Source organism: Phaseolus vulgaris, chromosome 7 (assembly GCF_000499845.2).
Source record: "Phaseolus vulgaris cultivar G19833 chromosome 7, P. vulgaris v2.0, whole genome shotgun sequence".
NCBI classification, from domain to species: domain Eukaryota; kingdom Viridiplantae; phylum Streptophyta; class Magnoliopsida; order Fabales; family Fabaceae; genus Phaseolus; species Phaseolus vulgaris.
The window spans coordinates 37,174,427-37,299,091 of record NC_023753.2 but is presented as its reverse complement, the minus strand read 5'-3'; the positions used below and the strand labels follow the sequence as shown (position 1 = coordinate 37,299,091).

The 124,665-nt window shown below is 31.9% G+C and overlaps 17 protein-coding genes and 1 non-coding gene across 33 annotated transcripts; 8 read left to right on the top strand and 10 right to left on the bottom strand.

Moving 5' to 3' along the window:
• Window positions 1-1,650: 1,650 nt before the first annotated feature.
• On the bottom strand, window positions 1,651-7,299 carry LOC137830549 (probable glycerol-3-phosphate dehydrogenase [NAD(+)] 1, cytosolic). 3 transcript variants are annotated; one of them, XM_068637970.1, is made up of 6 exons: window positions 7,171-7,299; window positions 5,687-6,287; window positions 4,521-4,742; window positions 3,864-4,111; window positions 2,886-3,025; window positions 1,651-1,961 (listed from the first exon to the last, which is right to left on the bottom strand). In XM_068637970.1, exons 1-6 carry the CDS (start codon window positions 7,207-7,209, stop codon window positions 1,835-1,837), a joined length of 1,377 nt encoding a protein of 458 aa, XP_068494071.1. In that variant the 5' UTR covers window positions 7,210-7,299; the 3' UTR covers window positions 1,651-1,834. The 3 variants fall into 3 exon arrangements, with proteins under 3 accessions (XP_068494071.1, XP_068494073.1, XP_068494070.1); XM_068637972.1 differs by lacking the exon at window positions 7,171-7,299 and adding an exon at window positions 7,041-7,143; XM_068637969.1 differs by lacking the exon at window positions 7,171-7,299 and having other exon boundaries at window positions 5,687-6,999.
• Window positions 7,300-10,041: 2,742 nt separating this feature from the next.
• LOC137830554 (S-formylglutathione hydrolase) lies at window positions 10,042-15,227 on the top strand. The gene is made up of 7 exons (XM_068637977.1): window positions 10,042-10,333; window positions 10,435-10,552; window positions 11,348-11,395; window positions 13,080-13,276; window positions 14,384-14,482; window positions 14,562-14,627; window positions 14,862-15,227. Exons 1-7 carry the CDS (start codon window positions 10,187-10,189, stop codon window positions 15,042-15,044), a joined length of 858 nt encoding a protein of 285 aa, XP_068494078.1. The 5' UTR covers window positions 10,042-10,186; the 3' UTR covers window positions 15,045-15,227.
• Window positions 15,228-15,569: 342 nt separating this feature from the next.
• On the bottom strand, window positions 15,570-17,486 carry LOC137830553 (inactive protein RESTRICTED TEV MOVEMENT 2-like). Its single transcript, XM_068637976.1, has 2 exons — window positions 17,350-17,486; window positions 15,570-16,299 (listed from the first exon to the last, which is right to left on the bottom strand). The coding sequence occupies exons 1-2, from the start codon at window positions 17,483-17,485 to the stop codon at window positions 15,683-15,685; spliced, it is 753 nt and encodes a 250-aa protein (XP_068494077.1). The 5' UTR covers window position 17,486; the 3' UTR covers window positions 15,570-15,682.
• Window positions 17,487-25,134: 7,648 nt separating this feature from the next.
• Window positions 25,135-29,139, top strand: LOC137830548 (uncharacterized). Of its 2 annotated transcripts, none has more exons than XM_068637967.1 (10): window positions 25,135-25,359; window positions 25,642-25,891; window positions 26,018-26,222; window positions 26,438-26,528; window positions 26,624-26,769; window positions 26,946-27,189; window positions 27,308-27,412; window positions 27,527-27,709; window positions 27,817-28,021; window positions 28,476-29,139. In XM_068637967.1, exons 2-10 carry the CDS (start codon window positions 25,672-25,674, stop codon window positions 28,958-28,960), a joined length of 1,884 nt encoding a protein of 627 aa, XP_068494068.1. In that variant the 5' UTR covers window positions 25,135-25,359; window positions 25,642-25,671; the 3' UTR covers window positions 28,961-29,139. The 2 variants fall into 2 exon arrangements, with proteins under 2 accessions (XP_068494068.1, XP_068494069.1); XM_068637968.1 differs by lacking the exon at window positions 25,135-25,359 and adding an exon at window positions 25,375-25,492.
• Window positions 29,140-30,015: 876 nt separating this feature from the next.
• On the top strand, window positions 30,016-33,788 carry LOC137830547 (calcium-binding protein CBP-like). Its single transcript, XM_068637966.1, has 5 exons — window positions 30,016-30,746; window positions 32,127-32,173; window positions 32,297-32,472; window positions 33,018-33,036; window positions 33,522-33,788. Exons 1-5 carry the CDS (start codon window positions 30,260-30,262, stop codon window positions 33,624-33,626), a joined length of 834 nt encoding a protein of 277 aa, XP_068494067.1. The 5' UTR covers window positions 30,016-30,259; the 3' UTR covers window positions 33,627-33,788.
• Window positions 33,789-36,376: 2,588 nt separating this feature from the next.
• Window positions 36,377-39,999, top strand: LOC137830539 (eukaryotic translation initiation factor 3 subunit E). Of its 3 annotated transcripts, none has more exons than XM_068637955.1 (8): window positions 36,377-36,596; window positions 36,729-37,136; window positions 37,920-38,147; window positions 38,242-38,363; window positions 38,551-38,770; window positions 38,925-39,067; window positions 39,413-39,550; window positions 39,702-39,999. In XM_068637955.1, the coding sequence occupies exons 2-8, from the start codon at window positions 36,774-36,776 to the stop codon at window positions 39,799-39,801; spliced, it is 1,314 nt and encodes a 437-aa protein (XP_068494056.1). In that variant the 5' UTR covers window positions 36,377-36,596; window positions 36,729-36,773; the 3' UTR covers window positions 39,802-39,999. The 3 variants fall into 3 exon arrangements, with proteins under 3 accessions (XP_068494056.1, XP_068494058.1, XP_068494057.1); XM_068637957.1 differs by having other exon boundaries at window positions 36,394-36,556; XM_068637956.1 differs by having other exon boundaries at window positions 36,485-36,596; window positions 36,708-37,136.
• A 1,499-nt stretch (window positions 40,000-41,498) lies between these two features.
• LOC137830538 (probable glutathione S-transferase) lies at window positions 41,499-43,352 on the bottom strand. The gene is made up of 2 exons (XM_068637954.1): window positions 42,838-43,352; window positions 41,499-42,020 (listed from the first exon to the last, which is right to left on the bottom strand). The coding sequence occupies exons 1-2, from the start codon at window positions 43,147-43,149 to the stop codon at window positions 41,655-41,657; spliced, it is 678 nt and encodes a 225-aa protein (XP_068494055.1). The 5' UTR covers window positions 43,150-43,352; the 3' UTR covers window positions 41,499-41,654.
• An 840-nt stretch (window positions 43,353-44,192) lies between these two features.
• LOC137830537 (protein IQ-DOMAIN 12-like) lies at window positions 44,193-47,654 on the bottom strand. Of its 2 annotated transcripts, none has more exons than XM_068637953.1 (6): window positions 47,389-47,654; window positions 46,753-46,884; window positions 46,363-46,644; window positions 45,739-45,951; window positions 45,326-45,457; window positions 44,193-44,921 (listed from the first exon to the last, which is right to left on the bottom strand). In XM_068637953.1, the coding sequence occupies exons 2-6, from the start codon at window positions 46,819-46,821 to the stop codon at window positions 44,484-44,486; spliced, it is 1,134 nt and encodes a 377-aa protein (XP_068494054.1). In that variant the 5' UTR covers window positions 46,822-46,884; window positions 47,389-47,654; the 3' UTR covers window positions 44,193-44,483. The 2 variants fall into 2 exon arrangements, with proteins under 2 accessions (XP_068494054.1, XP_068494053.1); XM_068637952.1 differs by having other exon boundaries at window positions 46,363-46,647; window positions 47,389-47,650.
• A 4,488-nt stretch (window positions 47,655-52,142) lies between these two features.
• On the bottom strand, window positions 52,143-57,105 carry LOC137830536 (probable inactive purple acid phosphatase 16). The gene is made up of 5 exons (XM_068637951.1): window positions 56,745-57,105; window positions 54,538-54,762; window positions 53,598-53,871; window positions 53,180-53,348; window positions 52,143-52,445 (listed from the first exon to the last, which is right to left on the bottom strand). The coding sequence occupies exons 1-5, from the start codon at window positions 57,013-57,015 to the stop codon at window positions 52,236-52,238; spliced, it is 1,149 nt and encodes a 382-aa protein (XP_068494052.1). The 5' UTR covers window positions 57,016-57,105; the 3' UTR covers window positions 52,143-52,235.
• Window positions 57,106-59,353: 2,248 nt separating this feature from the next.
• Window positions 59,354-60,534, bottom strand: LOC137829462 (secreted RxLR effector protein 161-like). Its single transcript, XM_068636263.1, has 2 exons — window positions 60,419-60,534; window positions 59,354-59,690 (listed from the first exon to the last, which is right to left on the bottom strand). The coding sequence occupies exons 1-2, from the start codon at window positions 60,532-60,534 to the stop codon at window positions 59,354-59,356; spliced, it is 453 nt and encodes a 150-aa protein (XP_068492364.1).
• A 4,958-nt stretch (window positions 60,535-65,492) lies between these two features.
• LOC137830535 (peptidyl-prolyl cis-trans isomerase PASTICCINO1) lies at window positions 65,493-76,512 on the top strand. The gene is made up of 21 exons (XM_068637949.1): window positions 65,493-65,715; window positions 66,429-66,566; window positions 66,670-66,754; window positions 66,908-66,977; window positions 67,360-67,457; window positions 68,047-68,169; window positions 68,472-68,504; window positions 69,704-69,762; window positions 69,869-69,953; window positions 70,332-70,490; window positions 71,712-71,769; window positions 72,138-72,286; window positions 72,484-72,581; window positions 72,970-73,039; window positions 73,613-73,672; window positions 74,380-74,436; window positions 74,729-74,797; window positions 74,929-75,006; window positions 75,621-75,722; window positions 75,806-75,877; window positions 75,974-76,512. Exons 2-21 carry the CDS (start codon window positions 66,496-66,498, stop codon window positions 76,241-76,243), a joined length of 1,866 nt encoding a protein of 621 aa, XP_068494050.1. The 5' UTR covers window positions 65,493-65,715; window positions 66,429-66,495; the 3' UTR covers window positions 76,244-76,512.
• A 1,133-nt stretch (window positions 76,513-77,645) lies between these two features.
• On the top strand, window positions 77,646-83,158 carry LOC137830533 (U4/U6 small nuclear ribonucleoprotein PRP4-like protein). The gene is made up of 6 exons (XM_068637947.1): window positions 77,646-77,882; window positions 80,195-81,094; window positions 81,193-81,646; window positions 81,742-81,939; window positions 82,098-82,179; window positions 82,843-83,158. Exons 2-6 carry the CDS (start codon window positions 80,208-80,210, stop codon window positions 82,932-82,934), a joined length of 1,713 nt encoding a protein of 570 aa, XP_068494048.1. The 5' UTR covers window positions 77,646-77,882; window positions 80,195-80,207; the 3' UTR covers window positions 82,935-83,158.
• Window positions 83,159-83,342: 184 nt separating this feature from the next.
• LOC137830534 (uncharacterized) lies at window positions 83,343-87,705 on the bottom strand. Its single transcript, XM_068637948.1, has 11 exons — window positions 87,278-87,705; window positions 86,272-86,359; window positions 86,071-86,162; window positions 85,849-85,967; window positions 85,643-85,758; window positions 85,437-85,564; window positions 85,261-85,347; window positions 84,243-84,303; window positions 84,108-84,148; window positions 83,894-84,014; window positions 83,343-83,589 (listed from the first exon to the last, which is right to left on the bottom strand). The coding sequence occupies exons 1-11, from the start codon at window positions 87,634-87,636 to the stop codon at window positions 83,530-83,532; spliced, it is 1,272 nt and encodes a 423-aa protein (XP_068494049.1). The 5' UTR covers window positions 87,637-87,705; the 3' UTR covers window positions 83,343-83,529.
• Window positions 87,706-88,233: 528 nt separating this feature from the next.
• On the top strand, window positions 88,234-90,922 carry LOC137830532 (uncharacterized). Of its 3 annotated transcripts, none has more exons than XM_068637944.1 (7): window positions 88,234-88,377; window positions 88,884-88,987; window positions 89,248-89,361; window positions 89,448-89,726; window positions 89,840-89,953; window positions 90,520-90,592; window positions 90,675-90,922. In XM_068637944.1, the coding sequence occupies exons 2-7, from the start codon at window positions 88,925-88,927 to the stop codon at window positions 90,710-90,712; spliced, it is 681 nt and encodes a 226-aa protein (XP_068494045.1). In that variant the 5' UTR covers window positions 88,234-88,377; window positions 88,884-88,924; the 3' UTR covers window positions 90,713-90,922. The 3 variants fall into 3 exon arrangements, with proteins under 3 accessions (XP_068494045.1, XP_068494046.1, XP_068494047.1); XM_068637945.1 differs by having other exon boundaries at window positions 88,241-88,377; window positions 88,849-88,987; XM_068637946.1 differs by having other exon boundaries at window positions 88,360-88,450.
• A 1,294-nt stretch (window positions 90,923-92,216) lies between these two features.
• LOC137830531 (DNA-(apurinic or apyrimidinic site) endonuclease, chloroplastic) lies at window positions 92,217-98,187 on the bottom strand. 6 transcript variants are annotated; one of them, XM_068637941.1, is made up of 12 exons: window positions 98,014-98,187; window positions 97,598-97,776; window positions 97,414-97,514; window positions 97,222-97,301; window positions 96,801-97,037; window positions 96,317-96,639; window positions 95,684-95,794; window positions 94,790-94,927; window positions 94,627-94,674; window positions 94,006-94,086; window positions 93,123-93,282; window positions 92,217-92,519 (listed from the first exon to the last, which is right to left on the bottom strand). In XM_068637941.1, the coding sequence occupies exons 2-12, from the start codon at window positions 97,721-97,723 to the stop codon at window positions 92,398-92,400; spliced, it is 1,527 nt and encodes a 508-aa protein (XP_068494042.1). In that variant the 5' UTR covers window positions 97,724-97,776; window positions 98,014-98,187; the 3' UTR covers window positions 92,217-92,397. The 6 variants fall into 6 exon arrangements, with proteins under 6 accessions (XP_068494042.1, XP_068494038.1, XP_068494040.1 ...); XM_068637937.1 differs by having other exon boundaries at window positions 96,317-96,642; window positions 97,598-97,784; window positions 98,014-98,168; XM_068637939.1 differs by having other exon boundaries at window positions 96,317-96,642; window positions 97,414-97,511; window positions 97,598-97,784; window positions 98,014-98,168.
• A 1,171-nt stretch (window positions 98,188-99,358) lies between these two features.
• On the bottom strand, window positions 99,359-112,444 carry LOC137830528 (folylpolyglutamate synthase). 2 transcript variants are annotated; one of them, XM_068637935.1, is made up of 16 exons: window positions 112,281-112,444; window positions 111,960-112,159; window positions 111,530-111,595; window positions 111,128-111,237; window positions 110,375-110,435; window positions 108,603-108,686; window positions 107,772-107,828; window positions 107,539-107,599; window positions 107,301-107,347; window positions 107,062-107,139; window positions 105,860-106,018; window positions 105,238-105,564; window positions 104,900-104,978; window positions 104,375-104,530; window positions 100,156-100,337; window positions 99,359-99,672 (listed from the first exon to the last, which is right to left on the bottom strand). In XM_068637935.1, exons 2-16 carry the CDS (start codon window positions 112,116-112,118, stop codon window positions 99,613-99,615), a joined length of 1,686 nt encoding a protein of 561 aa, XP_068494036.1. In that variant the 5' UTR covers window positions 112,119-112,159; window positions 112,281-112,444; the 3' UTR covers window positions 99,359-99,612. The 2 variants fall into 2 exon arrangements, with proteins under 2 accessions (XP_068494036.1, XP_068494037.1); XM_068637936.1 differs by having other exon boundaries at window positions 107,759-107,828; window positions 112,281-112,439.
• Window positions 112,445-115,365: 2,921 nt separating this feature from the next.
• On the top strand, window positions 115,366-115,439 carry TRNAN-GUU (transfer RNA asparagine (anticodon GUU)). Its single transcript has one exon. It is a non-coding gene; the product is annotated as a tRNA-Asn (tRNA).
• A 695-nt stretch (window positions 115,440-116,134) lies between these two features.
• LOC137830526 (peptide chain release factor PrfB3, chloroplastic) lies at window positions 116,135-121,924 on the bottom strand. 2 transcript variants are annotated; one of them, XM_068637932.1, is made up of 6 exons: window positions 121,584-121,924; window positions 120,303-120,520; window positions 119,536-119,736; window positions 118,757-118,969; window positions 117,981-118,158; window positions 116,135-116,603 (listed from the first exon to the last, which is right to left on the bottom strand). In XM_068637932.1, the coding sequence occupies exons 1-6, from the start codon at window positions 121,777-121,779 to the stop codon at window positions 116,323-116,325; spliced, it is 1,287 nt and encodes a 428-aa protein (XP_068494033.1). In that variant the 5' UTR covers window positions 121,780-121,924; the 3' UTR covers window positions 116,135-116,322. The 2 variants fall into 2 exon arrangements, with proteins under 2 accessions (XP_068494033.1, XP_068494034.1); XM_068637933.1 differs by having other exon boundaries at window positions 119,647-119,736.
• Window positions 121,925-124,665: the final 2,741 nt, after the last annotated feature.

Sequence of the window (124,665 nt, the reverse complement as noted above, 5' to 3'; positions counted from 1 at the left end):
GATGTTATAACACATAAATTATTAATAAATATTATATAAATTTACATTAAAAATTTGAACTTTTGATTGTTAAAATATTTTTTAAAGTTACCAGAATTTCTTTAATGTAACTGACGAATTAAATATAATTGATAAATAATTTAAATGTGTATTTTGTTGATATGTTTTGAAATAAATTAATGATAATTGGAATCTAATTGATTATTAAAAACAAATGATAACAGAATCCATATGATAACTAGTTTAAGATAAATTAAGATACTATTTTATTTTTCTTATAAAGAGAATTCGCATTTAAAAAATTTAAAATATTTTCAGAAATATAATATGTTGATATCACATATATTAACAAATATTATATAAAATTAGATAAAAACAAAAAAAAATTCAAATTTTAATAATTTAGATATTTTTTAAACTTACCAAAACCAAATCTTGTTATTTTTAAAATATAATTGAATAATTAAAAAAATCTAGATAAAAAAACAAAAAAAAATCAACTTAATAATTAAGATATTTTTTTTGAAGTTACCAGCCAGATAATTGAAAAGGAAATTATCATCTTGTAATCTTTTAAGTCTTATAAATATTTGTTTGTTAAGATATGCAACTAAACAAAATCATGGAATAAAAATTAGGATTAGAATCTTAACTGATTATAAAAACAAATCATGATAGAAACAATAATTAATTTTAAAATAAATTAAAATATTATCAAAAGAGAGGCAAGAAAATAAAGAAAGAAGATATTTGAAAAGGAAACTTCTTGTGTAATTTTTTTTTTTTTTGTCTTCTAAATATTTGTTATAAAGAAAATAACAAGATACTCGAGAAAATGACACAAAATCAACATTTGATTTATTGAAAAAATAAAAAAAAGAGTCGTGAACATGAATGATGATAATGGAAAGAGTTGTTGAGACTGAAAAAGGAATAAAAGATTATGAAAGAAGAAATGTATAGAGATTCACAAATTTAGATTTTTTATTTAAAATTTTGTTGTGTCCTTTATTATAAATATTGTATTATAAATTTATAATAATTATAATTTTACTGAATTAATAACGACGTAAATTTATAAATTTTATTATATACAAAAAATAAAAACACAATTTTACTTATATATAAAAATGAAAACAGTAATTTAAATTCTATTATAATCTTGTAGCCCTTATTTATAAATGATGGAAATCCCACTAGAGATAAGGACAATTCATATAAGTGAGTGCAATCCTCACTCCTATGAGTCAGTTTTATGGGATTGAATTAAGCTTAAAGTCCACTTCGTAACATGTTATCAAAGCTATTTCGATCCTATCGTAACGAGTATTTAAGACTTTAAAAGATCAAGACACAGTTATAAATAAGAACATGTATATCACATTAGATAAAATTTAACACTTAGGGTCTAGTCTTATAAAACCCTAGATTAAAAGAATAAAAATAATATTTTTCTATAATAAAATATTAACTAGAATGCGAGTGATATAAGGTTTTGTTTTTGTATTGAAGAAAAATTTACAAAAAGAAAAAATCTTAAAAGTGATGTCATTGAGTGGAATAAAATGCTTACGGAAAATGAATTAAAACATCATAAAATACACTTGCAATAAAGATAATAATATTTTTTTTTTAAAAAAAGAATGAAATATAAAAAAAAAATGTACTTAAAATAAGTGACTCACATAAGTTAGATTTCTTTTTAACAGAAGATCTATACTTATGAATTGCAAAATCCATCATAAAATGCTGTGTTCTAAGGCATAACTAAGAATTCATTTGCATAGAAGTAAAACATTGAGAAATGGAAATTTTGGCAAGATAAAAAAAAGAATCATGGTTGTCCAAGAAGTGAAGGCATGTAGAAAGCATGGCTTTGTGCAATCTCAATGCGTTCACGAGGATCATTCTGATTCTCATCTCTAAGAGCTTGAAGAATAGCTTCTGATGAAGAGTGTTCCCTGCTAAATGCAAAATGCATCAATACTATAAATAATGTCTTCCATTCCAAATTTCATATTATAATTGACCAAAATATAATGAAGCTGTGATGTAATAGGGAGAACATTTGTCTTAATTACTTTGTGTGTGAAAATCAAGTTTAAGATTTCTCACATCGTGCTGATAAATTTGTTAACTTAGACTTTATTTATTGAGAATATTTTTATTGATATAATATGCTTTCATCTAATTTTTTTCTTAAAATTATTTATTGATAAATATGGAGTACCAATGTACCGTTTTTCTTGATACACAAGTTTTGGTATAATTCCTCCATATTTTCTTGTATTTTTTTTAATAATATTTTTTTTATGTTGTGACAGATGATTGTTGTTACTTGAGGTGTCAGTATATCTAAGATATTAAATTTTATAGTAATGTCTAACCTGAGAGTTTTTATATAAAAATTTGTGTGAAGATAAATATATAAAATATTTAAATGAAAAAAAAAAATGACTTCAAAGTCTGATTTTTAAATTTTGGATTAAATTGATTTGGTAATGAAACTTTTTGAGACTTTCTTTTGGAGATATTAAGATAGGTAAGTCCATTCAAGATCCATTGTTTCATTCTTTTTAAAATTAAAATAAAAACTAGTTCAAAATATTAACACTTGTGTCCTGGATTGTTTGGAAAGTATAAATTTGAAAGTAATTGAGTATTTCAATTGAGAGACTTAGAAATGTCTAAAAGTAGAAATATTTACATAATTAATGAGTTAAAGGTTATTTAGTAGAAAATGTTTACACAATTAACCAAATAATTAAGTCATAATTAACCTCTACTTTTATATGCCCATTAAGTAGAAAATATATGTTATTTTATGTATCTATTTTTGGATAAAAATAATTAGTTTTCAATGTGATGAGCTAGAAATGAATTACCTTGATATCAATATTTTATAGAGTGTCTTGAGGATGGGGCAAAGTTCAACAGGAGCAACCGGCTTGTGTTCTTCTGGGTGCAACACATTCAGGCTTGAATGGCTTAAAAGTTCAAAAAAGGCCTCCACTGCTGAGACACCCTACAAATATAAACACCAATCATATAATCAGAAATTTTTCAATGAGGATGAAATATTGTGTATTCACAAACTAAGAAAATCCACAACTAAAGTAACAAAAAGCATTTAAAGGCCAATTATCCACACTAGTTAGCTGATGCAACTTCTTTGATCCGATATGACGGATTATAATATATAAGTGGAGACAAACTTTGTCTTACTAAACCAACAAAGATTAAGTCAGATTTAAATCTTACTATTTTAAGATGGTCTCAGAACCTATCCTAATCAAGTTTGTTGGGTATGTTATGTCATCTGCTATCGAGTTTCCTTAATTTTATACTCAAAATGTTCAATTTTGACTTGAGGTGGATCCAAACCTCATCTTAAATCGGTTTTGTGAGGTTGAATTAGAGTTAAATTTCATGAAATATCAATATCATATATGTCAAACCAGATGAGAAATTTTTCCATCTGTTAATGCTCACTTGAATCCAACTACAGATTTTAAACCTCAAATGCCAATGATAACATAGGGAAGTCCCATTGTAGATCACTGACTAGAATGTAAAAACGTTGATAAGAAGAAATTCAAAGCCACATCTATCCTTCTGAACATTTAAGAATGGAAAAACCAGTTCGTGTTTTCAAAGCTGAACAATAAATGTACCATTGAAAATTGAAATTGCAGGAATGCTTAAAACCATAATAGCATACAAAAGTTCCACTGAACAACAACTAAAATTACTGAAAGTGGAATTATATGTGTGCCTAATATTCACTTTTTAATGCATATTATAGTATTTGTACATTCCAAAGTGCAATTAGAACACTTGAGGAAATTATGAAACATACATACCTGAATCATTCCTTTGCCACTGATGCTGTCACCCATGTCTGGGCTTAATTCGCCTTTAGCTAGCATCTGGCCATACCATGCATTACGACCTTTTAGCAAAGTGACATAAGTGTCAGCCAATAATGGCCCTGCAAGTTTCTCAGGTCCTTCAGCCAACAAGTGAGTGATGAATATCATCTCTGATGTGCAGTGTGCAAAGTATACAGATTTGCTGGTAGCACTCTCATTGGTAAGGGCTGCTACCATACCTGACAAATAATAAGGACATAAGGGGGATGTTATTATCACAGTAAAAAAAGCTCCCACTTTCCATTTGCAACAGCAATACGCAATAAAAATAACTCTTCTGTTATATGACTTCTTAAAAAGTTCATAACCATTAGATATCATATAGTTGCAGAGCTATGATCAAATATTTGAACTTGCATATACAATATATTCTTCTGTGTATGTCTATTGGTGAAGATTAATTCCTTAACCAGTCTTTGATAAAGTTAGCTTATGCTTAAAATTATGAATTTAGAGAATTTATATTGATTTGCCTAAACCAACTTTAGCTTATGTAAAAGCTTATTCAATTTTATCCTTTTACTTTCCTTTCTGGAAGTGTTTATGGAGAAATTTTTCCAAACAATCTCTATCTAATTTGAAGCTTACCTGCACCAATTGCATAGACATTTTTCAAGCCCCCCATGACTTCATGTGTGACAAGGTCACTGTTATCCCAGACAATAAAATGTGGTTGTCGTAGGAACTTGGCTAGAGGTTTCCTCCATTTATCAGCTCCACATATTCGAGCATTGGCATACTCCTTGTTGTAAATTTCTGAGGCAATATTTGGACCACCAAGATAAAGTATGTTCTCCATAGGCACTCCAGCTATCAAAGTATATATACATTGTAAACAGTTGAGAATAAGGGTAGATGAAATAGATATACTACCAACTTACTAGCTTCTATTGGTTGGTATAAAATAAGTTATAGATCACAAATAGCAGTACCTCCTATAAGGTGTGTTGTAAACTTTAGAGGGTAAGTGCAGAGTAATCAATTTTGAAATGTAAACAACTTCATAGTATATTTTGTATGCATTTATCATATTTTCTGCTGTTGATTTCTGAATCAAGATTTACTGCTTCACTTTGTACTCTAAAGGCTAAAATCTATAATGAAGTTTGGGAGTTATTTATTATCCTTTATCTGTAGTATACCTAAATATGAATGAGAACTTTAAGTGAAATGAAGTTACTAGTAGTGGACGGGGATGGTTGAGTTTCACATTCATTCAAAATAAACAACATTGTCTCCACCAATAAAACTCACAATAATGCTGCGGAAGTTTCTTTGGCTAGACTTCTTCTCTAGCTGTGCTGGTCAAAAGATGAAAAGTTATTCAAGAAGTAAGATATCAATGAGTCCCTGAACCTTGACACATAAAAGTGTCCTCAATGCTTTACAGTTCTTGTTCTGAGAGACAAATGTTTTCTAACTCCTACCACATCCAACCAGAGTGATAACAAAAAATGGTACAAAACCAACCATGTTTACTAATTAATAATGATATCTTTACCACAAGAGTACAAAGTTGAAGCTATGAGAGCTCATGCAACCCAAGGTTTTAAATTGCAGTTGGGATGATCACAGTTGCGGTTGTATAGTGATTAACAAAATTGAAGGCAAATGCAACTTAAAACCTTGGTGGAATTCCTTTACTACTTCTATTGTATCAAGTGCACGAGAAAAAAGATTGTCTTTCAAGTGTAAGAAAGAAGCCAGAAGAATGGAGAAAAGATAACTCATGATAATAAGCAGAAAAACCTTACTTGCTTGGTTAATCATTTTTGTGGGAGTTATAATATGGGGAACAGGCTCCAATGCAGCCTCTATACCCTTTGCCAGAGAGATTATCACAGGCACTGTGATTCTCTCCTTCCAATATTTACTTATCTCTTCAAAAATTTCCCTTGTTTCAGTTGAAGGCAAACCATTAACCACAATATCAGCATCCCAAACAGCTTCTTGCAAGTTTGTGACCACCTTCAATGGACAAAGTGGTGTATCTATCATGTTCAAACAAAATCCATCTTTCAGAATCTCATCAGCTAAAAGAGTCCTATCACCAAGCCTGGCCTCAACATATTTCAGATAAGCACAACGTCTGATCAACCTTCTCAATACATCCTCCCTGGAGTTGATAACTTCAAAGAGGTGCTTTGCTGTTGCTCTATCAAGTGTCTTCCCTGGCCTTCTCCATATCCTGATTTGCACCTTATCGCGGAATTGGCCAAAAGTATCTTGCAACAAAGCAGCAAAAACACTGCCCCAGGCACCAGCACCAACACTCACAATTCTCAAAGGATCACCATCAGCCTTCCCAACAAGGCTGCGAAGATCATCAAGCTTCTCCTCTGAACCATTGCAGGCCTGAACAGAGCCATTTGAGTATTCATTACAAACTACTTCCATGATGCTTCCCACCATGCATAAAACAAGCCTTGAAATGAAATCTCCAACACTTTTTTTGCTTCTAGTTCTATGAACTTTTCAACGGGTGACCTCTTTCTAATCCAGGTTTTATGCCCATAAACAAACTAAACACATCACAGAATCCTATATGACCCCCCTAAATCTTAGACCCTTCACATTCCTCTTTCTCAACTACCCAATTTGACCCTTTTGATCATAGGTTTGAGTTACCACTAAGATGCAAAAGAAACTGCAAAATCAAATCTTTTTGGTGGATCTTCGTGGACAAAAAGCTGAACTAACTAATTTTCAGATTTCGACAGAAAACTTCCACTCCTAACTTTAGTTGAAATAGAAGAATGAATGAAATATATCATACAATTACCTAATAAGGTGTCCCTTTTGGCTTTCTAGACAGCTCACATGCCAAAAGACCAGAGGGAAAAAACAAAAATATAAAATTCAAACACTAATGTAACTTTGATTTCTCCGTCTAGAGTTGTTTATCTACCCAGCTAAAAAGCAGTCACAACCAGTAAAAAACAAAGCAGAATACAAAATACCCATAACTTTTCTGTGGGAACAGTTATGCTTATTCAACCAAAGGGTTGTTTTCTTCAGTTTAAATGCAAGAACTGAACTTGTTAAAGGAAATAAAGGACACAAGAAACAGAAGGAAGAATGAAAATTAAGTGAGAATTTATACTGCACCAAAATGTGACTGAAGTTAAACATACAAAGGAAAAACCATTGATGGGAGTGAAACTAGAAGCAGCTTGTTCACATTGGTCATGTCATAAACAGAAAGAGATAAGAGAGATAAAGAGAGAAGAGGGTGTACTATAATGAAGGTGTATGGTTGAAGCCCATAGACATGCATTAAAGGTTTGTGGCTGTTGCCAACTTCCCAAGGTGATTCATTAATATGAGATGACTTTGCTCATCATGCTCCATGTGACATGCTTCATTGGCACTCAGTAAGAAATTTTTCTTACCAACTAAGCATAAAACAATTTCTTAAACTCATGTGCTAAGTAGGGATGAACAAATTCAGCCAAAATTATGATAAGAAAAAAATGACAATGTTACATAAATATATTTATGGAATTCTAATATTTTACTTTATGTGAATATATAACAATTAAGGTTTTTTTACACCTTTTGGTTAGTTTTTGGTCATTTTGTTGTCCAACTTTTCAATTTTTTATATTTTGTTTATAAATTATTGATTTTATATATTTGTGTTTCTTTAAATATGTATTCATGATATTATTTATTGCATAAACTTGCTAAATTAATTTTTTGAACTTTAGATTTTATTTTATTTTTATTTTCAAATGGAATGTTTCATATCAAGACTCGTAAAAAATGGAAAAAAAAGTTAACAAAAAATGGTTAAACAATCTACAATTTTTACACTATAATAAACGTTTCGGTGAAAAGCTATTTAAAATTAAAATTTAAAATATGAATAAATTTAAATTCAAAAGTTAAATTGTACTCCATAGAAAATATAATAAAATTGTTTTATTACAATACTCATACGTTCTAGAATAGATGTAATAAATTAATCATAATTCTTTTTATAATTTTTATCAATGTAAAAAATAATTAATTAATTTTATTGTCTACTTTTTTTTCATTATGAATTACAAGGAAGTAGAGAAAGAAGTAAAGTTGTTTTTAGAATAATCTAGATAAGGAAAAAGTATAACATCTAAGGTCAACATTTATACATCTTATACTTTTTAAGGTGTAATTACCTATAACATTTTCACGTGTCACCATTTGTACTAAAATCGGAAGGGGGCAAAAAAGTATTAAAACATGCATTAGTAAATGTGTTTTGGATATGTTTTTATGGACTGGATATTGTACAATTTTCTTTATACATTTATATAATTAGGTGGAGGCAAATTCTTCCATACCTTTTCTTTATCTTCATACTTTTTAAAAAAAATAACTTTTTTTATTTTTATGTTTTTCTTTTTAATTTTAAACAATATCTTTTTTTTTTGAAGAATATGGTGTTTTTTTCATCATTGTCAAGTAGTGGTGGTTGCTTGTGACAATTGGTGGTGGCTAACGATGAATGTTGGTAATTGAGATGAATTTTGTTGTGTTTTTACTGGTGATAACTGTGTTTTCGTTCGCTTATTTTTTTTATTTTTTTAAGCCACAAAGCTCAAAAAAATATATCAACAATGTGAAATACAAAACTTTAAGAAAACAAAATATTTTTGCACTAGGGAACATCGAATACAATAAATCTTTTCATCAATTCTCTAACACACGTTTAAATGATGGAACTGTTATTTCAAAACACGGTGATAAAAGAAGAATGAAAATGTTATGATTGGAAAGAAGAAGAATGAAAATGTTATGATTCGAAAGAATGTATAAGGTGTGGAGATGAACTAAAATATGAGATTATGCTTTATTTAAAATTAATTAAAAAAATTAAAACTAAAAAGTGTCTTTTAATAATTAATATGAAGATGTAGGGAAGATATAGAGGTGGAAGGAGAATTTGTGCTAAGTGGATTGTTGCTTTTGCTTGTTTTGAAACTTTAATTAATATGTTTCTGGATATGTGAAGTTGCTACAATTTTAGAATTTGATAAACACTTTTGCTATTAGTTTTATGGGCCTATAACATTATTATTTTTTTATGTCTAGTCATCTTTTGTACACTTTTTCTAATTGGCACTGCACCCCTACATTTTTTTACCTACACCCTCACAATTTTGTAAATTTTGAAACTGACCCCCATAATTTCGGGATTTGGGAATGTGCTACGGATTCATCCATCCGGAAGTGAACCATGTTGCATTCTGGAGGATGAGGGGGTGTTTTGGAAGCAAAGTTTGCATAAATTATTGATTTCTAGATTGCTGAATCCGAAAGCCTAATTTCTATTATGGATTGGTGGATCCAGAATGATTTTTTTCAATTCTGGATTTCAAAATTTGGAATGTATATTTTGAATTACGAATTGGTGGATCCAGAATGGTTTTTTCAATTATGGATGTTTTGTATATTTTTATTTTGGATTAACACTATCATTCATGTACTACCAGAAGCATCAATCCAGGAGATTACCGGATGTGCCAATCCGAAAATTTACCGGATTTCATAATCCAGAATATAAAAAATAAAGTACAATTTATATAGGGACACTTTTGTCTTTGCACAACCTTGTGGGGTGCAGGAAGAAACTGCCTTTTTAATTTTATATATGTTTTAAATGGGCCTTTTTTATATATTAACTTTTTGGCAATTGCTTCCTGCATCATATCAATGCACCCGATTCTAACGGAAAAGATGAAATTATCCTTAAAAAAAAATTTCAAAATATGTGTTTCGGATTTTTTTTCTGAAACGAAATTTTATATTACAGATTTTTTTATTAGGAATGGGTTTTTCATTTTTTTTTTCTGAATTTTCATTTTTGAAACACAATAATCTTTTTTTCAGATTTTTTTTTTCTGGAATGTCTTATTTTTCAATTCTGGATTTTTTGTCCGAAATAAAATTTTAAATTTTATTTCCGGATTTTTATTTCCGAAACTCAATAATCACTTTTGGATATATTTTTCCAGAATATATTATTTTTAATTCTGGATTTTTACTTTCAGAATAAATGGCATTTTTAGAAATTAATAAAATATGTTGGGTGCTGGTTAAAAATGATTGAGTGTAGGAAGCATTTGTCTAACTTTTTTTTTGGGTCTGATTAGTCTGGGCCTATGTGCTACCCACCTATTATCTCAGGAGTGAAGAGTGTTTATAAACTATGAATATGAAGACATAGAACCCCTCTTGCTCTGTTCCAGTGTCCTAATCAGAATCACGCGATGGAGACGAAACCCACCGAGATTAGCAGCGGCAAGATGTTCGGCGGCTACAACAAGCGGTTCAAACATTTCAGCCCCACTCTCGGCTGCTCCATGAACTTCCACATCTACTTCCCTCCTTCTCCTTCTCCCTCTCACAAATTCCCAGTGAGTCCCTCTCAATTTCTCCCTTTCTCTTTCCAATTCATTCAAATTCACCCTTTTACACTTCCTTCATTTCATCATCTCATCATCCTGTGACTCAAAAGGTTCTCTATTGGCTCTCTGGCCTCACATGCACCGACGAGAACTTCATAGTCAAGTCCGGTGCTCAACGCGCCGCCGCTGCTGAGGGCATTGCTTTGGTTGCCCCCGACACTTCCCCAAGTAAATCTGTTTTTTAGTTTTTCATTTTGCCACGATTTCCCCAAATAAAGCTGCGAAATTTGATTAAACAGGCTTAAGTGATTTTTTGTTCGTAATGTCATATTCAATAAGTAATGCATGGACAGTGTGAAGGTGTTTTATACTTTCGTTCAAGTATGATAAGTTTGTTAATTTTTATAGTAATCACTTAAAATTCATATCAAGATTATTTATTTCTGCTTGCATGTCTGTTAAACCAGTAGATATTTTCGTTTTCATCTTCCTGAAATTATTTTCGTGTTTGGTCTCTTCACTGTTTTTTTCTTCATTTTGGTCTCGGATGTTACTTATTGAACCTTTTAAATTTGTAAACTTTTGATATATTTTTATGGGAGATTTTATTTTTGTCCATGGTAAGAAGCATTGTGCATGTTTGCTGAAATTTTTGTGTTTTGATACTTTGTAGTTTCATTTTTTCATTTTACTCTCTGAAGTTGTTTATTTGAGCTTTATAAAATGGTAAACTTTTGATGTAGGTTGGTAGAGTTTGATTTTAGTTAATGTGAAGAAGCAATGCATATTTTCTAATATCTATTCAGTCATGTTGTCACTTAGAAGAGAATTCTGACATGAAAAGGGAAATTTTAGGGAGAAAAACAGAAAAATAATTAAGAGGACTGGAATGCGAGTACAGGGAGCATGGCAATTAAAGAATATATATTTTTAACTACTATAGTTAATTGGTTATGGAGTTTCTACTTTTCCTTTTGTTGTTAAGCTTTTATATATGTTCTCAGTTTTAACTTGATAATGCAGGAGGCTTGAATGTGGAAGGAGAAGCCGACAGCTGGGACCTTGGAGTAGGTATGCCATGTGAGACCGTTACATTTGGGCTTTGAATTTTGAATAGGCTGGACCTTAACCTTGGGCCTGGCTCGGTTGGGCTTGGGGATGGGCCTGTTTGAAAATTACCAGACTCAAGCTTTGGCCAGCTTCATATTTCGCCATAGTGTTAGTCTTGTTGATTGTTTTTTATTTTTTAAGTTTGTTGTTTGTTTGTCATATGAGAATGTTGAATTTTTTGAAATTGCCATTAAGGTATGATACTAGACTTATAATGGATGTTCTGTTTTCTTCTACCACTGTTGTTTGTGACTCAGTTGGTAAACTTTCATTTTGTATGACCCAATCATGTGTCATATAGAAGTACTATTGAAAACGAGTGTTGTTACTGTCATCCTTCAATGCCATTGCATGTATGGTACTATGTATGTTATGTTTTATCTCCTTCTACTATAGTTTTTGTCTTGCTGACCGACCTTTCATTTTATATGATCCAATCTTGTGTTCTATTCTTGGTAATGAATATATTGTGAATCTAGTAGTACTACTCTTAATTACCCAATTCTATATTACATAACGAATTTATATTTGTAATTAAAAGGAACTTTTGCTAATATAATTCCTTCAACAGCATGGTAGTGGCAGAGATCTCAAGAAATACTCAACCTAATAAGGGTTTCTCATTTATGAGACTAGTCAATTAAGGGGAATAAACATGTATTTTCGTTCTCTAAGGCTATTCCTTTTTTGTAATTGAATGTGGCTCTCATTCACATGATAAAAATATGATTGCTTTGTTTTTCTCCTTGTTTTTTCTTTCTAAGTAGTAATCTTTATGTGTATTTTGAGATTAGATATCTAACTTATGATGTAAATTGTATCATAATTTGACTAAGGGAAATATATTTCAATGTAATGTTTTGTTACAAACAATAAAAACAAAGCCTTGTCCCACTAAGAGAGGTGAACTACATGGATTAGATGATGTCATTAAACACTGCTAAAAACCAAAGCTTCATGAGTATTATTTACAACGAGATCTTCCTCAACAACTTCCTATAAAGTCCTTTTTGGTTTGGTCTCCCTCTCCTCCTTTTCACATGACTACAAGTCATAACATAACTACTATTCTGATTCATGTCACTTTCTTTGTACATGTCCAAACCACTTTAATTGGTTTTAAGTCATCTTTTCTCAATTGGTGATAAACCAATCTTTTCTTGTATATAAACATTTTTATCCTGCCATTTCTTGTATTGTGACACATCCATCTTAACATTTTCATTTATTTTATACTTCCATGTTGTCCTTTTAAAGCCCAATATTCATTACAATATAGCATAGACAAATGTATATCAGTACAGAAAAACTTGTCTTTTAGTTTTATAGGTACTTTGCCTTTTTTTTCTCCATTTTAACTATCCAGCATATCTTGTGTATACCATCCTCCTTAATTTGTCGTTCATTTTGTGTTATTCTACTTATAATAATCCTTGCTCTCTTATAATATTTACTTATAAGAGGCCTAACACATTCCCCTTGTTTTGATAGAAAAAAAAAGCTCATTCTGTTCAGAAGATGCGATTGTTGTGTGGAATAATTTTAATTGTTATGGACTTGTAGCTAAAGAGTTAACTTGCAATGTACAATATAAACATTTTAATTTTACAGAAGATATTTTAATTCCATATACATTCTGGAACAGGTGCTGGATTTTATGTCAATGCCACACAAGAGAAATGGAAGAATTGGCGTATGTATGACTACATTGTCAAGGAATTGCCAAAGCTTCTGAGTGATAATTTTCCGCAGCTTGAAACATCAAAGGCTTCTATATTTGGTCATTCTATGGGCGGGCATGGTGCTCTGACAATCTTCCTGAAAAATCAGGATAAATATAAGGTCTTGATGATTATGCAACTGAAAACTTAAAACTAGTTTGAAAATATTGGAATTTCCTGAACATAATGGATAGTTTTATTGTTAAGTAACATTTGGTTTTTTATTAGTTACCTCCCCTAACTGAGATAGTGCATAGTCATAAATTTCTCTGCTACATGTTGATTGTATAGGTATTACTTTTTTTTATTTGTCTGCAAATACTTTTTTTTATTTCTTGGGATGTCAATTTTATTTAGATATTAAGCCATTATCTCATGATGTATATTGCATAAGGATTAGTGATTTCTCATATTTGTTAGGACATCTGGTAGTCTTAATAAGTGTAAGCTTATTCTTTACTGTGCAACTTTTACTATTTAATAGTTGTGAGACAAATTATGTGAAAAGGAGGATACTCATCAAGGCTAATTTTTTTACTGTCAAAATTGTTTGACCACGTAATGTGTTATGCAAGCTTAGCAAAATACAAGTTTACCTTGTTTTGAAGCTCAAATTAGGGATTATATCATCAATTGCATAGTCAGCATTCTTGCGCATCCATCTTATGAGGGGATGGGGATGTAACACATACAATATTGTAGTTGGGTGGATGAACTAAACAATGTTTAACTATATGAAAGGAAAACTGTACTGGATACTTTTAAGTCTTGAAATGCTCTATAGTGGTGAATGTTGTAGAACAGTACACTGAGAGAGAAAAATGTGCAGTTGAAAAGAGAATGTTGAGGGGTAAGATGGTGGGACAGAACGGATAAGATAGAAATGAATGTATTCAGGAGACACCCATTTATAGTTTATTGTTCCAAAAACATATAAGGTGAACTAGTTGCAATCTGCTTAGCATATTATGTTTGTTGCAATCTGCGTAGCATATTATGTTTGTTGCAATCTGCATAGCATATTATGCTTGTTGCAATCTACATAGCATATTATGTTTGTTGCAAATTAGAACCAAACCAATTATTTCATCCTTTGGGTGACCTTCTGAAATTTGTAGAACATAATTTTGCAAGATAAGATATAGACTGTACTTTGTCATGATAAATAAATTTTATTTACTTATTTAGATTCTAACTTATTTTTGTTTGCATAACATGCTTGTTCCAGTCAGTTTCTGCCTTTGCTCCAATCGCAAATCCTATAAATTGTCCTTGGGGTCAGAAGGCATTCACAAATTATCTAGGTGACAAGAAATCTGATTGGGAGGTAAATTTAATGAGAAAACTGCATGTTGGCTTTAAACCAGTCTTTATATTTCATTATAATAAGAAGTTGAAAAATGCAGGAGTATGATGCCACTTGTTTGGTAACGAAGTTTCCTAATGTCTCCTCCTCCATTTTGATTGATCAGGTAAAATATTTTGTTTTTTGTTTATTATTTTGAAAATACTTGTGAATGATTGACTTAAAGAGTGATAAAATTTTTACTTTATGTCAGTTTTATTAGATTATACTTGATTTTTACGTTTTACGAAATCCAGTTTTAGCATGAATATGAATAAATCTATACTTTCTGCCAGATAATTAAATGATCTTATTGAGTTTTTGCTGGTTTTATATTTGTTACTGTTAATCCACTTTTCAGGGGGAAGATGACAAATTTTTGCCTGATCAACTGCTGCCTAACAAGTTTGAAGAGGCTTGCAGAAAAGCCAATGTTCCGCTACTGTTACGTTTCCAACCTGGTTATGACCACCTTTACTATTTTATAGCCACATTCATAGATGATCACATCCAACATCATGCTCAAGCTCTTAGTCTTAATTAAGTTGTGTGCACTTTGATGATTTATCTACTTTCTGAACTCTGCTGAATCTACTCAGTCAATGTTCTCGTAGTACCTTGGCTCTTTTTGAGTTTGGAACGAAACATGTTTCATGTTAGTTCAAAACTAATCCTTTGTCTACTATGAAATTTTATTTCTTCTACTGAAAAGTTTATTTTATTACAATAGTTATCTTAAATAATTTATTAAAGAATGAATAAGAAATAGTAATAGTAAAAAATATTGAGACTCAAAAATGAAAATGATCTTTCTGTTTGATTATGTTAAAAAGATGTTCCCATATTTATTATAGTGAAAACATATTTTACTCAATATTTTAATATTATCTTAATAAATGCACATTAGTTTTGGATAAAGTAGACTTTACATATAGATCATTTTATACTCATTTACCTAAATAGTAAGAGTATATTATTATTCATTCAATTGAATTTACTTAACAAATCTTCAACTAATTTTAAATTTTATAAAAAAAGAAGGATCGTATACTTGTATTCAATTCAATAGTAGCCTTAATCAAACAATTGTGTTATTAAATTTTAATATGCATGAAAAAACACATTATCACTATTAAAATAATTATTCCATTGATGCATACAAATACATTAGCGAAGCAAGATTTAAGGCTCTTGGATTGTTGATCCTCCAAAAGTGGACTTGATTGCATGCTTTACATACATTCCCATGCCCAAGAACAAGAAGATGGCAACCACCAAGTTAGGTAATTTCTTTTGCTTGATAATGTCTCCAACCAAACCATAAAGTGTTTCAGGTAACCTTTGCTCAACCTTCTTCTCAACCTTATTATCAACATTGTTCTGAAAATCAGAATGCTTAATTGTTTCATGCACTTCCTTAGCTTTAGAAGTGGTAGCTTTGACTCTATCTTCATCACCATTCTTATCATCTTTCCCTACTTTCCTCATTTCATTGATCTGAGAAACTAATTCACTTTTCTTTGGTGCCTCTTGTGTTGGTGCTTCTTTGGTTTCTCTTAGATATTTTTGGTTTACATAAGGTTGTGTTGGTGGCTTAACTTCAGTGATGCTTTTGGGAATCCTTATGTATAGTAGGTCACCTTGTAACTTGGCTTTGATCCCGTTGGTGCTAGAATGAGGAGGAATGACAAATTCTTTGTTAATTCTACGCCATTTGTTCTCACTGATCTGCTCTTCACCTCTCACCTTTAGTCTACGATTTGTGCCAATTTGAACTCTCAAATTCTCCTTTCTAAATCCTGCACATTATTCAAAAGTCAATAGGTTTTGTTGGGAGGCAATTGCATTCATGGCAATTAAAAAAAATTGTGAGTATTCATGTCTACATGCAAGTATTTTTGTGTGGATGTTAAGTATCAGGATCAGGATGAGTAATGGGGCAAATTTCTTTGAAAGGGAATAAGTAGCAAATATGTAATTTCTTTTAAGAAACATGTGCAATTTCACACATTAATTATTGAAATGAGTAAAATTTTAAAAAAATTATGAAATGAGTAAGTTGTGTCAAAGTCATGAAAAAATCATATTAAAATGACAAGACTTAAGTGTATTTGATGAACGGAAGTCAAGATGTTTGATGGACTGAAGTCAAGATGCATGACGTGTAATTAGATTTCAACAAAAATCATATCATCTTGGTACAACTTACTCATTTTGATAATTTTTAAAAAATTTATCCATTTTAATAATTATTGTGTAAAATACACCTAATTGGTAAAAAAAAACACATACATGTTTATGTAACATTTCTAATTTTTGGAGGAAAAAAATACATTGACAACCTTGTTCTAGTATACAACCCTCTTTCTTTGTTTAAAATTTCAATTTTTGTATGAAATGACAAAAATACCATTTTTTATATCATCAACTAGAGGTTGTATACTGGACCACGTTGTGAATATATCATTTCTTTTTTTTTACCAAAAAGATTTAAAATAGTTATATTTCATTCTTTGGATTGTCAATATAATGCAAATTAGGAGATTTTTTTCATCATATTTTATCCTTTGATTGTATCTTCTTTCTTCTCTCATGAGAAGAGTTCTCTCATGAGAAGAGTTCTCTCATGAGAAGAATGGATGAAATTAAAGATTTGGTCCATTCAAACATTTCTAAACACTAAAATGGATATTTCATTCAAACATTTCCTAACAGTAATAAAACAATGGTTCACAATTTAAATGTGTTTGAACCAAATCTTGAAAGAAAGATTTTGTTTTAGAAAAATCAAAAGCAAGCAAGCATGCATGAAATGAAGTAAAGTTAGGGAGAAAAGAAGAGATGATGACCTTTAAGCATGAGAATAAGAGTGTGAGCTTCTTCATCTTGAGCCCATTCATGAAACGGTTCAAAATCTTGGTAGACACGATCACCTGCTTCATGTGACCTTCGATCCTTTTCTGCCATTGTTAATGTAACTTTCATCTCTTCTCTTCTCTTATCCTTCATTTATACAAATTCATGACATGCTTTGTTTTCTGTGAATTAACTTCCAAGCTAGGTTTCTTTTCGTGTTCTTCAGGAAACTCTATAAATCTCTGCAATTCCTTTTCTAGGGTTTTCTACTTATTCTTCCTTGCTGAGCTAGTTATGATTAATATACGCAATGAAAACAAAAATCGTTTTCTATATCTTCAAGTAAGAGACGAGAGCACACTAAAAATTTGAATCCTAACCCAAAATTTTAGTGATTCAAAATGTTTTTTAAAGAATAAGACTATGAATGATTGTGATCACAATTGCAGCCATATTAGTTGTATTTGCTCATAATTTTTCTCTGTATGAAACTAAAATTGCAATTTAAAACTTGTACATGGTTGAAGTTATTTCTAAAAGTAATTAATATGATAATCAGAAAAAGTTTAGGCCTGTAATTCTCTTTACACTTTTTTTAATCTTATTGTTGAAACAAAAATTCACTAAACATGAGGTGTGTCATTAAGAATGCAAGTTATTGATGATTTTGATTGTGATAAGTTTATAATTTTGGAAAATTGGAAAGTATTTGTGTTGGTCTTATATTTTGAGTGTGTTTCCCAAGAACTAGAAAAACAAAAATGGAAGATAAAGATGTGACACTAAGGGAGAGAGTGAGAAGCATTTCCTCTTTTACGCACATGGAATGGCCAATGACACCAAACACGTATTTGCATACCATGTGACTCAAACAAAATTCAATTTTATTTTATTTTATTTTATTTTATGTATCATTAAATTTTTATGATAATTTTTTAAGTATACTGCCATTTAATTCTTTCAAAAACAATTATTACAATTATATTCAAACCCGTTTTATTGTGTAAGCCTCTTTCGAGAAAAAAAAATAGTAATAAAATTTGATGATATATGTTGAAACTCGATTTCATACTTGGTAATAAAATACTAGTCCAATAATAAACAATTGTTTAAAATAAGTTTAAAATGATTCTATAATATATTAAAAATAAATTTTAAATTTAATTTAATCTTATAAAATTAATTTACAAAATGAAAGAATGTTGCTTCTCCAAGCCTTCGTTCCATGCAGATTTTGGGTGGAAACTTTACCCATAGTTGTTTTCTTTATCAAGTATTTTTTCTACGAATATTGATTTTTAAAACTCAGTTTTAGTTGTATATGTTTTATCCATGTACTTCATCTTGAAGAATATAACTTGGGGCACAATGCATTGAATGTGCATTTATGTGGTGTAGTACTCTCATAATACTTTCATCACTTCTAACCATAAATGTGATATTATTTGATAATTATTTTCTTCTTCTCTCACTTCATGCAGTTGTGATATTCATGAAAAAGTAAGAAATAAGTAAGAATCTCTAAATTATTTAGTGAACCAGAGTATCATATCATGTTTATTCTAAAATTATTTGGCTTTATGGTCTTTTGGATGAACTTGAATTTTCTCATATAAATCTACTGCATCTTTATCTTTATGTTGATAAGTGTTATTCAAAGATATTCAAAGTACATTATCATGAGGTTTATGGTGACCATTTATATTAATTTTTCATATCAATACTCATTTTCAGATTATAAACATTCTTGTCAAAATCAATTTTTGTTAGTAAATTGATGCTCTTTAATCTACCACATAAATTTGAGGAGAAAACATGAATTAATACTAATTTGTTTTCCTAAAGATAAGCATATACACACCAACAAAATTTTCTTCTATTAATATAAATGTGTTTGTTATTATTGTTAGTTAAAATCCATGGTTTTTTTAAATGTAATTTGGATGCAAAAATACTCACTTGATGTATGGAAATAAAGCACAACTAAGAAAATTAAAATTTCAATTTTAAGAAACCATAAAAAACTAAAAAGATAGTATTTTATTATGTTATACGTGAATTTTAATGTTAACTCAACCACACAAATTAATAAATTTGACAAACTTTCGTTAAAATAGATTTTAAATAATTCTGGTATTATGTTTTAAATTTAATTTAATTTTATAAAACTAATTTGTGAATTTATAAAAATTAAAAATATCGTAATGTCTAATAAATATGGAATCTTGAAAAAAAAAATCCAAAAATAATAACTATTTTATTGAGAAAATACAAAAGTTAGAGTGTGAAATCCCCAAAGCCATTCATAGTTGAAACAAAAAGTTGAGTACATAAGTTGGGATAAAGGGGACAAAACATTGAAGCATAGGGTTAAACTAATTAATGTTGATAAGACACACACAAACTTTAAAACCTCAAAATCATTTCAAATCTTACAAAGGTTGCACATGGCTCACCCCACAACCTCTAGATTCCTCATAGGAAGCATGTACTTTATATTATATCTTCATTTTCTTCTCTTTTAATTTCCTTAAACATTTCAAATTTTCTTATGGACTTTATTTGGAACTTGAGGGTGCATATATATATATATATATATATATATATATATGCATATATTATATTTTTATTTTATTTCTATCTCTTTTCTTTTATGACATTATATATTTCATAAATTTATCAAATTTTTTCTTTTATTTTGAAATATATATGAGCATTTTAGGTGTTAATGAAACTTTTTTCAATAAAGATTGAAGGAAAGATGGTGTGATGAACTTTTTTCCAAAAGAAAAACAAGATGAAAGACATGAAAAATATAAGTTTTTTTTTACATAGAATGAGAGAATGTGAACATGATTAGTACTTTTTAATTATATTTCATATTAAAACAATCCATAATTGATTATAATATTACATAATTAATTATCCGTCTATTTTTTATTTTTAAAATATTTTTAGTATAATAAAAATTAAATGAAACAACATTATAATAAAGATATTTTTTATAATTTCTCTTCAACTAAACATATAAATAATTTCACATGTTTAATAAGTAAGATTGTATAGTTATGAATTAATATAGTTAAAGTAAAAGATCATTATATACGTATATAGATAAATTGACTATCTTAATTTTTAATATTTTAAAATATTTTTTCATATAGTAAATATAAGCTTAAATCCTTAATGTCATTTATAATAATATTTTTTCATGTTATACTACATTAAAGTAATATTTGGATCTTTTATACGTGTTAAGATTATTATCTATACATTTCTTTGCTGTTACAATTTTATTACATTTTTGTATTATTTTACCAATTTTAGTGGATTGGATTTAAATATTTACAAAATTTATATAGAAATATTCGTGAATATTGAGATATATCCAAATAATTATATATTTCCAAAATATTTTATATGATTTCAATTTATATAAATGTATATTTAAAATATATTTGAATTCGTATATAAGGCATATATAGACACATATATATTAATAATGAAATAAATTTAAATGGCAGAGGTGAATAGATCAAATATCATTTTCTAACACTTTTTAGTATTTGTTAAAAGGTTAAACGCACTTTTAAGAGAACAAAAAAAAGTGATTAAGTTTGGATGACATATGATTGTTGTTATTTAAGGTTTCAGTCTTATATGTCAAGTTTTATAATGATGTCTAACATGAAAATTTTTTATATAAAAAAATTAAAATATAATTTAAAATGATTTAAATTTGATTTAGATTATCCAAATTATAATAAAACAAAAACAACTACTATGAAATTATTTCTAGAGTTCAGTTTTACAATAATTTATTTATTTTTTGTCTAAATTCGATTTTAATACAGTTGAATAGGTGATTTTTTTAATAGCTTATGTTTTGCTTGGAATAAATATTTTCACTTAATTGTGAAATCAATTATTTGTATATAATTAACTTGATAAAGTTTGATCTTTGCAGGCCACTTTATATCCACTTATTTTCTATCAAATTCTTATGCTTAATATTTTTTTTTTAAGTCAAATAAAGTGACTCATTTCTTAATCATTTATTAAACTTTGACAAATCTCACCCTTCATTATTGAATTATTTCAAAATCAAAATTCAAATTATTTCAATTTTAAAAGTATACACAAATCTTATTTCTATTTCAAATCTCTTTTCATATGGTATTGAATTTGATTTAATTATCACAAAATCCATACCAATAACATTTCTCATGATACTTTTTAACACAACGCAATATAACATATAAAAATACACCAACATTAATTCCAAAATTAGTGACACATCACTAAAATCAAATTTATTTATAGTTTACAATATTTTTTTTATTTAATAGTTATTTGAGTCTCAAACAATATATAAAAAAATAAAAATACACCAGACCTAGTAAAACATTATCAAAACAATAAAAAAACATATAAAAACATTTCTCACTTCACTAAAAGCAAAATTAATCCAAAAATTTAATAATTTTTAAAAAATAGGATCATTAGCAACTATGAGACCTAATTTTATAAAAATAATGCATTATTGAAACATGAAAGTCTTTGTATTATTATCTTTAAAATAATTAATGGTGTTTGGTCCCTTCCTATTCTCTGCATCCAACCCAGCACAAATGCCGGCAAAATTTGACCAATTCCAAATCCAAACCAAACACGTTTTGGCAGCAAACAGAAAAGCACGTTGACCAGTGCCTTTTATCTATAAATATTTAGGATAATTATACTTTAATATCAGTTTTGATTAAAAAAATTATTATTTTATAATAAAAAATAATTGTTGAATATTTTTTTTTTCATTATTAAAGTGTGAAATAAATTTTATTCAAAAATTTAAGATGGAAAATTGAATAATCCCAATCTTAAATCTCCATCTCAGAGTTAAAATAGATTATAGAAGAAGAAAAAATCTATTTTACTTTATAGACGTGTGTACTGCTTATCCAAACATGTACCAAATAGAATCAAAGTGATATTAATATATAACTTAATGGCATTTAAATTCACAACTTCAAAGATTGTTCTTTTGAGAAAAAAAAAACCCTTCAATTTGCACATTTTAATACCCAATTGGAATTAAAATTATAATAAAAATGTTAATTTGGTATAGATAAGCACTTTTCACTAACAAACGCAGTTTTACGCGTTACTTTGGACCATTAGAGAATCTGATCCGAAAGAAACATAAAACAAACAGAAAAAGACCGACGAAAATAAAGTATAATAATATAAAAGTTTGAACGCAGGAACTAACGGATAAATTCTACCCAAAAGTAGCTTTTTTCTATTATTATTTTCTTAAACTCTTTTCAAATTCTTTATTGACTAAAAATGACTTCTCTTTAAAATATTGAATAAAATATAAATAACTTTTTTGTATAAAAATTTATTAGGCATTATTGTGCAATTTTACATTTCAGTTTGGCTGAACTAACAACAATCATCTATCATCACATAAACAAAATTTATTATTAAAAAAAACATATATAAAAATATAGGGAATTATACCAAAATTCATAGGTTAACAAAAAGGTATACCTATTTATAAAAAAAATTAAAAACAGACTAGATGAAAACTTATTATACCAATGAAATAATTTTCTATGAATAAATCATAAATTAGGCAACTTATCAGGACACACATTCCCTTTACGAAAAATACGATTAACCATAAACCTGATTTTTTCATTATTTAAGATGAGTATTCTATCGATTACGAAACATTCATTATTTAATATGAGTATTCTATCGATTACGAAACATTAGTCATAATAGTAAACACAACACAAACCAGTCAGAATCACATTCAAGTCAAACATTAGTCAACCTTATCTTTTGAACTTCCTATATAGCATGGATAACCCCATAAAACTCTGCAATCATAGCAGTTTGAATTTCAAAATCTATCATTTAATACTTTAGCTTACAAACATTATTTCTTGATACCATTTAATCCTTAATTATCATTGTTTTATAAAATCCATCACCTAAATTTCCCACATGTAATTATATTTTTTCACCATTTTCTTATTTCAATTTACTCACTCTAGTGTTATCAATCTTTAAAATCACAACATCACTTTATTTTGCAACATTTTTTTTGTAAAATTCCACTTTTATTTTTTCAATAAATTTAATAGATCGGTAAAACACACAAAAATAAAAAGTTTTAACAGTAAAATAGCAAAAAAGTTAGTAATAAAATATAAAAAAATAACGATAATTGAGTAATAAAATGTACAATTTTTTAAAAAAAAACAAGTGTACTTTAATAAATTTGACTAAAATTTAGCTATTAGCATTTTTTTTTCAAAAAGTAGATATAACAAGTTGTGTTTATTTTGAGTATTATGAATTAATTTGTTAGAAAAAGAAAGCAAATGTGAACGTTGGGAATGTCTACTTGAGGGAAGCGCGTTTGTTCAAGCAAGAGACTCTACCACGTGCTTCCACTAAAAAAATTCTAAAATTGATTTGTACGTTACTTAATTATTTATTCTAATAGATTAAAGGTGCTGCGAATTTTTATAATATTTTTTTATACATGTTTTTATAATTTGTCTTTTATTATAATAATCATATTTTAACTAATGGTAATATAAAGAAAATAATTATAACGAAGAACCAATAAAATTTAAAAGGAATTATATTTTCTGAATCAATAAAAAAGCACGTTTGGAATATACGGCGGCGTGGAAGAAGGCTTTTGTCCCAAAGTTTTCATTATGTAAAACTGAATTTCAAAATGAACGTTGGAGTGAAGTGGAAGTTTGTTTTTCATCATAAACTAATCATTTTTTTTCTTATCAATTGTAATATATATTTTTAAAAATAAAGAGATCTTTATTGTGATAGGAGAAAAAATTATTATTTTTTGTTTATTGGTTATTAGATGGTAAAAAAGAGAAGAATTTTGTTTAGGCACATTAATTAATATGCAACTTAATTTTTAGGCTTTTAATGGAAGTATTCAAAAGAGAATAATGGCAATTTGAAATTTTTTTAAAAAAGTATACCATCTTAGATAAAAAAATAAATAAAAAGAAACCCTAATGTGAGTGGAAATAGCTATTATTACAAAATAATCATTACAGAGAGCATTCAATGCAATGAAAAATGATGGAAGAAGATATGTTCTTTCATTTTTTTTTCTTATTTTTGGTACAAATATTGTGACAATTTGATATTTTCCACTTAGCTGATTTTTTATTGCTTCTATTTTAAGTTGTTTTTTGTCAAATTGCTTTTCTTGGAAAATAAATTTAACAGGAAACTGGTAAAATCATGAATTTTCACAATCATTTTGTTAAACATGGACATAATTTTTCAAAAGAGAGAAAATAAAAAAAAAAGCACGTAGAAATTTTTTATTCCATTTGGGAAAATAATAGAAATTGAAAAGTTTTTTTTTAATTGAATTAACAAGTTAAAGCAGATCAACTTCAGAAATTTGAGCCCAAACACATGCAAAGACTTTTGAACCAACACTCATTACTGAAATAGACAAATAAAAAATATTAAATAATACTGAATTCAGTTTTTCTTAAATAAAAGTTTGAAATTAAATATTTTAGATGATAAAAATAAACTTCAAAAGGTAAAGTGCATGAAAAGGAAAATTAAATGATAAAATATTAATTTAGTTATTAAAAAATAGTACAAGCCTGTAAACACAATTTAAAAGCTTAATTAAAAATTATTAAATAAATGAGAAATTAAGAATAATAAAAGAATAATAACAACAAAAGAAAAAAGAAATAGTTGTGTACAGTGAAGAAAGATGCCACTGAGAATGGTGGTGGTGGGACCATTGGCTGCTTCTCTCCTAAATTGGTCCTCTCTGTTCTCTCTCTCTCTCTCTCTCTCTCTCTCTCTCTCTCTCTATCTCTCTATTTAGCAGGTATAAGACTGGGTGCATAGGACACTAAAGTTTAGATCTTTATGAGTCTAGTGTCTTTACTTGTTCTTCATTGAGCTCTTTCTCTAAGGTAAATGTTAGTTTTTTGTTGTCTTTTTATGGTAATTGGGTTTGCAAGTTGAGCTTATTTAGTAGCTATACACTGCCAAGCTATTGATTTTTGAAGGGCATGCTTGTTTTGCTCTTGCTTGATTCTTGTTATGGTAATGTGGTTCACATGTTATTGTTGGGTTGAGAAGATTTAAGTTCATGTGTGTCTTAATGTCATTCTGCTACTGTTTTATTCTGTGTTCAAGAGTTGAAATGGGGTGTTGTTATTTTCCAGTTTTCTGACCCTTTTTGCTATGTGCAGATTGCAGGTTTTGAGTGTTGAAGCTTTAAAATGGGGAGATATTCATTACCCTTTGTGGGTGTTCTGCTACTGTTTTGTCTGGTTTCATCTTCGGAGGCAGAATATTTGAAGTATAAAGACCCTAAGGTGCAGCTGAATGTCAGAATCAGTGACTTGATGAAGCGAATGAGCCTGGAAGAAAAGATAGGCCAGATGACACAGATTGAAAGGGAAGTTGCTACTCCTGATGTGCTCAAGAAGTACTTCATTGGTGAGCACTGAAAATTTCTCATCAAATCCTAACCAAATCAAGTGCTTGGTACTATTTTTTTGTATCTGAGTGTGTGCTAGACTTTTTGTTAAAGAAATCTCTGTGCATCTTGTCATTGATGAACAGGGAGTGTGCTCAGTGGGGGAGGCAGTGTTCCAGCACCAAAGGCATCTGCTGAGACTTGGCAGAAAATGGTGACTGAGATGCAGAAAGCAGCATTGTCTACTCGCCTTGGAATTCCGATGATCTATGGAATAGATGCAGTTCATGGCCACAACAATGTCTACAATGCTACAATTTTCCCTCACAATGTTGGGCTAGGAGTTACCAGGTAAGTTTATGCATGTGCCAGAATAGAAAGAATAGTCATGAAATGGTTTTAAAAGAAAGGGGGACAAATGACAATAAGTAGTCATGGAGTCATATTTGTTAATTTTGATAGAAGAATCTGGTTTTCCCAACACCTAATAAAGTAATACTAGTGGTTTTGTGATCTTTAAAATGAATGCTATTTTGTTCATTATAATGAGATCTACTGTTTATCAGGGATCCAGTGCTTATAAAAAAGATTGGAGATGCCACTGCCCTTGAAGTCAGAGCTACCGGAATTCCATATGTCTTTGCTCCATGTATTGCGGTAAATAAGCAATATTTAAATATTCTGTTGTTGTTTTGACACATCCAACATTTATCATATATGCTGATCTAACATGTTAATTGATTCATCCACAGGTCTGCAGAGATCCAAGATGGGGACGTTGCTATGAAAGCTACAGTGAAGACCCTAAAATTGTTAGAAACATGACTGAAATTATACCTGGCTTGCAAGGAGATATCCCTGCCAATTCCGTCAAGGGAGTTCCCTTTGTTGCTGGAAAGTAAGATTTTTGTTTGTGGTTAGATATTGCAGTTTTTTTGTTGTCAATACTTGAAATTTCATTTTCATGTGACACATGATCAGTGTCATTGGGGACAATACATTCTGAACTTTATCATACAAATTGTAGAGACTTGAAATAAAAAAATTGTTCTCATTTTAATTACTTTGATCTAGGAACAAGGTTGCAGCTTGCGCCAAGCATTATGTGGGAGATGGTGGCACAAACAAGGGTATCAATGAGAACAACACATTGATCAGTTACAATGGATTGCTTGGTATTCACATGCCAGCATACTATAACTCCATCATCAAGGGTGTTTCAACAGTAATGATCTCATACTCTAGCTGGAACGGGGTGAAAATGCATGCTAACCGAAAACTTATCACTGATTACCTCAAGAACAAATTGCGTTTCAGGGTAAAAATTTATCTATTCAGTCCTATAATTTAAATATTGAAATGAACAAGTCAAAACATATAGAAAATATGAATGAGTGGAGATGCTTCATGTGACGTGCTTCTTTCCTACCTTTCAGGGTTTTGTCATATCAGACTGGCAAGGTATTGACCGGATTACCTCTCCACCTCATGCCAACTATTCATACTCTGTTCAGGCTGGTGTCAGTGCTGGAATCGACATGGTAAATTTCATTTTCATTTTTGAGAGAGTAAATAAAGCTATATAAAGTGGCTTTTCATCATGAGAATTGAGTATTGTTGTTTACTTTTTAATTCACTTTTTCATTATCTATCAGATTATGGTTCCCTTCAACTACACTGAGTTCATTGATGAATTGACCCGTCAAGTAAAGAATAATATTATCCCAATGAGCAGGATTGATGATGCCGTGGCAAGAATCTTAAGAGTAAAATTTGTCATGGGGTTATTTGAAAATCCACTTCCTGATTCAAGCCTGGTAAACCAACTGGGTAAACAGGTATATTTTCTTGAGGTTATCATTTAGACAGATGCTGGATACTTTCTGCATTTCTTTCAAATGGAAAGAGTTTGCTTCATGATAGAGTATCATTCATGTATAAACAGGAACACAGGGAGTTAGCAAGGGAAGCTGTAAGGAAATCACTTGTGTTGCTAAAGAATGGTAAATCTTATAAGAAACCACTGCTTCCTCTTCCCAAAAAGTCTGCAAAAATACTGGTAGCAGGAACTCATGCTGACAATTTGGGCTACCAATGTGGAGGATGGACAATTACCTGGCAGGGACTTGATGCCAAGAATCTCACTTCAGGTAAATCAGTAAGTTTAATGTTGGTGTCTGCCAAAATACTCTAAAACGACACAAATCTAGAATCCTCTACCAGGGTGGTTGAGTTTGTATATGTTACTGTTAGAACATCAAGAATTAAGAGGCTAATACTAGATTACTAGTATTTTCTATATCTCATATAATCAGTATCAATTCCAAGTTATTTAATCTCTGTATGTAGTATAATAGTATTATTGTTTCATTACTTCATTCTGTTCTTGAAATCATAAATCCTATAATTTCAATAGTTACTTTCATGCCTTTGATTAGTTCATAATCTCATGCAGTAAATTGCATATTAAAATCTTAGTTTGTAATTACTTTTCAAATATATATTCTGTACTTCTCAAATATCATATAGCCACATGGGATATTCCATCTCTAGTTTCTTTCTGTGGGAGTTATAGAATCTGATAGAATTTCATTTTGCTTCCAGGTACAACCATCCTCAGTGCTGTGAAACAAACTGTCGACCCTGCCACTGAAGTTGTCTTCAATGAAAATCCTGATGTGAACTTCCTCAAGTCAAACAAATTTTCCTATGCCATTGTTGTTGTGGGAGAACACACCTATGCTGAAACATTTGGTGACAGTTTGAATCTAACTATACCTGAGCCTGGTCCAAGTACCATCACCAATGTATGTGGGGCCATTCGATGTGTAGTTGTTGTCATCAGTGGCCGCCCAGTTGTGATTCAGCCATATCTACCAAAAATTGATGCACTTGTGGCTGCATGGCTTCCTGGCACTGAAGGTCAAGGTGTTGCTGATGTTCTCTTTGGTGACTATGAATTCACTGGCAAGTTGGCAAGAACATGGTTCAAGAGAGTTGATCAGCTCCCAATGAATGTTGGTGATAAACATTATGATCCTCTATTTCCATTTGGATTTGGGTTGACTACAAACCCCACTAAATATTGAAAGTGAAAGCTAATATTTTTATGTATTAGTATAAAAAAGGGACAACCCTTTTGCACTAGGAGCCTTGAAATTGTCTATGGATGAGCGTTTTGTTAACTTATGCTTAACTGGTATGCAGCTAGAACCAGAAGCTATTTAAAATATGAATTCAATGGCAACCATTGCAGACTTTTCATTTTGATTATTGTTACCTTTGACTAGTGATTAGCACGTTGCAAGTTTGTTTAATACTAAAAAGGAAGTGATTATGGGTTTAACATTCTAAGAGAACTATTCCTATAACAATGAGATAAATTCATAAAAAGAAGAAACATATAAAGCAAAAGCACTCTCACTTAACAATGGTTGCTAACAGAAGGCATATAGTGTGGCAATGAGGTGTACCGATGTAGTTTTTTTTGTTTTTAGTATGAGGTGCATATAGGAATTATGACACGGAGGAAGCAAAAACCATACTCAATCACAAGGCTTCACCTTTGTCTTTTACTGACATGAACGAATCTATTACATTACCTACTTATAACACAAATGGTGTACACGTGCACAAACATATCACCTTACTTCCACATTTCACCGCCAACTCAGCAAATAATTCACACAATCTAAAGAGACACAACCAAGGCTAATTCTCCTAGACGTTATGACCTACACCCAACACTATAAAAACAATCTCTATTTTATCATTATTTTTTTCAAATATTTATATTCGCAACACAAATAAAATATATTCGGAACCGAATATCTTCTGGATATGACAATTCGCAGTACAGTAATGTCAGTACAGTAATATCTTCTGGATGCTAAAATTTGAAAGTTTATGATAGGTGCAGATCAAAATTGATCTGATGCATGGAAAATTAGACCGGAATCAATGGAGACGGATAATTTAAAAATATGAAAATACATATAATCTTTAAAATATAAAACACGTGTATACATATTTATATATTATATAATTATTAATTATATAAATTGATAATAAAAATTTATATATTTTAGATTTTTTTATGTAGAAAATGTTTTATATAATAAATTTGAGTTTTTATAATCGTGTTACAATTGTAAGAATGTCCCAAACTTTTAACTTCCAACACAAACATTTACATTTTCACATATTTATAAAATTCCGTAAAAGAATATAGCCTTGCCAAATTTTGTACACACAAGTGGCATCACGCCAAAACCGGCCCTGCAAATAAAAACGAAGCACTGAGGTAAAATCCAACACTTTCTTCTCCCTTCTTCTCTTCACCAAATCCTAACATCCAACTTTTCTCAACTCAAAAATTCCCTTTCGACATGTCTGGCTACCCTAACCAGCCTACCGGCTACGGCTACGGCTACGGCGCTCCTCCCTCATCGCAATACGGCGCTCCTCCCCCGTCGCAATCCTACGGCGCGCCACCGTCCGGCCAGTCCTACGGCGCGCCCCCGCCTGGCCAGTCCTACAACGCCTCTGCCTACGGCCAGCCCTCCGCTCCCTACGCCGCTCCTTACAGCAAACCGTCGAAGGACGAGTCCCACTCCCACGGTGGCGGTGGCGGTGGAGGTTATCCTCCAGCAGCGTCGTACGGGAGCCCGTTCGCGTCGCTGGTTCCATCGGCGTTTCCACCGGGGACGGACCCGAATGTAGTGGCGTGCTTCCAGATGGCGGATCAAGACGGAAGCGGCTTCATCGACGACAAGGAATTGCAGAGAGCGCTGTCTTCGTATAACCAAAGCTTCAGCCTCAGAACCGTTCATCTTCTTATGTATCACTTCACCAATTCCAACGTCAAGAAGATAGGTACCGATTCCCCTCCTTCTAAACTTTTAGGTTTTCCGGCGCACGGTGCTAAGCTGCGCCGGTGTTGGGATTTTTTTGTCGTTTTGTTTTTTTTTTGCGCGTTTTGGTTTACCTGCATGCTTAACGCGTGTCGTGTGCAAATGCCAATGCCGTTACTTTTTTACGCGTTGTCGCTTGGGAGTTTAATTTGGGTATGACATTTTGAGGGGCCACCTTCTTGGTAGCACGAAGGATCCACTCTATGTGCTCGTTTTGTTATGACCACGTCTGAGTCATGAAAATTTAATTACATTAATTAATTTATTTACATTAATTTAATTTAATTAATTAAGTAATTGGTTTGGAATAGATTGATTTAATTAATCATTTCATTGGTTGTTGTTCCATTGTTGACTTTTGTAATTATTTCTACTTTACTTAAGTGGTTCAAGATACCTTTTTAATGTTATCAAGCTAACTTAGCCATTTAATTTAAAGGAATTTTGTTTTACTGAAAATTACGAATTTTAGAAAATAGAAATTGTATTCAAGTCCTCTCTTTAGGGAAATGGGTTTTAGAAATAGAAATGCTGTGTGGAGTTAAATACTTTCAAATATGCTAATAAAACTAGCAACTTTTAATAGCAATTGGTTTTTTAAATATGGAAACAACAAAATGTGGAAACATTTTCCTCTTGTATCTATTTTCCTCTTGTATACAAGAAATGTATACTAGTAGTTTTTCATTTATACTTTCATCAAACAATGGGTCACACAATTGCATTTTTCATTTAAAATAATTAAAAGTTGGTGTAAGATCTAAAGGTGTAATTGGTAAAATAATAACTAATGTTATCTTAAATGAAATTCCAAAACAAAATATTAAACTTATATTAGGAAAAGTGTCAAACAAGTAAGGTTAAAAAGTTGGCTGTAATGTGTGAACTTGACTTGGCTATAATGGCCCTATTTCATGACTTTCTTTTAGTTGAACTATATCGTTTGAACGATTATATGTCAATTTTTTATAACTTGATTTAAGTAATGATTCTGAAAAATTACTGGGTCTCACCTGTTAAAATTTTATTTCGTGATGTTGATTTGATTTTGACTGTAAGGATTTGTTTTGGAAAATTTAGTGCCATGCATATCTTGAATAAATTTTGTTAAACTTGAAAATTTATTTTAAAACAGTGTATAGTCTATCTGAGATTTCTAGTAACTGTTCATAATAAATTATTTGATATTGTAGTAGGTAAGGTGTTGGAGCAGTTTTGTTACCGTCACTCTTATTATAGATAGTAAATAATAGTTTGTAAATGTTTGGTATTAATAATGTGAATATATAAACAAAATTAAAGAAAGTTTTTCAACTTTTGACTTCGTCGTAATGCATTGCAGGACCCAAGGAATTCACATCTTTATTTTACAGTCTTCAGAACTGGCGGGTATATGTCCTTTTCTCCTTTTATTTTTATTCGCTGTTATTCTTGATTTTTCAAGTTTGCCAATTATTTATTCTGTCTTTTTATTGGAACATTATTCTCCTAACTTACCGATAATTGTTGCAGTCCATTTTTGAAAGATTCGACAAGGACAGAAGTGGCAAAATCGATTCCATGGAGTTGCGAGATGCTCTACTGAGTTTGGGTTATGCTGTTTCTCCTGTTGTATTGGATTTGCTGGTTTCAAAGTTTGACAAAACTGGGGGAAAAAGCAAGGCTATAGAATATGACAATTTCATCGAGTATGGCTTTTCTACAAATCTCTGTCTTTTTTATTTTGGATAAAAAGTTATTTATATAATGAAAAACGGGATTTAGCTCATCTGAAGAAATTAAGGATAAAATAAGTAGTTTGTGTTGGGGAGAAAATTGACAATTAATACTTCAATAAATTGACCATTATTTGTTATCTATATGTCTAGAATTTCAACTATTGATTTTCTGATCATGAGATTATGTTAACTTTTTAGAAACCATATCCACTTAAAGGATCCTCCCCTTGGTATCTTTTCTAATATATATTTTTGTTAAATTCCAAAGTTTTGCATTACTATGAAAAGACAGAAGAAAGTTGTCCTTGTACAATAACCACATAGTCTAAGACACTTTTATTTTTAATTTTTGTATATATTGTTAGTTAAGGCACCGCAGTTTCCAAATTTAAAATGGGAGCAACTTAAAGTAAAAAATTTCTTTATAGGAGAATTATGCTTACTTTTTCCTTACTGTGTTGTGTGTGTATAACATGAATATATAAACTGATTTATTTCCATGTTTACTGATGCAGGTGTTCTCTTACTGTTAAGGTGAGCAAACAAATCACTATGACTTATTTATTATTTATCTGTTTCTGCAAATAAAATTACATCTTAGTGTTCTCATCTGACACCGAAATCCCCAATAAACAAGCGAAATGACAATTCTAGTGATAGCGGGGCTTCGGCATTATTGAACTGCATGCATATAGAACCTAAAAATTTGCTTGATTACCAATACATTTTTGTTAATCTTGATTAGTAAAATTTAACAGTGATAATGTTTGGTATGTCTTGGATAAGTTTTATAACTATTATCACAGGCCAACAAATGAGACATGAATATACTTTGTTTTAGATAGTAGACTCTAAGATGGTTTTTGGTGAAATTTATTATTTTATTTAGGTGATTCGTGAAACAGGTTCAACCTGGTCCTATTTCTTATTGTGAACCATAAATTCTTCTCTTTATGTTGAAAATTTGAAATGAAGGTGATGCATGTATGTGTATTTATTTATCCTATTTCCTATTGCAGGGACTAACTGACAAATTCAAGGAGAAAGATACTGCGTATACAGGCTCTGCAACCTTCTCCTATGAAGCGTTTATGCTGACAGTCCTACCATTCCTAGTAGCCTAGGAAAGAAAGTAGTGGTGTGTGTGTATTTGGTTTCAAAGTTTATGGTCGAATTTCTTTACTATTACTATTCCCTGCCCTTAAATATGGTAGCTAGTATTAAATAATTAAACACTATGCTTTCAGCTTCTTCATAAATCTTCTTTCAGTGCTGCTGTTTGTCAATGAAGCCACACAAATTAGATTCCCTTCTACTGCTAATTCGAGACCGGATAATTATAATTATTTAAAACATAAATCCCTTTCTAATTTTTTTTCAAAAGTCAAGAATACTATTTATGTTTATACTATTTATCAGTAATATCATAACAAAATTCAATTAGTTTTAAATTATTGTAATGCACTATATTATTATCCTTCCATAAAGAAAGACACAGGTACACAATACTTTATAATTTTTTAATCATTTCATGTTAGTTATATGTGTATTTTAAAAAAATAATAACAAATGTTTTTTTTTTCACGTTAGAAATATGTCGCATACCAGTTTATTTTTGGTTAAATAATGTATATTGCTACCAAATTTAGGCATTGGTGAGAAATAATTTTTATGACCTAAACTCAAAATAAATGAGATAGTAATGATATCCACAGAAGTAGTCTTGAATTGATTGTTGTAAAGTTTGTATTGTTTTTTAATCAGGTTGAATTTGAAAATTATCATTTTTTTTAGAAAAAGGACGTTTTTCAATATATTAACCCAATTTACCTAATATAATCCAATAAGAATAAGTTGTATTGGATTGAATTTAACCCCATCTTTTTTCAGGGGACACTTCTTACTTTTGATTGGATACCTAAAATAATAATAATAATACATATTTTACTAAATTGAACCGCATAACAAATTTACTCATATAAATTAATAAAAAATACTGTTCCTCATTTTAATTTTATTCGATTCTCGAATATAATTTTTAAACCTAAATAGGATTTTTAATTCCTATACATTATAAAAAAAATTCATATTTTCATCTATCAAAAAGTAGATACTTTCAATATCTATGTAATCAGTAGGCGTGATAAAACCTCAGATACTTTGCTCTTAAAATTTTGTGTACACCATATTTCATGTTAGGGAAAATAAAAACATAGTCTAGAGACAGAGACTTATTTTAAAAAATTGATATATATTGAGATGAGTAAAAGTGATTTTATATATTTATTATAAATTAGAAGTGAGATCGATAATATTTAGAATATGTATTAATTAGTGATAGTTTAGACAAACACTATTCATGCATTATGCAAAACCAAACACACCTCACCATGACAGTCTTCACATGAAAATCCTTCATAGGAAAAAATTAGTCTATGAATCTTCTTTGTCAGCACTAAGTCCTATGAGAAACCCAAACTTCTTCACCTATTGCTGAAGAACCCACATGCATGAGTTTCTCCATTATTATGGAGTTGTTGAAGTTCAGTAATGTGCAACCTAACATGCATGAATTGATGATGCCTACCCTAAATGACTTCAAAAGACACTTACATCCACAGAAAAAGGATCCATGGCCCACAAACTCTTTAATGTGTGTGATGATGCCTCCTTTATTTATAGATGACCCACATACAATTAATTCAAATTAATACCCACTCCTTTCTACTATTTTTTTTTATTAATACCCTTTTCTTAAACTCAAATACCGAATACCAACTCAATCTAAAATAAATCAAATATAATTTTTAAATTTTCTAATCCAAAATATAGTTTAAAAAAAACTCATTTTGGACATTCTAATTGGTACACCACCATTAAAACAATAATTATAAATTTTTGAAAACAAAAAAAATCATAATGTATTACTGGATAAACTGTTCTGAAACATTGAATCTGGAAGGTTTTCAATGTAGTCCAAATTGAGTGTGATTTTTTATTTAAATAATAGAGGAATATTTTAGTAAATGTATTATAACTATAGAGTGGAAAAAAAAAGTATGGGGTGGAGGAAAAAAAAGCTCCACATAAAAACAAGCCCAAAAGGTTAACAGTCCAAAACCCAATAAAGTATAGGCACATTCTCCCTGCACCCAACACATTCTAATTGACACCCAATCACTTAATAGTAAAAGACGAATATACCCTTAATGAAATTCTGAAAACTATAATTGTGATATGCACCCAATCACCTGCACCAACCCTATTCTTCTGTTCTTCCATTCCATTGTGCCTGCCGCAGCCACCGCAGCCACCGAGCCACCGTAAGCCACCGTGTTGTGCAGCCACCGTGAGCAAGCTTGTTGTCCAACCACCGTGAGCGACGTTCTTCTCCATTCTTCTGCACCCACCGTGACCTCCATTATCGTAGGCAGAGCACCAGATTCGAAGGTACGTCATGCTTCCGGATATTTTTTTCCATAAGTGAGTGAGAGTTGCGGATATTTTTATCCGCAAGTGACTTTTGAGAGGTGCAGATATTTTTATCCGTAAGGGAGTTTGGGGTCCGGATATTTTTATCCGGAATATAGTTAGGTCCGGATATTTTTATCCGTAGGCAAAACTGTGGCTGGCTTCTGGATATTTTTATCCGTAGACACAACTGTGGCTTCCGAATATTTTTATCCGTAAGCAACGATCAGTTCTGGATATTTTTATCCGTAAGCAACGAGCAGTTCCAGATATTTTTATCCATAAATAAAGAAGACAAGGGCATTTTAGGATTTTTAAAAGTGTCGGGTGCCAGTCACAACTGATCGGGTGCAGGAAGCAATTGCCTAAAGTATAAGCCCACAGTTTACTGTTTTTGATACTTGCGTTTTTTTTTTCCACAAAGCAATAGTGTTCCATATTTTTCTCTCATTTTACCAAAGTCCTCAACGACGCCGTTTGGTCCTCTTGTTTTTAAACCCTATTATCGGGTACTCAGTGTTCGCGTCTCTGCATCTTGCCTCTGTCGGAGCCCTATCTCCACACGACGCCGCAGCAGCAAGAGGTAGGTTTTCGCTCATCCACCGTCACAGCAGCAGCAAGAGGTAGGTTTACGCCGCCGCACATAAGGCACTTTTCAGTTCACCAAAATTCTGTTTAATCGGAACACATCACAAAGAGATTATTTTATCGTGTATTATATTGTATTGAATCAGTGTTTGTGTGTGCCCTAGCAGAAGAAGAAGTGAGAATTTAGAATCGAATCCGAAGTGTGGAGAAAAATGGCTGATTATGACCTTACCCCGCGGATGGCGCCGAACCTCGACAGGCATTTGGTGTTCCCACTTCTGGAGTTTCTGCAGGAGCGCCAGCTATATGATGATGACCACATTCTGAAGGCGAAGATCGACCTCCTCAACAACACCAACATGGTTGATTACGCCATGGACATCCACAAGAGCCTCTACCACACCGAGGATGTTCCACATGACATGGTTGAGCGCCGAGCCGAGGTTGTCGCTCGCCTCAAGTCCCTCGAGGAGGCTGCCGCCCCCCTCGTCTCCTTCCTCCAGAATGCCTCCGCCGTGCAGGAGCTCCGGGCTGACAAGCAGTATAACCTCCAGATGCTCAATGACCGATATCAGGTTTGAAGCAAATTAACAATCAGTCTTCACATGTCTTGAGATTTCTATGAGAATATTGCTTGACAATTGGGTTTTAAACGTGGGTTTAATTAGTGGTATTTGGAAAAGAAATCGGTTTGGTGGATTAGGATTGGAATGTTGAGTGCAAATTGATAACGTTGTTTTTGGTGGATATAGGTAAAGCTTTGGCTGGTAGTGGTAGGATAGGATATACTAGTTGCTCTAAAGGTTTTTAGTGATGTTATCATGCTAGTAAGCTTTACAAATGTCTATTGCTAATAAGGATATGAAGCTCTATGTATAAGAGTGTTACATAACAGTTGAATATTGTTTTATAACAATTGGCAGGCCCTTGATTACTTAGTGTGTGGATAAAAAATGTTGATTTATTTTGAAGGATTTTATTGCTTGTCGGTTTGGTATGTTAGGACTGGAATCTTTGTAGCAGAATTATAAGGTTGTTTTTCGCAGCTTTGGATGTGGTAGAATAGGAGGTGCTAGTTACCCAAAAGGTTCTTTATACTAGTAAGATTTAGAAAATGTTTTAAGGTAACTGGATTACACTTTTTTTTAATAATTTCTCTCTTATAAGCTTTGATTGAGATTGTATCTGATAACGTGATTGCATTGTTTGTTTCCTAATTTTATTTAAGCATTTTGTTTTCTTAGTTGTTTGCTGCATTATTTTAGAGGTTCTTAAAAGATTTGTCCCAGTTTTGAAGTTTGAATCCTGTGGTGTTTGAGTTCGTACTGACTGCTTAAATCATCTGTTTGCTGGAACAGATTGGTCCTGCTCAAATTGAGGCACTTTACCAATATGCCAAATTTCAGTTTGAGTGTGGGAATTACTCTGGTGCTGCTGACTATCTTTATCAGTACAGAGCTTTGTGCACAAATAGTGAAAGGAGCTTGAGTGCATTGTGGGGGAAGCTGGCAGCTGAAATTTTGATGCAGAACTGGGACATTGCTCTTGAAGAGCTCAATCGCTTGAAGGAAATCATTGACTCAAAGGTTGTTCTCGTTTGTCAGTTAATTTTTGGAGTGGAAACATGTACTTGTTTGTTATGCTTATTATATTAATATAAATTGGAGAACTTTGTTGCAGAGTTTTGCATCGCCTTTGAACCAGGTGCAAAGCAGAATATGGCTGATGCATTGGAGTCTGTTCATCTTTTTTAATCATGACAATGGAAGAACACAAATAATTGATCTGTTCAATCAGGACAAGTATGCCATACCTCTCCTTTCCTATGCTACTGTAGATTACATTCAGGATATTTTACACGTTTTACTTTTATTATTAATCCTTGTCAAACTGATCAATTTCTTCCTTTCTTTGGGCCTGGTTTATGGTTGTCTCTTCTGGGCTTAGTATTTGCTATGTTGCTTGATCTATATATGATGTAATTTTCAGGTATCTAAATGCTATCCAAACTAGTGCTCCACACCTTTTACGATACCTGGCCACAGCATTCATTGTTAATAAGAGGAGGAGGCCACAATTCAAAGATTTTATTAAAGTTATTCAACAAGAGCAGCATTCATATAAAGATCCCATCACTGAGTTTTTGGCTTGTGTTTATGTCAACTATGACTTTGATGGGGCACAGAAGAAGATGAGGGAATGTGAAGAAGTAAGCTTGGTTTCTTTTGGCTAGCGAACATATTTCAACTATAGGAGTGATGTAACCCATGTGGCTTATTCAGTTTCCCTTTTTTCGTATGTGTCCATGATACCAATACTTTTGTTGCTTGATTATATAATGCTTACTCTTTTTAAAAATGCAGGTAATTCTCAATGATCCCTTCCTTGGTAAAAGGGTTGAAGAAAGCAACTTTTCAACTGTACCACTAAGGGATGAGTTCCTTGAAAATGCTAGGCTATTTATCTTTGAGACATACTGTAGAATACATCAACGTATTGACATGGGGTATGCACTTTTATAATATAAGAAGTCATAGCTATCTCTCTGGCTTTATAATTTTTCCTATGTGCCATAACTGTGCACCTGTGAAAACACAATGTAGCAGCTCTGCCATTGATCTTTTCTTCCTTTTATTTTGTGGCCTTGAAAGCTTTTACTCTAGCTCTTAACTGTATTTCCCAAATTTATATTCTTTTTGTTACATGATGTTATATTTTCTGTCTGTATTTGCTTCTCTAGACGATTTCCTGTGGTATACTTGTCATGTAACACCCCTAAATGACATATTGGGGATCTGTAGTGCCAACCAAAATTCCAAGATAAGGTTGTTCACTTCTGATATTTTTGCAGAGTGCTGGCTGAGAAGTTAAATTTGAATTATGAGGAGGCTGAGAGATGGATTGTTAATCTCATCCGTAGCTCAAAGCTTGATGCCAAAATTGACTCTCACACTGGAACGGTTATCATGGAGCCTAATCATCCAAACGTGTAAGTTAACATTGATCACTAACTTGATAGTCAAGGGCTTTTATTGCTTCTTCATGTACTATAATATTCTCCCCCAGTCATGTTGACTCCTTTATCTACATGTTGTGTCATATTTTTTAAGACCATTGATCTTTAATTACGACCTCTGCAGGTATGAGCAGCTGATAGACCATACCAAGGCCCTTAACGGGCGCACCTACAAGTTAGTTAGTCAACTTCTGGAACATGCACAAGGTCAAGCAGCCCGATAAGTCTGTAGGTAGATTGATGAGAGTATTTGTTTCATCTTTCCGGATGCATCATTTTGTTTTTGGTTTTATTTATTTTGGATTTAGAATTCAAATTTATGGGCTGTATACCTTTTTAAGTAGGTTCTCATGTTACTTGTGGATCCAAACAAGTAGTATTGATAACCATTTTGGTTAAAATGTTTGCCATTAACTTCTTCACTTATCATCGCAGCTCCAGCCATATTTGTTTTTCGTGGTCTTTCTCTTCAGAAACTACTAAATTTTTCCTTTTCCTTTTTCTCTTCCTAATCTTTTGAATTAACCATCCATTTAGTCCCCTATGGTAATACCCTCTTTCTTGAAGTCTTTTAAAGTTGTGAACTTATATAAGCAGTTTCAAAAGTATAAGAAATTATGCTGCATAGTTCATGGATTACGTGTATATTTTCCCTTTAAACACTGTAGAAGCATAGTAATACTCAAGGTATTAAATTGATTGTTTATTTGATATCAGCTTACTTTCATATTTTATTCCGCTGTTATCTTTATTTTTCAAATTTTAACGTCAGTTTGTTTTTTGTGCCCTTTTCATCAAAGTTTTCTAAGTGATTACGTGATCTTGTTTTGTATTTTTATTTTGGTCATATATTATCAGTAAATACAATTGGTAAATTACGTGAAATAATGAAAATTGAGTTGAAATAGATAATTAAACTTTTAACATTTTACAAATATACAACTTTGGCTTTGCAAACTTTTCTAAACAACATTTTCACCGTTACTATCAATAGATTTGAGATGGCGAAACATCAGTGATATCAATATCAAGTCCTTCTCAAGGTTTTAACAAATTGCCTTGTATATTACAAAAACAAATTCATTATTATGTTTTATGTACTTCAATTTTCAATGGCCTAATTGTACAATATTTGAAATTGACATTAAGTCAATGAACTAGGGTTACCAAACTACCAATACAAATACTTAGGACAAGCAACAAGAAACACCTACATTCTAGCTGAAGCATTCATTTACTACCTTAAAGGATAGAACTAATGAGTAAGTCAACTCCAAACCATCTTTTGCAAATGGTGTATCTTATTTGATTTGTCACATTATTTGTGGTTGTCCACAATATTCTTTTTTGTGTTCAATATAACACAACTAACCAAAAAATGAATATTGCTAACAGTTACACCTAATTTGAACATCTCATAACATAATTTCACCAACCTTATCAAACCTAAAAGCATAATCATCCTCCCATTACAAGCACCTAGAATAATAAATTAATGTTATGAATATCCAATTAAAAAGCGTTTAACTAATATTGGGGGAGTTTTTCGATAGAGACACTAAATAAAAAATAACGAGTTGGAACATATGCAAATAAATTAAGTACCTCATGCTTGAAGATACTTTTTTTTATTATTATCTGAAAACTTGTCTCCACTTATATTCAATTCACAACCAAAATAAAATTGTAAATTTCTCAGGACATAGTGAACATTTTCAGAAAACTAAGGAATTTTATTTTGAAAGGAAACATTGAAGTGATGCTCATAAACATTGCACCTTGAGTTGTACAACATATCCTTCCTTTATATGTTAAATGATTTAGATAATATACTTGAGTCTTATAAATCTTTAGTGCTAAACAAGTCAACAAAAACAGAAGTAAAAGTTCTTTCTTTCTCTAAAGAGAAACAAACAGTAAATTACCAATAATTTCATTCTATTAAAACACACCACACATAAAACTGATTAGTCATTGATCACACACAATTACACATGATAACATAACCAACACCATATGAAGGAAAACTCAATTCCAATACCAACACCAATAACATGAACAAATTATAAAGATGCTTTCAAGATTTATTGGATGCTAAGGAACGCGTGTAGTTGATGCCAAAGCTGAAATATTCAGCAACACTTTCCCTGGATGGAATGCAATCTTTGACAGGTGAAGTCTGAATGAAGTTGTGACTCCATTGATGAAGAGAAGGGAATCTCTCAGCATTCAGAAGTTCCATTTCTCCAAGCTCTTCAAGGACACTGAGCCAATGAGACAACCAACCAGCTGCTATATCAAGATAACCAATCTTGTCTCCACCAAAATACTTTTTCCCTTCAATTTCCTTCTCAAGAAATGCCAATGACTCTAGTGCAGCATCCACAGCCTTTCCCTTCTCTTCTCCTTCAGCCACAGTTGCTCCCCATACACCATACAAAACCTGTTTCCAACAAAAGTAGCTTCATCACACATCTACAGCTTCATGTACTCATGCACTCAAATTGTGCAATAGTTTTTCTTCATGTTATGACCAAAACAAAACTATGATTTCTGTTCTATAACTCTTTTAAAACAGAGTTAGAGTTAGTAGTTAGCTTTGGTTCTGTTTTTAAAACATAACAACTGGATTGTAACAGAAAGAGGGTTTATAAGCCCTTCAAGAGTGCTTTTAACCGATTTACTTTTGTTCTACCAACATTTGTGTTGTGAGAGCATATCTTTGTGTGTGAACAATGTGAGTTGTGTGATCCAGAGGAAAAAAAAAGGAGATTATTACTAGAATCTATTTTAAAAGTGGTATCAGTTTGCTAGGTGCAATGGTGACCAACAAAGAATTAGAATCATGGGTGGATTCTCATGCCAAGTTAGGTCCAACTTCTAAATAACACACATATATAGCAGGAATTTCAACAAGCCCATGGAACCTCTTTTTTCTAAGCTGATTATAAGTATGTGATGTCTTGATCAAAACTAGCTTTAGTTCATAAAGTTTTAAAAACATTCATTTTTTCTGAAGGGAAAAAACATAGTTTTGAATAAAGTGAAAAACAAAGAACTTATCAATTTTGACTAAAATGAAACCAAAGCATAGTTTCATAAACACCATGACTAAAATGAAACCATCAATTTTGACCAAATCTTGAATAACATGAAACATACTTCAGTCTTAAGATCTCCCTCACACAAGAATTGCCAAAAAAAGGGTAAGGAGAAGGGTAATGAAGAGGTTGAATGTGATATTATGTTTGTGTGTGTACCTTCTCATCAATAAACCTGGCCCAGAAGCGAGCCTGTGCTCTCTGATATGGATCAAGTGGTAGCAAAGGGTTGTCCTTCCATGTCTCATCTATGTATTCAAGGATCACAAGTGATTCAGGAAGTGGGTTGTGATTGTGAAGGAACACAGGAACTTTCTTGTGGACAGGGTTGGACTGAAGAAGCAAAGGACTCTTATTTGCCAAGTTTTCTTGCAAGTACTCATATTCCACACCCTTTATCCTTAAGGCCCATTCAACCCTTGCACAAGGGAAGCTTTGAGGTGTAGCAATCAGCTTCACTGTTCCTTCCATTCTTTTGCCAAATCTTCAACACCCTTCACTTCAATCTCATGCAACTAACTATGCAAACATATTTAAGAGGCCAAATAAATGAAAACTGGTGCAAATTTATTAACTTTGAAAACCTGAAAATCTTCAATAAAAATCTTGTACATATCCAATAGAAGAAGATTTGGAAAATGAGAACTTGTCTAAAATTGACCATGTCTGAATATGTTTATTTTTTAATTTGATACATATTTAACGAGTGAAGACTTGGTCTCTCATATCTTGTTCTGATCCAAATAATGAATGTACGTTAGATTTGATAATTACAGATGCAAAAAAAATTATCTCTCATACATTATATATAAATTAATGCAGCTTGGTGTAGCTAGTAGAACCCACATGTTTTTGAAACAATGCATTCAAAGAAATTCATTAGAAACTTAATAAATTCCTGTTTAGTAGAATTTTTTTGTTTCAAAATAATTATTTCAAATTGAAAGTAGAAATTATCTTTCAAAATCATATTTGTACATACATGGTTGATCCCGTTGACATTCATGGCCGAGACCCAATATTAAGTGTAGTAAAATGCGTCAGTCCGATTCGTTTTGGACCGATTTGTGAGTGGTCCACCAAAAACAAGAAAGACTAGTTGGTCCACCAAGGTTATATGGGTTGAAATTGGTAATCCGTCTCATCATAGGATGAGTTGACAGGTTGGTGGGCTGATTTGCCACTTTTCAATTTTTATTTTTTTTTGTAATTTTTTTCTTTTTATCTATTTATTTAGTTGTAGTCATATATATCACTTTTTGGACAATAAAAAATATAAAGAAAAGTAAAAAAAAAAAATCAAACTTTAATCAAATAATAATGAGAAGCTCTCATGGTAACATTCTCAAACTCCATTTATTTTCTTTCATATTTACATCATAAAATATTATTATGCACGAGACAGTTTTATTTAATACTAAATCAAATTTCTTCACTACAATCCGAAGCTATTTTGCAAAGTATAAGCTCCAATTTTCTATGGCAGCAAACTTCGATATATAAATGAAGAATACTAGAAAAATGAAATAAAAGATGTATACCATTTTCAACAGTAAGTAGTAACATTTTCTGATCTCCAAAACCAGAAAAACAATATATGTAACAGTCAGACAAAAAGCACTTCATACATGTATGTGAAGAAGATTTGCAAGGTGTGAAGGACCAAACATCAAATAAGCTTAGTTTTCCCTCCATACTTCTGATGACTTCAGCAGATCATCATGCATTGAACCAGATTTTATATCTTATAGTGATAACAAAAGCCTATTTGCACTCTAGCATCATTGTTGGTAACTTGCATTGTTTTAATTGGTACTAGTTTCACCATAACAAGAAGAGTAAAAGGAAATTCCTTCCTTGTTAGGTTCATTGTGATTGGAGCATATATCCAAGATTCCTGTTCTTTGCTTTGGTGTGCTAATAGACCTCATCTTTGCTTTGCTGGATTCAGTAACAGCCATGTATGTAGGGAAAACTGGAGAATTTGACATGGAACTCTCATCCCCATTTAAGCTTCTTTTTGCAAGAGAAAATGATTTCCTTGGGATTGAAATGTGTGGACTCAAACCTTCTTGCCATTCTTGTTTTGTTGTCACCAAGTTTGAAGGCAGAGTAATTGGCTTATAGATCATATCCCAATCACATGTTTCTTTATGTAGCCACTCTCCAAGTGTACGACAGCTCTCTCTTCCAAAGTTCATGCTGTGCACAGATTCTTCCACCATTAAAGAATGTTTTCTCTCCTAAAAAGGATAAGTGCATGATTATTATAATAATTCCCTAGGAAAAAGTAAGAAAATATTAGACAGCAAATTCACAAATAACAAATACTCATGCAATGTTTGAACAAGTGGTAACCACTGTGCAAACTGAGTTTTGGTCACTAGTAGCAATGTTTGAAAAGGTAGGTTCATTTTTCAAATAACTTGACCTTTTCTTTTATCTTAAAATTCTTTCTTTCTCTCTCCAACTTTTTCTTCATAATGGGATAAATATCAAATCAAATTGAGGTTACTATTAAAATAATGTTTGTTGGGTGAAAGTTATGCATTAAGCAAGCATAAACTAGTCCTTAGTTATTAGCTTTGGAAATCTGTGTAGACCATACCATATCTATGGCAAAAAAGTCAATTGTGGTTAGTGTTACCCTTTGTGAAGAAGAGTACTGCTTCATGCGCTCTCTTTTGACCATGGCCTCTTGTTTTCTACACCATATAGTTTCAATGTCTTCTCTAGAGAGCAAGCTACAATCCCATGTTCTTTGACTATCCCATTCAGACTGCACCAAAACTCTTGAGTGAATTAGTCAATGGAATTGTTCAAACTCAATACAAACTTTGCTCATTGGCTTATGATATCAAAAGTAAAAACTATTCCACCTAACATATGCACCAAGTCAAATGATTTGAGAGGGAAATCCTGAAGTTTGGGAAGGGAATGAGGAGAACTACTAAACTTTAAACCACTAACACAAAGTAAACCATAGAAATCAGTGTTCTGTTAATTTCTTGATCCATTTCCTCCATTCTTTTCTACTAAAATAAATGTCACAAACTTTACCTTCAGTTCCTTGTCTTCTAACTTTTTCTTTTGCTTTGGATTTTGCTTGATATGTTCAGCAGCATGGCTACTTCTTTCCAGAATTTCCAAACGATTTCTTGCATTGGAGGGAAAGTTCTGTAAAGATTTTGACACTTGACGTCTCACAGCTTGACCACGAATTATGGCTTGCAGTCTTATGACTCCCTTCAATGCTCTTAATGCTTTCCTAGCCTGTTACATTCCCAGTTTCAAGTTCATGAGTTTAAAATTGTTTAACTTTTTGGTGAGTCCATTTATATTTGTTTTATTTGAGTGGATACACTTGAGTAAAGATAATCAAATTGATCAAAACTGACACTCACAACTCAAATTCTTTGTAGAAAAAGGAAAAGTAAACCAGACACGATTACCATCTTCATTCAGTTCATCCATCTCTTCCCACCACAATGCACAAGTATGCTACTAAAAGGAATAGAAAAGAAGACTTTGTTCAATTTGAATCAGTTTACTCTAAACTATGTCCCTTGTCTGTTTATTATGTCTATGTAAATCTCTTCCAAACAACAAACCTAAACTTTGAAGCATATTGACAATTCAGTGAAGATTGCAGAAGATGAAATAGAGGGTTTTGAGAAAACTTACAAGATGTGCACGGTATGCGCTTTGGATCTTGATGGCAGCTAAACTTCTGTCTCCCTTGGAAAGATATGAGTAAGAACGAGAAGCACCTGTGAGCTTGACAACCTCAGCAGCAGCATGTGCAGCAGCAACTGCAGCTTCAGCAGCTGCTGCAGTTGCAATAGCCACAGTTAAAGCATGTTTTCTCTGCTCTGCACTTGCTTCAATCAATGTCCTATTTGGAGCTGTAATTGTAGGATACTTTTTCTGCTTGATCCTTCCAAAACTCCATCCCCATTTGTTTGGCTTCTAGAGTGCACAAGGAAAATGTTAACCAAAATGAGTACTTCACCATTGTTAGACAATTGTTAAATTTGTAAAAAACCAAAACATGCATTCGTGGACACCCCTTACTTTGTTGTCCTTTGGCTCAGAAGTGAATAGCCTTTTCACCCATCCAAACCAGCTCTTCTTCTTTGCCATGAAGATTTATGGCATCATTCAAACCGAATTCTTCAGACAACATTTCTGCTCTTCAAGAACATCTTATATTTGATATTGAAGAAAAAGGGGGGAAAGCCAAGAGTCAAATTTAGAGATTTAAAATACATATTTCATAATTCCTACTAAACAATTAAGATGCTTTAGTCATCTCCATTCTATTTTATTTTATCACCTAGCTGTTCTATTCATTTGTCAACATAAAAGAAACCTACCCTAGTGAGGGCCAAAACTGCCACTGATAAACTTTCATTTTCAGTAACAATCATTTATTGGCCAATAGGATTGAAATATACCATGACCAGTGATACTTTTTTTATTATAAAAAAGTAAAAGAAAGAAAGAAAACCACATATAAAGTGCACACAAGAATATTTCTCAAGCATAGTCATCTCAATACTAAAAGTTAGGCTACTTCAAGGAACTAAACTTTCCATAAAGCATGCTACACCTAGTGACTTATGTTGCATGAAGAAACAGAATGGCTTAGTTATTCAAGGAAGACGGAATAGTGATTGAAAGGAGATGAAATCCAACTGACATCCATACCCTTTTGGATATTCCAAACTTTTAAGCAAGTTGATGATTCCCCAAGTGAGATTTTGTGTCCTTTGGGTGGGGAGTGCCTCAAAATTCTTTGCTTGGTATCAATGTGCTTTGACACTGAGCATCATATGTGTGTGTGTATATAATACATGGTCATAATAATGTGGGAGAAGTTTGCATTGGGAAAGCCATAAGGATGAGTATTGTTGTAATGATGTGGGCAATGGAGTTAGCCTACTTGGATGACTTGTGGTTACTCAAAAGGCAAACTCCATTGAACTCATGGGGTCTCTCTTGTCTCTCTTCTGTTGCTACTGTCAATTTCATCAAATGCTACGGTCCATATCAAATGTTTGGTTTAGTCAAAGTCACTCAAATGACCATTTGGTTTTCTACCTTCCATTCCCTCCGGAAGGGGCATGGGGCCCTGGCAGTTAGAACTGAAAATGAAAGCCATATGCTTAGATAAATAACATAATAAGTTCATTCACTTTACAAAATTTAAATCCTTTATAGTAATTACATTAAACTTCTTATCTAATCTTAGTTGTGTTTGAGTAATATTGTACAACTTGTATAACAATTGAACTCCTTCTAACTCCATGTAACAAGTGTAATTAGCAGAGTTGAAGGTACAAAGTGACCTAATAGAAAATGAAAATTGGAGATTGTTATGAATGTTGATCTCAGTCAAAGTGGGTTTTATTATAATTTTTTAATCAATTTTGGTTTAAAAAATGGGGTATTTCCACTTCAGTTTCTTTTGTGTCAAAATAACACCTTTAATGTAGAATTGAATTGTCATCTGCAAAAGGTAATTAAATGGACACTTGGATTACTTCTTCACAACTTAGTTGAAGAGGTTTTTGGATATTGAACATCTTTCACACAAAAAGCAAAAGATTAAAAGCTCAAACATCAATCTCTCACTCAAATTTTAGCATTAATTGAACTAAAAGTTATAGATAGGCCAAAGTATTGCTAAATGTGAAAAGGGGAATACTTTTCTTTATTTCTTCTACATAAAGAAAATGATGATGGTCACAACTAAATCAAGCATGAAAACATATTGGTAAAATATGGAAACTAAATGTTTCTTTTGAAATGTGTGGTTATAGGGCCAACACGAGTTCCCATTAGTTGTTCTAATTAAAAAAATGTCATCTTTCTTTAGCCACCTTTATTGTTTGGCCACATTCTTAGGTTCTTGAAGTGATTATTTGTGTCATAGTCTAATTGTAACATAATGAAAAGTCTCACTTTCTTGTAACTCAAACATTGAAATTTCTTTGCACAATGCTTATCAATTCATACTCATAATGAGCTAGCTCTCACAGTATGAATTATGTGGAACACTACTATTTGGAGTTTTGTTTGTAAGTTTTCTAGTTTCAATCATAGGCTTGGATATCATAACTGATGCTTGAAGTTTAGGGAGCATTTATCTCTTCCCATTAATGTGTGGAAGGGGTTAAATTCTTCATGTGTAATTTCAGAAATAATAGCAAGTGAGAGTGACCTATCATATACAATAATAATGAATTCACCAAAATACCATGCAATGCAAACATAGACTTGGCACATCAATCAATTTATCATAACCACTGCAACATTTAACATAGAAATAGTGAAATTTTGATTGCTGCACTTTTCAAGAAATATCATGACAAATGCTTAATTTTTAAGAGCAAGTTGCACTCCACATCCTTTCTCCTTAGATAATATCATATTTTTTCCAATTTTTGCTTCCACAAAAAATTTTGAAATCCATAGTATTGTTATACTTACACCCCTGTTTTGTCACACTGAGATTTTCTTCTTCATTAACATAATGCATTAAGTACTTTGTCTGTTTCATATTCTTGTTTTCTTATTATAACTACATTAAAATATACTAAACATGTTTCTGATATATGTTGAAGAAAACTTCAAAGGTAAACCCTTATACTTGATTCCAAACTAGATATGAATACTTTCATGAAAATACATTAAACAAACAAGCACTTTAGTTATGAAAATGCATTAAATAGACATGTGCAGCTTATATCACCCTTTTATGTTAACCTAAATAATCCCTAAACAACTATATGGATTTTAGGTTTTTTAGGGTAAAAAAATGGAGGTGAGTATTATATTGTCTAAATAGAGAGGGTATAATATAACTTGGTCTAATTTTATGCACAAATTTGGCCCCAGTGTACTTGATGTGAGCACGTTTTTGACTTGAGGAGAAAGAATTTAAAAGCCTGATTCATGGTGGTCCATGCCTGGAAATAAAAGTCATGAATGCACAAATAAATACTTTTCCATGAGTTATCTAACAAAATGAGAGAAAAAAAAAGTGAGACTTTGGTGTTGTTTCATTGTCCCAACAAGGTGTTCTGATAAGAAAAGTTCAGCAAACTTTGCTTTATGTAGTTGCATGAGTTGTGAGTTTCTTTGTACTGGGACATAGCAAACATGTTAATTGAACCAGAAAAGAAAAGCAATACTCCATTAATGTTAAGCCTTATTTCTTAGCTAAAGTTCATGAATTATTTATACCCTTTTCTCATAACAATAATATCTAGTAACTTAGCAACTTATTTTAGATTATGATTATCAAGTAAAGTTCATTGAACTCTCTAAATTATATTCTGGTTTAGCTAAAGATCATTTGGCCATCAAGGTTTATAAGTTTAATAAAACACTGCTTTTGCTTTATATAAGTTTATAGATCATGGCAATGAACTTTGGTTCACCTCTCATGATGGAAGTACTCAATAAAAAACATCAAATTATGGGTCAACCAATCATCTTCTTTAGTCAAAAGAAAAATGACAACATAAGTATGTTGGAAAATAAACTCAATAACCATATATTCTGGCAACTTCTCTTGCTCTTAAGAGTCTTACTTTCTTATAAACACAATGAGGGTTTGATAAAGTAGAATTTTAAGATGAGAAGGGAAATTAAAAAGAAGAAAAAAAGGGAAAAGGAAAAAAGTATGTTAGAACATTTTGAAATTTTCTTAACATATACCTTTGTTAGACTCTATTATATCTATTAATATAGATTTGGATTTAAACAATTATAAGCATAGGTAGTTTTCTGTGTATATAATTTTTTTTTGGGTGTAATGTTTTTCTAAACAAGTAACCATAAATAGTTCTCATTTAAAAATGGTCTTATAATATGATCTTGCATATGAGAAAAACAATTTTCCTTTACTACAAATATGTTATTGCGAATAAAATAGAATTATTAAAAAAATTCAATCAAATGAAAGATGTAGTTTAGAAATAAACTCATTAAATGAAGTAAAATTACTTGAGTTTTGCTTATATTTAAAACTAATCCAAATTTAATTTTGTTTATATTTAAGACTGGAGGAAGTATAGTTGTTGGCAAAACCTATGCATATCCTTGATGGTGTGAAATATTGGGAGTAAATGTGGTTTAGAAATTAAAAATCGTAAGGTTTTACCTAAAATATATCAAATTTTTCTTAATTTTTTATAACCATGTTTTAACTTAATACATGAAAAATAACTGTGACAATTCATGAAAAAAAAAATAGAAAATGGACCTTCATTATTCAGTAAAAAAAAAACTGAATAAACTCTTACCTACAAGAACGTGTTGAATGTGTTAAGTGTTGATTCGTTTTGATATACATATTATTGTCTTAAAATTTGAAGAAATTATTTTCAATTAATAGCTATGAGACATTTCTTGAATTAGACATTACCTAAACATTATTTGGTCTGTCGCTCTATATTTTATTTTATTTTTTTCATTAATTTTAGAGGATCTTTGAATATAATAAATCTTTCCTATTAAAATAATAAGATTAACGGGCAATAATGTATTCTTTAGTAAATGAGATTTGACCCCAAAATTTTAATTAAAGAAAATCTACATCAATCACTGGTTAGAAATGAGTGTTTCTTCCTACACACCCCTCAAAGTTCTTCCCACACTTTCAGTCTTATTACAAAAACTTATTTTCAAAATAAATTTTAGAAAAATTATTCTAAAAAACACATTCCATAACGGTTAATATATGTTCCAACAATATTATTTGTCTTATTATAGAAAAATCAGGTTTAGGGTTACTCATATTTTTCGTGAAGGGAATTTGTGTGATGATAAGTTGGTTAATTTAGAATTTAGTCATAGAAAATCATTTAATTGATATAATAGGTTTTCTCTAGTCTCTTCTTAGAATTCTTTATTAATTATGTATTATTTTTGTTAACATATGTGTTTTGGTATAGTGTTTCTATATAATTGTAATTTTTATTTCTTTTTAATAATATTTTTTTCATGTGATGGCAAATGATTGTTGTTACCTGAGGTGTCAGCCTAACTAAGATATTAAGTAGCATAGTGATGTCTAACATGAAAGCTTTTTATAAAAAAAATTATTATTTCAAAATCTTTTCCAAGAAAATGCTTTCTATAAATTTTGGAAAACGTTTTTCATAATACAGTTATAAATTCCTTTCAAAAGTAGTGAACTTTCTCCATCTTTTCCTTAATTTAGACTCTCACAGTGTTAAAGATTTATCATGATAAGAGAAATATTGAACAAGTTTCTCCCTAATCTTTTTTACAAGTTAAAACCAGTTTATATATTACAAATTGTAATTTTGATAATTTATTTAAAAGAATTTTTAGAAATTAACTTATTTATAAACTAATTTTAGTTTGGAAAGAAACTCATTCTATATTTACTTCTGTTTTCTTCCCCTAAAAATACTTTTGAAAAAAACTCACCAAACAAATATCAATATTCTGATATTTTAGAATTTAGATAATTACCATGATTTCATTTACAGTTTTATGTATGTATTTGCTCGTTACTTCTAACTCAAGATAACTTCACTATGCACTTCACCATCCTCCATCCTTATCCAAGAATGAAGAGAAAATGGTGTTTGGTTTATCTCTAGAATTCGTGCTCCTCTAGGCCAATCTCCGTAGCCACCGTAACCAGTGTGCCTAGCATAGCATAACCATAGTTTATTGTATGGGCAACACCAGTCCAATCCATGGTTGTGTCCAACAAAAATTGCCTGAGATTATGAAAAGAAAAAGTTATAAACAAACAAAAATGATGATGAAAAATGAAAATCTCAAACCATACTTGGCAAGGGGAGAAAAATCAAGATGAACCAAATTCTTTACCTAGATATTTTGCTTTAACAACATGCATGCAACAGATGAAAATATGGGACACGTTCTAATTGATTTCAAAAACTTTAACCCACTATAGTCAACTTAGTGGCAGAGTGTTTAGGTTCATACTTATTTACCACTAGTGTACAAAACAAATGAAAATATGAGATGAACATTGTAAGTTTTTCCTTCAAATTCAAAGACAAGTAGAACCTCACAGATAGACCAAAAAAAAGGCTACAACAAAGTAAAAGAAATAATCAAACAAAAGGCACACCAAACTTTACATTGTTTGACAATGGCCAATACATCCATGGATAAGAAGAAGAAACCTGTTCATTATACTATCACAGACTACTGGCTAGGTGTCTGGGTACAAACATAGTATGTCATCATTTATTCCAGCATTGTTAGGTTCTAACCCACTGACAAAATATACCTCCATACTATCTTTTGAAAATCTTCTCATACTTCACACAATTTCCCAGTAAAGTCATTGAAATCAACAAATAAATCATGAAGCAAACACATCTGGTGGTTCAAACCTAACAACTAGGATCTTGAGGATTTGATTTTTGTTCTATACAGATAGTTCTGGAGAATTTGACTAGCATACTGGCTTTGACCTTACCTTGGCAGAAGTTCTATTGACAAGAAGATTCATGATACCCGTTTCAACTTCTTGAGCAGCAACAGGTTCCTTGTTGATTGATCCTACACAGGGCTTTCGTATGTCAAACTTGGGAGCCACCACCTTATAAGCCGTACTTGGAATATGCCAGAAAACAATCTCCGGAACTCTGTCATGCAATATGTTTTATTCAAGTTATAGCCTTCAATTTTTGGAGAAGATTCATAAGAAAGCTTATAAAAAAGCAAAGGTGCACGATTTGATTTTCACCAGTGAGATAAGTTTGACTCATTTTATATCTGTGTTTTCTTCTTTTATGAATGTCTATTAAAAAGTTTATTTATATATAATTTTCTTGCTTGGGATGTTTGTAGCTTTAAAGCAAAATCACTTCTGGTTTCATGCACTTTCATTGTACCTTGAGTCAGGGTTAATTTCTTCAGCTTTTTTCCGGAACCATTCTACTTGGTCATTAGATATGACTTCTGGATACGAACCACCACCAGAATCAAGGAAGTAAAGGAAGGCCACTGGTGATGGTGGATCATCAGGTGATGAAACCTGAAGGACATAGTTGGATACACTTGGCCAAAGATTTCTTGGGCCATAGCTAGAAAATGATCCATTGTGCTTGATCTCATCTGTCATCAGCTCCAATCGTCCTGTTCCTTTGAAGCTACATTCTTCTTCTCCTGAAATTTATCCAATATGCCCTTCACTGAAAATATCTCAAAAACTTAATCTTATGAGGAGCATGAGAGATACAATAAAACAAAATTAGTTATAAAAACACCAAAGAGTTTGTATAAAACATTTTCATTATTTTCAATTAAGCTATTCATGAATATTGATTCTTTGAAAGTTTCACAATCAAGCAAATAGCTGACAACCTACTGTCAAGAATGCATGAAAAAATCAGGTATCTTCTATTCTCCATACCCAACAAATATGTAACCATAGAATTAATTACATCTTTCTTATCTCTAAGTAAATATACTTAGTCTAACTCAACTTTCCAAAATCTTTGCATTCACTTATATACTATGAATTACCTTTATCTTTAGTCAATGTGGATCTCCAATATATCTCTTTCACGTCGAGACCAATTAACTCGTACGTGAGACTATATATGGTGGTATGAACAGTTTGATACTGAATAACACATAGACCTAATAAACTCTCATTAGAATAGACTTTAAATAATTCTAATACTATCTTAAAAAATAACTTTAAACCTAATTCAATCTTACAAAATCGGCTTGTAAGTCGAGTTATGCATCCACTTATAATGTAAATGGTCTATCTTTAGTTTGACGTGCGATTTCCAACATTTTTATCTGTTACTAAATACTTGGTACCTGAATATGAAGTTGTGGATTGAGGGCAGTGAATTGGAGGAATGCCAGGTGCAGAGAACCACTCCAATGGCCACTGAAATGCAGCATCATCATGGTTTCCAAATACACTGGCCCATGGTATGCCCCTATTTCTTGCTGGGGAGATTGCCTGATCCCAATACAAGCTTGCATTTGCAATCATTATATTGTTAGCCGTGATGACATCACCAAGATATATCACCAAATCTGTCATAGAGAGTTAACTTCATTAGAACTTGGTGTTCATGAAATCTAAAGCTCGTGGCATTACAAAACGAAATTAATTAACAAAAATAGATGAAGTTGTGAGTAAAAAAATGTTCTCATGTATGCTTATGAGTTCCGAGTTCCTCGCTATTTATGTAACTATCTCTAAGCATGTGTACTGTTGCTTGATCCCATATTTGAAAGGAACAGTTATTGTTTAAATTATTCTCTTATGCAAATTATAATTATTTTTTAACTTGTTTCTTAAAGTTTAAATTTTTTCAACGAAAGTCTTATAGTTTGAAATAATTTTAAAATAAGTCTTTATTCAGAATTATAAACTATCATTATTAAGATTGTGTTAACTATTTTTCAATTACAGTGAAACGATTGAAATCTTAAATAAACTCCGATAAAGAAACTGAATTTATACATTATCTATTAGTCTTTCTTTATATGATTTAATAAAAGTTAATGGACATTAGCAAATGAGCACCAATTTAATTTTTTTAAAGAGAATAAGAATCACATCATAAATATTTGAAAATAGATATTTTTAGTCTCTTTAAAATAAATAAAAAAAGTTTTATTTCGTTCCTATTGAAAAAATATTTTTTATTCTATAAAAATTGAAATATTCATTTCAGTTCTTATAAAATATATAAATTTTGGTTTAGTTTCTGTAAAATATTTTGCTCTGATTTTTATTATTTAAAATCTTGTTTTTAGTTTTTAATATTTATTTTAATATAGATAAATAATATATTTTATGAATCTTATTTTTTTTAAAGTAATATATTAACATCATATTACAATTCTAGTATGTGTTATCTAGAATGGTCATTTAACTTTTTATCTTAACACATAAATAGTTAATTAGGTTCATATACAGTATTAGAGAGAAACAAAATTGAAATTTTCTACTTTGAGGGAATAAGAGCAAAGAAAAAAAATTACCACTACCAAAATCAAAACTCAATCATTTTATAAGAATTAAAAGCATAGTTAAATTATTATTCTTCCTTCCAAAATATAAAAATTTAACAAAACTATAAAGTCTAGATACACACTATTTTATTAACACTAATTGTCATAAATGGTAAGTATTTATGGCCTTTAACCAAGTACCTAGATGATGTTTGTTATTATTTTTGCAAATCAATTACATCAACATTTTTCAACGTCGCTAAACATTAACTGAGCTTTGTGAAAATAAAATTATAATTGGGAAAGTAATGTTGTGGATGATGAAACAAAAATTAATAAGAAAAAAGTAGAAGAAGATGGGGAATTTTTTAAAGATGTTTTAATTAAGAGAAAGAGAAGATAAGTAAATGAAAAAGGAAAAATAAGTATTTTGTATTGCAATTAAGACATTTACATAAGTATAACAAAATTAAGATATATACATTCAATGTAAAAACAAGTAAATGAGTTCTTTTTTATTTTTCATGTACCCACAATTTTTTTCACTTTTCCCTTGTAATATTTTCACTTCGGGAAAGATTTTATTTTGTTTCCATAAAAGTGTTCTTTTTCTCCATTGTAAGTATTTTTCAAACTTGTTCTGACATTAACAAGATTATCGAGAAATATTTAGATCGTTCAAATATAATAGAGGTAAATAATATCTTATATATACATGCCTAATTTTTATTCCCATGTTCATTATTATTTTAAATTATTAGAAAACTCTTTATGTATTTAATATTTCTTTCAAAAATTTATGTCATTATAACACTTTTATCATAAAAGTATATATTTTTATAGTAAATTATTGATAGTATTATATTTTTTTTTTGTAAGAGAAATTATTGAATAAATATTTATTTATTTTTATTTTTGAAAAATGATTATTTAATGAATTTTTAGGTTTTAACGAAGTGGAAATAGTTATGGTGAAACTGGCATCCATGAGTTGTCATGTGTAACAGTGATTAACAGGTAAAGAGTGAATGCAGTAACCGGTAACGTGACGTCACCTGGATTTTCATGGTGGAGCACCGAATTCATGACGTTAATGGAGTTCACGTCTTGGCGTGGGCCCCACTCCGTCCACGCGTCCTCTCCAAAATGCAGGTCCGCGAAGAGCCCAATCTTGAAGCCTGCACCCTCCGCCATCGGAACCTGCCTCTCCGCGGCACCGCACGCCGATCGGAATCGTACGGCGGATGATGATCGGACGGTGGAGATCAGAGAGAGAAGGAGTAGGTGCAACAGTATCCTCCACTTACCTCCTCCGTGAGTTTCCATTGCCGTGAGAGAGAAAACAACAGAAAGTAAAGCGTCTCAAACGAAACGGCTTCAGAGAATGGAAAAACGGTGCGTTGCACTTTTCAGAGTGCATTATTATGCATGTGGATAGATTGGTTGATGGTACTGTTGAAGTGTGGATGAGAGCAAAATGACGGAAACACCCTTTGGTAATTGTCGCTCTTGCAGTGCACCGTATATACCATAAATAGGAATATGATATTGAGACGAGGGTTACGGATGTAAATCTATATAATTGCATTATATTTATAAAAAAAATTAATAAATATTTTTTGGAGGTGTTCGTGTTTTTTTTTCTATTACTTTCAGAGTTTCTGATGGAAAAATATATTACCATAAAAATTAAACTAAAAAATATCATATTTAACTAAGCTTTCGTTTGGTTTATATAATTATAGTGTTATGAACGAAGAAGCTTCATTCTCTTTTATGGTGATCGATTAGTTAATAACAAGAACATAACCTTAGTTGGCATATTCCATGTCAACGAACCTTATGTTAGCATATTCTATGTTCTCTTCGAGAAGGGATGGATTGGAATGGAGAAAGAGATAAATATACATATATAAGTATAACATGACATAACTTGTATTGTAGATATTAATTTTATGACGAAAAATATCAATTATTAAAAATATAAAAATATTAGTTTCCTTCACGTAATTTTTTTAAGGGTTTATTTGTGTCAAGAAGAAATAACACATCCCAGAAAATGAATTGCACTTATTTTTTTAAAATAAATCATTGGTTATGAACTTATTCAAAATTCATAGTCAAAGCTTCTTGATCAAGGAATATATACATATATATATATATATATATATATATATATATATTTTACAGGATTAGCTTTTATATAAGTCGCTATTAGAGAAAAAATATAAATAAATTTATAGGGCTAAATGTTTTTTCAATTTATTTCAATGTTATATCGAACAAATATTTAAATTAATCTGGTATAAAATATAATTATAGATAATACATAATTTTTTAAATTAGTTTTGAAATGAAGATAATTGAAAATTTACATAAATATATAACTTTATACCAATTTTACATGATCATGCTAAAAAAATATTATAAATTTTTTAAAAAGTCTTCATCAAGTAAAACTAAAAATATTATTGATATTTAAAATAATTTTTATTATTAATAAAAAATTATAAAATAGTTTTTAAATTTGTGTAATCATTAATTATTAAGATTTTAGTTACTAATTACTTATATTTTAAAATAGTTTCTATTAGTCTAACAAACTAATATAGAATCTAAAATATTAGTAGATAAAAATTTGATAGCTAATTTAGATACAAATTTATAAACTATTTTATAAATTTTTATTAATAATAAAAATCACTTTAGATACCAAATTTTTTTAATTTCTAAATAATATATAATTTAATTAATATAATTATTAATTGTTTTTTTATATCCGAATTTATTTACTATTTAATAATTTTTTTAGTGATAATAATAATAATAATAATAATAATAATAATAATAATAATAATAATAATAATAATAATAATACAGCTAAATGAAAGTAAATAAGATGAGTGGTTGTATTTTAAATATAATAAGAATATTTTAAGATATTAGGGACATTGGAAGTCTAAGGAAATGAAACAATGATAAACCTAAAGCATATAAGCATCCTAATGGAAACACTGCCATAAAAATTCCATGTAAATGAAATAACAACGTGAATAGAGTACTGATCCTATTTAAACAAATAAAGAAATCTAAAAAACTTAATTGCACAGGTACAAGTAAACGCAACAATGACCATGTAAATACTTTAATGAATATGAAACATCAAAGAATATTTTATTCAATCTGTAGGAATGATACATTTATATAACCATACCATTAGAATATATATAACCATACCATTAGAACCGTACAGATTCTTTTTCTAACATAATATCTGTAATTAAGACTAATTATAGACCCATTAATAATGATTATATTCCTATAATTAAGTCTAATTATAGACTCATTAATAGTGATTATATTCCTGTAATTAAGTCTAATTAAGTCTAATAATGATTTTGTCCGGTAATATCCCTTCAAGTTGGAGCATGTAAGTCTTGAATGCCCAACTTGACCAAGATGGCTCCAAACTTTTTAGCACTTACAAAAAGGTAAGCTAGTTGTGTATGTATGTGTGAGCACATAGGATGGAAGAAGGCGCTTGTGAATGATTTCATCTCGAACAAGGTGGCAGTCAACTTCAATGTGTTTGGTGCGTTCGTGGAAGACCGGGTTTTTAGCAATGTGAAGTGCTGCTTGACTATTACAATAAAGACGAATTGGGTCAGGATGAGGAACATGTAGAGAAGCGAGAATGTCGGGTGGTCTTAGCCATTGATCGATATTCAGCCTCAGCAGAGGAGGCAGAAACCGTTTGTTGTTTCTGGGTTTTCCAAGAGATTGGGGAAGTGCCGAGTTGAATAAACCATCCGGTGAGAGATTTTCGTGTCAGTGGACAACTTGCCCAATCAGAATCACACCACCCAAAGAGTTGTAAGTTGTTCTCTCGAGGTAGGAGTATTCCTTGTCCAGGATGCCCCTTTAAATATCGAACAACACGAAGAGCAGCTTGCCAATGCTCGGAGCGTGGATTTTGCATAAATTGAGATAAAGCTTGGACACTGTAGGCAAGGTTAGGTCGAGTGAAACACAAATAAATTAACCTCCCAACAAGTCTACGATAAGTAGCCGGGTCAGAAAGAAAAGAACCAGTAGCGGAGCTCAATTTGTGATTTTCTTCGCATGGTGTAGTGGCGGGCTTCGCACCCAACAATCTGACTTCAGTAATGATATCTAAGGCATATTTCCTTTGACAAAGGAAGATTCCGTTGGGGGAGCGAGCAACTTCAACCCCCAGGAAGTACTTGAGGCGGCCTAAATCTTTCATATGAAAACATTGATTTAAGTAGCCTTTAAAACATTGGATGGCAGTACCATTATTCCCTGCAATCACAAGATCATCAATGTAGACTAGCACAACCAACTGTATGTCATTATTATTGAGAGTAAACAGGGAATGATCCTTCGGGGATTGTTGGAAGCCGTAACGAGTGAGAGAAGAAGATAGTTTAGCAAACCAACACCTGGGGGCCTGTCGGAGGCCATATAGAGACTTTTGAAGCTTGCACACTGCCCCTGGTTGAGATTCTTGGAAGCCAAGAGGGAGTTTCATATAAACCTCATCATCAAGATCACCATGGAGAAACGCATTGTGAACGTCCATCTGATGAAGCTCCCAATCTTTTGCGGCTGCTACTGCTAGAGTTGTGCGAATGGTTACCGTCTTTACGACAGGAGAAAACGTCTCGTTGTAATCCAAACCCTCCACTTGATGATTGCCAAGAATTACCAATCGAGCCTTGAATCTTTCAATTGTTCCATCCGAGTTGTATTTGAGTTTGTAGATCCATTTACACCCAAGTGCCTTCTTTCCAGGAGGGAGAGCGGTGAGTTTCCAGGTGTCATTGAGTTCGAGAGCATGAATCTCCTGTGCCATAGCATCACGCCACCGGGGTTCTCGGACCGCTTGAGAAAAGAACAGGGGTTCTTGCTCGGTGTGTAAAGAGACAAGAAAACTTTGATGATGTTTAGAAAAGGAATCACAATTCACAAAATCATGTATAGGATACGAAACACCTGAGGATTCTGTTGAAGGAGGTGACGGAACAGAGGGGCTTGACGGTATCGTGGTGGCTGCGACAAAATCGCGTAACCGTACGGAAGGCAGCTTCGTGCGATGCCCTCGCCCAAGGGGAACCGCGGCCGTCAGCGGTGGTGAAGAAACCGACGGCGCCGTCTCCGTCGGACGCGGCGGTGGATCCGCGGGTAGCTTTGAGGCTTCTATACACGGATCGGAGTCGTTGATAGTGTGGTCGAAGTCATCTGTGAGGGTAGCATCCTCCTTGGCTGGGATGGGAGATGCAATGGGTTGGTTGACGATGCATTCATCTAGGTTTGAGGAGGCAACTTCATGAAGAAAATGTGGGTCCGTTCCAGTTTCTAAAGAGTTGGCAATAATTGGGTTTTGCAATGGTGGTGCAGTGTCCATCTTTTTGGCTTCAAAATATGGAAATTTATTTTCGAAAAAATGTACATCACGAGAGACAAAGAAAGTTTCTGTTTCCAAATCAAATAATTTCCATCCTTTTTGGCCATATGGATACTCGACAAACACACATTTTCGGCTACGACTATCAAATTTATCCCGCTGTCTATGTTGATTATGAGCATAACATAATGAACCAAATACTCGTAAGTGCGCGTAACTGGGTACACATCCATGGATCACTTCATAAGGTGTTTTTCCTTTTAGAATGGAGGATGGTGTGAGATTGATTAAGTAGCCTGCAGTCAAAACACATTCCCCCCAAAATTTAATGGGAAGATTGCCTTGAAACCGTAATGACCGAGCAACATTCAGAATATGTCGATGCTTGCGTTCGACGCGTCCATTTTGTTGCGGGGTCCCGACACAGGAAGTTTGGTGAAGGATACCTTGTTGAATGAAATATTATTTTAGACACATGAATTCGGTTCCATTGTCAGAGCGAACCATTTTAACACATTTGTTGTATTGCCTCTCAACGAGTGTGAATTTTTTTTTCAAAGTCACTGATACCTCTGTTTTTTCTTTTAACAAATAGATCCAAACTGCCCGTGAACAATCATCCACAATTGTCAAAAAATATGAAGCACCACAGGATGAAGGAGTTTTATAAGGACCCCATAAGTCACAATGAATTAAATCAAAAATATTCAAAGCTTGATGCGCACTTAAGAAAAACTTATCTCTCGTTTGTTTCGATTTTTCACAAACTTCACAAACTTTATTCAACTCATCACGAGTACATTTCCCACTTATATCAGGAAGCATTTGCACAATCTTAAATGACGGATGTCCTAATCTTTGGTGCCAAAGTGCTAGTTGATTTTCCATCTTGACATGACATGCTTAGTCTTCCGTATCCCACGATACCAATAAAGCCCATCTTTCCGTTCACCTGCTCCAATCAGCGTCCTCGAAGTGCGGTCCTGTATAATACACAATTTATCAGTGAATGTTACAACACAATTTTCTTCATCCGTCAATTGAGGTACTGAAAGTAAATTGCATTTTAATTTGGGAACATAAAGGACATTTTTCAATTCAAGTCCTTCTTCAAGAGTCATTGTTCCCTGTTCGCAAGCTAGAACACGTTCACCATCGGGTAACCCTACGGGGCACCCTTGTATAGTTTCCTTTTCACTCAAATTTTCCAGTGACCCGGTCATATGGTTTGATGCCCCACTGTCAATAATCCACAAATCCCAAATGCTCTTACCAGTCATTTTCTCTGATTCATTTGATTTTTGTTTGCTGATCATATCAACCAGTACCTTCCATTGTTCATTGGTCAGACCTGCCATCTCAAGTTTCTTGTCGTCATTGTTGGCTTGACTGTTGCTTCCACTAGCGTGTGCCACATTTGCACGTGTCGGGTTACCTTTGTTTCGCATCTCTTGACATCCCCTGCCGTTCCATTTGCCTTCACTTTTTGGTCTGTCACCCCACCATTCGGGATATCCGATCAATTAGAAGCATCCCTTCATGTCGTGACCATTTTTACCGCAATGACTGCACGTCATTAATTTTTCTACCATATCTCCACGCCCTTTTTCTTTGTAGTTGGCCTGCATCGCGAGACCCACGACCAACCCCCTTTCTTCCGTTGATTTGGCCATCATTCTCACTCATTCTTCTTGTACCAACATAGCATATACGCGGTTCAGAGACGGCAATGGGTCTGAGGCCAGAATGTTTGATCTTACTGTCCCGTAGCTTGCGTCATCCAACCCCATAAGGAGTTGATGAACCTTCTCCTCCTCCCTTCGTTTTTCCAACTGAGCACCAATCCCACACTTGCATCCACCACACGTACAAGATGGAATTTTGTCACTGTTAGCAAGCTCATCCCAAAGGACCTTCAATTTTCCAAAGTAAGTTGCCACCACCATTCCCTCCTGCTTGCATCTTGACAAGTCCGACCTTAGTTGTTGAATTCTAGGTCCATTCACGACCGAGAATCTTTCTTTAATGTCTTCCCACAAGTTATGTGCAGTCTCAGCATATGCTACTGTGGATCGTAAGCTTGGTTCAATGGTGTTTAGAATCCAAGAGACAATCATGGACTGCACGGTCCACCAATCTTCAAGGTCGGGTGCCTCATCCTCTGGTTGGATATGTGTTCCATCAATGAAGCCCCATTTTCTCCGGGCACGAAGCGAGATCTTTACTGCTCTTGCCCATTCGTCGTAATTTTCTCCGCGCAATTGGACTTGCGTGATTATGTTTCCGGGATTGAAACTCGCGTTGAGATCATATGACGAGTAGGTCTTCTTAGCACCTCCTCCTTCGTGCTCTGCTTTGTTGGCATTATTATTTTCTGGTGCATCTGCCATGGTTGTGCACCGTTGCCTTTGCTTTGTGTTTGTCGGGTATCAGAGTTTTGTGCTCTGATACCATGAAAGAATATTTTCTGTTTTATTCAATCTGTCTTTCATCTATAGCAATGATACATATATATAACCATAGCATTAGAACCGTACAGAACCGTACAAATTCTTTTTCTAACATAACATCTGTAATTAAGACTAATTATAGACCCATTAATAGTGATTATATTCCTATAATTAAGTCTAATTATAGACTCATTAATAGTGATTATATTCCTGTAATTAAGTCTAATTAAGTCTAATAATGATTTTGTCCGGTAATAAAACACATAAATTGTTTAAGATAAAGACTGACACAAAAAATCTAAATAATACAGCAATGTGTAAATCACTGTTTCTATTTTAAACAAAACAAAACATTGGTAAGTGCAAAAAATCTAAGGCACTGGTTGTTTTTTGCCGTCACCAAGGAGGAGGGGCGAGTGTGTGAAATTCATGTTTGGATTGGTTTATTTGAAGATGTGGGTGCGGATGAGAGAGCGGAGTGAGAAACTTTTCTCTTCCTTACAAAAGTGAGAAGATTTTGGAAGATTACCGGTGGCAAAGACCATACACATAACATTTTACTTTTGTATCCTTTGTGCACATGTGAATGAGTTTATTATGGTGCAGTTTTGAGCCAAAGACTTTTCTTTTTCATTAGATTGTCCAGTGCAACTAATTGCAAAAGAATTTTGACTAAAATGGTAAACTCGTGAATGTGAAACTGAAGTTGTGTTTGCTATAAGTGAGATTATGTTTGATTGTTGTGTTGTGCCCAGAACAAGAAAACGAGAGAGAACTGGTTTGAGCAAGATAAAACTCACTGGTTTGTCTCCATTTTTTTTCAAAATCGATTTTCCTATCATTGTAGATGTTGTAGAATCGATTTTCTTATCTCTATACATGTTGTATAATCGATTTTCCTATCTTTGTATATGCTATAGAATCGATTGGATGGTGCATAATCGATTGTGTGGCTTTTGAAGGTATAAGAAGAATCGATTATCCCTTATCCCTTAGTGTGAGAAAAATGTTGAATTCTGTTATGGTTTTTTTTTTTCACATTCTTCTTCTTCTTTCCATTGCATCTTCTTTCCAATGCTTCTTCTTTCACCTTCTTGTGAGAGTATGCACTGTAGTTTTATACATAGGCAAATATGATGTGCATTGTTTAATATTTTTTCACATAGCTTACTTCTCTTTAAATTTTTATTTTATTATTATTAATCTCAAAGTTTTACATACTATAATGGATTATTATTATTATTATTCAAATTGTATGGAAAATATTTTTACCAACAGTTTGCAAATATTTGAATGATGATAACAAGTTACTAAAATAGTGAGGTTACATGTTTAAAGTGTTTAGAAGCTCACTCGTTTAAATTTTATTATAGTTCTTCAATGAAATTATTTGACAAGCTTTATTAAAATATGAATAAAAAATAATAATAAAAAATTATATATTACAAGATTTATATCAATTTGATAGTTTTTGTTTGAGTTGGTCAAGTATAATGATTTTTTATTTTTATATACAAACATAACTTATTAAAGTTTGATATTATTTTTTATCATCATAATCATGAGTTATTTTCATAAAGGGTGCTCTAATTATGCTGAGGTGTTGACAAAACTTTTCAAACAAATTAAATAAAAAAAATAGTATTTTTTCTTTATTAGTTCAGAAGGTTTTGTATTTACTGAAGAAGAATTTAGTTAGTTGAGAAGTTGGTGAGAAGAAGAAGAAGCAGGTATGGTGCCTATTCTTCAATCTTTTTGGTGCATGATTTTAAAATAATTTTTGTCTTTTTTATGGGTGAAAGCTGTGATTATAGTTATTTTTAAAGGTTAATTGCAATTTTTTATTTAGATTTTTTGTTTATTTATTTATATTTAATTTTAAATTTTTTAAAGGTTAAAATTTTCACCAGTGAAAACACAAACATGTTTTTATGATAACAAAAGCAAAAATATGATTAAAAATAAAAAAAATTTACATACATTCATCCCCGCCCACACTGTTCCACTTCCTGTGTTATTTTCCTGCAATTCTGTTCACCAATTTCTAGCTCTTGGTTGCTTCTTCTAGAAGCTTCTAAACCCAAACCGTTCTTAGTTTTAACTTCGCTTCAGGGAATTCGTCATTTCCACGGCCATTGCTGCATCTCTGTATGTATCCCTCCACTTCGCCTTGTTTTTTCATTCAATTACTTTCTGTGGTCACAGTCTTTAATATGGTTTTGTTACGTGTTGTGTTGGAATGCTTGTTAATTTTTCTAATCTGTGTCGTGGAATAGTTGAATTAGGGTTTTTGTTAAGTACGGAGATACGATGATAGTGTTAGAGTTGCTTATGGTGTGTCTTTGTTGTGATCCAATCTACAATTAGGGCTGTGTGAGTTGACTGTTGGATCTTGCTTGTCTTGAAATTTAGTCTTCCTTCCAATTCTTAAGTCTGGCATGTGCGATGACTGTGTGAATAAGGATGAGTGTGAGACACAGAAAGTTCTAATGAAATATGGAAAAAGTGGTTGGTTATGATGGGTTTCGTTTGCAGTTGAGGTTTTAGTGTTACCTGAATTTTGAATCTGTTTTACTACTTTGAAGCCGTTACAGTCTGCAAAATTATTCTTATATGTTATCGGTAGCTTTTGATTCCAATGTGAGAAATAAGAAATTTCTCTATGGTGATTATGTATGTTAACTTTGGGTACAGGAATGTAATCTAATAACCTGTTAGGACTCAGTACGCTTTCACTCTTTAATTTATTGTTATTTGTTTGGATTTGTGATGTCTGAATGAACAGTGGGTACTGAAAGCAAGCCTGTATGATTTTTGTTTGATTTATTTTCTGGTAACACTTAATTTTCATTATTCTTTAGTCATTGAACCCACAAGAAAAGATCAGGTGGTCTCTACTTTCTTACTAAGAGAAGGGGATCTGTGACTATGGCTGCAAATGAAGATGCTGCGCAGGAATTTGAACCAAAGAAGAAGCCACCAACAGAGGATGAGAAGAGGTAATTGTTTTTTTTTTTTTTCTATTGTTGTGCTTTGGCTCTGATGGCTTGTTTTAGGTGGTATGGTTGTGTTTATAAGTGTTGTTTCTTTGTGAGAATGAAGGAAGAAGAAAATTACGCCTGGGAGTTTGATGAAAGCTTTGATGAGGCCTGGTGGAGGTGATGCTGGACCTTCAGATGGTGATCAGGTTATTATTTCTGTTTTTCTAGGTTGTGGATGTGAGTGCTTATGTTATATGTAGGTATTATAGAAATACACTGGCAAGGGAGCCAATGGTTGTAGTGTTTGCTTTATTGACTTGATTTTTATAAGGAATTTGTTATATAATAATGTGTCTCAGATTATCTATCACTGCACCATTCGAACTTTGGATGGAGTACTTGTGGAATCTACCAGATCTGATTATGGAGGTGAGGTGAATTAAGCATCTTGGGACCTTTCAGTGTGTTTGGTTTAAAAAGACGATAGTCTCTTATGTTGATTTGTTTAGAATTTATTTTCTATCAAAACGGGTTGTTTTCTATCCTCAATTTTTGGTACTGCTTGTGTTATTTTTGTTTGAGAATTGACACTGATTGAGGACTTTTTGTTACTTCCTTTTGCCAATTCCTAGTCACTACAGATACTGAACTTGAGAACAAAATTCCATAGTGAAACACCCGCCTATAGAAAAATAATTGAAATTGGAATTTTAGAATTTGTAATTAGGCTTTGGTTAAATATGTGCCAGATTATTGTCTTCTGTTGTTGACCCAGTGTTAGGTTTGATAACCTTTTATGTCATTGAAACAGGAAAAGGCACCCCAATAAGGCATGTTTTGGGCAAAAGCAAGATGTTATTGGGCTTACTAGAAGGAATTCCTACAATGTTGAAGGGTGAAGTGGCAATGGTAACATACTAATTATTGAATATTACTGCCTTTGATATGTAGCGTTTTTTCTGGTGACTATAAGCTCAAGTCTCTTTGTCTCATGCTTAATCCAGTTTATACTCAAGCTTCTCATTGGTCTTCATTTATTATGATTTTGGCTTAAAACCTTAATGTAAATCATGCTGCAACACAAAGACAATTTTGTTTCATTTGTATATTTAGAGTAATATCACTTCTACTATGTTAATCTAACAATGGAAGTTCTAAACGTCATCATCATCATCTGCCACTTCTACTATTATAATAAAAGAGGAGGAAAATTGACTGTTACCTGGCATTTCTATTTTAATGAATTGCATTGTTGATTTTCTTGAACATTTTTTTCTTTCTTTGGTTTTGGCTGCTCCTATATGTGATTTTTCTTATGGATTTGAGGTATCATCTGTGAAATGATTATTGTTTCCTTGAACATATTAATGGTTTGAGTAATCGATAATGCTAGGGAAATAATGAAAGTCAAATTCTATGTTTGATGGGCCCTCCAATGGTTTCTCTTGGGGTATTACTTTGGTGGATCCTTATTAGATTGTATTATTTATTCTTTCAGTTCAAGATGAAGCATCAGTTGCATTATGGTGAAGATGATTGTCCTATTTCCGCCCCAGATGGTTTTCCTAAGGAGGACGAACTTCATTTCGAAATTGAGCTGATAGATTTTTTCAAAGCAAAGGTAAGGATGTCAACTTTAAGTTTTGTTTTTATTCTAATGCTTATGTTCTGTATCTGTTATCCTTCTCATGTATCAAAATTAAAATAATTCTTCTTATTTGTTTATCTTTCTCAACAGTTAAGGGTTTTGTTTTTCCAGTTTTTTTCATCCTTATTTTGATATTCATCAGTATTATTCTTGTGTTTCCCATTACTACAGTCCTGGTTTTCTCAATTTATGTGTTTTTTATTCTTTTCTGAATAACTAATCCTTGTTGGATCTCTGTGTTGTAATCCTCATTTTCCTTTTGTGTATATTTGCAGGTTGTTACTGATGATTTGGGAGTCGTAAAAAAGGTATAAATGGATAGAAAATATTGCTTCATGGTTTACAAATTTGTTTTTCATGTTTCTATCATCACGGATGGATCTCATGGGAAATATGAATATCAATCCCTAAATGAAAAGGAAAAAGGAGCTGTGATTTGTCAGACTGACACAAATGTTCAAAGCATCTCCAATTAGGGAAATTGGAATTGTTTTCCTTTATTTGAAGTTTTAGGCTGCACAACATGCTTTAAAAGTGTAATTGTGTTGCCAAAATTACAGGTGAATGCAGCAGTGATTGTGGTTGTGTTGGACTTACAAACAATTTATAACGTTGCTTAATATGTTAGGAAGGATTATTGTCTTACAATTACTCATCTAAATACAAACTAAAGGAAGAAGAACAAAACCCTTGAAAAAAGTCAAACGTGAAGGAACATAAGTCAAAACAGAGGTAACTCTGGGGAAATTTTTACCCAAATAAACCCCAATGGTATTCAATGCGTACACTTGGGTTTTTGAAGGATATATCAAGGTAGTGCTGCTGTAATGTGCAAAAAACTGTTATTTAGAAAACTGCTCTGCTTTGGAATCCCATAGAGGTCTAGGGTTGCTTTGCTCTGCTACTGTGCTGTAGCATGCTATTGACTACTAAGTTAGGAAGCATGGATATGTTTTTTCCAGGTTTATTATGTTTTTAGCCCGGCAGAAATGGCAAGTTTTGGTTTGAGCCGTTCAATTTTTTTCCTGTTTTGGTCCTTGTAAAATTAAGTTCATTTTAAAATGTCCACTATTAATCAGTTAGTGCTGATATAGCATGCATTTAGACATGGCACATTAGTGACCACTTTAAGATAGCATGTGATATGACATGTAGTTGTGTAACATGTCCTCGGTAAATGGTGATAGGGACCAATTTCAAAACAATTTTATTGTGATATATTCTTGTGAATAAGTATTTACAAGTATTTGAACCTTAGGTGTTTCTAGTGAATATTGTCTATAGAAACAGGAAATTCTTAGTAAATTGGAAGTTTTCCATAATTTGTCAGAAAGTTTGCCGAAATATTTTGGCATTTCCATAGAATTTTTACATCATGTGTTGTCATGTGTATATCTTGTGAATAGCAAGTAAAAACTGAGAAGGGGAATTTGATCTGGAAAGATCTTGCCTGTAGGATGAAGGTCCGGTCATTGTTTGTTTTCTAAGGTTAGCTCTCTTAATGTAGGTAGTGCAAGAAGGGCAGGGCTGGGAATCTCCAAGAGAACCTTATGAAGTAAAGGCTTGGTAAAACAATTTTCCCCCCTTTTTCCTATTGTTCATCTCATCTCATGTCAGTGCGTATAATGGATTGATGGGAGATTCTGATGATATTTTGTTTGGTTGCTACCAGGATATCAGCAAAGACAGTTACTGGGAAATTGATCATGTCACATACAGAAGGAGAACCATACTTGTTTACATTTGGAAAATCAGAGGTATTTAAATCACTTTGTGCTTTTGTTAATTGTAATGATGATAATATTGTGGTGCTATAAACCTTATAATGAGTTGGTCTCTCTTAAGATTCCAAATATTTAGGTCAGGCCATGGTCTTTTTTTATTTCCTGATTGCTGCCAGGCATTCAGCTCCCTTAAAAATAGATAAAAATGACAAGGAAACTGTTGGACATTTTATAATATATAAGTGAGTGCAAACCTCATTTTATAAACCGGTTTTATAAAATTGAGTTAGGCTTAAAGTCCACTTTTTAATAGAAACAATTAATTTCTTAGTCATTGTTGAGCTTGCAATATCCTTAAATGTTCTCTAATATTAATATTGATTTCTTTGTCCTTCTTTTAACGCAAATCAGCTACCTAAGGGCCTTGAAATGGCGATAGGAACAATGGTTCGGCAAGAGAAGGCTGTTATATATGTTACCACTCAGTATTTAACCGAGTCTCCTCTGATGCCTGTAATAGAAGATTATGATGAAGTCCATTTTGAAGTGGAGCTGGTTCACTTTATTCAGGTGAGCAACACTTTCCACAATATAAAACATGGTTTATTATTGAACTTGTTTGTTGTGGCATGTATGTGTAGTAATAATGTGATGGAGAATAAACTTGTCTTAGCATTCATATTGGTTATCTACTATACTGAAGTTATGAGGCATTCACTGATGTAACTTTCTTCTATACTGAGTACCCATAACCAATTTTTAACCTATATATTTTGTGGCTTTATATGGCAGGCAATAAATGATTTGGCATTGGTGCTTGTAATTATGTTTTTATGTTTGCGAGTCATATAAGAGTTCCTCATTTTTCAGTGTCTTGAGGTCATGCTTGGATGATTAACTATTACTGGCCTGTTTTTATTTTATTTTCTTTCCTTTATTTGTCACTCACTTTACTTGCTATGAAACTTCAAAAGAATGATAAATAATCAGCAATTAAGGTTGTGCCCAACATTTTGCACTGTGAAAGAAACTGAACAAGAGAGAATTTTGTAACAAACTGAGTTGTATTCATTTCAATGACATTTGAAAGAAGTTTACAAGTGTATTTATAGCTAACTGCTTACAACAAGAGATAATTGTTGTAACTTGTAAGTAGCTTTACTCAATTGATACAAGAGATGGCTGCTAACTATGTACATAAAATACAAAATATTTTCATAGAATATATAACTAAGTACATACTCTAATAATACCCCCCTCAAACATAAGTAGAAGATTTTTCTCAAGAAAAATTCTTCGCATTGAGTTTGCCTTTAAGAAAAGAAAAAGAAGCTGAAGAAAGGGGCTTGGTCATCGCATCTGCCCATTGATCCAGTGCTGGAATGCAATATATGAGAAGCTGCTTTTGGCCAGATCTTTTCCTGCATGAAGAAAATATCAATCTCTATGTGTTTGGTGTGGCTGTAAAACACCGGATTATGAACTGTATTCTTTTCATTAACATTTGAAAGATCAAGCTTACAAGTGTATTTATAACTAACTGCTTTCAACAAAAAGAGATAGATGTTGTTAGTAACTAACTGCTTTATTGAATTGATACAAGAGATAGCTGTCAGCAATAGCTAATAACTCTAACTATGTAAGTACAATATTTAAATACAAAATATAACTAAGTACATAGTCTAATATGTACAAGAAGGTTTTTTTTTGTGATTCATGATGTACATAAATTTATATGCACTACAATTTCTTATTTTCATAAGAATTTTCATCTTAGTAATATATCAACAGGTGAGGGACATGCTTGGAGATGGGTGCCTAATAAAACGCCGAATACATGATGGCAAAGGTCAGAGCCTCTAGAGTTATTTTACTGCTACCAATCTTACAAGGAGAGTTTATGAAAGGCTTCATAACTTCTTTTTAGTTTTTAACTAAGGAATAAATGAAATAAAAAAAGAAAGATATGGAAAATAATATTGTGGAGAATGCCTAGTCAATGCTTGAGTTTATATTAAAGATGTTACAATTATAGTACGAATTCATTGTTAGTGTGTTTTGTTTTTCACAATTTTATTATTGTTCTTTTATTAAGGTGGTATGTTAGGAGAAGGAACTAAGATTTTTAATTTTATGCTTGCGTCACATTGTTTAAGTTCCAGTTGGTTATTGTGATTCAAAGTCTTGAATGATGTTGATTTTTTTTGTATATAACAGGTGATTTTCCCATGGATTGTCCCCTTCATGACAGTCTACTTCGTGTTCATTACAAGGGTACTGTTCTCAATGAAGAAAAGAAGGTTTTTTATGATACAAGGGTAGACAATGATGGTCAACCATTAGAGTTCAGTTCTGGAGAAGGGCTTGTGAGTTTCCAGCTTGAGCATAAATAAAGTCAAGTTCAATTGTTTTCTTTTCTTCTTTTTATAGATTTTGGTGTCTAGAAATTCCTGATTTGCAGTATTTAACTAGAATGTCTGCCCTTTCACATCAATGATATGAATGCAAATACATCACATTGCATTGATTATTGCTTTGGAATCTCATTTTCTTTGTGTTTTAGGTACCAGAGGGATTTGAAATGAGTGTTCGTCTGATGCTTCCTGGAGAGATAGCTCTCGTCACATGCCCTCCTGACTATGCCTATGATAAGTTTCCAAGGTTGCAGACAAAAAACACTTTTTTACTCTATTGTTTTAACCAATAATTCTTAAAGCATTTTAGAGCAAGCAATTGCAAATTGAATATGGTTTCTATCTTAATATCACTTCAGAAAATAAAGAAAAAGAGAAAGTATATTTTTAGAGCTTAAATAGGTTTCCTTTAGGTTGTCATATTTATATACATCAGATTTGTGTGATACAATGAAGAGAAAGGAAAGAGTAAAAAACAAGTAATCCTAGGTACAGATAAGTACTACTACCCAAAACAGCTTTTGAATAAAGCTTACTTAGATTACTCTGAACCTATTCTAACAATATCCACTGGCATTCTGTTCTATCCCTATGCTGCATGATATCATTGACATACTTCCTCCTTTTATGACCAGGCCTTCAAATGTCCCTGAGGGTGCTCATATTCAATGGGAAATTGAGCTTCTAAGTTTTGAAACGCCAAAGGTATTTTTTCAAATTGTTCAGTTAAATTCATGTTATTTACTAGAGTAGTTACATATATGCATTTGGCAATTATACATGGTGGTGAATGTTTGGTGAAGTATTGCAAGTTGCAACAGAAAAAATAAGTGTTAGAGATCACAATGCTGAAGTTATGCTTATGTTAGAGATCCCATGTCCACTGTTGATATGATCAAATTATATATTATGTAAGTGGGTGCAGATTTCACATTGTAAGCCAATTTTGTAGGATTGAGTTATGTCTAAATCCACTTTCTAAGATCTATATTCTATATCTTATTTTCCAGTTTGGTTAGCATTATTTAAATATTCTTGAATTAGATAGATTTCAGGTTTGTTTTTTATGATTTTGGTCCCTGGCTGAACTATGATAATCATGTTAAACTGCATAGGATAAATCATACATGCTGGGTTTAATACCTTTTTCAAATATATAATTAGCTTACATAATTTTTTTTAATCTTTAGCTGCTTTAGTTTCTATTTACATTTTTTGAATCATATCCTTACAATGATGAGATGACCAATGCATTATGGACTTTATTCCTTATTACAGGACTGGACAGGATTGGACTTTAAAACTATAATGAATGAAGCTGAAAGTATCAGAAACACGGTATGCAGTTGAACCTGCACAACTTTCCTATGCTGTTTCAGCTATGTTTGTGAGATACTCAGTTAAAACCAGAAAAATAGTCAGCTAAGTTGACCACAGTTACACTGGATTTATTCAAAGTTATTTGTGAACTAGGTGGCAATTCTACCTTTTTTCCTTACGTATAAGGTTTTATTTGTGTTTTTGTTGTCATTGTTGTGATTCAGTGTGTATATTTTGACAATATATGTTCCTACGTTGGGAACTTCTTAACATCCATGTGAACATGTGTTGAGCAGAGATTTGAGAATAAGAAAGGTGAAACATTTATGCTGTGAAAGCTGTCTTCAATGGTTATAGACCTTCTGTTAGTGATGCATGGTTAATTCTCTCTTTGCTATGCTGAAAGAATCGTAAAAAAATTGAACAATACAGGGAAAGTTCATTAAAAATCTCAATATTTCATTTTTTGATAAATTATTATTTCTGTAAAATATACAAATGATTATTTTCTATCAAATCTTGCCCTCCTTGTATAGATTAAAATAACCCTGGCTTCACTGTAGCTTATTTGGTTAATACTCATTATTTGTTTTCATACCTGTACTACAATCACTTACTAAGTTTAAGCTTACCTTTCCCTTACTTTGCAAGTACAATCACTTACTTTTCCCCGATGAATAAAAATGAAATAAAGTCGAATGTTTCATTCTATTATTGTATTTCAGGGTAACAAGCTGTTCAAAGAAGGGAAATATGAACTTGCCAAGGCAAAGTATGAAAAGGTATTGATCTTTCTCTTTTGTGCTAAGTTGAATCTTATGCTCTTATGTTCTTCAGTCAACATTTTTCTCATAGAAAATTTAGTCACTTGAATACTGTGAGATTTTGTTTATTTCGTTTCTGTTTGAATATCTGACTTTGTTGTTTGAATTGATTTGTATATTACATGTATTGGATTTCTATTGTATATTCCATGATAATTGGATTTGTATTTTCACTTGGACTTTTGTTTGTGGCTCTAAATGTCTAATTATGCCATCAAACTTATTAACATTATGTGGTAGTTTGTAACAGTTGCTTCGAGAATTTAATCATATCAATCCTCAAGATGATGAAGAAGGAAAGATTTTTGCAGACACAAGAGTGAGTGATCTTTTGTCTCTTTCCCAGTATATTAAAGAAAGGATGCATGTATTACCTAACATAATTAAGCTTGGTAGATTGATTTAACTTTAGACTAAATTTTTTTATCACTTTTGCTCCCATTATTGAAGAATTTGCTACATCTGAATGTTGCTGCATGCCATCTAAAACTGGGGGAATGCAAAAAGTCCATTGAGACTTGCAATAAGGTATGTTTGATGACCTCAGCTATATATATATGTATATAATTTTATTTCATTGGATTAAACACAATTCATTAGTTGATTTTGGTACGTTTGAATAGTAAAACAACGTCATGGATTTGATTTATAATTACGAGTGTTCTGTAGTAATGTTCTAACCTAGTGATGTTTCTTGGATGGGGTTGAGGGATTTGACGCAAAAATTTGTTGTTAGTCTATCTGAGCTATTAAGCTGCACCCTTTCCAAGTGAACTATTTTAACTAACTGAGTCAATCACCATGACTTTCTACTTTCCTCGGATTAATTGCTATTCCATAATCAAATGTTTGGCAAGGGGCTAAAACATAAAGGAGTACAACTTTTCATTCTTTAGTTAGTTGCTACACATCATTATAGGGTGACTTCTGTTGGAGTAAAATTCCTTTTTTTTAAGGATTTGTTTTTCTTCAGAAAACAAACAATGAATGCTAAATGGGTTTAAAAGGAGAAGAAAAAGATAAATGACATGAATAATACAGTTGTGCTATAAACAGTCTGTTTATTTTCCTCAACTCTAAAGCTAGATGGAAACTTGTGCTGTGTATTTCTCACTACCTATTTTTTTCAATGAATCATTCAGGTTTTGGATGCAAATCCTGCACATGTCAAGGGCCTTTATCGTCGTGGAATGGCCTACATGACTGCTGGAGATTTTGAAGAAGCAGGGGCTGATTTCAAAATGGTACAGATCTTCATGTGTAACTTGTGTAGCATTTAAAGCTGTACTGTTATCTGTTTCTAAAATCACTTTAATGCTATTTTTAGATGATGAAAGTTGACAAGTCAACTGAATCAGATGCAACTGCAGCTCTTCAAAAACTGAAGCAGAAGGAGCAGGTGGGTTTGAAATCAGTTATTTGGATTATGTGCTTGATTTGAGACATCACTGAAGGAAACTTTTAACACTTTATTCTAATATCAATTCATCTGCAGGAAGTCGAGAAGAAAGCTAGGAAACAGTTTAAAGGGCTATTTGACAAGAAGCCTGGAGAAATTGCGGAAGCTAAAGGTGATGCTGATGGAGATCAAATAACAAGCGAAAGCCTGAAGGATGAAGTACATGGGGACTCTGATGAAACAAGTTTTGAGGATTCACATGAACCACCACCTGAGGCACCTCGAAATAGTTGGTTCTCTCTCTTTTGGCCTTCTGGTAGAAGACTTTTTGAATCACTTGGGCTTAATAGATGTGCCATACTTTAATTTAACTTCAAAAACATAGTTTGTCATAATATAATTTATAAAGACGTCATTCCAGGTCATTTTAACACGTATATTTAAAGAATGAGAGTTTAGGTATTTATAACTTTGATGTTACTCCGGGGAATTTCATGCTATCTGCCGAAAGATTTTTGTGTTCAACTTTTACGTTGTAATGTAAACCATTTATATGTATTGAATAAAAGAAACTGTAAGCAAGTAGAAAATAGCAAAAGGTGAACAAACTGAAGCAATTGTTGGAAGTGCGGCAATATCTTTGAGTTATTATATGTTGTGTGTTAGGAACCAAGACAGACTTTTATTTTTTTGAAAAAGGTGAAAAGAACCAGAAATAAGAGAGCACTCTCGATTCTTTTATATGAACTAATATTCATGAATGCATTAGAAATTCAATCTTTTTCTAAAACTGAGTTAAAAAAAATTGACACAAAATTCGACAAATTGTTCTACAGTAATGGTAAGAGATTTTCTAATTTTACAACAACGTCTTAACTAAATTTCAATTTTGTCAATCAATCAATTAATAGATTAATTTTTATAAGTTTAACTATGATAAAGAAACATTGGTTATTATATGAATAATTATCGTCATAAGATTATTTATGAGTAAAGACACATTTATAAAGTTTTTTTTCCTTTAAGGATCGGAAGAGACGAACAAAACTTTCATTTTAAGAGCTGTTTTAGCAGTTGTTATATGAAAGGGAGACATTGTTACTAATGTTGCATCAAGCGGCATAATTGTTTCTCATTCAACATTTTCTATTTTAGTACAAATGAATCAACTTTACTTGCAGTATAAAACGAGACAATTAGCAAAGTTAATTATTAAAACAAAATTAATTATTTGAGATGAAACACCAATAATAAATAAATAATTATTATACTGAAGTGGACATAATATTTTGAGACATAATATATTTTTTCAACAATGATAACTTAAATTAGACTTTTTTTTTTATAGGAAAAGTTATAATGTTTAAAAGATTTTATACAAATACTTCCTCAAATTCTTAAATAATCTTTACAATACATTACCATTAGTGCATCATTTATTTGGAGGCATTACTACCAAGTCTTGACATTAATAAATAAACACCAAATTAATTAAAATATTGTTTTCCTACTAGATATAACAAAATTCTTACATCTACCTATATATTGTTATTTTTTGTTTAACTTTAAACTTAATTAAAAATACTTTAAGATACAAACTAAAATTAATAATATAATATATAATATGAAAGTATGATAATAGAAATTAATTTCTTTTTTTAATTTAAAGTAATTAACCTACATTTAATTAATAGAAAAAATTATTCTGAAAAAGAAAATTAATAAACACATCAAAGTATATTTTTAAGAATAAAATAAAATGAAGTTCATATTAAAAAAACACATGAATGAATATGAAACCTCACTAGTCAGTGTTCACGCTCTTCCTCCCTACTCTCTCCCTCGTCTCGTCGGCACCTCCTCGCTCACCACCCTCGTCTCCGTCTTCCGCCGTCAAGGATTTGTGCCGTCAACTTCAGCACGTCGCTGCATGAGCGACAACGAAACCCTAAACACGTGAACGTCACAGCACACAAAATCTCCTTTACGGATTTGGTTTGGTGAGGTAGGCTATTTACTCACTACTATTTTGTAGTTTTTCTAGCTCTCTCATTGTAGCTCTGTGCTCACTGCTATGATTTCGTTTTTATTTTTCATTTCTTGTGTTCTATTTGAAGATTGGGGTTTTCTGTTGAAGAGTGAGTTGGGATTTGGGATTTGGGGAAAGAGTTAAACCCTTCCGAGGCTTAGCAAATGTATGTTATTGTATTCAGTTTGTGAGATATTCAGAGCTGGGTTTTCCCAACCTTTGCTCAGAGCAACATTCCAAAAAGGTTGTAACAGTGGCATGTTATGATTAAATGTTTTAATAAAGCAAAAATACTCAGCATACTCGCTGTTTCTCTTATTAATTTGATTGTCAAAATGTTAACTGTGAAAAGGAGTGGGTGGATGATAGATGACATAGTCTCTGCTGAATTAGTTATATTTTGACTCCTTGTGTGTAATCTACTTTGAAGGGGGAGGGTTGAGGAAAAGTAGGACAATCAGAGCTTAATGTGAGATAGCATGTTATAGATAAAGCATATTCTTCAAACTTTACCTTTCAAACTTTTTGTATGGTTTGTTAGTAGTGGTCAATAACAGATTGGTCACTAAGCATAAAAAGGAGGTGGCGTTTAGAACTTAGTGTAATATGAACTATTGTTATGCATGAAACACATGTTGGATATGAAGCCACTAATGTGCACTGTAAAAATGTATTCAGAAGCTTTGGCACAATCCTTTTACATTTTTAAAATAATATTCAGCTGGATTTTGCACTGTTTGTTGTTGTGTGAAAAAAAACAGTGGATATATATGAATTCGTATTTGTCATGAATTATATTTTATGGTACCAATAGCTAAGAAGGTCAGATAGGGAGATCAACACTAAAATTAGGGTATATCATTAAAATTTTAAATTTTTTACATTGACACAACATGGATTTATGCTTCTGCTTATCATCCAAGTGCGCTAGAATTTTGTTGCTAAATACTATGTGGAAGATTTATGCTGGAATGAAATCCATTTTGTTGCTAATAATTATTTAGAATCAGAGAAGAGAGGTTTAAACTCTAACCACTTGGTAGAAGGAAGAGGCCTTTTAGTACATGTCAAGAGCTGAAGTTGCTAGGTTAGGCTCCTAAAAAATTTCTTTATTTTTAACAAATACGATTTTCTAATTTCTATATTAAAATTGGAGCTAAGATCAGCCCAGATGTATAGTGCTTGATTCTTGTTATTCTGATTTCTGAACATTGTTCTGGTTTGAACAGGCTCAAAGTAATCTAGCAACCTAGCAAGGTTGCCACTCACTTGCCCATAGCAGTGATTAATATAGCTGCCCACGAGAATAAATTTTAAATGATTGAGAGAAGTAGAAACCATCTTTTGATACAATTTAAAAAAAAATAAAAATAAGAAACATTATATGAAAGACTGAACATTGAAATTAATTAGGACCAACCAACCTTTTTTTGGCCTTATCACGTGAACTAGGTAGATGCTCCTCATTACCTTGTCTCAAAAGCCTCTATTTAGCTGTGGTAGACCATAATAAATAATTAGTGTCAGTCAACTTTTGTTGAATAATTAGAAAAGACCACTAATAATAAAATGAATAAAATGCTCTTTGATTAGGGTCTCAGGCTGAGATTTGACCATTTTGACTGAAGGAAAGTCAGATAAAGTAACATGCTGGTATGAAAAATTTACTTCTTGGTAGTCAATAGTTGTGCATTTTTTGGCCGTTTTCTCTCGTTTCTTGAGTTATCCTAAATGTGATTATTAGGTAAATATGTGCTCTGCCTTCTTGCCTAGTTTAGTTTTGGGATGCGTCACAATAATCAACAATACCTTTGTTATTTTGTCTTATTGTATAACACAATAATCAAAATTTGTTTTATATACAGGTTTTTAAAAAAAGGGTTTAGAATTTGGATTTATGAATAGATTTTCTATATTAAAGAAGTAAGGTTTTAAAACAAGTTGAAAACGGAGTGAATTTGACCAAACCGTTTTAGGAATGAAATGGGTTGATTTTGAAATTTAACATTATAAGTTATAATTGGTCTGTAAAGGGATTTGGTTTTGTTTTATGCCAAACCTATTCATGCCGACCACCACTAACTAAATTCTATTGAACCTTTACTTTCTTAGATGCTTTTTTTGTGTGGTTTTATGTGTACTCTTGACCCTTCTCTGCTTGTGTTTCCTTAGATATGACATATTGGCAATTTATTTAATTTTTCTGTCCAATTATTTTATTTATTTGTAGTAATATTTGAATTTAATTGTGTAGTCTAAAATTAAGTATTGTTTTTTTATCCTTTCAGTTGGGTTGGAATCATGGAAGTGGAGAAGGAAAACACTGCATCGACTATTACTGCAGAACCATCTTTACCTGCCTCTGATGGTCAAGATACTATTTCGGATAATGCATCTCTACCCCATTCAATACAACCTGTTATTCCACCGGTTATTGCTCCTTCTGTTGTTCCTCCTTTAGCTCCAATTCCTGCAATTCCTCCCCCTCGCCCGCTGGCACCACTTCCAGTTCGGCCACCAGTCATTAGGCCACCCGTGCCACAAAATGGCAAGGTTGGATCTAGTGACTCTGACTCGGACAATGATGACTCAAATGGAAGAATTAACCAGGGGACTGGGGAGTATGAGGTATCTGAGGAGAGTAGACTGGTGAGAGATCGGCAGGAAAAGGCAATGCAGGAACTCATGATGAAGAGGCGTGCAGCTGCACTTGCTGTTCCTACGAATGACATGGCTGTGCGAGCTCGGCTTCGGCATCTTGGTGAGCCAATAACTCTGTTTGGTGAGAGAGAGATGGAGAGGCGGGACAGGTTGCGGATGATTATGGCGAAGCTAGATGCAGAAGGTCAGTTGGAGAAGCTGATGAAAGCTCACGAGGATGAAGAAGCTGCGGCTTCTGCTCCAAAAGACGAGGCTGAGGAAGAACTGCAGTATCCTTTTTACACTGAAGGGTCAAAGGCTCTCCTGGATGCCAGAATTTATATTACTAAATATTCTTTAGCGAGGGCAGCATTACGGATTCAACGGGCACAAAGAAGAAGGGATGATCCAGATGAAGATATGGATGCAGAGATTGATTGGGCATTAACGCAGGCTGGGAATTTGAATCTCGAATTCAGTGAGATTGGAGATGATCGACCACTTTCTGGTTGCTCCTTCTCAAGGGATGGAAAATGTCTTGCTACCTGGTATGTTGTTGTTGCTGTACAGCTTAAGCCTGACTTTGTAACCTTTCTTCCATTGTGAAACATTATAATCTACTACAGATTTTTTATTTATTTTGTAGTTCTCTGACTGGAGCTTCCAAGTTGTGGAGCATGCCCAACATAGAAAAGCGTTCCACCTTGAAGGGGCACACAGAACGTGCTACTGATGTTGCTTTTTCTCCTGTTCATGATCATTTAGCAACAGCCTCTGCTGATCGAACAGCAAAGTATTGGAATGATCAAGGATCACTTTTGAAAACATTCGGGGGTCATCTAGACCGTCTTGCACGTATTGCCTTCCATCCATCAGGGAAGTACCTGGGCACTGCTAGTTTTGACAAGACATGGAGATTATGGGACATAGAGACAGGGGAGGAGTTGCTTCTTCAAGAAGGGCATAGTAGAAGTGTGTATGGTTTGGCTTTCCACCGTGATGGATCATTAGCTGCATCTTGTGGACTAGATTCTCTGGCTCGTGTTTGGGACCTCCGAACTGGAAGAAGTATTCTTGCACTGGAAGGTCATGTCAAGCCGGTAGGAGATTAAAGACCCCATGGTCTTGCCATCTCTCAAAATCATGATTTTACACTTAACTTTAAGGCTGACTATGATTGTAATTCATTTTGAAGGTTCTTGGCATCAGTTTTTCACCTAATGGATATCATCTAGCCACTGGTGGTGAAGACAACACATGTCGGATTTGGGATTTGAGGAAGAAGAAATCCTTCTATACTATTCCTGCTCACTCCAATTTAATATCACAAGTTAAATTTGAGCCACAAGAAGGTTACTTTTTGGTAACTGCCTCATATGACATGACTGCTAAGGTATACATTCTATTTCTACCTCAAACGTTTTGTTCAAGTGAAATTTTAAGATTCATTAGTTGTTTATTTTGGTTTCAGTATACTTATTTATATTTATATAGAGGCACCTTTGCATGGGTAATTGGTTAGACTTATTTATATTTATGTTTTAACTGTAGGTTTGGTCAGGCCGTGACTTTAAGCCTGTGAAGACACTATCTGGGCATGAAGCAAAAGTTACCTCTGTGGATGTTCTTGGAGGTCGGATTTCTATCTTAGAAACGAATTACACATCCATCGCTCTGATTCAGATATCATTTTTCTCTCTCTGTTATGTGCTATTTCGTTATGTGATTGATGTGTCTGTTTCACTGCACCAGTTTCCATTCCACAAATCACCAATGTGAAATTAAAATCTAACTAATGGGTATTTTAAAAGACTAATGATATATCTGGATAGTTTGTTGTAGTGAATTGATTAAATAAATTATGTGTGGCATTGAGTTTAATGGGTACATCCTATGACAAATTGCAAATCTTGTTTGTATTTTGCCGAGTTTTAATCCAGCTGGGGACATTTTTTATGTGCTTCAGAGATTTTTCTTCTGCGTTCATTCCCTTCCTACATGCCATAAAAAACGTTAAAGGGAATGAAAGGAGAGAGATGGGTTCTCTTATTTTATTATCAAATGTTAAAGGATAGGACTTCATCAATTTTAATGTTTACACACTCTTGGTAAGTGACATACAATAAGCCTTTCACAGAGCGTAAAAGTTTGAACCTAAGGGTTCTTTTAGAAATGTAAGGATCAAGTCTTTCAGCTGATAATAAAAGTTTTTTTTTATAAATTGTTTGTATGCATGCGCTTCTGTATCCCCAGTTTACAGTATTCTGATTTTAGCATTTATTATTATTGTTTGCAGATGGCGGCCACATTGTTACCGTCTCCCATGATCGCACCATAAAACTGTGGTCCAGCAATACGACTAACGAACAAGCAATGGATGTTGATTAAGCCATTTTGATGAGATGCAATTTCTCAAAGGACTTCGGTGGCCCAAATTAGATTCATCATTTTTGTTAGAGACAACATCTTAGCATGACTGTGTTGCTTGGATGGATTTTACGTAATCATACATTACATTGAAAAAATACGTTATTTGCAATTCCAGTTGATGTAGCATGAGTAAATAACTAAATATTCCTTCATTTCAATGTAGCATCCGGTTATTTGTTTTCTTTCTTTTACGTTTTTACTTGTAAAACACTATACCAGTATGCATAAACACATTCACAGATAATTTAGTTGAAAGGTGCCGCCATTTCGGTTGGTGATTTCCAAAACCAAAAAAGTACGCTGTGGCACTGTTATAAATGATCTTGTTGAAGGATTACATAAGAAAATGTTAAGTTGTTCGATGTCTGCAGAAAAAATTCAAATGGTATATTTCTTTGACTTGGTTTAGTACACAACATTCAGATAGTGAAAGAAATTCGTTCACCAAAATCTATGCCTATTCTCACTAAATTTTTCTACAAAAATGGTTATACAACATTATCAGCCAATTGCGTGGTTTTCATTCATCTTTTTTGGGTTCCACTTCGTGATTTCATTTGTACCAACCGGCAAGGAAATACCTTAGCAAGAAACAGAAACCGCACGCTATAGCCTGTCCAAAGGGGAAAAGAAGAACATAAGTGCAATGATAACTATAATAGTTGTTTCTTTTTCATACTGAGATTGTGATAAACTGCATGATTAACTATAAAGTGATTAGAATTTGCTCTTGATTAGAATTATCACTATCCTGCATTTTTTTCCTCTAGTGTGTAATCCCATAATAGGAGTCAAGTGCAACAAAACAAATCAAGTTCACCATTGTCACCATGAATAATGCAAACAACCAAGTTCAACACGGAAATAGACAACAAAAAAGAAAAATGCTGGTCACAAGAATAAGAAGAGGGAATCACCTGGAAAGCAAGAAGATAAATACAAAGTGCCTTTTCAGATTTCGGGCCTAAATTTCTTAGGAAGAAGTTAACGAGTGTCCCATCATTTGTCCCAGTCAGTAGTCCAGTTTTAGGGTCAAACCTGAATGAGTTAAGGGTCCATGAGTTTCAACCAACAAATACAAGAGGGTAAGATGTCTCAACCATTCACTAAGACACATTTGTCAATCCCTACCTTGGCAGTCGATGACGTGGACATGGAATATAGCCAGAAAGCTGGAAGAAAACATATTTTATGTCAAACATGCTCACAAGAGTTTTAAATTATCACAAATTAAAAATGTCAATGGAGATTCTGTTAGTGACAAACCTGGGGAAGTGACAAGAGAAAATTCAAAACTTGGGGTAGGAAGAAAATCAGGAGTGTTTCACTGAAGCAAATATAATAAAATTATTTCAAGGAAATCAATAATCATAGTAAGGCAAGCTCATAAACAGAAGCAGCAAGGATTCATAAAAATGTGCTATCATTTAGCAATGTACTAAAAACTTAAATTGTAATGATTGAAATGGATCAAAAAGTCACATTATTGCAAGTTTTCTGTTCTAAGTTTTATACTTTATTCAAGAACCATGTTTATTTATAAATATTTCATGGAAAAGGTTTCAGGAGGAGTCCTAACAGAAAAATAAAGTTATTTACTGAGGAGGGAAAGATATAATCTTTTTTGATTGTTAGATATCCCACATTGAGAAGTCAATTTTGTGAAGTTATTTCTAACATGAGTTTATTTATTCTAGCAAAATTTGTTGGAATTATCCACCATGGGACCGCTATCGAACTATCCACATATATCTAGTCTCACATTCGAGATGTATTGCTCACATTAACTAGAGATATAGTCAAAATTATAGTATATAAGTGAAAATATCACCTTACAAGCCGGTTTTGTGAAGTTTAATAAGGGTTAAAGTCACTTTCTAATAAAAATGAAATTATGAATATAAACCTCTCACGTTTGAATGGAAAATCCCCACCCTAGAGTTAAATATCATTTGCTATTATATATGGTAAAAGTACACCTAGAAGGTTATTATCACAAGTTCAACAAGTTATTGTTAATTATGATTGAAATGAAAAAATCTACAGTGCATTTGTTGGCCTTTTAGGTTTTATGGAAATATCATACAAAGTGAAAAATGGTAGGTTTTCTTATAAAACGAGGCAAAATTATTCACTAAATTGCTAATAGAGAAATGAAAAGATTGAAGCAAGACTGAAAAAAGGAATCATTTGTTAGAAAGTTTCAACAAATGAAAATGAAGATCACCATATCTATTGTTCCATTAGAACAGAGTAAGACGGGAGATGCAAGGTAAGAATATACCTAAAATGGCCTAAAATACCAATCACGGCCATAGTCATCCCAGCAAAGTATGTATATGTATCACCAACAAAAACTGAAGAGGGATACCTAGAACAAGAAACAGATTGTGAGTAAACTACTCTTGATCACGTGAAAAAAAGTTTCAAACAAAATGATAATGTTACATCAGTGAGTACCAGTTGTAAGAAAGTAAGGCCAAAGAGGTAGCAAGCAAGGGCTGAACTAAGTAAATAGAGAATGCATGTGCTTGCTTATATTCAGGATCTGTTGATGCTCCAATTTGCATAATATTGTGTATCAGGATCTGCATATCCACACCATTACTAATTTTCATGACCAATGTGGATTATGTTAACTATTACATACAAGCTTTAATACTTACAGCTGATGAGATAACCACCGTCTGCCCAACTTCAAGGCCATTTAATCCAGCATGTATATTGATGGAATTTGTGCAGAAAACAGCCAATAGCCCCATATATAGTTTATATATCCATCCTGCCTCATGAAACAAAGCCAAAATAGTGAATTTTTACAGTAATAAGTGACTTCTACAGTATCATTTGCATAAAGGTAAAGAGAGGTTACCAAGATCCAAAATCTCTATCCCAATGTGTGCGACAAGTGGCTTTGGTATAACTATAGTTGTGTGTCCAGCATATGCCATTAACAAAGGAAGTGCAGCAATTGATGGGAGTAGTAATTTTCTGCTCTTCACATCAACATAAAATAAAAAACGAAACTATTATAGCATTAGTTAACAAGCACAAATTCATTCAGTAAGCAAATTGTGAAAACTTCTATACTCACACTCTCCAAGGGACATCAAGGACATCATCGACAAAACCCAGCAATGTCATGAAACAGATGCATGCTAATGCTGCATTATATTCAACAAGCCACTGCAAAATCAAAATAGTTCATAAGTATAGCATTACTTTCTTCTATTGACATTAGAGTTGAACCAAATACTCAGATCTACCATTCACATAATTCACATTATATACTTACATTTGAATCTGCTGTGAAATTAAAATACTGAAACAAGATTGCCACCACCAAGAAGACAATACCAACGACTATACCTAATGACTCAGGCCTGCAAATAAAGAGGTTACAAAGTCAAAAACTTACTACCAAAAAATACAAAACAAGATTTCTATACTTTCTATGCATACATGGCATAAATACATAATGTATATAATACCAAAATAAATCTAAGTTAAGGTTTTGTTCTCTACTTCTCTTTTTTAACTGCATTTACAATGTAATGTAATAATCTTTCCTCTTACTGTCTTTAATTTAACTTTTTCTTCTCCTTCTTTGCATCCAAATATTTGCCACAGCATATTAATCAATTTCTTAAACTAAACCATCAGCTAAACTACCCATTTGCTGGTCGTGACATCCTCATTCTCATCACACGTTTCCACTTAAAACCTAAACTGAAAATACCAAGTTCAAGAATCCCATTGAAAAAAAAAAAAATACAAAGGATAGATAGCAAAATCAATTCTACAAATCAAATTATAGAACACAATCGGTGTGTCTAAAACTCATTCATCCGTACTTTTCACTTTATGAAATGTAAGAATTAGTCTGGTAGATAGCAAAATCATAAAGGTCTCAGAACAATCCAGAGTCTAGAAGAGAAAGCATTGTGCTAGAGAGCATCAACTTACAAAACAATCAAATCCAGATATATTTATTGAACATTCCACGAACAACAAGTGCAGGATCAAAACGGAAATCAATGATCACATGGAACAAAACAAATTCATATAAGAAAGCAAAAAGCTTATATCTCAAGCTGAAAATTCCCTCCCAAATCCAACCAAACGTTTCAAACACGATTTTTCATGAAAAATTTAAAATGAGCTAAGAAAATAAAAAATCCAGGTAACCCACCTCGATTTATAAAAAAGTAAAAAATACCCAGATCTCGAAATCAAAATCCAACCAAAACCCACTTCGTAAAAGCAAAAAATAAAAAAAGGGAGCGAAGAAAAGGACTGACACTTTGACATTTCCCTGAGGGGTGCCCTTCTTGTTGATATCATAGCCAAAGAGATTCCGCTTCTGAACGTATCTGGACGCGACGGGGATCATCTTGACCGTCACGAACAACCCCGCAAGGCTCATTCCCGCATTGATGAGGATCGATCTTCGGAGCTCCGGTTCGATGGGGTAGTAGTAAAAGAGAAGGTACAAGTAAGGGAACGCCAGGAGTGAGAGCTTCAGAAGAAGACCCCATTTGGGAGGCGCAATTGGAGGGTCTGCAAGGTTCGGTTTTTCTTGGGGTTTGTTCTGTGTGTCTTCCTTCAGCACAGAAGAAGAAGGTTCAGAAGAAGAAGAGAGTCTCTTTCGTGCTCCCATTGTTGGGTTTGTTAAGGTTGTTTTGTTTCGCAGGTTCAGTGCTGATCTTTGTTTTGAAGATTCGCTACGCTAAATATTTCCTTTTTGTGTTTTTTCTTAGTTCTTTCACTCTCGTCATGCCACCAATCACATTTTGCCAACTCATCACCAGAGGCCAATCTCGCATTTTACTTTTTTAATAACTTTAATCTATTTAACTATTATATTAAATTTATATTTATAATTTCAAATTTTGTTGACGTTTTATTATGGATTTATTTGGTATATATATTGAATAAATTATTTCATTACATTATAATTAGTTATGGGTTAAGTTATACAAACTATTTTTATCTTTTACGTTCTATTTAATTTGATCATTTAATTTTTAAAATTTTCAATTTAGTCATATATATTTAGAAAATAATTTAGAATTTTTAATAATTTAAAATGTTAAACATTTTAACTTACAATAAAATAACACATTATTTTAATCATCCTTATAGTTATATTTATTATAAATTTAATATAATTTATTTATCTGTCATGGGCTTTAATCATATAAAATAAATATTTATCTTATAAAATAGACTAATAAAATATTAAGAAACAAGGACTAAAAATCAATAGTTATGGGCTTCACAAAGTTTTAGAATCTCTCATTGTTCGGTCATTCACAGCATCAACTGCAAATAACGAACACCACCTTTAACCTCTCTTTTTTTCTCTCTTTCAGTACATCGCAACCCAGTAACGTTTTAGGTACATTTTCTACCCTCTCACTTCTTTTACTCATTTCACTCCAATCTTTTTCCCCCCTTTCATTTTTCTCCAGGTTTGTGCCGTCACTAATTGTTTTTGCTACTGCATGCTATGTGTTTGATGAAAAGCTTGAGTGGTTCTGTACTACATTTGGTCTCGTACTATGTAAATTTTATTGTTCGTTGCTGGTTTTTAAGTTAGGAGCATGCGTTTCTTATATATTGCTTAGCCTGTTGAATATTGTGAATCAGTTTTCCTTCCTAGATTTCTACCCGTTTCTTTACTGGTTATTACATATTTTTGTCGCTTTAATTCCAACTTTTATCTATCATTGCATCACTGCAACAAAGGGACTCTCTTTCCTCTGTCAGCTACAAGTACACGCAAACTACACACCGTCCAAAATTTCTTCTATGTCTATAATGCTTATAGTAACGTTTCTGGTAGCAACATGTTAGTTCTTTTTTTCAGTTGTATAACCGTTTTCCTTTTCTGGGCTGGAAAAGGTTAAACAGCAGGAAGTTTACTGCCAAAAACGTTCAACACTATGGCGACTGAAACTGACTCAAGAGATAGCTCTCTCACTTTGCTCAAACAAGGAGCGGAAGCAGTAAGTATAACTGTAAACTGTCTCTGGATTTGTAGAAGCAATTAAAACCTACCCTCTGCACAAAGTTTCCATCTTTCTTCTTTTATTGCTTCACCCACCTTAAAGTGCAATTGATTTCTACCTTTTGTGTAAAGTTTCATTTTTTTTCCGTTTACTTGTTTTGCCCATCTTCTTGGATTTTTTTATTTTATTTTATTTATGAACTCCTGATTTATCTTGTTTTCCAAATTCTTATGCCTCTTTTATGTGCCTTTCTGTAGAGGGTTTTTGAGTCTTCTTTTGTCGGAAGGAAATGTGTTGTCAAGGAGCGCTTCTCAAAGAAGTACAGGCATCCAACTTTGGATTCTAAATTGACACTCAAGCGCTTAAACGCGGTTAGATTTAGAAAAAAAGTTGTAATTTCCCCCAATGTGCATTGTTTTTTTGCTTTTCTTGTTTCACCGATGTGGTTTTGGAGCAGGAGGCAAGGTGCGTGACCAAAGCAAGGAAACTTGGGGTTTTTACTCCCGTGCTGTATGCTGTGGATCCTGTGTTGCACACTTTAACATTTGAATATGTTGAGGGCCCTTCAGTCAAGGATGTATTTCTTGAATTCGGGTCACGTGACCTTGGTGAAGAGAGTCTGGACAACATTGCAACCCAAATTGGTCATGCAATTGGAAAGTTACATGATGGTGGTCTTATTCACGGTGATTTAACAACATCAAACATGTTGCTCAAGAAGGGTACCGATGAGTTGGTGAGTTCATTCATGCCTTCTTAGGCATGAGATGTCTAATTATCCTCCATTCATGTTATGCTACCTGAGAAATATTATCAATGTGTTACAGTAGCCAAATCAATTGTTTGTAGGTTCTTATCGATTTTGGTTTGAGCTTCACCTCTACTCTACCCGAAGATAAAGCTGTTGATTTGTATGTTCTCGAAAGAGCTATTCTGTCAATGCATTCTTCGTGTGGGAATGTGGTAAGCCAGCTTTTCCTTTTCCCCTGACTTCCATTCCATAGAAAATCAAGGAGATGAAAACAGGGTTTTATTCGTCTGTTTTGAGAATTTGAATTAGAACGCACTCCAAAGTCAGCAATTAATAAAATATGGCATATTAATTTTCTTAAGCATGCTCTTGGTTAATATTTTAATTAAAGAAGATAATGGAACTCTTCTGCTTGTGATCTGCCTTATGACCAATCACCAATAAAGGCTTTTTCTCTTTCTTGTTTGCTACTGTTGGCAATCTGGATTTTATCGTTTGTGCACTGAAGTTGATTTGGGCAAAAACTTTAGGGCATAAATTTAGCTCCTCATTTGTGAGAAGAGTGCATCAGGTTTTGCTGGGGGTCCAAAGAGGCTTATTGAATAGGATTAACTCCTCCTCAACGATAAATAATCACATTTTCCTTTTTGCCATAGAGGCTTAGATTTACTTAAACTAGCCCAGAAATTTATGGCATTCTAGTGAGGGGGACTGAAGCCTTATTTTTCTACAGATAATCAATTCAGTGTTATGTTAATTTTGGATTTTGTCTGGACAGATGGATCGGATACTTGCTGCATACCGCAAGTCATCAAAGCAGTGGTCATCCACATTGAACAAGTTGGCACAAGGTTAGGTCCCTCGTATACTTGTATAAATTTAACTTATTTTCTTAAACACCTACTAACTTCCATACATTTTAACAACTTGTAGTGAGGCAAAGAGGGCGAAAGAGGACCATGGTTGGATGAAGCTTTCTCAAATTGGATTTCATTATTGAGATATGTAGAAGGGAAGACAACTAGTGAATGTTATTAATGTAATTTATCTTTATGTTCTCTATGTTCATGAGTTTGATTATACATTGTCAATAGAAAACATTTTTATACGAACGTGTAATATGATTCTGACGATTTTACCATGTTATCTTATTCATTAATATGTTGAGGTGATAAGATAAATTATGTCTGAAATGATATTTTACATTTATATAATGAGTATAAAACATTACCATTTTTAGTTGACATTGTTTCCTAGGTATCCAAATAACAAACCAAAATTGTTTTGGAACTATTCTGGTTGCTTGTGTTTACATGTACATGTCTAAATCTCAAAAAGGCTTTGCTTGTTAGTTGATACTATAATAGGTGACTCTTCAGTGAATAATGATATGCAGTAGAAAATTGCATTCCGGAATCAGTTGCCACATAAATTTCTTTTTAAACAAGAAATACCATTCATACTGGACAAGTTTTGAGAAGAAAACATTCAACGATAATGAGCATTTTCTTTCCGCAGAGGCTACTTTCTATTTCACTATACATTTTCATGCTACAGTTTTCCCACCATTAATTTCTGCGCATTCTATCATTTCTTTGGACACTTCCATAAGGTGTGTTCTGCAATTCAAAATCGTGTTCACTATTCTCCTTCATTAAGGTGAGTTCATTCATTTTTTCCTTATTGGTTTTGCGTTGGAGTTGTTTTGAGTATCCTTCCAGCACGGTTGATTTGTAAAATTTCTACAATCCAAGATATCGTTGCAATCTTCCAATTTAAATTATGCAATTTAAAATGCATTTTTAGATGCAAAAATACATTTTCCATTATACAATCTAAAATGACAATTTATGTTATTTTTGTACAATCTAAAATGATTGTTCATGTTAATTTTATCTTATGTTGTTTAATTTTAATTTGAAAATATATTGCTACAACAAAGGGTGACACTCTTAACTAGGTGAGCAACAGACTTCCGACCTCTCACATTAGAGGCTTTAGGGTGACCTCTCCTACAAATGGAGATCATAGATCTATCTTGCTCACCAGGTTGAGAGACACCACCTCTTATTTTAGTTATATCTGTCCAAAGTAAAACTAAACAATACAAAAAAAAAAAAAGCAAAATAAAACAATATAAACTTAAGATAAAAGTAAAATAAAATACCATTTCATGTACAATCCGAAATACATTTCTTTTTCATATTGCACAATCTAGAGTGTACTCCTCAATATAGAAATATTTCGCATTGGAGGATCTGTAATGATATCTCAAATTGTATAATCTCGAGGATCAGCTTATTTGGAAGGATCTTCAGACGTTTATAAAATTCCTTCAATTAGAATATTTGAAACACAACAAAAAAAATTCATGAGTCATTCAAAGGCTACCACATCTAACACTCCTAGACTACTGCATATTCTATATTTTGTTGCAAAATCAATTTTTTTTTCCACTAATATAACAAGACTAGATTCCCTGTTCAAACTTCTGTTAGACTAATCAAAATCATAGATTGAGCAAGTACAAGGATTGCAGGTTTTTCTAAGTTAAGATAACCAGACAAAAAAGTAGAAATCCCTGCTTGCAGTGTATATATAGGCTTTCCCATTAGCAACATTCGCTACAAGCTAATACACTGTTTGAATTGCAGAACTAAAACTTGACAATAAGACCAATGGGGCAATGATCACTACCATTCACATCAGGAAGAATGTATGAATCGTGAACTTTGTCAGCAATGGATTCTGAGACGAGGAAATAATCAAGACGCCACCCTGTTTTAATTTCGAAACAAGTCATTGAGAACAAAGAAAATTTCAATGAAAAACATTCAAAATTCAGAATAAGGAATTTCTCCATTTCATTACACTAATCTAATAAATACACACACCATTACCTGTGTCATGGATGTACTTCCTCAAAAAGTAATACTCATAACATGCTAATTCAAATTAGACAAGCATACAGGCATGAACTTAGAAATTATTTTCAGAGAAACTGTAAAGACCCGACCGGGGTGTGTGTCTGTTTTGGTAGCTGTTCAGCATTTGAACTAAGGAAGAACACAACCACATCTATGATGCATATATTTATTCCCAGAACAGAAGTTGACAATTGGAAGCCCCTGCATCTCTTTCGGATAATATTAGGAAAATCTTATTGAATGCAATTATCAGTGAAATTGTGGAATATGTACAAAAGGGTAAGGCGATAACTACCATGATGTGACCACGCACTTGTGCTCAAATAAACTCATAACACAGTCAAGTGACAGATATTAAAAGGCGAAGTGAATTGGAATCATACAACATTTTTATTAATTAATATTTACAAGTAGTGAAGTATACAAATCAATTTTAGTAGTGTTCTATAAATACCTCTGTTATTCTTGCGCCCACCATGCCGATAACCCCAATAAGTATATCCAATAACACCAGGGTGCTGCCTTCTAAAGGTATCTACAAATCCCCTAGATAAGAAGTTTGTTGCAAATGATTTCCTCTCTTCATCTGTAAACCCAGCACTTCTCTTGTTACCCTGTGGATATAAGAAATTATCAGTAGAATTAATGCTCTTGGCACTCTTACGTAATTCATTAGTCATGATATTGATAACAGACAGATTATTGATTTAAATTCCAACTAGTCTTTATTTTCAACATATTCAAATTTTCAAATCGAATAGCCAACAAGTTTGGTGTAAACATTTATGAACCTCGACAAAATTGGCCCAAAATGGTTATGGTCTCGTTCTCACTAGAGACTAGTCAGAAATGGAACGTGGAGTATTAGTTATCATCACATCAAGCTTCTTAATTTAATACATACTCAGTCCAACTTTTCATTAGGACAAATTTCAAACAAATTCTAAATGAATACACCCAAATTGCTATTAGATTAGCTTTATGTAACTTGGATATGCCTAATATTTCAAAACTAAAAAATCATTTTAGATAATAGGATCCCACCAGGTGACTCAGCCAACACCTGTAACTATTTACATGCACAGTTGTTCTCTCTAAGTAAATATTAACTTACGTAATAACAACATTTGATTTCAATTTTTAGCCAACCATAATCAAAAGATTGGACTATAATTGAATTCAACGCATATTAACAACTTCTTGATTACTTCTTGTTCTTCTAAATCCAGTAATTTCTATCTACCAACAAGTGCTTGGTTTTGTTGATAATATTTATTTACTAAGGTTTAAACGAGATACACAGTTTTTATGGAGAATATCAAATCTGAATAACTTACAGCAGGGTTGTATATGTCTATCTCTTCATGAGCACAATTTAGATCACCAGTTAAAATTACTGGTTTTGACTTTTCCAATTCCTGTATCCAGCAGAAAATGAATCAGGAATCCTAGTCATAGATGCATAACAAAAGAATTTCAATAAAATATTACTATTCCTTCTGTGAAAAGCATATTTACCCGAAAAGAATATCAGTAGTGACCAAAGAAAAAAAGGGTATATACAACATAGGACATCAACCCGCTCTTTAATTTTATTTATCAAGGAGCGAACTTTAAAACTAACTCAACCTCACAAAACCAACTTCCAAGGTAAGACTTGCACCCACATATATACTATAGTTTAACCATATTTCTAATTGGCATGGGCTCTCTAACATTATTATTACTATTATTATTATTTTAAATAAAGTGATACATTCCATTTCCAGCATCAACTTCAATATTTTGAGCTTAGAGAACAACACTACTAGGCCTTTCAAATATAAAACTACTAGGTAAAAGGAATAATAGAAGATGAAACAAGAAAAACCATGCACACCATGCTTGAAGAGAAATATATATATACAGCAACGCATAAAGCTTTATCCTACTAGGTGAGTAAAAAGAGCCACGCATACTTTTATATAATTGCTGAGAGATGGATCCCATTCAGTCACCCTGTAAGACTGGAGTCAAATACACAAACATTAGTTGAACAAGGATGTATTTTTCATAATGAAATGGGTAATAATATATAATATAATATAATATAATAAAAGAAAAGTAATTTAATACAAGTACCAGTCTTTTCAAGCCATCTCCAGAATTAGGGATGTATCCACATATCAAATAAAATGTATCAAACTCAGCTGTCACAAGTCTACCCTCACTATCATGATCAGATATACCTAGGCCATATCTAACTGAAAGGGGCTTTATCTGCCAGAATTCAACAATATTAGAAAAATAATTATTAATCTGAGCATTACTCATGCAATTTAAATATGAGGATGTAAATGGTTAGCTTATTAATAGAATGAAAATCATGACAGATGTGAAAAATAGTATTTAACTAATATTACTAAAATAGGCAGCAAGAGTTTCACCTCAAATTTGTACAAAATCAAAACCACATTTCCAAAAACTTTACTCAGAAAAATGTGTACAACTAGAGCCGGTCCGGTCTAATCATTTTTTGGGCCCATGGCAAAACAATAAATAAGGGTCACCTATGCATACAAATTTTAATGATTACGTCCACAGAACCTAGAAAAAGATGGAGGTTGTTTAATGTTTAGGAAGAAATTCAACGTCCAATTGCCCATATTAATTGGAGCTTTAAACTATAGCTTTAAACTTGAGTTGAGATAGGAAAATGGGAATGAGAAGCTGAACAAAAGTTAAGAGTGCATAATAAACATAATTTCTTTTAAATATCAAAGCTAGCCATGGTTTGGGCCCCTCCCATTCACGAGCCAGTACAGCAGAACACCTCCAAAGTACCCTCAGGACCGGCCTTGTGTACAACTCATTATTAGATGAAATTTATGCAGCATTAAATATTAAGTTGCCATGAAATTTAGCTTGATTAATTGTACAAGGACTGTTCCCTACTACAAACAGCCTTTTCTTCTAAATGTAGGATTAAAAGTTTCCATTTAGCATGAAGAGGCAGGATAATCACAGTCAACATACCCTTGAGATAATTGCTGTTCCAGAATAACCAAGCTTAGAAACACTACATGTCCAAAAGCTGTTATCATAGCCATCTATTAGACGCTGTTTAATATCCTCAATATCCTTCTCCTGTTAGCAAAACCCCAGAATTCATAAATAGGAGAGACATGAGCACCATCAACATTCATACAAACATTAAAGTGTGTTTGGATAACACGTAAGAAGCAATTCTATCCCACAAAATCATGGTGATACCATGCAAAAGTTAGAAGCAACTATTTGTTCTTTACCTTCATGAAAAAATAATTATTTCTCACCATGAAGCTAATCCAAACACACTTCATCACAGTTGATAGATAATAAAAGAAAGCAATGGAATAGCTTCTCACGATTCACATCCTTCAATATTTTCAAATATACATTATATGCCATTCTCTAGGAATACAAAATCAATTGTTAGCATAATTCTGCAGCAACCTTCAGAGTTTACATAATTTAACTACAATATAACGCATGAAGCACTTATAAACCAGCACAAACAAAAAAAAATGAACTTTGCAGTTATTCTCTATACACGTCTAGCAAAACTGAAACATAGGACTTTTGGAAAATATAACTCCGACTGAGGCAAAAAAATGACTAATATTCTACCTGCAGCTTAGTCTCTTGCAAACACAATATATCAAAGTCTTCCCTTTGGGCAAGTTGAAGGGCCGAGAATCCTTCAAATTTTAGCAATGCTCTCAATCCATTGACATTCCAAGACAAAAGCTTGACAAATTTTGTATCTTTATCAAGCGGTGGTGGTCTCATTGTTCTAGGATTATATGCAATCCAACCTTTTTGAGGTTTCTTGTGGGCAAGAACTGTCCATGGTTCAGTTTGAATGGTAGCTGTACTGATTTCATCTGACTCTGCAACAATGCTAACAATATCTGTAGATACTTTTCTCTTTGCCCTGGAAGGCTTAAAATCTGCTGGAAATACAAGCCCATATAACATTGATCTTTAGTTGACTGAGCAACATTTGAACCAAAATTTAAAATTCAGAAAAATAGTGTTAAAAAGTATAATACAACATGTTTTTTAGATGAAGAAAGTTAATAACTCTATATATTCTATTCTACAACATTACCTGTGTCACCATCTGATTTTGAAGAAACTTTCTTCTTGATCGCCACTTTGACAGTTTTTCTCCCAGATTCAGATTGTTTTAACCTTTTCTTACCCTGTTTAAGTTCAGATATCTCTGATGTTTCATTGAAATCATCAACATGGTCTTCATCCAATACCCTTTTAGCCTTCACTTCTATAGAAGTATTTTCAGCAGAAGTTAATAGCTCTTGCTCTTCTCTTATATGAGAATCTTGTTCTGTACATCAAGAGACCTTCTAAACATTAGAATTACACAACTTGAACTAGTTTCAAAAGAGTGACACGAAGGTTAAGGATTAAAGGAAGCGACTGTTAGAAGAAAAATAATTGATGTTGAAACAGAAAAATAAAATCTCCCCAGAAACAGTAAAAGCTGAGATAATGCTAAGCAAAATGTATACCGAACATGCTACTGTCCATGAAACTCTTCAAGGCAGACAAAAGATCATCTTTACGACCTTTAGCAGGGACCCTAAATCTCCTGAGATTTCAAATCATTGCGAAGATGTATATAATAAAAAACATTGCATGTTCATATTCTAAAACAAGAAGAATAGGTAGCTACTTGGTAAGGAAAAGACCAATCTGCTTACTTCAATGTTTTCCGGAGTTCCTGAACAGTCATTGTGTCTACTATTGTCAGGTCATTTTTTAATCTCTGAATCTCAACGGAATAGATATTAACATCATTCTCCTACATCATCAATTTATAGTGAAAATCCAAAAAAAACTCAAAGTAACATGACAATGACAATGTTACTGAAATATCAATTAGACCTCAACAACAGCATGCTTCTTGGAACCAGGGTTTGCTTCCAACCCCTTAAGCTCCATATCCTTCTTGCCCTCAACAAATGGTGAAATTGGCTTAGATGAACTTGAAAAGGATCTTTTGGACCCCATTGCTTTCACAGTTGAACAAACCAATACAGTAGCATTCAAATGCTTCCGAAACACTGCAACGCTACAATATTCTTAGTCAGTTCAGGTACCCAGATGAATTTGTATTCAGTTTACATGTTCCAGCAAATGTGGCACATCATTTTCAATTTATTTAACAAAACAATTAAAAAGGGAATAATAAAAATGTAACCTTTCCAGTAAAAATAAACAAAATAATATATAAACACACACATTAATTCACATGGATTTTGAAAAGTGGAGAATGAAGAAGAGGCACGCGCAAAAGAAACCTGATGATATTGATAGAGGTGGTAGAGACAAATTGCAGGAGTTGTTTCATGTGAAATACAAGCGAAACAGAAAGAAAGAATCGCCACTGAAAATTGAGAAAGGGCACGGAACTGAAGAGAAGAAAGAACAAAGGTAAAAAAGCAATTTGAATTTTCTTTTCTCTGCAAAATTATGTTTTTTAATTTCTAAACTTTCACTTAATCATATATTCATACCTCATTTAGTTGTTTGATTTCATAAAGTTATGGTATGGTAATTATAATTTTTCTTTTGGTAAAATATAAAAAAATTAGATGTTTGATATGATTTTAAAATATTTTTTGCAAAAATTAATAAACTTATAATATACACAGTTTTTTTTGTCAATGGAGCGAATTAGATTGTGCTTTTATTTGGATATTGTAAAATACAGTTTAATTACATTTTTATTCTATTATTTTAAAAGAGAAAGGAGTAAATTGGATTATAAGTTTATTATTTTTATCCTATTGTAATATAAACATAGTTGAACACATGTTACTTAATATTAACTTAACCTTCAATTCGGATAGTTTTTTGAGCTTTCCAACATAATTTTGAAAAACATAACGTGTATTTTTTGCTTTAGAAAATAGTTCTATTATCAAAGTGAAAATTCAAAACCAAACCAGCTTTTTTAAAAGAAATTTGACACAAGTTAATTGAAGGGTTTTAAGTTTCAAAAAGAGTTTTTTTTTTATAAAGAGACTATTTGATTCTCCCATTAAAAGTAACTTTTCTAAATTAGAAAGCTATTAAATAAATTAACTTTAAACTGAGGTAATTTTGTTTTCTTAAGCTTCTGTTTAACTCAATATAAAAAAAATGAGCCAATCGTAACTTAAATATTAGATAAAAATGAAATAAAATATTTTATTTAATAAGTAATATAAATATTCCCAATTTTCTCATATCCAAAATAATCGAGTATGTTTAAGAGTAATCAAAACGATGAATTAACGTTTTACTGAACTTGATTTTGAATCACAAACTCCAACATAATGAGGCTTATTAAATATTAAAATCTCTTTTATAGGGATGAAATTGAATGAGATAAATGTTTTATTTACAAAATACAAAGTTCTTCTATATTTTGTTTTATTTTTTATTCATATTCTGCTCTTTTATGTCTCTTTATTAAAACCCAAGAATATGTTATTTTACTTGTTTGCTAGATTCTTTTTGTTTTATTATTTTTTCAGTGGATATTCAAAAAATTATTTGATGAAAAAGAAGAAATGTATTAGTTATATCAAATCTTAAAGTTATTGAAGTGATGCAAGTGGAAAACATAATAAAGAGTGGCATATCACATCACATATCATGTTAGCAAAACTAACATTATTCCACAACTTCATTTACCCAAACATTTAGTATATCACATGATCTTCCTAGGTTTGAACATTCTCAAGATTAACAATTAATGTACTTTACTTTTTAGCATTTTGGTAACTGGTCAGAATTGTAAAGAATGAAATATTGTCAAACCATTGAGCAATCACATGACCTCAGTGTCTGCTTAAAGGATTGAAAGAATGACAAGTTTTTGGTGCAACAAAAGTTTCCATAGCCAATTTAAATCATCTTTTCAAGAGCTTTAGCACATCTCCAACAAGATGCAGCGATCCAGTGACAAGAACCTGAAACCAATGGTAAGAATTTGCTCAGTGTAAACGTAGTAGAAATATTTGGGAGCAACACTTTTTTTCTGTCCCATTACTAAGTAGAAAAAAGGCAAAAGGAAGCACCATTCTCCATCTTCAAAAGACAAATTATATATAGGAACCAGTGGTTAACCAGAATAACACATCACTGGGTTTTAACAACATTAATGGTGAAATGGATAAGGCAAGGAAAAAGGAAGAAACAAATGTTACTAAATCCAACCCAACAGAATGAAGTTGACTTTCAGGAACATGGTTGAACAAGACGAGGTGTCATACACCAATGAGACACCTCTGCAGAAGGGAGAGAAAAAGGTGAAGTAAAATTTGATTGTTAATGAAATTTAACTTCATGATTAAATAAAAAATTTGAGATTTAGCACCAACTAAGGAGTAGCTACTATCCATCCATTAGCCAAGTAGAATATAAGAAGCAAGTAGCATTCATGTCATTGTTACCTGAAGTCTTGTGGAAGGGTGTTGTTTGACACAGTCCTGCAGCCATTTGATTGCCAATGGTAATGAAGGTATTACTGCACTGCGTGCAAAACAGTCATGAGAATTATCATTAAGAAACTCGGGAGGTGGTACGATCTCCTTGCTATCTATCTTGAAATCCTTTTCAATTGGAGAGGTTATTTCTGCAGATAAACAAAACAATCCTCAGCTCAGAAAAGCAAAGCTTTGTCCTCTAAGGCAACACCTTAGCATGATGATTATAGGAACAATTAATATTTTTGAAGAACTTGATAGCATTGTGATATGATTCGAAATAGAACTAACAGTAGAATTGAGAATTTAATGTCCGTATCAACTTGATGTTGACTTTTAAAACTTAAATTCAGCTCCACAAACATCTAGAGCATTATCTTCTGTCTCATCTTTTGGTTGAATTTTTCCACCGGAAATATTTTCCACTTAGTTTACAAGATAATAAGCATATTGAAGGAAGACCAACATGGTAACTATATGGCTTTACTCTTTATATTCTAAGAATAAATATTTCAACTAATTATTAAGGAACTGGTGTGTAAACATATCTTATATAATGAAGAAGATCCAGATTATGTATGTATTATTAGAAACATTTTTATTTATTTCTGTATCATATTTTTATTACTAGAGGATATCAAATCTCCTTTATCTATTGCATAGATTTCTTTTTTACAACATAAATAAAACATTTTTACTATACATAGTGTTCCTACAAGACCTAAACCCACTTCCTCTTGTTGCAATCTTCTCGTCTTTCCAGTCTTTCGGTTAGGCTTCTTTCGGTTGGATCTCCTTTGGTCTGGACACGATGGGGGGAGTACCAGCGAAGACACTCTGACGATCAAGTCAGTCCGAGAGTTAGGTACCAGAAGAGTAGGGAGTGAATAGTTACCTTGGGTGATGTATCTCTTCTGCTATTTATACTGCTCTAGATGGGCTATGGCTATTATGGGCATGCTTTAGGATCCAAACGAAGGCCCAATTGTGTCTTAACCGTGCTTATCACCTAAGTTGGCTTGTTTATACCTAATTACGTGTTTAGCTTTGCATCTTGTCGTCTAGTCAGCTTTGTCCTCTGGTCGGCCTTTCGGCCATCCGGTAGTACATATGTACTACCGGATGACTTTTGAACAGGTTGACAAGACTAACTTCCTTTTACAGATCTTCCAATCTTGGGCTTTTCTACAGTAATCCTCAGGTTCTCTCGGTTTCTTCTTAGGCTGGACTCTCTTGGCTTCTCCTTGGGCTGGGCTCTCTCGTCTATTCCTGGGGCTGGATACTCTCGGCTTCAACTCGGACTGGATGCTCTCGGCTTCTTCTCCATACAGATGAGTGGGTGTACCTGCAAGGCGCTCCGATGCCAAAGTCAGAAATGGTTTTATGTTCATCAGACAGAAATCACTCTTGCTTACCTCTTGTGTTGACCTCCTATTTATACAGTTTTCTTAATGGGCTTACACTTTACCTTTGGACTTTCTTTCTACACCATTTTATTATTTACGCACCCCCTAACGCAGGCTTTCATTTAATTGGGCTTGTTATAATAATAATATTTATATTTTTGCTTTATTCTTTTATACATAACCTTTCGATTATGTCTTATATCTAGCTCTCGGCTTAACCTCTCGGTTTTAGCCTACCAGTACACTGGCCCGAGACATAAAGATTTTTATTTAAGTTTTAAGAAAAGTATTTATGTCTGAATATAATATAATAGTTTTGAAATGTGATTTGATCTGGTATTAAATACCTCGTTTCTCGTGATTTATTTTTCTCAGACTAAGTGATTTGACATGAGAATGTTGTTTTAACCGTTAGATGATGGTTTAGCAAGAGTTGCAAGGAATTGTTTCCCCATGGCCATTTGCAAAGTGGGGAATTGATATACTTGGTCCATTTCCACTTGGATGAGGACAAACCAAATTCATGATAGTAACTGTGGACTACTACTTTACAAAATGGATAGAAGCAGAAGCATTGACTAAGATAACGGCTCAGCAAGTTCAAACGTTTGTATGGAAAAATATAATATGTCGATTTGGAATCCCACACACCATTATAACTGACAATTGCCGACAGTTCATTGACAAAAAACTTATGGAATTTTATGCAGATTTGGGGATCAAGTCAACAACCACTTCAGTTGAACATCCGCAAACGAATGGACAAGCCGAAGCTGCAAACAAAGTTATTCTCGGTACAGTTAAAGAAGAGGTTAGGAAGTGCTAAAGGTTTATGGGCAGAGAAGTTACCATTATGGGCGTATAGGTGTACACCACAAACTTCAACTAGTGAAACACCGTTCAACCTTACATATGGAACAGATGAAATGCTACCAGTAGAAGTTAATGAACCAACATTACGAAGGCAAATGGAAGATTGGAATATCAACAATGAATGTTTGAGGACTGACCTTGATCTTATTGAAGAACTCAGAGAACGACCAAAGATAAAGGAAGCAGCAGTAAAGAGAAGAGCAATGAAGAGGTTTAATGCAAAAGTAAAATTAAGAGATTTTAAAGAAGGGGATTTAGTCTGGAGAATGTGAACTGATGCTCGAAAAGATCCACGACATGTAAAGCTAGCATCCAATTGGGAAGGTCCTTTCAGAATACTAGAAAATTTGCAAAATGGAGCCTACAAATTAGAGACTTTAGAAGAAAAAGTGATACCAAGAACATGGAATGCAAGCCATTTGAAGTTTTATTATAGTTGAAGTAGAAGATGTAAAAAGAAGACTTTTGTGTATATGGACCAAGAGGTTTTTCTCTTTCCTACAATTTAAAACCATGTTGGTCTAATAGACCCACTATATTCTTTTTTGACAAACCTTTCTCCCAGGTTTGTGTTCACCATTCCAACACCATCTCCGCTGAGTTTTCTGGCGACCACCTTTAAGAAACGGTCTCCTTTGAAAAATACTGGCATATTACTATTTGAAACGGTACACATTCTATCCATGACCCTTCTCCCCACTATACAAACTTTGATTATCATTGACTTTCCACCATATATTATACTTGTTTATCCTCATTATCTTCTGTACTAATTCATAAATTTTCAGGTGAATATTTATTTCATCCTGAGCGGCAAAAAGAAGTGATTGATAAGATGTGTGCCCTTAAAAGTAATGTACTTGGTTCCTCTCCCATCTGGCAAATCAATTATGGGGTGTTGATGGTTATACATTCTCAAAAGAGAACTTGATGGTAACATTTCACTACAAAAATGTACTAGTTGCCAAAGGATACATTCAAATACATGGCCAAGATTATAGGCACTTTCTCTTATTGCCAAAATGACATCTATTCAACTTCTCTTTTCCATTACAGTTATTCACCACTGGACTCTATTTCAGCTTGACATAAAAAATGCATATATGATCTTCATGAAGAAGTCTACATGGAGCAACTTCCTGGTTTTGTTGCTTAGAGGGAGTTGTCTGACGTTATGTCGTTTATGCAGGTCCCTAAATGGCCTCAGGCAATCACCCCAAGCATGGTTTGGGTGTTTTCAAACAATCATCCAGTAGTTTGGAATGATACAAAGGGATGTTGATCATTCTTTGTTTTATCGTCATTCTTTCCAATGATGTATCTATCTCATGTATATGTGAACAAGGTTGTTATCCATATGTGCATTGTTGAGACCACTTTATTAGATGCATGAAGAAGCACCAAAAAGTTACAGCTTTAACTTTATGTGAAGTAAACTTATAATCCATATAAGTAACCCCATTAAGCAAAAGAAAAAGATGATGAAAAAGTTGATGTTAGGATTAGCCTGTTCGTTAGAACTTCACAGTAGAGAATATGCTTCAAAACCTGTTAGAATAGGTAATAGTTAGGCTGTTATAAAAATGGAGGCAGTAGATGATAGGGGAAGTTAGTTGGTGAACATTGTCTTTAGGAGGGCCAGACGAGGTTCTTGAATACATGTGAGTTCATTCAGTCATTCTTGTAAACTTTAGCCACATTGTCTGTTCTACTATCACACTGATACAGATTGGCCATTAGGAATTTTACCAATAAAAATTCATTTCATTCTAAAACATTGATATTTGACAGTGTTATTGCCTCTTGATGCTGTGAGAAAGACAATATGATCAACACAAACATAACAACATCCCAGTGAAGTACCTAGAGACAACAAACATGTTACAAGCTGAAAAGACAGGGCATACCTTTCCCGTGAGTAATCTTCTCCCAAATTCTTTGGAGGTTAAATTGCCACGACAGATCTATGCCATGGAGATCAGAAGAAATAACTGATGCACCAGAAATAACCTTACTATATTTCGACATATTTGGGACAAAAAGTGCTCTTGAGAAATGAATACCTAGTCAAGGCTCAAACAAAATGTGATTGCATTAGTGCAATGCAATTCATAAGCATCTATACACAAACAAATTCTAAGATAGCTAAGCAATAAAATATGTTACTTAGACACCATTCTCTTTTTCAAGTTTTTTTTTTCTTTTAGCAGATTATCTAAATATTGGAAACACATTTGAACACCATGTCAAGAGGGTCAACTCACTCAACTGTTATACTAGAAGGTTCAATGTACTGTCTAATTTATTTTTAAATCCAGCCACAGCTTTTATAAGTAAGAAAAACAAGGTAAAGTCACAAGTCACATATAAGATAGCTTTTTCTAGTAGAGGGTGAAAATAGCAAAATATGAGGTGCTTTGAAGTAGGAATACCTGAAGAAGCACATGTATTCACCAGCCGTGGAAGTAAAATATGGGGATTTCTCACATCTAAGCAATTGAATAGGAGAATCTACAATTGGTCAATGCTGAATATTAGGAGAGAATTAAATAATGAAATAAATTATCAAAAGAATTTCATGTCAAACTTTGTCAGATTCAAGAAATCCCAACAAAATATATTGATAACAAATAAACATGTCAGTTGAGAACTGTATAAATAAATTATAAAAACGAGGGAAGAAGAATCCAAGAAAGGATATATTATGATAAACAGCAAATGGTTAATCTCCAGGAATATCTGGAACAATTAATAATTTAAGAACATTTACCCGCTTAAAAGATTTCTCAAACTGCCCCAAGGTATTTCCTTTGTGTAGTATGTGACTATTTTCTGACAATTCATCTGCATTTTCCACTTCAAAAGGCAAATTTGATGGAATTTCTACAGCATTGGAGAACCACTTTGCACAAGCCTCCATGCTCTCTGGACTATGAGCTCCATCCAAATAAAATGTCAACTCTCCACAATTTTTAGACATGATTTCTGAGCAGTGGGAATTTGGAGAAGAAGCATGAACAATCTGAGCCCTTCCAGGAAAATGCACAGTTGAAAGGCCTCTCATAAATTCATCTGGCAAATTAGAATCCTGAAAATGCTATTATACAGTGAAAAAAGTTAGGTGAAAATGATTTATAATGTAGACAGGAATATAAACATATCCACACTAGATCATCTAACGATGAAAGAAAATCAGTCAGAATAATCTCAACATGAAAAAAGCAATTATCAGCACAAGCAGTGGAAAAAAAATTACTGGCTAATCCATCCTAAAAACATGACTGACAAGGAACTCATTCTGAAAATTGCTATAAAAGACATGTAATGCTGATATTGCCAATGTGTTTAAGATTGTAATGCACGGATGAACGGAAAGTAGAGGTTTAACCAACATTTTGATATTTTTCCCCCCAGTTCCCTGTTCTCTGAAGCCAGCATCTACAAAGTGAGACTGCAAGAGCAGCATTATAGAATTGGTGATCACCAGATAAACCAAGCTTTAATCCTGTTATTTGTTTACGATCAAAAGGTTCAGTCACTTCCAGGGGAACCTGCAGCCATTGAAAATAACCAAACAATTAATAGCATTAACAATAAAGAATCTCAAACGCTCATCTGAGGTTGCACATGCTCCAGCATGCCTGTATGATTGCACGCCTATATTTTCATACTAAATCAGTGCTCTAAAATACAGTCAATATTTCATTTCATTTAAATGAAAGATGCAAAAAATAACCTTTCAGAGACCAAAACAAATTATGAGAATTCTTTCAAATAATTTTTTTATTTCATTATTAAATTTATTTTATCATACTTAATTTGAAACTTGATTGCATTACCAAAAGTTTTTCCATCAAAACAACTACAAATTAGGCGATCTGACTTTAACAGCAAAAAGCAACTTTGAATTTTAATCTGCAAGCAAACGTACTTTCAGTTTGAGCTTTTGTTTTCTTGGAGAATGGAAACAAAAAAAATGCTTAAAGTAAACACCACTTAAAATTTCCATACTCACCCTGACCTTGTAGAGGATGGGGACAAGGGGAGCAAAACCAGCCCCTGACTCCCCATTCTGCTCTGCTGCCATGCCTTTCAAAAATCATAACAATTGTATAGTATATATGGCATAAACAAGTGGCACTTCTAAGCTTACTATTTGATGAAACATATTTTTTCCTCAAGCAATTTATTATGCATAAACAATGTGTGGTCACATTCAAATCCAAATCCTGGAAATAGCCTCTCGATTAGCATGGGTACAAAATCATACTTCTACCTTTCCTAGACTCCACCAGATGTGAGCAGCATGCAATGGCTGCCAATTTTATATGTAATAAATGTATCACATATACAGTGACAGATGAAGCTCAAGCTACATCAGATTCGGATCTTTAATTAATCTAGATTAAGAAAAAACTAGCAATGAGAATTTTAAGTTTTATGGTCTTACTTTCTAGTAATATTTTTATGAACGACATGAGCATAGGAGCTTCTGATCATAATAAAAGAAATTGGTATTGATAAGAGACAATTTTATAGTGCTCTTTCCCTGAGGCAATTTATAACAGATGATGGGATTGAGAACAATGATTACCATTAGTTCTTTGGCTCTCTCAAGGATAACATCCATTGCTTCAGGAGGTTGTGGTACTGTGAAGGCAGGAACTTTGGGCTTCAAGAATAGGGAAGAGATCAATTTTTCAGAAGACAAAGCAAATAGGGAAGGTGAGGCAGGAGCATACAAACATGAATATAATAAAAGTACAACAACAATCAACTGACTTCCATAAAAATAATGGTGCAAGTTTGACTGGTTGAGTAGAATTTTAATACCTTAAAAATCCCTGCCTTGTGTGAAGCTATCTGTCCAAGAGTATCTCCTGCATAGATGTACTAATTTAAATACTTTTTCCATATTGTGGTCAATTCACTGTTGAGGAAAAAACACAGAAAATGAAGAATAAAAATGAGACTTTATTTGGATGGTGGAAAAAACATTCTCAACACAGGAAATGTTAAGCTTTTTGAGTAAACAACATGCAAAGCATCACAAAGTATGAGACATACACACCCAGTATTTCAGTATGATCCATGCCAAGAGACGTAATGCCACAAACAGTGGGCTCTTTGATCTGAAAGTTCATAGTCATTTTTAAATTGTATTAGTCATAAATCATATGCAACTGGTTGCAGTTTCTTTAAACACTTTTCCTTTATTAGTTCAAGAAAATATATTAAACAAGAAGTGTTGTTAACAACAATATTTAAGAAATAAATCTGTGATACCATACATCAAATGCGTACCACATTAGTTGAGTCTTCTTTGCCTCCAAGTCCAACTTCAATAATGGCAGCATCAACCTATGAATGGGAGCCATTTAAATGAAATATTAGCAGTGATAAAAAAAAGTGGAGAAAAAGAAGAATAAAGAATGACAACATCAGCAGATAAGTAAATATTAGTAAGCAATAAACTGCAGGTAAAAGCCAAAAAAATTTGTGTAACATCTCGCTATATTTTTTAATAAGTAATATTAATACAGAGGTATTTTAATATTTCATTTTAATAAAAGCAAGTATGCAATAGCATCACTATGCCATCTACAATCTCAACTAAGTTGACACCCAGACAACATCATTCATCAGGGCATACTTAGATATTATTAAAAGAGAGAAAAAAAAAACTATACATAATGGGGAGGTCAAACCAAACCCATCAACAAAAACAAAACAAGCCTATAAAGAGGTAAATGATGTGTCCCTAAAGAAATGAATACTACGAAAAGAAGGCATAACATCCCACCAACTATAAATTTGATAATTAATACCTTGTGCTGCAAGTAAGTCAACACATCTATTACCCCTCTATAATGTGCGAAACTTTAAACTTCATCCCCTTAAGTAGGTTTGGTTTGGTAATGAATTATTCAGAACTTAATCTTACACCTCCAAAACAATACAAATAAAAAAATTATAAATATCATTGGTTAGTGGCTTATGAAAATTTCATAAAATGACAAGTACATACATCATATCAAATCTTTCACATATCACTACTGCTAACAGGGGTATACAAAATATTTGCAAGGACAATTAACTAAGAAACTCAATAACAATCTGATACAAACGGTTTACCTTTTCAGATATAAATATTTTGAACGCCAATATAGTAAGAAACAGAAATAGTGGGGGCATTGAAAGCTGCTCCGATGTGTTGTCCTGTGAAATAAAGCTTTAGGAATTGAGAAACTGCTACCAGATGTCATGGATAATATATTTAGGTTATGTTATGATAGAACTCTTCATAGAAATAGCAGGAAAAGTGAATATTTACTTTAATGATAGGGAATATTTGCCTATGAGAATGATACACACTACAAATATTTCTAGAGGTCTAGCCCACTCAACTTTCCAATTCTGAAAAAGTCGCCAAACAGTATCTCATTATTCCTCTTTTATCATAAGTAATTAATAACAGAAAACTACCCCTAAATGGGCCCACCAGCTGTGGCCCAACTAGTTCCTTTTAAAATACACTTGCTTAACATCAGGCTTTCTAACAAAAGGTTTCGCATCTGAAACATAAATATTTGACTATTAAAATTAAAATATACTCTATGAAAATCACAATTTCTCATCAATATCAATGGGTATGAAGAAAAGGAGAAATTGCTTCTAATATGAACCGATTTATACTCCTTTACATAAGCATCCAAAATGTCCAGCCAATTTTGCAAAGTGGCTTATCACAAGAATTTTCACTCTGAAACTAAGATTTTTTGTAAGAAATAATAGCCATGAAGTTTGCTATGAGTTATGTTATATTTTCAATCCCAAACAAAGCTGTCTCCCTTTTTTATCCACAAAGCTAAAATGGTTTATGGTATTTGGAAGACCCAAATAGAATAATGCCATAGGTATCTCATAACCCCCTGCCACTAAAGTGTATGACAGTGTTGGAAAATCTCACATTTCCTGCCTCAAGTATTGGGATGCGCCGGATAACTATACTTACCCAATTGGTTTTAAGATGGAACCTAACCTGGTATCAAAGCCTAAAACTCATTTCATTGTTTTTCATTCTCTCTACTGAGCATTGCCTAGTCTAGCAATCCACGGAGGCGTTATTGGAAAGTATAGCCTGCCTCAATTACAGAAGTACATTTATATGCTTGTTGGCAACTTCACTTAATGGGTTTTAAGAATAAATCTAACCAATAGATAAAGGAATAGCAGCAGTTGATTACAGGCTAGTGAGGTAGTATGAAAAAGAGGTACAATTTAACCAACCAGTTCACAAGGCAGGTGGGGCCAATAAACAGATTTGTGAGTGAGGTTTCAGAAGGGAGAAATCAAGCCCCTTGAAGTGCTTGCAGTCTCTCTACATTTTCATTTCTGTTTTCATGAATTTTCACTTATGTTCTCATATATATTTGGACCAGTTTGTCTGTGCTTATTTTAAAAAGCAAATTTTAATAAAATAAGCAGATTTCTGCTTTTTTATGTGTTTGTCTAACTTAATTATTTTAAAAATAAGCAGTTTTCTGCTTTTTTTCAAGAATCAAATCATATCTGCTTCTTCTTAAATAGGTGATTTTTCAAAAAGTGCTTATTTTAAAAACACTTATTTTAAGTTTAAACAAACTGACCCATTACCTCATATCAAGCAAAGAGAAAGGCTTTAGCTCCTTCCTTACATTGAAAGTGAGCTCTGTTTTTGGGTTACTATTAGTATATTATCAGAAGGTCAATGGGGAAAGGCCAAAATTACTCTAATAGTAAATTCCTCTACTAAGTGTAAAAACAAGCAATGGTGCTGCATTGCAGCTTAAAACAATGCTTGGATCCTAAGATAAATACTTAGATTTCAAAAGGTCCAATGGTCATAAAAATGTAATAAATAATACCTCCAATTGATTCCAACATTCCCAGAAATACTGTAAAAACTTGTCTTCGGATATGTCAATCCTACAGAGATAGTAACAAGACAAAATTTAATCATATACAAATTCAAAAATGGGTGCACAGGGTGGAAATTTCAGCTAAACGGGTAATTGCACTACTGTGCAAACAAATTGGCACCAACTATTTTTCATGAATATTAAAAGAATTCTATTTGAAAATTCATATTTCCTAATCTAGACCTTCTTTTCAGAGGAAAATGCCGTTTTTTTTCATCTCAAAAAATAGGTAGCCCAGTTGCTTCTTCTGTTTGACCTTTAAACTTAACATTAGGTAATGGTTTTACTGACAAGATAATGAGTGTGCAGGCCAATAAGGTTCAGAGATGCGCATAAACTACCCTCTAATTCGTCATGGACAAAAAAAATATGGTGTTTCTTATGAACATTTATAATTGAAATATCTTGCAGCCAAAATTTATCTCATTACAATTTTAAGTTGTATTGGGTAAAAAGCTTTAAACTTTTGATATACGGTGGTTTACCTACATCAGCCATATATCTGTTCTGTACGTTCATGCACTATGGTAAAGGAGAGGTAGGTGTGTGTGTATCATGTGCATGTGGGAGTGAGTGAGAAAAAGACCATTAAAAAAATGTGACAGACAATATAGATTGATGGAATGCCAATACAGTATCAGACATCTAGTTAAGTTAGTTATCAACCATCTAGACAAGTTAGTTCATTCAATTACTAACCCATCAATACGAAATCGTTCCCGCACGTCAATTAGGTGAGGGGATGTGAAAACTCCAGTGCGAAAGCCACATTCCCTTAAGATTGCCTCACAGAATATGCATGTTGAACCCTGCAAGTAATCCATTACAAAAGAGGGGAAATTAAGGATAATATGAATATTAGGGATGTGCTTACTGTCATGCCGGATACCTGACAACTATAGATTAGTTAAATGCCTGTTGTGTAACCTCTTTATTTCAACCATCATAGACAAACACCAACTTGTTTAAAAGTTACATGATGTTAATAATAATTATTTGTTCTTGAATCTTGAAGCCAAAAAACATGTCTGAAGTGACCTTCCAACAAATTGATAATTGATCAAATGAATAAAAAAACATGACAAATAATGAAAAGAGTACCTTCCCCTTTGTGCCTGCCACATGAATAATGTTGAGCCTATTTATATCTTCCTCCAAGCCCAATATCTGTATAGAAAGCATGTTTTTCATTTTCTACTGTTCAAAGAAGTCTCCTGAAGCTTTTAGCCCTTAGAAATATAATGAGAATCAGACAATTCATGGAACATTTTCATTTACTAGACGTGACACCAAGGAAATGGAACACTTTATCTTCCCTGATTGGTCAAATGCATAAAGAAATTCAAGTATGCTGACTTAAAATCTCACAACCCATCTCTCTTTTGTTCAATCTTCTTCCGAATTTTCAATTGGGGTAGGGAGAAAATTAGAAAACACCTCCAAAACTAACCAAGACAAAACCATGCCTAGTTATAGGGCTATAATTACAAGTACCATCAAAATTCTTGGAAAATAGTTCAGCATATATTACCTTAAGATACAAAGACATTATTTCTAATTTGTTAGCAATCGGTGGCTTTTCCCCTCGCCTTTGGCGAGTAATAAGAGATGAAATCTTCTCCATGGCAGCTTCGAATGAAGACGATGGGAAATTTTGCTTTTGCCCATCAGTGACGACATTGTTTTCCATACGAAAAAGAGGTTCTTCAGATGAGGTCTTATATATAAATCCTAAAACAGCAAGCCACAAGAGATTTTCAGAAACACAATATTAAGCTTTTGCAGGCCCTGCAATGCAAGTGTCACAGGAGCAAAGGGAGGGAATGAGAGAGAGAGAGAGTAAGAGACTCACAGTGAGAAGAAAGTAGAAGAAACAGAGAAGCTGAGATGATCTGAATATCAACTCAATCCTTTCTCACAACTTGTATTTCAGAGTGAGGTTCACACATTTAGGATTGATCCACTTTTTTCACCCACGACACGACCATCACAATGTGCACTTGTTCCACTTGTTTTAATCCCAGAATGTTAGTGAATAAATAAATTAAATTTAAAAGTAATTTCTGTTTTTGTCATTGATTTCAATTAAGTCCTTATATATTATTATTAGTGTAATTTTGTTATTATGTATATACTAAATTGTATTTTGATAATACTGTGTCATTGAAAAGTGTAATTTAATTCTTACATGTATATTAAATTGCATTTTACATTTTAATAGTAAAACATAAGGACTTCGAAAAATGAATATGTGAGAGTTAAAAGTTAGTTGGAAATTTTTTATTTAAATTCTAAAACCAAATTAAAACTTTCCTATATTTTTTTATGACCAAATGTTAAAAGGATTAGTATTTCAAACATGAGGAAGTAGCACATGATTTTGTTGTGGAACACATTGCCGAAAATTAAGAAGTTTTTGTACTTTTATTTATTCTTTTATCATTCTACTTTTTCACTCGATTTAGGGTTTAGAATTTAGTGTTTAACAACATTTAAAATGGTATACAATTCTTGATATGATGGATTTATAAATAAATATATATAATAAATGAGAAATTTAAAATTGAATGATATAAAAATAATAGTATTGAAACTTTTGCTTTGATTAAATTAAAGGTTTGGTATTGGGTTATATCAAGTCAAATTCTGCCCATTTTTCCTTTTCTGATCAGTGTATAAATTCATTAGTTTGTATGAGAATAATCTTATGATGTATTCATTTAAGTTGTATGATTGCTTACCTCTAGCGACTTTCTTTAGATTAAACTAAGAGAATTCTATGTAGGCATACATAGGAATAAGTCTAGTAGGGGGTATTAAAGTTGTGTTCATGTATAGGGATTGAACAATCTTTAAAGTGATTCATATTTATTCATTTTTTCATTGTCGATAAAAAAAAATCACTCTTGTTTCAGTGTGTCATCCTTATGCTCGTGTCACCCAATGTTGTCCTAGTGTTAAGAAATCAACTTTTCATTTATATTATTTTGCTTAATTGTTGTGTGTGATATGCTGGTATTGCTTTATTTGAAATTTTTAGTTGTGAAATTTGATAAATTATTATGGATTTTCTAATTTCAAAAGAAAGTTTTAGAGTTTACCTACCTTTCAAATTATGCAACCTCAAATATACTTTCTCATTCGAAAACGCACTTTGAATTCTACATTTATATGTAAGTTTTGAAAAATATATTTTAGATTGTGTTTATGTGTTTTTTTAGGATTGTGAGGATTGAAGTTAGTCTCTTAAGATAGTAACTTTTTTTAAGCTTAATTTTGGGTTGTAGTTATTTTGCAAAATCAATTGTGATTGATAACTCTCAATCTCATCCTAAAAAACAACTTCATCAATATTAGTTAAAATAATGTTAAATTTACCATTCTCGTCAATAGCATCCACAATAAAAAAAATAATTAGTAAATAATAATGAAATTTAAAGATAAAAAATAGTTAATCATTATATTAACTAAATATTAATTCAAATTGACTAGACATTAATTCAGAGACTAAAATTTATTCATATATAAAGTTGTTTCTATTATTAATAAAAAAATTAAAATAACTTTTAATTTGGTATTTAAATTAGTTATCTAAGTTTTAACTACTAATATTTTAAATTTTAAATTAATTTATAAAAGACTAATAGAGACTAATTTAAAATATAAACTAATAAGTAGTTAGATCCTTTGTACCTGGTTAAATATAAATTTAGAAACTATTTTATAATTTTTTATTAATAATAGAAGTTACTTTAAATACCAATAATTTTATTAGTTTGTAAAATAATTTATAATTTAGTCAAATACTAACTCATTATTTTGGTATCTAAAATTAATTTATATTTAATGATTTTCTTGTCTGATCTTATCAAAAGTCAGTCAATAATATAAAAAAATAACTTATAAAAAAGAGAAAATATGAAAAGAGGCTACATATATTTGAGAGGAGAAACTATAAAAAAAATGAAATTTAAAATTATTTAACTTGAACTAATCAAATTAGTCTTGTAAATTTATAAATTTTAATTTCCTTTAAAATTATCTATCAAAACAAAATATTTTGTTTTAAATAAAGTTGATTTCTCTATAAAAAAAATAAAAAAAATAATATATATATATATATATATATATATATATCATATATCATATAATAGTGTCTATCTAAAACACATTATTTAAATGAACTTCACGAAAAACAATTTTATCATATTCAAAGTTTGTTTCAACGTTGATCTAAAACAAATTATCACACATTTACAAAGATTAAATTTTAGTTTAAAATTTTCTGAAACCATTTTTTTTTTCAGACAAAAAGTGAAAGTTTATGATGGGCAAATTTGAAGAATTTTTTAAGCATTTTTAAGCGAAGAAAGTAAAAAATTAAAATAACTTTTTTAGTAGTTAAAGTTAGTTTATATATAAATATTTCTTAAACTCTCTCATTAATCTATTTAAAAAAATATTTTTTACTTGTATAAATTAAAATTAAATTATGAAAATACTTGTTTCATTTTTATTTTAAAAAATACTTATAGAAAACTGTATCCATGATCCTCTAATCTAAAATAATTTATCTATTCCATGAAAAAAAAATCATTTATTTACTACTAGCATCATTATGTTAGTAAAAAGGGCTTCTTCATGAGACTATTTTGTTCTCATGTGTTTTGCTTTTAAGAAATAGCTCTATTACCAAATTAAAATTCAACATAAAACCAGTTTTTTTTATAAATAAATTCAAACAAGTTAAGAGGATGAATCTATGTCTCAAAGGAACTTTTCTTTTAACATAATATTTATTCCACATATGATTAAAATTAATAAGGCATCAAATAAAATAATATTTTTAAATTAAACAGAATTTAAAGGGATGAAATTGTATGAGATACCTAAAATATATATTTCAAATTAATTAAATTTTATATGTTTTCAACGCAGCTGGAATAGCTCAGTTGGTTAGAGCGTGTGGCTGTTAACCACAAGGTCGGAGGTTCAACCCCTCCTTCTAGCGTTTTTTTATTTTATTTTTTATATTCATTTTATGCTGTTTTTTTTGTTTTTTTATTATTCATATTCTGCTTTTTTAGCGTTTTTCTTTTCTTTCATATTCATTTCTGGCCGCCATTTTTTAAAAACAAATCAATATTTGAAGTGATTTTTTTAATCTTTTCACTTTATTATTTGTAGTGAATATTCAATATTCAGTCATCCATTTTATGAAAATCGAAATGCATTATCGAGGGTGTTTAACTCCAATTATATAAAATAAGCTATATTATAATTTTTTTATCTCTAAATTTTTATCCTTGAATCTTGTTCCTATTTTAGTTTTTTCACAATTAAGTTCTTAATTTTTTAAAATTCAGAGATAGGTCTAAATTTTAATTTTGTATACATTTTTTTTCTTTTCTATATTTTAATTCGTTAAATAGTCCCACATACTGGGAATCGGAAGAGTTTCTACTTCCAAAAATTCTTTGCATATCAGTTTCTCATATCAAGTTCAACTTTTGCATTCCTTTCACCTTTTCATTTCCATTATACTTTTGCTTCAAAAGCTCTCCAATTTCATGAGGTGTTTCATTCTAACAACCACAGGTGATAGTGTTTACTGTTAAACAATGGAAATGCAATTGTAGTGGATGATCCTTCAACATTCATTCTATAAAACATATCATTCATGCCAAAAAACCAAATAATAAAATGTTTAGAATATAATGCAATTTACATTCAACTCAATATAGACCAAAATGGATAAATTGATACTGTTTTTTCTCATGAAATCAAGGGATTGAAGTAAATCCTGATAAGTTTGCAGGATTGAAAAAGTGAACAATTTCACAACAATTGCAATTGCAAAATGATCAAGAACATAAGGAATATGGATTTAGACATTATGACATGGCTCTGCTATTAATATGAGCTGCAATAAGGGTTCCAATGTTCCCATCAAGAACATAATTCAGGTCTGGCATCTGAATGCCTGTCTTTACATCATGTACTAACTTGTACGGATGAAAAACGTACCTCCTAGTTTCTTCTTGCCATGGATTCACAATGTTGTCCTTCTGTATACTTTTTATACTTGCAACTCCTTGTTCCCTTGCTGTCACTAGAAGTTTGGCTTTCAGTCTGTTTAGTGCTTTCATCTTATTTGCAAAACGGCTTCTCTCACCTCCACAAAGAAACATAAAATGTTTTTTTATCAGTAAGAAAGAATAAATAAATGTGAACCATTTAAGGGGTGGTCCAACCCTTATCCAGAAAGATAACTCTTAGCCTCCCCAAACCAGACCAATACCCTCCAACAGACAACTATAAAACACACCTGACTAAACCAAAAAAGTAAAATCGCCATTTATATGCTTATCAAAAAATTTCTTTTTGAAAGTAAGGGAAACTGAATTGGTAGTTATTTAGTTCTATCAGTAATGGAATGTGGTTAAAAAGCAAATAAAGACTGAATGAAATTAATATCTATGTACATTAAAGTCATTAATAATCATAATTGAGAGTGGATTATTTAAAGAGGATACAATGAAAGAAAAGCCAGAATTTCTTGACATTCTCCATGTGTTAAACTAATGCAACTGTAAACTGGTTTAACCATGGCCAATTATACAGATGATGCCAGGTACAACAACATCTTAATCTCTTTTATACTTTTATTTGACCTTTAATATTCAATGTATAACTAATTAGTTGGCAAGTGAATCTATTGATATATATATACACACACACATTATATGAACTAATTTAATCATTGAATTCACTGATTATTTGTAAGTTATATAAGCTTCCAAAATATAGGAACTATTTTGTTTGAGAAATTGACTTTTCTTATTTTTATCTTTCATATTCACAAATGATTACAAAAGTTTCACCTTTGTTTTTTTTTTCTTCTCTTGTTTTCAAAAATTTCCCTATACTGATCTTTGAAAGCAGGAAACAAAGTCAAAATATGGGGAAATTCATTATTACCTACAACATTTTTGTACTTATTTGTAAAAAGCAATAATGAAAATAAAAAGCATTCTCTCCAATTATGCTTAAGATGCAGCAAAGAGTCTGTTATGCTTCTTTTCTTTCACTTCTATTTCATATATCTAAAATCCATAATACAAAAGCAACATCAATTAGAACCTATAGTTTACACATGTGTCATAGGAACTGTTTAGCACAATAAAAAAGGCAGGAAAATTTAGAAAGAAAGAAAAGAGTGAGACTTCCATGTCAGATTGAGACATATCCATGTGAAGTGACTAGATGTCATAATGTGCATTATGTGCCACACAAGGTTTTAATCCTAGTAAGATAAAATGAAAGACACAACAAAAAAAAACTGGTCAAAGGAGCATGACATGTCTGTGTATGTAGAAATCTTCAGTAGACAACATATCGTCAAAGGCCAAAAAAGGAGAAAAAGTAGCACAACCTAGGGGACATATTGCATTTTTCATTAGCAAATTCTGGAACATACTTGAATAGATAATGATAAAAGAAAAAGAACTAAAACTAAGAGGCAAACATATGAACACAAACATATGCATACCAGAGGATTGGACACTTATGCCAGTAGGTAGATGCTGAATGCAAACTGAAAGATCTGTTTGTCTCTTGTTTTCCCCTTGAATCGAGGGAGATGAGATGACCAAATCCTCAGAATCAATTTCATGATCACAAGCATTCTCAAAGAACATGGGAATAACATCTACAGTTGCTGAGCTAGCCTGCAAATTTTGAATTAGCAAACATATCTATTTCATGGAACTCCAATACTTAGTTCATAATATAAGGCCATTCTATGATAGTTTTAATATAACCCAGTTCCACTATATTAATAATCATCAAACCTCATCATAGCAACTCAAGAAAGGTCACAGTGATCACAAATTGGCGAGAATTTCCTTGATATTTCATCAAAGCCATAACCCAACATGATTTTTTATAAGCCTTTTGAAATGCGGTTTCTACAGTATATTATAGAGTTATGATGTATAAATATGACATAATATAATATCTTTTACAATGCATTGATAATTATGATTATTTCAGTGTATTACATTAGTATACTGATAGTTTTTTTATGCCTGTCCTTGCATACACTGTTAAACCTAATGGTGATGTCAATGTAAAGTATTAATATTATCTGGTGGAATTAGAATTATCATGCCGTGGAATAGGGAATAATACTCTGTATTAGGAATTAGAAGAATTTTTTTCTCAAAAAGAGTTTTTCTATAATGCAAATCAATATTGCAAAAAACAAAATATGCGAGTAAGGAAAATCAGTTTGAAATTACATAGGAAGAAAGGAAATGTTCACACCTCAAGCTGAGAAGATTCATTTGAAGAATCTCTTATCAAGTGGTGAGCTCCTTTTTCCCCTGAAAGATAACCATATGCACACTCAAACTCAAACTCTATAGTTGCAGAATTAATTCCTCCATTCTTGAACGGACACTTGTCAACAATCCTTCCTTCATAACCTTGTCTTTTGGCCCATCTAAGATACATACTTAGGAGCTGTTCTGCCCAGAGCTTGATTTACACAAATGTAGACCGAGGACAACAGAAAAAATTTACATAAATAGTTTAAGAAAAAAAAACTAAAACATTAAGCAAACAATCAGAAACTCTGTTTTACAAAATCTGGATGAAATATGTGTTTATTATATGTATAACACTGAAAAAAATTGGTTATTTCTTCATATATGAGTGAGGTTTTGCTAAATAACCACAAGTCTAATTAAATGAAACTTTTGTGTAAGTGCTGCTTCAAGGAAAAGAAAAACTCCAAGAATGAAGCACATTTGCAGATAGAATTTCATTTCCATAGAAATAAGTAGGAACTTTTGACTGATACAGCTACACACTGGCAAATTAAAAATTCTACTTCTTTGCAAGAGGTGAACGAAAGATGATATTTAACATCCTTATGCTACCAAACTATATACATTTATATTTCAAAACAACTGCTGGAGTGAAGAATCGATTTTAGAATGCATCACAATCAGGATTAAGTTTTACTAATATAATAACACAAAATTTTACAATCAGGATACAGTATCAAATCATAATGAAGTTCAAACATTACATTATCAAACCTTTGAATGGATGTCATTAGGTGAAGCTTTTATAACCAAACATGCTCCTGCCATATCAAATGGACCATTAAGAAGCTTAGAAATCTCATACTGATCTAGAATATCACTCACATCCAATGATGCTTCATATGCTTGTTTATAAAGCCCATAATCAATAGCATTCATCTCAGCCAACTGATTGATCAGCTTTGCTTCCTCTACCTGAAGGACATACAACAAAGAATCATATTTTTTTCAAATAAGAAAAAGAAAAGAAAAAAATAAAATAAACTAGCATGGCCTATGTTATTTGTTTTAGTGGTGTTAGCAAATGTATATTTTGAGCCATATGACCAGAAAAGCCACACTTTTCACCTGTTAGCAAAATTCTGGCCAACCTTTGCAAAATAGTGATTTCCCAAGCTATACATATAGTATATCATTCACCACTTTTAAGAAGAATGAACAGAAGTTTACAGTAGCTAGAGCCTAGAGGTAATATAATTCTCATTGAATGAAAGATGCCCTGCACAAAAACAGGGCTATCTTTGAGCTTTATAGAACAGTGGCCTGACTAAAGATCATAATTAAAATTGTGTTCTGCATAGAAGTGTTCTTTGTAATTGCTGCATTTCATTTTCATTTTTTAGTGTATCAAAGTCCCCGCTTACCATTAGTTTAGTGGCCTAACAATTATCATTTGATACCAAACCAATCATATTTATATAGAAGAGAAGACAAATAATACTGTGAAAATTCAGATGAAACTGATGGAAACAGAGCATTACCTTGTATTTCATGTCCTTTAGGGAATCAACTACTTTGGCACTGTTAGCCAACTTGACAAGGATGTCACTGAACTTAGCTGGATCATCCCACATATCAAAATCACGCACCATTTCTTCCTGCTTAATCCGGGTTGCTTCTTCAATTTCCAAGGCTGTCGATGTGAATGTTTCAGCTCGAAGAACTGCATCTTCAATTTTCCTCTTTAGAGAAAATAAACCTGATCATATTTGAATGGTTATTATGACTGATGAAAATAATAAGTGAAATAAAGTACTAGTCAGCAGCAGCTAATACAACGGACTATCCTATTGTGAATCATTATGTTATATTCACTTCACTTAAATGATTTGCAGAAGAGTCATTAAACTATCAAGAAACTTCAATCACTTAAAATTTGCTCTGAGGGTTTGGTTGGGCCGTTAAATTATCAAGGAGGAGGGCAAAGAAGAAATCAAGTGAATATTTCTACATGATAAAAGCCACTTTCATGGCATCAAATTTAGAAAGGTGAAAATAGATATGCAAGATCCATTAAGATCAAAATAGATGCAACTAGCATGAACTATATATGATAACTACAAGGAGAAACATTCTTCAAACAAAGTCTTAATTGAAAGAGATAGCCTTTGTCACATAAAAAAAACAAAATCATGTGTTCCCTTTAAGTAAATCGAAACATTACCCCTTAACCATTGCCCATAATAAAATAGTTTATGCAGTTTCTCTATTTTTATCATACCATATAACCCAATTACTTACTTATCTAAACAGGTAAGAGGTATCCCCGAGACATTTTCCATAATCAAATGAGTGGATCGTTTATCACATAGGCACGGTTCTTTAGACCTTATCTTCATGTTCTGTTGAAACTAGACATACAAAAAAGTATTGAACCTAACAAGCTTGAAACTCCACTATTTGTGACATTGGTTTGAACATCTATGGGACATCACAATCATGTTATCAAAGTCTTGTACCAACATACTACGCCCCCAAAAACAAAAAGGTTCCAGACTGAAACACTCCGTCAAATTCAAATTAAAAGTGATATTTTTTCAAGAATTGCATCCAAGAATTCTTCAAACCTCACTCCTAGATTTCCACCTTCCCTTTTCATCCCTACAAGCAAAAGGGCAATAACAAAAATAGATATAATAAGAGCCACATCCACATTAACCGCTAAAGCTAATTTATCACAGACAAAAAACAACATAAACATTAATCAAAAAGAAGTCAGAACATGTTCTAACACACAAAAAAGATAGCATTTTGAAACAGACCCACTTGATTGTATATGTCCTTGTTGTTAGCCATGGAACTATTACAAGCTTTAATTCCAAAAGAACGTTGAAGCAGCTGAACATGCGGCTTCTTCTTCCCCAGAGAAGAGTGCCATTTAGAACTGAAAGAAGATGCAACTTCATGAACCATTCTTGTTGGACAAGCAGGTTCAGACACCATAGTTGCCATAACCATCAAGTGGATGAAGATGGGAAAATAGCGTGAAAAAGGTGAAGAAGGCCTTCTTTGTTCGAAAGCTTAAACAAAACTGAAACACCGAAACTTTGTTCCACATGTTGCCTTATCCTGAAAGACGAAATCAATTTAAGAAAATTGATTCGCTGTGAAATAAATAAGACTCAGTGGTTTTTATGTTATGTTAATTGCTTCATTTAGTTTTTAATATAAGTAATTTATTTATCACACATCCTACAAAAAATAATTAATTTAGTTATTTTTTATATATTATTAATGTGACAAATTAATATTCATTTTTAATGAATTTTGTTTTTTTTTAATTATTATTCTTTCATCAATACAAAACACAAATAGGATAAATAAAAGATAAATATAAATTTTTATAAAATGACATAAAATGCAAGATAAACAAAAGGTCAAAATAAATATAGCTCCTATGTTTTCCATTTAAAAAGAATTACAATTATATTTAAATGGAAAATAAATGCATGTCACTTTGCAAAACTAATATTCACTCTCTTGAAAACTCTATATATATAATTTAAAATACAAATAAATAAATAAATAAATCACTTTGCGGAGGAATATATAATATATATCACATTATCTTTTTATTGTGGTGAATGGATAATAATATACCACATCATCTCTTCGTTGTGGTGAACATAAAATTATACATCATTATCAAAATTATTTAAAATATTCATCAATGACCAGAGATAATAAATAATAAAGTCAAAAGTAAATTTAAATATTATTCTGCATTCTTAGCTATTAGTAGATACTAAAATCGTAAAAATAGCTTATTTAATAATTATTTTATGATTTAAAATCACCACTAGAAAGAGGTCGAATCAATGCCTTCCAACACTATATGTAAGAGTAATCACAATGTTTTTCGAGGAATCTGAACATCACAAACAAAATATTGACTAGTTATATAAAAGGAAAACCAAATTTAAAATTTATAGGATTTTTTAATAGAACACAAATACCTTAAAGTTCTTACATTTAATATAAACCCGCAATTAATTTATGAATGCAAAACTACTTACTCAAACAAATTGAGACAAAAAAGATGTGAATTCACGGAAAAATAAAAAATAATACGGAAAAATAAAAAATAATTAGTTGTTATAGTGATTAAATTAAAAGAGATGTGAATTCACAGAAAAATAAAAAATAATACGGAAAAATAAAAAATAATTAGTTGTTATAGTGATTAAATTAAAGACTATTTTAAAAATTAAAATATTTTTTTTTTAAGTTAGTTTTTATTATTGTTAAATAATTTTTAAAATGGTATTTAATTAGTTACCAAAATTTTATCTATCAATTATTTAGATTTTAAATTTAATAAAAAAAACTTAATAATTAACTAGATATCAATTTTAAAATCTGAAATATTTTTTTTAATTTTTTTTAAATTATTTAATAATAATAAAAACTATTTTTTTTAACTTTTAAAATGATTTCTAATTTAATCATAACAACTAAATTTTTTTATGATAATGTATAATTTTTTTTATGATAATTTTCTTGTAGTAGTGATTATTTTCCTGTCTCAAATCACTTTCTCAAAAATTTTCTATTTTATATATATAGTCTTATTTCATTTGTACTTCCAATACATCTTAAATTTCTAATAATATTTTTTTTTATGTTGGATGCTTCTATCGATCTATTGTCTTATAATATTTGAGTCTCATTTACATATGTAAATAATTTTTCTTAAAAAACTTATATCTAATCTGTAATTTTATAAATTTAAATATTCTATTAGAGAGTATATAATTTGATTAGACAACTAAAATATAATATTATTTATTATTATTAAAACCGTCTTATAGTATCTCAAATGATTTCCTTCTTAGTCTTTGTGACATATTCTTTTGAAATGTTTCTAAAATATGCAAAAAAATCAATATTTACTGTTCTTGAAAATACAAGTCATAAAAAATTGATGATTTTTCTCCATGGAGGATTGTGCAGTCCCTTTAATCAAGGTATTTTTCGGAAAGCACGAGCTTCGTATCAGAGATTTTGTTTAGTGTAATTAACAATTTTCAATAAATAATTTTTTATTTAATTCAATTTAACGTTAAACTTATTTTTACTAATTTATATTTTTAATAGTTTAGTATTTAAATATTTATTTTTGACCAATATATAACAAATATATTACATCTTAGGAATGTATTAGATTGAAAATATTTTAAAATATAATATAAGATTAATAATATAAAATATAATAATCAAAACTAAAAAAATGTAATTAAAAAAATCTTTCTACAAGTAACAAGTGCAATAGTAAGAAAATAATTTTAAGAAGAGAAAGTTAGAAATGTATTTTTAATAATAAAATATAAAATTTTATACTAAACGTATTTATATTTGTTATTCTACATTTTCAGCTATCTCAATGTATAATTTTACTAAAAATTTATAATTTAATAATTATCTCTAAATATAATTTGACTAAATATCAGTAATTTATTAACCCTGTTTAGCAATTTTCAGCTAGCTTCCGCATATTAATTTTAGCAAGCGTAGTTTTGATTGCAAAAATTAATTTTACTAAACATAGTTCGAACAAAAATTTAAAAGAAATTTGGTTATTAAATACTCTAGGTTAATTTCTTTTTCTCAAAAATATTTTTACTTAAAAAACATATAGTTTAATAAGTTTTCTCTGTATTTTAGAAAACTTAAAAATAACAAGTTTAAAAACTAAAGTTTATATGTGTGGAAACTAAAGAAAATATTTCTTTAGCTTTACATTTAAAGGTAAAAAATTTAAAAATGAAAACATTATAGTTAAATAAAAAATAAAAAAAATTAAAAATAGTAAATTTTAGAACTAAAATCATCTTAGCAATGCCA

Bases quoted from the DNA above. Each gene is read 5' to 3' on its own strand.
- LOC137830549 (XM_068637969.1), bottom strand. From the start codon at position 6,344: ATGGTGGGAAGCATCATGGAAGTAGTTTGTAATGAATACTCAAATGGC. The intron at 3,026-3,863 runs GTATGTATGTTT...TTATATTTGTAG, and splicing joins GTGGCAAAGGAATGATTCAG to GGTGTCTCAGCAGTGGAGGC. The intron at 1,962-2,885 runs GTAATTCATTTC...TGCATTTAGCAG, and splicing joins TATAAAATATTGATATCAAG to GGAACACTCTTCATCAGAAG.
- LOC137830554 (XM_068637977.1), top strand. From the start codon at position 10,187: ATGGAGACGAAACCCACCGAGATTAGCAGCGGCAAGATGTTCGGCGGC. The intron at 13,277-14,383 runs GTCTTGATGATT...TGCTTGTTCCAG, and splicing joins AAAATCAGGATAAATATAAG to TCAGTTTCTGCCTTTGCTCC. The intron at 14,628-14,861 runs GTAAAATATTTT...TCCACTTTTCAG, and splicing joins CCTCCATTTTGATTGATCAG to GGGGAAGATGACAAATTTTT.
- LOC137830553 (XM_068637976.1), bottom strand. From the start codon at position 17,485: ATGAAAGTTACATTAACAATGGCAGAAAAGGATCGAAGGTCACATGAA. The intron at 16,300-17,349 runs GTCATCATCTCT...AATAATGTGCAG, and splicing joins TCTTATTCTCATGCTTAAAG to GATTTAGAAAGGAGAATTTG.
- LOC137830548 (XM_068637967.1), top strand. From the start codon at position 25,672: ATGGGGAGATATTCATTACCCTTTGTGGGTGTTCTGCTACTGTTTTGT. The intron at 27,710-27,816 runs GTATATTTTCTT...ATGTATAAACAG, and splicing joins TAAACCAACTGGGTAAACAG to GAACACAGGGAGTTAGCAAG. The intron at 28,022-28,475 runs GTAAATCAGTAA...TTTTGCTTCCAG, and splicing joins TGCCAAGAATCTCACTTCAG to GTACAACCATCCTCAGTGCT.
- LOC137830547 (XM_068637966.1), top strand. From the start codon at position 30,260: ATGTCTGGCTACCCTAACCAGCCTACCGGCTACGGCTACGGCTACGGC. The intron at 30,747-32,126 runs GTACCGATTCCC...AATGCATTGCAG, and splicing joins TTCCAACGTCAAGAAGATAG to GACCCAAGGAATTCACATCT. The intron at 32,174-32,296 runs GTATATGTCCTT...TAATTGTTGCAG, and splicing joins ACAGTCTTCAGAACTGGCGG to TCCATTTTTGAAAGATTCGA.
- LOC137830539 (XM_068637955.1), top strand. From the start codon at position 36,774: ATGGCTGATTATGACCTTACCCCGCGGATGGCGCCGAACCTCGACAGG. The intron at 38,148-38,241 runs GTTGTTCTCGTT...ACTTTGTTGCAG, and splicing joins AGGAAATCATTGACTCAAAG to AGTTTTGCATCGCCTTTGAA. The intron at 39,068-39,412 runs GTATGCACTTTT...ATATTTTTGCAG, and splicing joins CATCAACGTATTGACATGGG to AGTGCTGGCTGAGAAGTTAA.
- LOC137830538 (XM_068637954.1), bottom strand. From the start codon at position 43,149: ATGGAAGGAACAGTGAAGCTGATTGCTACACCTCAAAGCTTCCCTTGT. The intron at 42,021-42,837 runs GTACACACACAA...TGTTGGAAACAG, and splicing joins CCAGGTTTATTGATGAGAAG to GTTTTGTATGGTGTATGGGG.
- LOC137830537 (XM_068637952.1), bottom strand. From the start codon at position 46,821: ATGGCAAAGAAGAAGAGCTGGTTTGGATGGGTGAAAAGGCTATTCACT. The intron at 46,648-46,752 runs GTAAGGGGTGTC...TGTGCACTCTAG, and splicing joins CTGAGCCAAAGGACAACAAA to AAGCCAAACAAATGGGGATG. The intron at 45,952-46,362 runs GTAAGTTTTCTC...GGAATGTAACAG, and splicing joins GCGCATACCGTGCACATCTT to GCTAGGAAAGCATTAAGAGC.
- LOC137830536 (XM_068637951.1), bottom strand. From the start codon at position 57,015: ATGGAAACTCACGGAGGAGGTAAGTGGAGGATACTGTTGCACCTACTC. The intron at 54,763-56,744 runs GTGACGTCACGT...TCTCTATGACAG, and splicing joins GCTCCACCATGAAAATCCAG to ATTTGGTGATATATCTTGGT. The intron at 53,349-53,597 runs GTACAATGAAAG...ATTGCATGACAG, and splicing joins GAAATTAACCCTGACTCAAG to AGTTCCGGAGATTGTTTTCT.
- LOC137829462 (XM_068636263.1), bottom strand. From the start codon at position 60,534: ATGACACCTGGAAACTCACCGCTCTCCCTCCTGGAAAGAAGGCACTTG. The intron at 59,691-60,418 runs GTAATTCTTGGC...CCTTGCCTACAG, and splicing joins AAAGATTCAAGGCTCGATTG to TGTCCAAGCTTTATCTCAAT.
- LOC137830535 (XM_068637949.1), top strand. From the start codon at position 66,496: ATGGCTGCAAATGAAGATGCTGCGCAGGAATTTGAACCAAAGAAGAAG. The intron at 70,491-71,711 runs GTGAGCAACACT...ATATATCAACAG, and splicing joins AGCTGGTTCACTTTATTCAG to GTGAGGGACATGCTTGGAGA. The intron at 75,007-75,620 runs GTATGTTTGATG...TGAATCATTCAG, and splicing joins CCATTGAGACTTGCAATAAG to GTTTTGGATGCAAATCCTGC.
- LOC137830533 (XM_068637947.1), top strand. From the start codon at position 80,208: ATGGAAGTGGAGAAGGAAAACACTGCATCGACTATTACTGCAGAACCA. The intron at 81,095-81,192 runs GTATGTTGTTGT...TTTATTTTGTAG, and splicing joins GGAAAATGTCTTGCTACCTG to TTCTCTGACTGGAGCTTCCA. The intron at 81,940-82,097 runs GTATACATTCTA...TTTTAACTGTAG, and splicing joins CATATGACATGACTGCTAAG to GTTTGGTCAGGCCGTGACTT.
- LOC137830534 (XM_068637948.1), bottom strand. From the start codon at position 87,636: ATGGGAGCACGAAAGAGACTCTCTTCTTCTTCTGAACCTTCTTCTTCT. The intron at 86,360-87,277 runs GTCAGTCCTTTT...CTTTATTTGCAG, and splicing joins CCTCAGGGAAATGTCAAAGT to GCCTGAGTCATTAGGTATAG. The intron at 84,149-84,242 runs GTTTGTCACTAA...GTTTTCTTCCAG, and splicing joins TTCTCTTGTCACTTCCCCAG to CTTTCTGGCTATATTCCATG.
- LOC137830532 (XM_068637944.1), top strand. From the start codon at position 88,925: ATGGCGACTGAAACTGACTCAAGAGATAGCTCTCTCACTTTGCTCAAA. The intron at 89,362-89,447 runs GTTAGATTTAGA...GTTTTGGAGCAG, and splicing joins CACTCAAGCGCTTAAACGCG to GAGGCAAGGTGCGTGACCAA. The intron at 89,727-89,839 runs GTGAGTTCATTC...AATTGTTTGTAG, and splicing joins AGAAGGGTACCGATGAGTTG to GTTCTTATCGATTTTGGTTT.
- LOC137830531 (XM_068637937.1), bottom strand. From the start codon at position 98,063: ATGAAACAACTCCTGCAATTTGTCTCTACCACCTCTATCAATATCATC. The intron at 94,928-95,683 runs GTATGTTGACTG...GAATTCTGGCAG, and splicing joins GAACAGCAATTATCTCAAGG to ATAAAGCCCCTTTCAGTTAG. The intron at 93,283-94,005 runs GTAAGTTATTCA...TTATATCCACAG, and splicing joins TAGACATATACAACCCTGCT to GGTAACAAGAGAAGTGCTGG.
- LOC137830528 (XM_068637935.1), bottom strand. From the start codon at position 112,118: ATGGAAAACAATGTCGTCACTGATGGGCAAAAGCAAAATTTCCCATCG. The intron at 110,436-111,127 runs GTTAGTAATTGA...CTATCTCTGTAG, and splicing joins GAACGATTTCGTATTGATGG to GATTGACATATCCGAAGACA. The intron at 99,673-100,155 runs GTAACAATGACA...CATTGGTTTCAG, and splicing joins ACCCTTCCACAAGACTTCAG to GTTCTTGTCACTGGATCGCT.
- LOC137830526 (XM_068637932.1), bottom strand. From the start codon at position 121,779: ATGGTTATGGCAACTATGGTGTCTGAACCTGCTTGTCCAACAAGAATG. The intron at 118,159-118,756 runs GTGTGAACATTT...CAAAATTTGCAG, and splicing joins ATGAATCTTCTCAGCTTGAG to GCTAGCTCAGCAACTGTAGA. The intron at 116,604-117,980 runs GTATGCATATGT...TTCTTTGTGGAG, and splicing joins CATAAGTGTCCAATCCTCTG to GTGAGAGAAGCCGTTTTGCA.